Raw genomic sequence first — 144,179 nt, 5'->3', positions numbered from 1 at the left:
TTGTGATGCTGCTAATTTTCTTTTACCTGCTGCTATGTGTCTGTTTTCTTATCCTATCACTGATTGTACACATATAGACACCAGATGGGATTCATTCTCACGATTGAGAGTAGAGCAGGGTTGACAAGGTTTGAACAGAAAAATACCTTTTAATTGCAGGAAATTAAGCAGAACAGCAAAACATAGGTAAGAAATCTCTCCAACACACACAAAAACACACCATGGGTGTTTCTCAATGTCGAGTACGCTTGCTTGGTAGCACATGTCTTCCGAGTCACTTGCTTCAGAAGTGAGGCAAGAATACTTCCTGGCATTCGGAAAACGAAGAGTGGAATAGGCGAGCAAGTGTGCAGGTGTGCGTCATATGAGAGGCCCTGCCTTACATTTTCCGTCACAGGCCGTTTCTCAATCTCGAGGATACTGGCTTCCAAGCCAATATTTCAAGGATGCTACGTCTTCGAGTGCCGTCGAAGGACTGTTCCAATCTCCAGCATACTTGGAATTCCACCGAGGCCACGTCCTTGGTTTGGGGGAAATTTCGAGGCTGCACATGGGTAGACTTCGCGTCCTTAAAATCTCCACGATGCTTTGCGCACCGACCAATTTCAAAAACCCTTGCGGAGAATGGCTGAACCGACGCAGCACACATTTAAATGTAAGTAGTGGCGTAGAACATGTGTTGGTAAATATGTTACTTTGTTACATTTGTTATCACCAAAAATGTGTTCCGTGAAAGCAAAGCAAGTTCATAATGAGGTATTTATTTTTCGGTAATATGTTGAAAACCGTTAGAGAGAGTGGCACACTTGTTAGCCTGTTCCATTCTTCTTCGTTTTCCGAATCCGTGGCTTGGAAGTATACTTGCTTCGTTTCTGAAGGAAGTGACTTGGAAGTACGCGACTACCAAGCCAGCATCCTCGCGATTGAGAAACACCCAGTGATTTGGGGAAATTGGTCCGTGCGCAAAGCATTGTGGGGATTTTAAGACCGCAGAGTATGTGCATGCATGCATGTATGTATATGTATGTATGTATGTATGTATGTATGTATGTATGTATGTATGTATGTATGTATGTATGTATGTATGTATGTATGTATGTATGTATGTATGTATGTATGTATGTATGTATGTATGTATGTATGTATGTATGCATGTATGCATGTATGTGCATGTGCAGCCTCGACATTTCTAGCTATACGAAGTACGCCGGGCTCGGTAGAATTCCAAGTATGCTGGACATTGGAACAGTACTTCGGCGGCACTCGATGACGTATACTTGAAATAGTGGCTCTGGAGCAGCTTTACTCGACATTGAGAAACACCCCATAACTCTCCATGAGACAATGAACAACAAACAACTTACAGAAAACCAGAACCTAAATACATACAGGACTAATCACAAGGACAAGAAGACAGCAGGTGAACACAATCAGGTAATCAAACAGGAGGGGAAACACAGAGACAGGAAGTTAAAACAGACATAACACAGGGGTGAACACTTTTCAAAATAAAACAGGAAACAAGCCAGATTGTGACATTTATATCTGCAAAACCAGTTGAAACCAACACAAATACATGGTTATTTAAATGAATATACTAATAAGTGTTTTGATTTGTGGTCTGTGTTTCTTAAACCTTCAATCCTTGGAAGAGGCTCATGTGTTCAGAGAGTGAGAAACCATTAAATGTGATCCATCAGGTGGCTCCTATTATAAATGGTTGGTACTAATAGCAGGAGGCAGGTGTGACACGCTGCAGCACAGTTTCTGCTCTCACCTGTCACTCCTTTTTCCCTTCACACCATCTGACCATGACCTCCAGGTAGAATTCACTTTCTCCACCTCCTCCTCATTCTCTCACCTCTGCATTTCCCTCTCTAAATAATTCCTTCATACTTTATTTTTTTTGATTTATTCTAAGTCTGGCACACAGCCACCTTTTTTAAATCAGAAAATCAATGTAGCAAATTGGTGAAATTAACTCAGGATCATACTGTCCTCGAATGTGGAATGTTCTGATAAGTGGCTCATCCTAGCCTCTCCTCAAACTCTGCTTTTATACTTTTATAATCAGACATCAGTAGCACCTTTTTCAACATCTGTCAGTAGATTTAAAGAGGCACTATTATGCTTTGTATGGGTTTCTCTTTCCTGTAGTATATTAGATTGCTGGTTCATACAAATATGAACCTGAAAATGAGCATAATAGGGTCCCTTTAAGATAAAAGGAAAATACATCTCTTGTGATTTCTCATCCCTGCCTTGAAACCAAACCAGTTTAATTGTGTGGTTACAATTATAAACAGTATGGCACTTTGCCAAATTAATATGCGTGCAGAATCTTTGAAAAATGAAATGTTTAATCAAAAAAATTAGTATGACGTCTGCTGTGTTTACCCCACTGATAATTATCCTCTGTCTCCTCTCATATCCTCACACTAATTACTGCTTCCTCTCTCTGTGCGACAGAAAGGTTGGGGATGCATTTTTAAGCAGGCTGATGCCATCAATAATTCACTCTCAGCATCCACAAACAATTTACCCGAATTTGTCCATTTCTATACATCTGCTGTATGCACCAGGTCCAGATGTACAGTTATTACTCTGGTGGAGTATTCAAAGAGAAAAAACATCTACAAAATCAACATCGCAGCTACAGTGTGAACTTTGTGAGTTAACAATTGTAATCATCCTGCACTTCAAAAATCAATAAACCGGTGATAAGATTAGAAAAATGTTCTTTTTTCTGTTGTTTCAACCTTTCTGTCTGCAATTCAGCTGCATGGGAAAGACTCAGCTGTTTAATGAGTGGATGAGCCAAGATCAAACAGCCCTATAGAGAGGTGTCACCAAAAACTGTCCATAGTGAAAGTCAAACTCCTACACATCTCACACTCTGACAACACTCTCAATGGCAGCCAATGACATTCACAATATGTCCATGAGATGATGCATGCTAGTTTGTTCGATGTGTGTGTCTATGTGTGTATGTGAATGACTAACATGTGCTGGCTTTTTCTGGAAGACACACACACACACACACACACACACACACACACACACTGTCAATGTCATTCTTTCCCCTTTTAAAAATAATAATTAGTGTAAAATACATCAAATACATTTCATTAATTAATTAATGTTGTTATAACTACTATTTCAGCTTGCCCAGCAAATCATAAAAACCCAAATTATTTTAACTTCAGGGCAAGATGTGTCCATGTTTAATCTTTAACCTTTACAAGAAGGGTTGGAAAGATAATCCAGTAAAACAAAAATGGAAAAATAAAATAACTATGGACGTGTCACATTTCAGTTTCGTGTTGCCATAGCTCTATCCTTCTCATGAAAATATTCACAATGCCCACACTCCAGCACACACACACACACACACACACACACACACACACACACACACACACACACACACACACACACACACACACACACACACACACACACACACACACTAATGAGGGAAAACTCATCTGAACAGATACAGGCTTGGAGACAAAACACTAATCACTGAATAATGAAGAAGATATTGAAAATAAAATAAAAACACAGACACAAATTCAAGTCGTCACTAAATCTCAGCTGAGGGATAACAGCCCAGGTCGTGTCTTCAACCTCTTTTGCATTTTTATTATTATGTTTTAATTGAATAAAGACCATGCATTAAAATACATCAATCTCAAAGAGGGAAAAGACGCTACTGTATGCCAAATAATAACTAGACGCCATCCCAGACGATCATAAAGAGAAACTCTTCAACTAAAACTTTTATAAAATGTCAAATGTGTATCAGATCATGACATTCTGTTATATGGCATTTGTTAAAAGTGTGATGGAGAAAGCTTAACATCCCACATGACAGGTGATAGCATTATTCTGCTGGTAAAGTCTAAAGAATAGCAGAGATGTAAAGAAAGATAAATACTATTTTAAGGGGGCAGGGAATCCCTCAAAGGCTTGTTCTGGAGAAATGTTCTAAATGTTTTATCAGACTAACAGGGATCAGGCTATTGTGGATGATTAATACATACAGAGCATATGGTTGCTTCAGTGTCCAACAACCAACAGATGGAGGCGCAAAGCAAGACAAAGAGAGGGAATATGGGGAGACCACTATAATTTATTTAGCACCCCAGCAGCCGACCACTTCTCAGCACTGATCTGTTACTACGGCTCACATTATGCATTTTTTATTATCACCCAATAAAAATGAAACACATGAACATTGATCCCTGTACTTTTTAAGTGATTGTCCTCATTTCCACTACTTTTACCATCCCAACTTCGTAAGTGTTGAATAAGCGTTTTTATTTTACCCATTTTAAAATATTTTCTAAACACTTTCAACTCAGAGAGTATTTGAAATTCAAAATGGCCGATGTCTTACCACTCTGAAGTTCTCCGAGGCTCCTTTGGGAATCGCTCTTCTTCTCGCCCCCTTACTTCTCTTGAACTTCTGAATCTTCTTCTAAACAAAGTCCTTCTTTCCTTAAAAAAAAAAAAAAAAGTTGGAACAGCAAGTTGTAAAAATGGATGATTTCACACCAGATGGAGTTTCAGAGGATGGTTGGTAGGAGAGAGAAATGGTGGCTGCCAGAGAAGATGGCTGGCTCCAGGAGTCCGAAGCCACAGGTGGGCAAGACGTCCCTCTGTCAGTGGAGGGTGTGACGCAGTCTGTGTACGTGTGTGTGTGTGTGTGGGTGTGGTGTGTGTGTGTGTGTGTGTGGTGTGTGTGTGTGTGTGTTGTGTGTGTGTGTGTGTGTGTGTGTGTGTGTGTGTGTGTGTGTGTGTGTGTGTGTGTGTGTGTGTCACTATCAGTCTTAAAAAACATCTGTAAGTTCAGGAGAAATGGTTGAGGAGATGAGGATCCAAATAGTCTAAAATCATCTCATTGAAATCAGAACCAACCAACAATTCCTTAATTGTTAATCATCAAGTAAGAATCTAAAAACTCTCTGATAAGGGTTTGCTGATTTGTTTGAGCACTTTTAAAGGTTATCTTTGTTCTCACGCCTTAAAGGAAGCAGAAGGAGAAGATGAAGATAGAGAAGAAAAGAAAAATTATATTTCTTCTAGATTCACCTCTACTCAAAACATCTCTCATCTGGAAGCCATGAAGATTGAATGAATGTCCGAGGTGATGAAGTTCAGTGATGACATGTCTTCTTTTCTGTTCCTCATTGGTTGATCAGTCTGTGATTTCTGGCAAGTTCTTGAGGCGGCTTGAAAGAGAGAATTGAAATCAGTGTGCCAGGGAGGACCTTTTCCTGCAGATGTGGCTGCGGTCTGGGCCTGGTGAGCATCTGTCAGAGTCATCAACACAAGCATCTGATTCACAGTTACTCTGAGGGGCTGCCGGGGGGGGGGGCTCAGTGTGTGTGTGTGTGTGTGTGTGTGTGTGTGTGTGTGTGTGTGTGTGTGTGTGTGTGTGTGTGTGTGTGTGTTACCCCCAGTGATCCGGACCCTTTGAGCATCTAACCGAGGCATGTTGCTAGGTGAGGATGTTATGATGCCCACCCCCAAATCCCTCAACACCCCCCACAACCACACACACACACACCGCACAGTTTGAAGGGAAGAGGGTTAATGATAGCAAATAAAGAAAAGTAAACAGCGGGAGGCTAACAAGTGCTAAATTAGTTCGGTGCGCTGCTATGAATTAATGACGAGATCACTCGGATGCCACAGCAACAGAGGGGAGGAGCGGGGGACGCTGAGGGGCCCCTGTCAGGCCGACGATCACTTTAGGGCCCTGAGAAGCCTCTCTGTTGTCTGGAAACATGAACACGACATAACTGAGGATTTGACTCACTGGTATCCATAACTAAAACAACTTTTTCTTTTTGTCTAATTGTATTTCTCTGATTGAGTGGAGGTTTGAATACTCAACATTCACTATCTCAAAATAGTACACCCTTTTCACAAATGAAAAGATAGAAATGTAAAACAGCTGATGAAAAACGGTTGGTATAATAGTCCATCCCCAAAGCATGGATAAATATATATTTTTATTATATATTTGCAAAACAAAAAGTCTGATGAGCTAAAGAAGGTGCAAAGGGTTCCCTAAGGTGTTATAATCCTGGGTGATTGTGTTGCCCCGCTCCATCTACAGAGCAGAGCTTTGTACATTTTGCTTCATATTATGTGAATTTTGTTCTCATTCTTTTTTTTTTAATATATTTAAATGTTTCAGTTATAAGATAAACACAGACATTGCCCCAGAAAACGTAAAAAACAACAAAACACGCAACAACAACTAAACTAGACATAACAGGGGGATGCAAGGATGACTTCCTAAAACAGCAAATTGTTACATACACAAGACATTACACAGGAGATGCCATATTGACAGGGTCAGATAGGAGCAGAGCCGTCCCTAGCCAACATGAGGCCCCACGTTTATGTGTTATATGATGAGGCCCTCTGTTTCGCGAGCGCGCCACACTAATTGCGCCGCATAAGCCGCATTTTCGGCTCAGTTGAGGCACCCTCCGCAAGATGAGGCCCCACGCAGTCTGCATGATCGGCCTGTAGGGAGGGACGGCCCTGGAGTGCTGCGGACAGTGAACCGTAATCCTCCTGTCTCGCCTCAAAATCCTCCAGCAGAGAAGCTGCATGCTCCATATTCAGCAGGTCCAGCCGTGAGTCCCTAGTGAAGCAGGCTGGTTTGCGTTCCTTCCAATTTAGTAGGACATGTATTTTTGTGGCTAAACAGCCCAATGTCCAGAGCCGATCGGCAGTCCTTCCAACATTGCCATCTGGCTTGAGAGACCCAGTAGACATGCAATGGGACATGTAGGGAAATTAACATTTAAAGATTCAGACATTGAAGGTGGGTAATTCACTTCAGAAACACTTTTTGTTATATTCCATGGAATGCTCTTAACATCCCGATAGCAATTAATACATTAAATGCTTTGACAATAAATACATTAAAAAATGTCATCAGTGGAAGCCGTAGTGCTGTAAAAATCACGACCAATCATTTGAGCCGGCTGGGCTAAAGTAACTGGATGGCCTTCCTGCCTGTCAGCCTTCCATCTGTGCACAAACTTATCTCGTGCCCTCATTGGTCATGTGCGCGTTCGTGTGTGTTGGAGGAGGGGCTCTGTAAGGAGGTACTTTCAAATTCTAGCGCACTCAAGCTGGTTTCTACATTCTTACCTACACAGCAAATACCAAAGTGTTAAAATCCCAGAGTACTGATGACCAGAGTAGAAATTGTTACACTTTGGAGTAGAATGGACATAAAGTACACTTCTCAGAGTGCACCAGAACCTCTCTTTGGTGTTGATTCTTTGTGTGGTGTTGGCAGGGGCGGCGCCAGGGGGGAGCTAGGGGGTTTTTAAAAATTATTTTTATTAAATTAAATTAGAAAAATTATTGATTACATCAATGCAAATGTGAAACAAACAAATGTTTGACCAAAAACATAAAGTCAACACAGGTGATATGATTAGGCCAATGGCCAGCACCCATTACCAAAAGTTGACCTATCCATAGGCTAAATTACTAGGCTTGTTTGAGACGCGTTGCGGCTCGCCTCGAAAGTAGACGAGAGTAGCCGATCGCAGCCGGGGGAGGTCTCAAAAAGCTCGCCTGAAGTCGGACAGCTACGAGTCGGCTTCTTCTTCTTCATCTTCTTCTTCGCCTTCTTCTTCTTCTTCTCTCGGTTATTTGGCGGATTGCAAACAACTTTAAGGTGCATACCGCCACTTCCGGAGTCGGCTTGACTCGGTTTGCATTTATAAAGAATGCACACATGTGTTTAATCATTAATGTCAGATATGTACTAAGTAAATACATTTGTTCCTGCTCAAGATTAGATTCAACTTTATTGTTATTGCACATATTACAGGTACTGAGACAACGAAATGCAGTTTAGCTTCCAACCAGGAGTGCAACAAGCAGTAAAGTGAAAAGTAATGTACACAATCTAGAATAAAATATAAAATTAATTGAATGATGAATAAACAGTGAGGGGTATGTGAATACACTAGATATCAGCCTGTGAGCAGTATGAACAGTGTGTATGAATATGCTAAGATATATAAAGTATGAAAACGGTAAGCAATGCAAGTATAGTATAAAATATATGGATATTAATTTCATGATGATAAACATTGTGGAACAATGATGAAAAATGGGAATGGATGTGGCGACGTAAAACTGACACAAAACAACAACAAACTTTTGCCGAGCCAATTGGAGAGTTTCATCACCAGCACGTGGTAAAAACCACCAATGAGCGCTCAGCTCGAGATACCAGCTAGTCGTTTCCCATCAAGCATTTCGCTTCCGCAGCCCGTGGAGAGGAACTGCGCCGCCTCGCCGCGCCTCGCTCTCAAGGCTGCGGGCGTCTTTGTCCCGCGAGATTTCAACGTCTCATGTAGCCGGGCCTCCAGAGCAAGTCGGACAAAATGACTAACCATCATGCAACGCACTAGCAAGACGTTGATCGCAACTGCGCAGGTCTGCGCAGGTCTGCGCAGGTCTCGCTTGTCTCAAACAAGCCTACTTTGTGACACTTGAGTGACTTCCTGTTAGCAAGAGCGCCAAATTATTTGCTAACAGTAAAGTGAAAAATGTATCGTTTTTTTAGTCCTTAAACGTCCACGTGTGGACACTCAATCAAAACCACCTGAAAGCGAGAGGGATTCTGCACATAATATGCTTCGTGAGTACAGTAGCTTACTTCTGGGCAGGCCCGGACTGGCCATCGGGAGGACCGGGAGGTTTCCCGATGGCCTGGCCTGATAAATTGCCTGCTGGCCTGAGGATTATTTGTTTATGTATGTATTGTGAACGCAACGCTGCGCAAATGTGGGTGGGTCTGACTCTGCCTCACAGAGGGTGACTGGCTGTCTACATGATGTGGCCTGCCGACATGGCCTTACATACAGATCATACACTAATGCCCTCGATTGGTCTCTGTGTGTCATTCAAGCTCGGGAGGGTGTGTGTTAGTGTATGTGTGGCGCGAGGAGTGAGATAAAGCGTGCGCACCGGTTACGTGTATTGTTGTTGTTAGCATCTGGTGCTAGCTAGCTGCGCTAACGTATAAGGAGCTGTTTCAACAACAAGGTGGAGGGAGAGTCCTCTCCAGTCAGACTGTTGTGCACTGTCAAAAGTGCTAGTCAATCATGTTTCATGTTTATTTTGTATTGTTTTTCTCTTCCTGTTTTGTTTTTTGTCACGTCTCATTTTAGGTCCCTTGACTCCCTTTCCTCATGTGTTCTCCCGCCCTCATCAGTATCAGCCCTGCCCCTGATTGTGTTCACCTGTGTCTTGTTGTTGAGTGTTTAAATTCCCCAGTCTCCCAGCGTTCAGTGTCAGTTCGTCTTGTCCTGTCCCCATGACAGAGCTATGCTCTTCAGCTCGCTTTGATTGAAAGCCTATGTTGGCTCCTGAAACTTATTATAAGTTTAGTTCCTCACGTTGTGAGTGATTTTCTGTTTTGCCTTGCTCAAACCTTTTTTGTCATCTCTTAAGAGTGATCTTCTTTTGTTACCTTTTTTGTGCAAATAAAGTATCTTAATTGTACTTTACCTTTGGCTTCGGGGTCGTGCATTTGAGTCCTTATCCTTGTGTAACCAAGTTCATAACACAGACTTAGAGACTGATAACCTCAGCTCAGGTGAGGAAAAGGACTCTGAGTGTTTAGATAGTTCACTTAGTCTAAGTTCTCTGTGGGTCTCAAACGGTTTGGTCACCATTTATGTAAACACATATTTCCATTTGAGGGGGGAGTGATTAGCAAAATATGCATGAATAATTTAAAAAAAAAACGTTAACTAGGTGAAAAAAGGTAAGATAAACTATTAAAACTTGTTGAGAGCTAGAACTAGTCTTTGCTTCTGCCTCAAAGAGGAGCAGGGGGAGAGGAGGGAGACGGGAGAGGCTGGTTCAGGAGCACAGACACCACTCACAACTATAAATGAACCAAAAACAAATAAATAAACAAGTTTCAATGTTTTTTCATATTGGATATGGTACTGTATGTTATTGGTTATGGCCATATACTGTATATATAAAGGTTATGGCCATGTTCTTATGATTTTATGATTATTTAAATGTATACAGTTCTGTTTCATATGGGTGTAGTCTCTTTATTTCCCCCTCAAAGTGCACCAGATTGATGCATTTAAGTCCAACATTTAAAAAAAAAATCTTACCGGGGGAGCATGCCCCCGGACCCCCCTAGAGGATCTGAGGTCCACCCTCACTTAAAATATGTTCACATAGATTCCTAAATAAATGTGCACATTTTTAAAAATAGTAACCCATGTCCATATGTTTATTTTTGGGTAGTAGATTTAGAGGGCTATCACTACGGGCAGCAACGCTGTAAAAATTGACAAATAAATCCAGCAAAATGGCACAAAAAACTGGTAGTGGCCTGGCTGGGTGTATAATTCCCGGCCTGACTTATTGTCCCAGTCCGGCCCTGCTTCTGGGTCTGTGTTTTATTCAAGCTCTGCTCTGTGTGTGTGTGTGTGTGTGTGTGTGTGTGTGTGTGTGTGTGTGTGTGTGTGTGTGTGTGTGTGTGTGTGTGTGTGGTGTGTGTGTGTTGTGTGTGTGTGTGTGTGTGTGTGTGTGTGTGTGTGTGTGTGTGTGTGTGTGTGTGGTGTGTGTGTGTGTGTGTGTGTGTGTGTTGTGTGTGTGTGTGTGTGTGTGTGTGTGTGTGTGTGTGTGTGTGTGTGTGTGTGTGTGTGTGTGCGAGCGTGTGTGTGTGTGTGTGCGAGCGAGAGAGAGAGCTCGCGCACCGGTGGGTATCTACTATCTACCGGAGATCGTTGTGGTTAGCATATGGTGTTAACTAGCCAAGCTAACGGATATAAGGAGCTTTTTCAACAACAAGGTGGAGGGAGAACTATCTCCTGTCAGACTGAGAGTCTCAGATAGCCTCAGCTCAGGTGAAGTAAAGGACTCTCTCAGTGTTTAGATAGTTCACTTTAGTCTAGTTATCTCAGTGGGTCTCAAACGGTTTGTTTTAAAAGGGGAGTGATTTGTAAAATATCTATAAAGAAATAGAAAATCTGTTTATAGTTCTGTTTCATGGGTGTTGAGAGATGTATCCACAGATCTCTTAATGTTGCTCTCCAAGTGCACCAGATTGATGCTTTTAACTTCAATATTTAAAAAAAAATCTTCCTGGGGGAGCATGCCCCCGGACCCTACTAGAGGAGGTGAGGACCCTCCTATAGGAGGTGAGGTCCACTCCCCACTTGTAAAAATAGCACTTTACCCCTGATTACACCTATATGCCGTGAGCTGATTATCGAGCCTTCATTGTAACAGTCGCGGGTGCACTGTGTGTGTGTGCGTGTGGGGAGTGTTGCAGTAGAAAATTCACTGTAGCGCTGGTGCATTAATGGGAAACCCTTAATGTTTGAGCCCCCTCTATGAAACGTCAAGCTACCCCACAGCACCCCCTAGAGAAAATCTCTGGCGCCGCCACTGGGTGTTGGTGTTGACTTGTGTAGTGTTTATTCCAACAGTCTGGCTGCAGATCGTATAGGGGCGGATCGTATAGGGGCATTTCCTAAAGGGTTATGAACCCCGCCCCCACGTATTTCTTAAAGGTATATGACGCTCTCTGTTTCTCATTTATTTTAATGCTTTGAATGAATCATAAACGAACTTTGAAAAATAATTATAATTAATTTGCATAAAGAATGAAGAGTATACAACCCACAGAGAAGACAAATTCATAAATTGTAGGCATATCATTTTTCACTGTTTGTGCAGTGGTAGTAATTATTATTCAAATCAATCAACTACATTTTATGGAAGATATTGCTGTATATCATTTAACAACATGAGTAGAGGTTTCTGTACACCTAAAATACTGAAGTTTAAGTTACTGTCCTGATGTGTATCATTCATTTGTTCATGTTGTGTCTGGTGGTAAGATTAATAAAAAAATAAAAAATATATACAGTACATACAAAGAGGAAAGTCTTTATTAAACAAACATTTTATTCTTGGAAGGTGCCTCCAGCATCATAGAAACAGTCAATGCTGCAGAATCCTGCCAGCTCATCTTCCGAGTACATCCCAGAGAGTTGTCCTCTGCGCCCATGTCCCCTTCCGAGTTTTTGAATGAGCTTTGATATTCATATTTTAATTGGATTGCTTATTAGTTTATGCAGCTCAAGGGGTCACATAATTTGTATAATATAACTAGTGTTTTTGCTTATCGATATTAGGAAGTTTTTATTATGTTACATTCTTTAACCTGTCTTTAATAGTGTTAGGTGAGCTATTAAGCATGTGTTAGATGACCAGTGACTCTTCTCTAATCATATTACTTTACCACATTTCTGATGATGCCATAACTAATGTTACATAATTATAGAAGACACATCCGAAGTGTTATTTTTACATATTGATTAGCAGCCGACATTTACTGAAAGGATGCGTCCGTCTCTCGTCTGGTTCATTACAACTAGTAGTTACAAACTGTTACAGTTACAACCTTAATCAGTACCGCACATCTTATTACTCAATTCAACCAACCAAGCTAGCCATGTTGTCTATCCGAATCCATACCATATTATTTGATTAAGTTACAGTATGTAGGGCAGGCCTACTTATATTTCCAAGATAATACAACAGTACACAACAGTACACTAGCATCATGCTAAGTAATGGTTAGCATCACAGCATATACGCTAACCTTAGGTCAATTAGATGATCAGCTTTGGTAACACAAATCAGTATTGTTACCGAGCCTGATAATCTATTGACCTATCTAAGCTTAACGTTATTACAACAGTAGAGTAGGCCTGGTTGCAAACGGGACTATAGGCCAACGTGTTTATACCATCATGCTAAGTTAGCATTTAATACCACAAACATTTTTACCACATACAACTATTATTTACTTTATTAACGCTTAACGAGGTTGGACAGTCGATGTTGTACTTTGATAACGAGACAATTGTGTGTTAAGAAAAATGACATTACAATAAATATGAACATGCATCTCTGGAAAATACTATTACCGCTGTTTCAACTTGTTGTTCGGCCATCGTGAAAGAACGAATGACTTATTCTGCGAGGATTTATAAAAGCAGCTGGAATCCCTTAAATTGCATTACTGCCACGTACAGTATGTATTTCTGCTGAGTGTCATTATTCTATTGGATAAAAAAAGTTAGGAAACGTCCCTATACGATCCGCCCCTATACGATCCGCCTCCTTGCTGCGGTCTGCAGCCAGACCCATCTCGTGTATTCTGGGATGATGGACTCCCTCAGAGTATATCTTTGCATTGAGTCTGTCTGGTCCGCATCGATTTTAGGTTTCGATTCGTCATCAGATAGGCCGCGCCTTCTCATTGGTTTAACGCAGCCAAAAAAAAAAAATGTCTTTTTACATTTTTCGTTAAATGTTAATTTCATATTAGACTATTCTTTATTTTTTAGGTCAATGTTCTCCCTTTTTTTTCCCAGTCTTGTAATAACTTCTTAAAGACTATAGTTTAGCTATTATGCCCCGACTATCTGGAACAAACTCCCTGAATCCTGCAGGTCCGCTCCAACTCTAACTACTTTCAAATCCAGACTTAAAACGTATCTTTTTGCCGCTGCTTTTGATTGAGCTGTTCATATCCACACTGCAGTACGGCTTTTATTCATGTATGTCTGTATTCAAATGTCTTATTTATTTTGTAAAGCACTTTGAATAGCCGTGTGCTGAAAGATGCTATATAAATAAACGTGCTTTGCCTATAGACATAAAACGAATTTGCCTTTAAATATTTAACTTGGTTTGTTCCATGTATTGCATTCCCATCCCTTCTCACATTGCCCCTTCTTCTCTGTCTCCATCACTTTGTCTCTTCTCCTGTCATGGCTGTCTGCACCGATGCAGCTGTTAGATTGCAACGTGGCTCATCCAATCGCAGCCTGTCACATCAAGTACAAACTGGTCCTGATCAGGGCTTCATTCATTTCCACAGCGCACATTATGCACACCTGCTGCTTTAAATACACACCATAAACATGGGCCCTGTAAATGAGCCATATATGTGCTCAAATCAGTGAGAAAAGACAGCTCTAAGACAAGTCTGCGTGAACAAGATAAAGCAATTAAGAGAGGCGTACAATCTTGTACAATATAGTTCTGCATAACATCGTGGCAATTAGTAATCAATTACCTTACCGTGGGAAGCTGGGAGTGGGCGGTTGTCTTCAACAAACTTGTAATTGCAAATACTCCATGTACTTTAGGGCACACATTAGAAAGGACAATACAAAAAGAGCTGGGTAATGAGGGGGAGGTTGAGAGGGAAGACAGAAAAGTGAAGGAACAAAGGAGGATAAAAGCTTGTGACCTTAGGTGGTAAAACTAAGAATAAAGTGTTTCACATTAGCTAAAAGGTGGACAAGCATGTGAAATTGAATGGGAATCAATGTCGAATAAACCTCAGCAAAGGGCAAAAAGCCATTATATTAAAGATTGCCTGTGAAGATAATTACTGCCTTTTTAACACAGAAAGAGAAAGGAAAAGTACAGGACAGAAACCTTTTTGAGTAATTGTAGAAACCTTTTATTCATATTCCCATTCTCTGTATAGACCACACAGCTCATAGACGAGAAGAAGGAGAAACACATTAAACTGACATGTATTTCCATATAAATGTGGTATAATAAATATTTGATATGTGATTGAAGGCCACGGTGGACAATCGATCAACACAGTGCAGAAGATGAAAATAATAAGACGATTTTCTTGATCTTACCTATACACACACAATCTATATCTAATCAGAAAGTATGGTGACGCTTATGGCTCTGGCTGATAGCACGGCCTCCTAGATACTGAGAGCACACAACCAGAAAAATGAAATAGATGTGGTTATTGGGACTCACAAATATACTGTAGAGCAATTGCATTGATCTGGTCAGATAAATGATTATCAGGGCAGGCAGGTGTCTGGTAACTAACTGTGGGTCTGTAAATATTGAGCGAGTGTGATCCCTCACGGGGTAAATCCTGAGCGCTTGGGGCTGAAAATGTTAGTTTTAGCCCGGGTTAAAGGATCAGATGTATCATTGACAGCCTGGAGCGGTATCTCAGCAGAACAGCAGGCCCTGATGTTTGGTCAGTTACTGCAGACTCAAATCTATTACCGTTTCTCCGGGGGACAATGATTATCTGGTTTGGTAACCACACGTCTCAACTTGATTTGTCTCAGCAGACTATTCGTTTCACAGCAATAATTAGTTTAGTTGGAGATTTAGGGAGGCAGGATCGGGCGTCATTGCTGCTGCTATCATTATCATCATCTTTATAGTCATCAGTTTCATCGTGATTGCCAAATGATAATGGCGGAATACAACCATGATCATTTGGCTGGCCTCATAAGCGCTGTTTTTGTTGGAACCAATGAACATCGGCAACAAAATCCTCCCGTAAGTCATCAGCAATGACTGTGATTTAGCCTTCACAAGGTTCCTTTACGGCCAAACAGACTGAATTAAAGGACGTTTAAATGTTTGTCACACACACAATTTCATCTGCAGTCCTCTGAGATTATCTGATGGTTCGTGCTGAAACACAGAGCACAAATCAGTTGACACACTGGAAGTTTGGCTTTAAAAATCCCACGCTGAGTTTCGGCATTTAAACATCCCACAGCCCCTTTAAGTCCCCGAACACAACACGTAGCCACATATTAATTGAGTGAATGATTAAAGTACAGAATAAGCACTTTTGAAAATGAACAACTGCATCATAATCCTTTCTTTATTGCATTTCTGGGGCCTGATAAGCCAGTATCATGCTGTGTGGAAAATACACTGCATATGGCAAGGAATGGCTCTGACTGGGAAAGCCTATAACCGTCACACCCATACCTCTTCATCTGCAGGTAGATAAGGTTAATTCACTCACCGATGGGCTGGGGAGCTGATGAACCATTTGATGTTAAAGGGTAATTGACTACGTCTGAGTAGATTTGTGTGTGAGGGGAGATCAGGGGACCTCAGGTTTATGTGTGAGTATAGCCTACTGTCATAAAAGATTACGGACATCATTAAAATATTCCCTCTGTGACCTTAAAGCGATCCCACCTACCTCTGCACTGACTCATCAGTACCTGGGCTAAAGAAGCTTTTTAGGGTCCATTTGGGGGAGGGGGAGTTATAATTAGACTCGAAGTGTAAATCCTGCGGAGCAAAAAAACAGAAGCGCTTTTAAATGCTTCCAAAATAAATAAAAATGTCTTCAGTAGGATGACATACACTGACATCCCATCGCTGCCATCAATATGAAGTGGAGTCAAATAAGTATCAGTGTATTACGAGTCAAAGGTATTTAAGCAAGGTTACACACACTGCAACTCAACTGTTGAATCAAGAAAAACTGTAAGTGGATAGTAGGAACATGTCAATGTGACCCTGGTAGCAATAGATACCATATAACAAATTAGGATATGAATAGAAGCTGATATGAGGCTATAAAAGAAGTGTCAGGATTTGTATTGTTGCCCTGTACTGAGTATAAGCATTGAATAAATCCTGTTTGGCTGCACCTGAATCCACCTGTCTGGTTTCTTCTTGATCTGAGAGTCGTGCACAACAGTTGCAGACACATCACAGACATTTTTAAAATACATTATATAGTATGTTGCAAGCCATGGGTTATGTGTGTACATGTATTTAGGGGGGTAGTGGGCCTCGAAAAATAAAAAGTTGGGTCCACTCCTGCAGAAAAAAGGTTTGGGAAACAATGCTTTTCCAGTTCAAGAAGAAAAAAAATCATGTTTGGCTTCCTATAACTGTATTACACACAGCACAAGGATGTGTAGTGTACCTGGCTCCTGAAAACCACTTTTAGATTCATGATAACACAGAAACCTCTTCCTCATGAGGTCACAGGTGGTCTGCCACACCTTTCCTCTCCGCACTGAGCAGGATACAGAGGACACACAACCAAAACCTCCCACTGACCCCAGCCTGCGTGTCTTTGTTTGCCACTTCTGCTGTTACGGTGACATTAAGCCGACAGGAGATTTACATTACTCCTCAGGGCAGGCAGGCCACCGGGAGATGCGTTGTTATGGAAACGGACCCCTACCAGTCTGTCAGAAATGTTTAATTATTCAGGACCACCATCCCAGAGCATCAACTGAAACCGCTCGACGGTGAGATAAAAAAATGATACCATGTTGTTTGGGAATCCAGATAAAATTACCTTGAATATACTAAACTGTTGGGCTACGAAGCTTCTAGGACTCAGCTAATGAGTATTTGATGATGTACACACTCAATACATGTCTATGCTGCTTATCTTTCTTACAGTGCAGACGCTTTTTCTGCTTGCTCTTGCCTCTGCTTACTTTTTATGCTGATTTTCCTATTCTTATTCTCTGAAAACTTCGAGCAGCGGCTCCTGGACATTAACTTATCACTGGGACAGTTCATCTTCGTAAATAGACGGAGGGTTTCAGCCATATTTCAACATTTTTACGACGACCTCAGTCTTACAGTAGCGTGGCCTAGCAACAGCTAAAGCCTGGTAGGCTACTGCATGCTATTTAGCTTAAGCTAGTTGGTAGCAAAATGCCTCCGTTCTCTACAGATGACTTCCACAAACTTATACAGAAGATGGCTGTGTTGGAAATGAAAATGCAACGGTTGGAAGTTAATGTGGAAGTGAATGGACTATGTCGTGGGAATGACACCACTTTACCAGTGTTGCAAAATAATGGAGAAGGGTATGCTAACTCACAGCTAGTTAGCAGCTACAAGGATTCCAAGGAACAGGAGGGCTGTGTACCGGGTAATAAATCTACAAGTGATAGTCCTCCCTGGAACTCTCTGGGTGCAAAGCCTAAGAGTAAATCATTTCCATGGGATTTGGGAGGACGGATAACAGGCAGAGCCCAGCGCTCTGATGCGACCGGCTGGCCTGCCTTGTTATCACCCAGGAAGAGCGCCTCTTCAACCCCTAAACAACCGTGGACAGCTGCTAAAGGGAGAATTACAAACAATCCTCCTAAACCACCAAGTGTGCCAATCCAGAACAGATACGCTCCGCTGACCGAGGGCCGGAGATCTCTTTCTGATGACCTGGATAACCCGTCCTCTTCACACAGCAGGGTAAGGACCAATAGCTACTCCAAAAGTAAAAGGCTAGAGGGAAAGCTAACAAGTGGGCCTGAAACTCTGATTGTGGGTGACTCTGCTGTAAGAGATGTAAAAGGTCTGTGTAGTAAGAACAACACCAAAGTACTCTGTTTTCCCAAGGATGTGGTCTCTGACTTGGCTGAGAAGATCCTGCATATTGGGGCTGAACATCTGACTGTGAAGAATGTGGTACTACATATTGGAACAAATTATGTTGTGAAACAAGAGTCAGAAGTGCTGAAAAAAGACTTTAAATGTTTGTTGGAAACTGCCAGCTCTCTAAATGCAGAGGTGTTCATCAGTGGCCCTCTACCGCCAGTCAGAAGAGGAGTGGAGAGATTCAGCAGATTGTTTGCACTGAACACCTGGCTTTCAACGGCCTGTACTGACCATTCTGTTCATTTTATTGACAATTTTAACTTTTTCTGGGATCGCAGACATCTTTTCAAGGCAAATGGAGTTTGTCTGAACAAATCAGGAGTGAAATTGTTTATCTCTAACATATTCAACTGCCTGCGTCATCAATCTGTTCCCTCTGCCAAGGACAAGCGGCATCAATCTGTTCCCTCTGCCAAGGACAAGCGGCAAGAGGAATCAAAACAGGAGAAAGACACAACACATCGCGCAGAAAACCCTGAGGAATTATCACTGCACCCGCCTGAGGAATGTTCTATGAGACACATGGAGGAGTCTCCACTGCCCGTCACCCCCCCCCCCCCCCTGTCAACGCCTTTGAAGATACTCTGCATTCATCCCCCAGCTCTCTCTACTCTCCGCTCACCCTCGCCCACCCCCCTGAAGTTCGATGACCGCATGAAGGCGACACCCAGGGCTGGCACCGATTCCTTCCTGGAGTTCAATAACCAAACTAAGGCGATACGCAGGGCTGGCAGCATGTCCTTTACCCCCGCTCCTCAACGACGCCCACCAAAATCACTGAAGCAGAGACGCGCACCATCTCCCCCGTCGTCATCAAGAAAGCATCTGCAGTCTCCGAAGCCTGATAAGGATGTGTGTGTACAAAATGCAACTAACTCTTACTGATATGTGCTGGGTCCAGGCTCAAGGGCGTATGGCACTCTCAACTCTTTCCAGGACATCCCGGGGCCCTGCCTGCCAGTAGCTTTGCCGATATCTGTGTTGATAGGTAATAGATTAAGAGCGGTGAATCATCTTAGATACAGGAAGCGCTCAAACGTTTGTGTGAGTTTATCTAATTTAGCAGTGATTCCATGTCAGCCACAGCTTGTTACAAAAAACATGACTGATAGTGTGTTTAACAAACTTAAACTAGCTTTATTAAATGTCAGGTCTTTGGCAGGAAAAACATTTTTAATCAATGATTTTATCACTGAGCACAATCTCGATTTTATGTTTTTAACAGAAACTTGGATTGAACAAAATAACAGTGCAGCTGTTCTTATCGAATCAACCCCTCCCAACTTTAGTTTTATGTGTCAGGAAAGAATGCATAAGAAAGGGGGTGGAGTTGCTATTCTCTTCAATGATTCCCTTCAATGCAGGAAGACATCTTATGGGAACTTTGATTCTTTTGAATATGTGGCCCTTCAGCTGAAATGCTCCTCTCGAGCTCTGTTCCTAAATATCTATAGACCACCCAAATACTGTGCAAGCTTTTTTGATGACTTTACTGAACTGCTGTCTATAGTGTGTATTGACTTTGACCGTCTAGTCATTGTTGGTGATTTTAACATCCATGTTGACAACCCCAGGACAGAGGGGCAAAAGAACTGTTTTGTGTTCTTGATAGCTATGGACTGACTCAGCATGTGATGGAGCCCACGCACAATAAGGGGCACACTCTGGACTTAATTATCTCAAAGGGTCTGAATATCTCTACGGTTGTGGTGACTGATGTTGCACTCTCTGACCATTCCTGTGTTTTCTTTGAGAGCTCTATTTCTGTTCACAAAAATGTTCAAAAAGAGGTAACCACAAAGCGATATTTAACTGAAAATACTAGGGAAATGTTTACTCAGAATTTTTCTTCCACACTTGCCCCTGCTAACATCTCAGTAAATGAGCTAGTAGATCATTTTAATTCAAAAATTAAAAATGTTATAGATGCCATTGCTCCAACTAAGGTAAAGGAAGTGACTGGGAAGAAAATATCTCCATGGAGAAAGGCCATGCCCGTGAGAGCAGAAAAAAGACAGTGTCGAAAAGCTGAACGTAGGTGGCGAAAAAGAAATCTCCAGGTTCACTTTGAAATCTATAAAGAGAGACTTGGCCTTTATAATTTGGAATTGAAAAACGCACGACAATCGTTCTTCTCTGACATCATTACCAAAAACAACGCACGTGCCTTGTTTGCTACCGTCGACAGACTAACTAACCCCCCAGTGTCAGTAGCCTCTGAATTTCTATCCACCAGGGCGTGCAATGATTTTGCCTTCTTCACTGACAAAATTCAGAAAATCAGACAAGCAGTCAGTACCTCTGCATCAGGTACAGCAAATGTGTTGTCTCTGTGTCCACTTAACATCAATTCAAACACCATGACACAATTCCATCAGATTAATGATAAAAACCTAGAGGACATTATACAACTTCTGAAATCCTCCTCTTGCTGCCTTGATATTATTCCAACAGGATTTTTCAAAGATGTTTTGCCTTGCATGGCCTCAGATCTACTTCATATAGTAAACAAATCTCTTCACTCAGTTATTTTTCCACAGGCCCTGAAAACTGCAGTCATTAAACCGCTCTTAAAAAAGAATAATCTAGATGCTTCAGTAATGAACAATTACAGGCCCATATCAAACCTCCCATTTCTAGGTAAAATCATTGAAAAAGTTGTTTTTCAACAGTTGAGTAATTTCTTGCATTTAAATAACTGTTTCGATGTGTTCCAGTCAGGCTTTCGTCCAAACCACAGCACTGAGACTGCTCTTGTAAAGGTCTTTAATGACATCCACTTAAACACAGACACTGGCAGAACTTCAGTGTTAGTATTATTAGATCTCAGTGCTGCGTTTGACACTGTTGACCACAACATATTACTAGACCGACTGGAAAACTGGGTGGGACTTTCGGAAACAGTTCTAAATTGGTTTGAATCCTATTTAAAGGACAGAAACAACTTTGTTTCTATAGGTAAATACACATCTGAGTTGAGAAATATGACATGTGGGGTTCCTCAAGGCTCCATCTTGGGGCCTCTTCTTTTTAACATCTACATGCTACCACTGGCTCAGATAATGAAAAACAAAAAAATAAGTTACCATAGCTATGCAGATGACACACAAATTTACGTAACAATTTCACCAGGAGACTATGCTCCAATTCAAACACTGAGTAAGTGCATTGAACAAATCAATGACTGGATGTGTCAGAACTTTCTCCAATTAAACAAAGATAAAACTGAGGTAATGGTTTTTGGAGCGAAGGCAGAACGTATAAAAGTTAGCGCTGAGCTTCAGTCTGCAATGTTCAAAACAACAGATAAAGCCAGAAATCTAGGTGTAGTCATGGACTCTGACCTGAGTTTCAACAGTCACATTAAAACAGTTACTAAATCAGCCTACTATCACCTAAAGAATATATCTAGGATTAAAAGACTAATGTCACAGCAGGATTTGGAAAAACTTGTCCATGCTTTTATCTTCAGTAGACTCGACTACTGCAATGGTGTCTTCACAGGTCTCACTAAAACATCTATTAGAAAGCTGCAGCTGATTCAGAACGCCGCTGCTGGAGTCCTCACTAACACTAAGAAAGTGGATCACATCACTCCTGTTCTGAAGTCTTTACACTGGCTTCCTGTGTGTCAAAGAATATATTTCAAAATACTGCTGCTGGTTTATAAAGCACTGAATGGTTTAGGCCCAAAATACATTTCTGACCTCCTGCTAAATTATGAACCATCCAGATCTCTCAGGTCTTCAGGGACTGGTCAGCTTTCTGTCCCCAGAGTCAGAACTAAACATGGTAAAGCAGCGTTCAGTTATTATGCTCCAAATATCTGGAACAAACTCCCAGAAACCTGCAGGTCCGCTGCAACTCTGATTACTTTTAAATCCAGGCTGAAGACTTTTCTTTTTGTCGCTGCTTTTAATTGAACTATTAATATCTTAGACTGCACTGTAACTTTTATCCATGTACTTTTTCTTTTAATGTTTATTTTATTAGCTTTTCTTTTTAATGACTGATTTTAAATGCCATTTTCTTAATGTCTTTCATTTTTTGTAAAGCACTTTGAATTGCCTTGTGTTGAAAAGTGCTATATAAATAAACTTGCCTTGCCTTGCCTTGCCTATGCAAATATGCACATGCTGTCTGGCACATGCTCAAACAAGTGATCTACTAATCTAAAGAAAACAGGAAGCTTTTCTTTCTTGACCATGTCTGTTTTTGCAACACATTGCTTTTAATGTAAATTCGGCATAGACCATCTGATAATTGACAATTGTGAATGTTCTCGAAATGTATAATATCAAATAAAACAGCATTGTCAAAATGTGCAGATCTACAAAATCTGCAATGAACCAAACCAGTCAAAGAAGGCGGGATACACTTAGCTAGAGTTAGTGTAACCGGTCTGGTTTGACGCCACATGTGATCTCTGCGTTGTGTTATGTTGTGTAAATGAGAACGACTTCTTTCTTGCCAACCAGGATTTATTCTCTGTGCAAAACAGAATATAATAATTAAAGCAGGAAATGGCTTCATCAGCTTTCTAACTTCACACTTCTCCTCAGTGGGGCCTGAAGCTAACTCAGGAAAGTATACAGAGTTCTAAATAATACAATTAACAGATATACATCTATCCATGGTGGCAAACCAGTTTTTCCTTGTAAACCAATATACACAAATATAACCATTAATTTACACTTACATAACAAACAATACAATTTACAGTTACAAAATACAAAAAGAATACCCACATACCTGTGCAAAACAGAATATAATAATTAAAGCAGGAAATGGCTTCATCAGCTTTCTAACTTCACACCTTCAGTGGAAGAAAACACGCACATGTTAGGTTAGCATATAGCTAAACTTTAGAAAGCTCCCAAACACTGTTTGAAGCGCTGCACATTATATAAACTACAGTCACACACGGCAAAATATAGATATTAACTGCAAATAGGTTTGGCTTGTGTGAAGTGTAACATTAAACAATCTATTAACATATAAAATACAACATTTATGACACCACTCGTTCCACTTACTTCTCCTCAGTGGGGCCTGAAGCTAACTGAGGAAAGTAGCGCGAGTCTGCAGAAATGTGCCGGTGCCATGAGTACCAAAATAAAACGTACTTTTCAAAATAAAAGCATCTAAAAAATAAAGTGACAGTGACAAGTTTTACAAATAAAGTATGGACAATGATTTTACTGAAATATAAACAAGTGAAGTTATACATTGGTTACATACACCCCTCCTATATTTCGCAAAAATCCAGACCATAGTGTACCTCTGAATAAACCATTCTGACCTCCAAGACAACTGACATCAAACTTGTGCAGGGTTAACTGAAAAACTCTTAGCTTTACCATCGGCTGTAAAAGCCACCTACTATATAGGTTCAGAGAAAACATAAGGGAGATCAAGCCTTAGTCCCTCCTAGATTAATATGATGCCTTGTACACCATACAACTCCCTGCTACTCTCAAACATGTAACATATTACACAAAACACATACATTAGACATTGTCCCTTAAAAAGGCATATTTACCAGATCAGAGGTACAAACAAAAACAAAAAACTACAAGCTTGTCACTTTAAAACAGTGTAAGTAGTGACTGAGATCTCTTGTTAACTGAACTCACAAAACCCCTTAAATCAAAAGGCTTTTGGACCATGGACTCAATGAGTCGATTGATTCTTTTGCTAACCCTGCCTGCCCTTGTCCTGACTACAGGTTCAGTTTCTACTGTCGATTGTACCTGTGTAACTGTGACATGACCTGTGTCTGCAGGATGTGACTGAGTATTTAGGTGTCCTGAATGTACATGTGACATGAATGATGAGTCTGAGTCAGCCCCTGCAACTAAACTGTCGAAGTTAGTGTCTCTGCTGGACCGGTTCTGGTCATTTGGGAAGCACTGAATTGGACCATCTGCAGACCAGTCCACTTCTGGAATGCCCTGACTTGACTGATCCACCTCAGACGATCGTTCACTCATAATCATTTGACTCCGGGTTTCCTCTGATCCACTCATTATCCACGTACTGGTCCTGCCTCTTGAATCCTCCTCCTCCTCCAAAGAGTCCAGGGAATCAGTCGTATACGACCTTTCCTCCACTTCAGTATCACACAATTCTTCTCCAGTTGTCACCACAGGCAAAAAGCTGATGTCTAAGACCAGGTTTCGATGAACTATCTTAGTGTTTCCACTACTGTCCACCAGCTTGTATGTGTGTGTCTGCAGGTTTCTGTCTTTAACTGTGTACACAATTGCACTCCATTTGTCAGCCAGTTTCTTCTTTCCTCTCTCACCTTTGTTTGCAATGAGCACTCTGTCCCCTAAGTTCAGGTGAATGCCTCTCACTTTTCTGTTGTAACCACTTGCTTGTTTGTCCTGTTCTTTGATGCTGTGTTCTTGGGCAATTCTTACTGCTTCATGAAGATGTGACATGAGCGTTTTGGCATAGCTTTTGTAATCAACAACCACTGGATCATGCAACACTTGCTTGAACATCACATCCACAGGGAGCCTCGGGGTTCTGCCGAACATAAGCTGGAACGGTGCATATCCTGTTGTTTCATGTACTGTTGCATTATATGCAAAAGTCAGAGCTTGTATCTGTTGAGGCCACTTGTGTTTCTCTTTTAGAGAGAGAGACCGCAGCATATTCCCAAGTGTTCGATTGAATCTTTCTGTTCCTCCATTTCCCATTGGATGGTATGCAGTAGTGTGTGATTTGGAGACTCCGGAAAGTTTGAGCAATTCTGCTATGAGCTCACTCTCAAAATTAGCTCCCTGATCGGAGTGAACACGCTCTGGAAAGCCATACACACAAAACACGTGATCCCACAGCTTCTTGGCGACCTGTTTTGAAGTCTGATTAGTGCATGGAAAAGCGTGGGCTAGCTTTGTGAAGTGGTCTGTCAAGACAAGAACATCCACTGAGTGCTGCTTACTATCCTCCGCACTCCAGAAGTCTATGCACACTAACTCCATGGGGGCAGACGTCCTGATGCTTTCAAGTGGGGCTCGAGCCGAGGGTTCTGGTGTCTTCGCCAGAATGCACCTTTGACAGCATTTGACATACTCTTTGACATCAGACTCCATCTTCGGCCAAAAGAACCGCTGTCTTGCTAGATGCAAGGTCCTAGCCTGTCCCTGATGCCCAGCAACATCATGAATGCCATGTAATGCTTTTTCTTTAAGACTGTCAGGCAGAACATACTGATGCCTCTTTTGTTTACTGAAATTATCCTTGGTGACCCGATAGAGGACACCATTCTGAACCTTCAGTCTCTCCCATTGTTTGATGAGAACCATAACTTTGGCATCTAGTCCTGATCGTTCACGTCTGGAAGGACGGCGGTTGCGAAGCACAAATGGTAGGAGTTTTGAAATAATGAGATCAAATTCCTGACTGTGCTTGAGTTCCTCTAACGAGAACACAGGAAGGGAGTCTTGGCCCGGCAGCAACAGATCCTGGACAGTCTGAGCCAACTCCACAGCTCTCGTCTCGGCAGCAATCTCCCACTGAGCATGAACATCTAAAAGAGCCTTGACAGCTACAGAATCACTGTGACACATGAGGGGGTCAGATTGAGACTTAATGCTGCCACCAGGTAACTTCTTCATCTGCTGACACTGGACTTTGAGTCGGAAAGTGTCTTGAATGCCGTCGTGACTAACACCCTCGGCTTCAGCAAGAAGGTGACTGTACTGCTCTGTGATGAGCCTGTGGCTTACTGATCTTGCGAAAGGATCTCTGCTGAGAGCATTAGCCACTATGTTCTTGGTGCCAGGTATATGTCTCAGGTCGAATGTGTAAGGAGCGAGCCTAGACACCCAGCGCTGTTCGCACGCATCAAGCTTCGGTTTCGTCAGGATGTAGGTAAGAGGGTTATTATCAGTCCATACTGTAAATTCATGGCCTTTTAACCAATGGCTAAATTTTTCACACACACTCCATTTCAGGGCCAGAAACTCAAGCCTATGGGCGGGATATCTCTTCTGAGAGCCACTGAGAGTCTTACTTGCAAATGCAATGGGACGTGCTTTCTCTTCACCAGCTGGTATCTGTGATAGCACGGCCCCTAGCCCGTCCAGAGAGGCATCAATAGATAGAATCAGAGGGCGAGAGAAATCTGGGTGTGAGAGGACGACGTAGCTCAAGAGACTGTCTTTCAGATTACAAAGAGCCGCATCACATTCCTCTGTCCAATCAGAGGGTTTCAGTTTCCTGAAGGAGCCGGTATTGGAGTTTAGTTTGACTCTCCCTCGTCTCTTTTGGCCTGCAGTAAGAGCAAACAGTGGCTTGGCCATAGCAGAACAGTTAGAGATAAAATGTTGATAGTAGAACACCATCCCCAGAAAAGACTTTATCCTCTTTACTGATGGTGTGCAACCATCGTCTTCCATCAGGTCCAACTTTGACATTTTTGATATGACCTCAACTTTTGCTGGATCCATAGCCACTCCATTACCATCTATAATGTGACCTAGGAACTTGACTGAAGATCTCATCAGGTGGCATTTCTTTGGACTCAGTTTAAGGTTGTGAAGCCTGAGCCGCTGAAAAACAACCTCCAGCCTCTCCAACGCCTCTTCTTCAGTTGCAGCAAACACAAGCAGATCATCAAGATAACACAGCAAACTGCTGAAGTTCAGGTCTCCAAATATGCTGAGCATCATGCGCATGAATGAGGCAGGACTGTTGCACAAACCTTGGGGCATCCTGTTGAATTCATACAGTCCCATTGGAGTAGTGAATGCAGTGTATTTCTTGTCCTCCTCTGCCATTGGGATGTTATAGAAGCCAGAGGTCAGATCCATTGTGCTGAAGTAGGTGTTCCCACCCAGGGAAGCCAAGCAGTCTGACTGGTGTGGTAATGGGTGCGCATCCTTGAGCGTCCTTGCATTCAGCCACCTGAAGTCTGTGCAGAGTCTCAAACTGCCATCTTTTTTCCACACAAGTACAAGGGGAGAGGCATAATCACTTACTGACTTCCTGATGATCTCCTGTTCTTCCATTTCTGAAAGGACCTGTCGCAGTTTCTGGTAATGAGCTGGTGGCACCCGCCGGTAAGGGAGACGGAATGGTCTCTCATCAGTGAGCCTGATGCGGTGCATGAAGCCCTCTGCCTCACCGCAGTCCAGAGCATGTTTGGAGAAAATGTCATTGTACTTTTCAAGCAGCGCGACCAACCTCTTCTTTCCTCCTTGGCCAGCCTGGCACTGATCGATATCAACCTCAGTCAGTCCAACCTGTTGTAGTCGCTGCTTGAAATCTGTAGGTTTAGCCTTGCCATGACTTTCCTCCTCCTTAACGTTGTTGAGTTGGCTGGTACCTTGAAAAACCTCAAACTCTTCAACAGCTAGACAGGGGAACACGTCGGCCAACTTGCTGTTTCTTTTCAGGGTGATAGGCTTGTCTGACACGTTTGTGACTTTCATTGGGATCCATCTGTCACCCCACAATGGTGTAATAACACGACCGATCATGATGTTACGAGGCATGCACTTGGATGAGGTGGGCTCAACTATTACTGTGCTGCCTGGAGACATGGGAGCGTTATTTGGCAACTTACCCCAAACAAGATGTTCTTTCTTAGCCAACAGCGTAACCGCATGCTGGAGTTTAACGGTCCCGATTCTGTCTGGAAGCTCCTCGCCTCTCCACCTGGATGAGTTTGCCATGAGATCAAGGAACTGTTCACACTCTGGGAGAAGATTTCCACTGGAAACCAGGCACCAATAGTCACTGGTTATTTTCAGCTGATGCATGATAAATCTGATGACATTTGTGCCTATGATTAAGTCATCTCGTTGGCCAGGCACCACAAGGACAGGTACGATACAGCTCTCCCCATACAGTTTCATTTACACTTCGTACATACACTTGGGTTTGCTAAGTGTCCCTCCACAGCCTATTAGCACAATCTCTTGAGTCAAAGGAATGGATTCTGAGAGTATATTCTCACTCAACATCTTCTGCTCTGCCTGCTCGCTGAGAGTACAAGCCATGGAACCAGAGTCAAGCATCCCCTACACCTGAAATGTGTTGTTAATGCTAACAGGGGTGTAAAACAACTCATCAAAAGGGCCCACTCTCTGTGTATTTTGCACTATTACCTTAGCATCGGCTGGTGCTGCTGCGCATGCTTTTATATAATGAGTTTCAATATCACCACTGTTGAGGGTTTCTTCTCTGTTTCCCACACATTCCCTCACTAAATGCGGGCCAGTTAGTTTAAAGGTTGAGAATTCTGTGGCGGGAAAGCCGGAGAACCTCGGCCAGCCTGACGGTTAGGACAGTTCTTCTTGATGTGGTTTGGCTCGAAGCACACTAAGCAGAGGCGTTTCTGCCTGCAGTGTGCAAGGGTGGAATGATCTAGAGACTGGCAGACCCTGCAGGCTTTCGGTTGAAATGGATCAGAGGGGAGTGGTTTGTGTGTAACCTGGTTGTTCTGTAACAATGCTCTGTCAAATAAACTGACTAACATTTTCATACAGTCATCATTACAAGAGGGCTTGGATGCTGTGCTGTCCTCACCTTGCATAGATGGCTCCCGTGGGTGACATACTATCTCTGAAACGTCAGGTGCGGAAACCTGGACATGAACTGTCACTGGTTTAACTCTCTTTGATTTGGAAAGCACCTGTTCTTTCATTTCAGTTTGGTAGCGATCAATATGCTCTTGGATTTCACTAGCTGTCCACTTATCTGGTGCCTTAAACTTGAAAACAGCAGCAAGGGTGGGATCTGGGCAGTATTTGACAAACATCATCGCTACTTCCTGACAAGAATCCTCCATCTTCCGCCCTAGCCTCTTCAAGCCCTCCTCCGCTGCATCAACTGCCTTGTTTAGCCGAAGCCAGTACTCTACGGGGGACTCTCCTGCCACTGGAACTGTACTGTAGAAATCAGCCATGGGCATACATGAATAGGTCACATCACTAAAGTGTTGTCTGAGGATGTCATAGATCAATTGTGGGTTATCTTGAGGCTTCATGGATGGGCAGCTCCTCAGAGTTATCCTCACTATGTCTTTAGCCTTGCCCATTAACTTAGACATGATCTCAATGTGCTGTTCTCTCAGAGGTGTGGCTCGTTTCCTGAAATACACTCCCATTAACTCTTCCCACTCACAGACTGTATTCTTGTCAGATCCATCTCCTCTGAAGACTGGAGGCTCTCTCACATCTGACTGCAACACTAACTTTGCACCAGTCAAGTTGAGGTAAGTGTGGTCACTGGGTAACTGGCCAACACCGCTCTGAGCTGGTGTGGCTCCAACACCCCTCTCTTCACATTCCCCCCCTTAACTGATCTCTTATAGTCTGTCCTACCTGCTGAGCAATGTGTGTTATCAGGTTATTTAAAGCTGCATCATTTGTATCTGGAAGGCTTGAATGTGAATCCTCCTCCCTCTGAGGTGATGCTACATGACCTGGCAAGCGAGTAGAACAAAAAGCTGGCGAATCTACATTAGCTGTACCTCTGACTGGTATAAAAGGGTACCCGCTGATGGGTTTCCCTCTTCCAAAACCGAAACTAAAACTGTCAGTTAGAACATTGTCCTCATCCATTTTACCAGTAACATATGTCATTTTTAACCCTGTATACCAAACTTCAAAATTCAGTATACAATAAAATACAGAAATGACAAATGTACTCTCTAAACCAGGGGTACTCAAATACAAATCTTAAAGGTCCAAAATAAATGTTTCAATAAGACAAAGGTCCGTTTATCACGGTCATTCAAACTTTTAAACAATTGCAACAAGATTCTTAACACGAGGTTGCAAAAACAAAAATAATCTGTATGCAGCAGTTTTCATTGTTATTGTGTCTGTGCTTGACCCCTCAGAGTCGCAGTGTAAGAGCTGCACAGTTATGAATAAAGGCAGCTGCACCCTCTTTCATTCAGCATTCCCATTATTGCTTTATAAAGGTCTTGCCCCCTTGTGTGTCCACTGAGGTTCGTCAGGCCCAACACATCTTCAACAAACTCCCCCTTTGCCTCATCATAAAAACTCACAAACACCAGCAACTGAGCATTGTCAGTGGTGTCAGTGGACTCACCCACAGCTAAGGAAATGCACTGTGCATTTTTTATTCCATCACAAAGCTGATGAATCAAATCACCAGCCAGTATTTATGTTCTTCTGGTTGCTGTGCAATCTGAGAGGGGATTTGCTTGATTTGACCTGTTATTTCCTCTTTTTGTTTGCCTTCAACATGGTCTCCATCACTTCAGTCATGCATTCTTTTATACTGCAGTTATTATCCAGTGGAAAGTCCTTACCTACTGGCCTAATCAAAGTGGTTACTTTTGTTTGGCTGGGCAGTGTAGTTTTACACACCGTCTTATTTGACTTTCTCAGGACTTAAAGCAGTTTTTTGGGGGCAGACCCCCTCAAAGAAAACAATATATTTACACACGTAAGGTCATCATCTTAATAGTTTTGTATGCTCATCCGTGAGCAGAGCATCAAGTTGGCATGTCTATTACAGCTGAATGCGGCGATTACCATCTTGTTCAGCAAAACGCCTCACAAACGTATTAAGATCAACAGCTTTAGTGCGTTTTGATTCAATGCTGAGTACAGCCAAACTGACAGTCTCTTCTCTGTCATTGTAGACCGCAAATACCTCATTCCTTCAGTGCTTGGGTCCGAATGCTTCTCGTTTTGCGCCGTCCAGTTAAAAATGAAATTGCCGCCAAATCGTATGTCCACGCTCGCGCCAGGACCGGGGGAGGGGTTACATGACGTGCATCTTGTGCTGCATTCACTTGCACTCGGACATTAGAGACTTTCTCTCATAAATGTCCGATGAGCCACAACTTTTCTTTCAAAACAAAGCTGCCAACTGGGGTGGCAGCTGGAGTGGCAAGGCCTATTTTTAGGGTGTCAGTTGCCACCCCGGTAGGTGAAACTAGGCTACTAGCTACAGTACAGATGGAACTAGATGAGCTGTTAACTCTCGCTCTGAAATTATTTTTTTGTTTTTGTTTTAATTCTCGCTCTGACTTAGACAGGTTGAAAGAGACACACACATTTTTCCCACCCGCATTCCGCGAAGACCCGCCCTACTGTGCCTCTGATTCGCAGATTGTTTGGGGGGAAAAAACGCTGACTGGATGCTAAATGTGATTGGACCAAAGCGTTGACACACACAGGTGGAACACAGTGGAACAGTCAGACATGCAGAGCGCTGTTTGCAGTGGACATAGCGGAGAATTTTGACTCGTTGCGAATGCGTTGTGGCGATGTCTCACATATAATACAGAGAGATCATACATATGAAAAGTATAATTTGCTCAGAGTCCGGAGACAGTGCTGGTTCGGTCCGGATCCGGACCGGAGTCCGTAGTTTGAGGATGCCTGCTCTAAACAATGAATGTAAAAATAATTACAGAGAGAAAAAAAAAAAAAAAAAAAAAAACAGTTTCCTCTATGTAATTCCTTCTCTTCAATACATGAAAGTAAGTGTGTGGCGTGTAGCAACCTCTGGTGACCAAGCTGGTGTTGATCCACAGCCTCAGGAACGACGATGGAACAGTCTGAAGCACTGTGAATCCGGGTCACGGCACCACTGTAACCGGTCTGGTTTGACGCCACATGTGATCTCTGCGTTGTGTTATGTTGTGTAAATGAGAACGACTTCTTTCTTGCCAACCAGGATTTATTCTCTGTGCAAAACAGAATATAATAATTAAAGCAGGAAATGGCTTCATCAGCTTTCTAACTTCACACTTCTCCTCAGTGGGGCCTGAAGCTAACTCAGGAAAGTATACAGAGTTCTAAATAATACAATTAACAGATATACATCTATCCATGGTGGCAAACCAGTTTTTCCTTGTAAACCAATATACACAAATATAACCATTAATTTACACTTACATAACAAACAATACAATTTACAGTTACAAAATACAAAAAGAATACCCACATACCTGTGCAAAACAGAATATAATAATTAAAGCAGGAAATGGCTTCATCAGCTTTCTAACTTCACACCTTCAGTGGAAGAAAACACGCACATGTTAGGTTAGCATATAGCTAAACTTTAGAAAGCTCCCAAACACTGTTTGAAGCGCTGCACATTATATAAACTACAGTCACACACGGCAAAATATAGATATTAACTGCAAATAGGTTTGGCTTGTGTGAAGTGTAACATTAAACAATCTATTAACATATAAAATACAACATTTATGACACCACTCGTTCCACTTACTTCTCCTCAGTGGGGCCTGAAGCTAACTGAGGAAAGTAGCGCGAGTCTGCAGAAATGTGCCGGTGCCATGAGTACCAAAATAAAACGTACTTTTCAAAATAAAAGCATCTAAAAAATAAAGTGACAGTGACAAGTTTTACAAATAAAGTATGGACAATGATTTTACTGAAATATAAACAAGTGAAGTTATACATTGGTTACATTAGCTTAGCTTGTGGTGTGACCACATCTAGCAGTACTCGAGTTGAGGGGGGATGGCATCCCCCCTGAAATAAAAACGGTCAAAATCATCCCCCTTCTAAAATTGCCATTCCCCCTTTCCATCCCTCATGTAATTTTATCAATGAACGTGGCACTGGTATATTACTGCTATTTCAACATTAATTTTGCGCATTTTGAGTAAAATACTGTGGGCGAGGGAGCATGCACACATGCAATGACATTTTTACCAAGTCACTGACGCTATACTATGCGAGTGCCCTAGAGGGCGCCAGAGCGCCGTGATGCGCCTGTTTGATCGATGCCAGAAGCGCAGGTAACGGTCATCACAATGGCCAAGCGACCAGGAGGACAACGCGATCTGAGGTACTTCATATTTAAAAATACTAAAAATAACATTTCAGGTAAGTCAAGAGTCAGTAATCTTAGTCATTACCATGGGCGTCGCCTGGGGTAGGCATCCGGGGCTTTAGCCCCGGATGTTTTTTCTTTAGCCCCGGACAAATTCTCCCTCAATAATATAATACATTAACCGTACTTTACCTAGAGGATGGCAGAATTGTAATTTCCCGTGTTCAGTGAATGCAACAGAGGCAACCACCAGACCAATCCGAGAGTTGCATGGAAATAAACGTGTTTTATTGGCTGACCTCTCCTCTGTGACAGTGTTTAAACTTTAAACTTTCAGCCGCGGACGCGGAGTTTCTGAAGATGGACATTAGACATTTTTTAAATAAAAAAGACAGCAATTCTCAAGTGGTGGCTCACACAACAACCCCAGAGCCACCACCTGAGCCAGGTGAACAAGGTATGTAAATGTCAGTAAACTTACAAGTTATGTCAACATGTAAGCAAAGCATAAATTATAGCTACGTTGACGTTACTTTGAATCGCGGGGGTAAGCTAAACCGTTAGCAAGTAGCTATAGCTAGCCAGATATATTAAATAAACACTTTGTCATCAAATCTAAATGTTGTTTTTTTTAGCGTTACCTGGTGATTTCAAAGAAAGCTCTCTGGGAAATGTTGACTTACTGTCAGTGTTCGACATGAAGCTAGAAGCTACCTTACATTACACAGTTGATCCGGAGTCCTGTCAGTTAAAGTGTTTCATAGTTAGCTTAGCTAAGCATCAACCTAGCACTGAAATATATGGATGTTATGTGACGGTATTTCTGAGGAAAAGTCAGCTGAAATGGTGGCATAGTTGCCACTGCTTTACGTGTCAACAGCATGTTTGAACGTATTTGCAGCAGTACATGTGGCTGTCTGGCCACTGACGTTGCCATAACAACACCTGAATTTAAATGTGCAACCTCTTTTTGTGACAGATTTTTGCATGAAATTATAATTCTTCTGATTGATATTCCTATTGACAGCTAGTTTCTATGTGTACATTATGAGATGGACAGCCAGCTAACAAGCTTTCAGATCAAAGCTAATCAAGTGGGGCTCCTGAAAGGGGGCAAGGGACACTATGCTCCCAAATATTAAGCCTTGACCCCCATCTTAAAATTGATATGATCACAAAATGATCTGCATTGTCGGAGGCCTTTTTTCCTCATGATCATGTCAAATTGTACAGCTTTCCTTAGTTTTGAATGCAGAAAGATCACTATATTAGAGTATCAAGTGAAAATGAATATATTAAAGTATGAAGTGAATATATTAAGTGAATTACTCAAACTGCATTTGTATAGGAATGATTATGTCCTATTGGCAGATAACTACTCTAACAGTGATATCTACAAGAGATGTACATTTAACTATTTTCAATTGGTTAGTATTACATTGTGTGACAGTGTGGTGACACTCATTTTAATGAAGACACATTTGTGTATCTTAAAATTCATTTATTTGACAGAGCTGGAAACGGATTGACTTACATACTTGTTTGTGTTTACCTACACAGTCATCACAGATGAGCCAAACAGAGTAGAGGATGAAGAAAGGAGAACAGGAGAAAGGGACACACAAGAAGGAGATACAACAGATAAGAACGACAATGGAGACGACAATGAACAGGAACACCAGAACAGACAAGAGTCAATGGGTAACATGACTGATTTAGGGACAGCAGATAGAGGGCCAAGGCAAGTGAGACATCACGGCTTTCCATCCAGCATGTTTGGCCAGCAAAAGAGATCATTTCAACCGCAAACAGCAAGTGATGAGGGATTATTATTTCCTCCTTCCATCCCTTTTTTCTGTTTAATCTGATTACTAACAACTTCTAATCATTTGACATAGTTTATGATTTAATTGAAAAATAAAGTGTTTTTAAATAATAAACCCGTTTCTGATTCTGATTCTTTGATTTTTGTTGACATATGGGTGTTGAGAGATGTATCCATATCTCTTAATGTTGCTCTCAAAGTGCACAAGATTGATGCTTTTAACTTCAACATTTAAAAAAATTCTTCCCCCTGGACTCCAGAGGAGGTGAGTTCCCTCAAAATAGCACTTTATCTCTGCTTATGTAACTCCGGTGTAGTGTCTCCTCGGCAACAGATCACTCAGAGCTGGTGATTACTTTCCTGCATTTCAATGGACAGCATAAAACGACACGTGAGCTGGGTTCTGGTGCTCAGATTAGCTGATGATCACGTTGATAAATCATATAAAACCAATCACACAAAAACATGTTGCTGTGACTGTGAGCATTAAACAATTAACATTAAACTAAACAAACAACAGTACGTTATTGTCCTTGTAAAATAAAAACATACATTTTGTCCCCCGAGATAATACAGGCACCTTACCCTCAAGAGATCCTCACGTGCTATGAGAATCTCCCACAGTCCATTGCCGTAACAAAGCTAATGCAGACACACGCTTGTGACACCAGATGGCGCAATTGTGTATGTGCGTGTGGGGAGTCTTGCAGTAGAAAATTCGACTGTAGCGCCGCCACTGTGGGCTAAGCCCCGAATGTTTCCAGGTCCAGGCAACGCCCCTGGTCATTACTCATTACTTTAGTCACCAAAGGTGGAATCTATGGACATAAGCAGCAATAACAACTTAGTTTGGAGTTATACGTTTTTCTCTCGTGTTAGCTAGCTGGTAAGACTCAAAACTGTTGATGAAATGATACCACCAGCCCCAGAAGAGCTGAAACCCCTCCTTCAAGCAGTGAACACTCTGGTCATCTCCACAGCTGAGTGTGAACGTGGGTTTAGTCAGATGAACATTTTAACCACAACTAGAAGCTTTTCATCAAGTGTTGGCCCTCCACTGAACAAGTTCAGACCAGAGGTATGTCAAGACTTGGCTTCAAAGCCATTGCTTAGCTAACAATCCGAAAGCAAGAGCCAGAAAAATTGAGACCAAAAAGCATGATTATGAAAATCTTTGGAAACTTCTATGAGATGGGGGAGAGTGGAGTAGGCAGCCATTGACAACATTGGTCCTATTTTGTATTATCTGTATAATCTTTTAATATATTTTCATATTTTGTAAACAATTTCAATTTGCACTTAATGCCCTGTTAAAAAAAGTAACATTGGGAATGTTAACATAAAATATTTGTATTTGAACTGCAATAAAATGATGACGGATCAATATTTTTCTAATTTTTTTCCTCACATTTTTCATGAAGAATTTACATAATGATTTAATTAATTACGATACAAATGTAACCCTTTAGATACCAGTTTTGATCGTATACCAGTAACTGCTTTTTTGAAAAAATACACTATAATTCAATATTCTAAAAACTATTTTGACTTTATTATTAGTATAATCAGTTGATCCATCTGAATAATAAATGAGGGACTGTTAGCCTACAAGATTTGTACCATATACTTCCATTATAACCACATTTCTGTATCCCCTCCCCCCCTTTAAATTAAAGTGAAAAAAAGATTTTGCACTAATTGTCCTCTGCATTTGACCCTACATGTTAGTGGTGCCATGGCAGCCCGGGGACCGACTCTAATTCTGAGGTGCCTTGGTCAAGAGCAATGAAAGGAGTATCTGAACATCCATAACATGCATGTTGTTTTAGGAGTATAATAATTATCTTTATGCTGGTTGGTCTCCCACCCTCGGCGGGTTATCAGCACAAATTATGTCCCCATATGATAAAATCCACCATCCCCCCTGATTTTTTTTTACAACTTGAGTACTGAGCACGGCCTAAAGCTAATGAACGTACTTTCCCACCAAACGTTTGCAATTTAAATATATAAATGATGACCGACCACCATGTTTGAAATTTGAAGTTTTTATCCCATACAAATCAGGTTGTAGCCAGCCATGATTAATAAAAACATCCAAGTAAAGGTTTACCCTGCTAAGACTAGCCTAGCTTAGCATATTAGCAAACATGCCTTCTCAGATGGAGATATTTGTTATTTTGAGCAGTTAAACTACACCTGAATCAATGAATGTTCAATTATTTAATATATTTCCTTTTAATGATAACAAATGCTTATGACAAGCAAACGACACATGTCTTGATGTTGTGTTTTCCCTCATTGAAAATGTTGTTTTCAGTGCAATTAGTTTTTTGGCAAATGTCATTCTTTCCCCTTTTAAAAATAATAATTAGTGTAAAATAAATGTCATTAATTAATTAATGTTGTTATAACTACTATTTCAGCTTGCCCAGCAAATCATAAAAACCCAAATTATTTTAAACTTCAGCTTATAGGGCAAGATTTGTTTAATCTTTAACCTTTACAAGAACGGTTGGAAAGTGTCACATTTCAGTTTCGTGTTGCTATAGCTCCATCCTTCTCATGAAAATGTACACAGCATATCGCTAAAGGCTAACACACACACACACACACACACACACACACACACACACACACACACACACACACACACACACACACACACACACACACACACACACACACACACACACACACACACACACACACACACACACACACACATCTCTACAGTGACTATATTTTTAGCCTTGGCATTTATCTAATTGTATTTGCACAGTTCAAAAGCTTGAGCGTTACATAATTAATACTGTAAAGAACGCTCAGTCCATCTATGTGAAAGAAACATAATCATCAAAGGATTATAAAAAGAAAATATATATAAATGTCACCCCACATGCACACAGCTCTAGAAAATAATGGCAATGGCAGATCTGATGGAAATATTGTCACCGTGGATTTGTCAATGTGAATTCTGAATACACCCAGGCGTAAAAAAACAGGGTTCCCCAGATTGAGAAACAATGAGAAAGATGCAGTGTGTGTGTGTGTGTGTGTGTGTGTGTGTGTGTGTGTGTTTCTCCTCCTTATGGCAGATGCATGGGTGTCAGTGGAGCTGCTGCTGTCCTCATTGTGCATTGTTTTGCCTGCAAAGTGTGTCACACCAATCTGTCCTCTCTCATTTCCAGAATGACGTGGAGTGTGTGGGAGCTCAGTCTTCATGGTCAGAGGCAGTTTTATGGACAAGTTCATTCACTATCTGAGGCTCCATATGGTGTGCGGGGGTCTGTTAGGACTGCACCATATTTCTTTGGACAGTGACAGTTTTGATATCCTCTTCTTGTCAAGGATCTTCACACACGGGCACACACAGAAACGGTCGTTCTCCCTGGGCTATGAGGCAGGTCACTGAATCTATAAATGCTTCTGCACCCAGTTACCTTGCTGTGTTAACGGCTGCTGACATTAGAAACAGGTTGCCCCTATGAATTTATACATTTTGCTCCTACATCATTTAAAGTAGTAACGTTACTGCACTTCATCTTGTCATATATTTGTGTTACTAGAGTTGAATGTTTGATAGAAGGTGTTTACTTTGATCTCTAGGGGCTCATTAAAACTCACCCTGGCCTCTTCCATGTTTTGGGGGCTGCTGTGAAGCAATAAAGTGTTTTGTTTGTGTATTTTAAGCTACCCTCAGCTGGAAAAACTGACCGTTGTATTACCGTTCCAGAAGTAAGGTAATCCGTACAATTACAGGTCTTACACCTTTGATTCTCTCACCGTCACAACTCACTGGACTGTCTTCATTTCAGCATCTCAATGTGTGAAGAAGAATTTAGGAGTAGAATCATTTATTTCCAATACTACGCTGCCTCCAAGAGGTAGGTTTTATATCGGATGCAAAAGGCAGACACATTGAGGATATTCTCTTATCGATACTGCTCCCAAAGAACGATACTGATTTTATCACAAAGTTTATTTAATTGGCAGTTTCATAACAAATGCTGAGTTTCCACGTTGAAAGAAACAGCTTACATATTTCAAATGACAAACACAAAGAAAATAAACACTATTGACAACCTGTTGGACATTTCTATTACAGTTTTAGTTACAACATTAAACACCATATTTACAAAGAAAGAAACAATAAGAACTCTCTGGTTGTGCATCTTCAAAGCAACAGTTGAACAAAAGGCTGGAAACGTTTTCTCTCTCTTTCTATTGCTCTCTTTAACAGTAGAGTGGTTAAAAGGCAAGGTCATTGTCATCCAGAGAATCTCTCTGTCTCACATGATCAGTCACACACACACACACACACACACACACACACACACACACACACACACACACACACACACACACACACACACACACACACACACACACACACACACACACACACACACACACACACACACACACACACACACACACACACCATTGCTCAGTGGGGGAGCCCTGCTCACATCCGTACACCCTTTAAAGATGACATACTGTAGGCCTCGACTTAAAGCCTTTTACTGTACAGCTGGTAAATGATCTGTATGCATTGTGTCGCTCACTACTGTACAGTCAGGATGCCAACCGTCACCCTGTAATATAACTAAACACATCATTGGCAATAATGCACATAAAAGAGATCATGTATGAGGCAGATTAAAAGGTAAAACATTCAATTCCGTTTGAAAAACAACAACATTAAAAGAATGTATATATAGGTGTATTTGTGCTGCACATGTGGCCAGCACTTGAGACACCATCGCTGTGAAGAGATAAATAAAAGTATGAGATCAAAGTTCCAGTAAGTCCACGTAGGAATCCGTTAAAAAAAGGTGCTTAAAGTCTTCAGTTGTACAGCTGCACGATGATCAGGAGGTTTTCCAGTTAAAGATTCAGTTCAGAAATCAACTCAAACGACGTGTGTGAGGATAAGTGGAAAGACAGCAATGGCGTACATTATAATACCTATCTATTAACCCTTAGATGCACGAGTGACTGGACCCTACACTCTTCCATAAGTGGGTCAAAAAGGACTCATAATATGTGTTTTTATGCCATTTTTGTCATTTTGGTTAAGAAAAATCACTTTTATAATATTTAGTATTATATTTTGGTTCACACTAGAAATATTTAATATTTAATTTTTCACTATTTAGAATTTTAGATTTTTTTTGACATTTTGAACATATCGATGCAAAGATCTCCGCTATTCTCAGACCCTCACAGTATTCCAGTCCCTTTTCAAAACTCATCTCTTCTCCTCTTGTCTACTCATAGCCCACCCCCCATCAATCCATGCCGGTTGATCAAGTTTGATAGTCCTATACCCCCCACCTAACCTATTCCTGACAGCAACAGGTGATAATAATCAAAGGTTCCCATAGGATGCCATAGAAAATGCACGCTGGTCATTTTTGACCCACTTATGGAAGCTTGGGGTAGAAATACAAAAACTACAATTTCTTAAAATGTAATTACAAAGATACTTCAAGAAAACCACCTCATCTAAGGGTTAATAACATTTGTGTATGTCAAGTCTATATAAGTCAAATGTCTATATACGCATTAACAATCTAGTCATCAATATGGCTTGTTTTGACTAAGTTTTAAAGAATCTAGGTGTCTAACATGTTCATTTTTGGCTTAATATTGATGCTTGATTCCCAATGGCGTGTTCTTTCATTACTTCCCTTTGACCTGAGCTCCTCTCATCCATCTTGTTTAATTTTCTGTTCCAATCGAACACGGTCTCATTTCAGGGACAATGCCATTTATTTTCATAACTTCCTCCTGGCTTGTGTGTATCTAATGCAGGGGTGTCAAACTCAAGGCCCGGGGGCCAAATCCGGCCCGCGACTTCATTTTCTGTGGCCCCACAAGAGCGTGCAAAGAATATATTATGTTTGTTATACGGTTACATGGCGATTTACAGAAGCACGTTGCCCATAAACTACATGTCCCACAATGCATCTCAAATTTGACTTTTTTCTCAGATTTGACTTTTTTTTCAAAATGTCACTTTTTATTTTGCTTTTCTTTTTAAATCATTTTGTGACGTTCTCACTGAAGAGATTTGCAATTATTTGCCCCAGACTTCTGCTTTCAGACCGAGTTAATTATGAAGTTATTACCCTATCTGATAATAATCCAATGCAGAGGCAATCATGTAATATAATACATTATTTTATATATATTAAATATTTATATATGTAGTTTTATATAGTCTTAAAGTTACAACCGGCCCTTTGAGTGCAACCATAATGCGAATGTGGCCCGAGATGAAAATGAGTTTGACACCCCTGATCTAATGCATTGTGTTCTGTTTTTAGATTAAATCCAATTTACTCGATATTCATTTAGTGCATTATAAATAATTGGATCGGTTTGTAAATGTTAAAGGTTGCTTTGGGTTTCTTTTCTTTTCTGTTCCAACATAAACAGCTGAGTTATTATAAAGCTCCATGTGATCACTTTGGCTGATAAGGCAAGTTGTGTCTTTAAAAGGAAAAGTGCATTGACTCAACGGCCCCAAGGCATACATACAAACACACACACAAAATCACAAAAATACTCACCCAGTCATTATAAAATACCTTCTCTCCACATGGAATCAGTAAACATATTTGCCATTGTTAAATAAATTAAAGGTTCAGCAGTTCACATTCATCAGCTGGTTGTGTGTGTATCTGTGTGCAAGTTCTGGGTAGTTAAGTTGTGTAGTTCACATTGGTCATTGTTGTCCCGTGGCTTTTTTGAGAAGCTCCAGGTCTTTGCGTGTTTGAGCCGCAGGGGGGGTGCAGCCGTGAGCCTCCAGACCCAGAGGCAGGTATCTCTCCTGCAGACCCAGGACCTCGTCGCCCTGCCCGGCCTGCAGCCAGACCCACGGAGGGGGCGGAGAACCCCCCTGGAACCCCCAAAGAGCCAGACTCTCTGTGGTGGGAGGTAGCAATAAAGATGTATGAGTAAGACAGACTTTGCCTTAAAGGTCACCTATTATGCAAAATCCACTTGTTCATGTCTCTTCTACATAACCATGTGTGAGATTCTGAAAGTCTCAGGAAAAAAGATTCCCTCTCTTTTTGTCCTGATCCATTTCTATAAAAACCTGTCTGAAAATGAGCTGATCAGATTTTGACCACTTTATGATGTCATAACGATTTTGTAGCTTTTTAGCCAATCACCAACCAAGGTAACCCCCCCCCCCCACCTTATCACCTGAATCTCCTCCTAGAGCACCATTGTGTTCTTTCTAACCAAATCTCTCTCAGAGGGGCGTGGGGAGGGGCTCCTTATTTTCATCTAAAGTAACAGACAGAGAATCAGCACTTTTGAAACAGGGCTGAAACAGAGGGGATTATGGGTAATGCTGCAATGATCTGTTTGGTGTTTGGAGCCAATCAGAGACATGTTTTGTATATATCTGAGAGCTATAATATGTTGATGAAAAACAGTATAATAGGGGACCTTTAAGAAAAAGTGATGACAAATGAATGATTGTATACTGTAAGTGTGTCACTAACCTTTACTGTGCAGATCAGCAGCTTTGGCCATTCCAAAGGAGACCAGATGTGGTGCCACACTAACGAGGCCTTCTGGTTGACCTCGTGTCGCCATAAGTACGATAGACCTGGCAAGAATGCGCATAAAAAACGACTTCATGAAGACATACTTTATTATAACCCTAGGGGAAATTCAGCTTTCACTCTCTTGTAATACAGTAGTGTTCATACACTTTTTCACCAATGATTTTCAATGACTTCTCCAGGACCTTTACCTAATTTTCCATGACCAAAAAAAGTACTCTTTCTCAGCGGTACCACTGAAAATGGTTTATTTTAACATGGAACAGGAAAATAAGGTCTGCATATGAAACATGTTGTGTCTATCTAAAACAAATCAAATAGGCTTACTAGCTCCTACAGGCTAAAGCCACTAAAATCTCTCAGCAGCAAAATACCTCGTCAGTTAAATGCCATTTTACGTTTCATTACTATACGATACAGTATTTATTATCATTATAGTATTACTATTTCGGGGATTAGATAACATATAAATTATATTTGATGAAACTTTAGTTACATTTCCATGACTTTTCCAAAACTTTGGGAAATATATTGTTTTCCATAATTTTTCCAGGGCCTGGAATTAGCATTTTGAATTTCCATGACTTTTCCAGGTTTTTAATGACCGTAAGAACCCTGAGTACTACACATGCATAAACACACGCATTAATGCAAAGGTGTTTTTTTTATCTTGGTCTTAGTGGGGACTTGAACGAGTGACCAACTGGTTCCCAAGCCAGACGGACTGAGTTACTGCCTGCCCTGTATACTGGACTGTTGTATTGAACTAAATAGAACAAGATGTCTCAAAGTGTGGTACTGCTGCATGTCCTTTTCAAAAAATGCAAATGCAGTAGTGTGAGCACCTATTTCCCCTGGCTCACCTCTTTGGTATTCCAGTTTTTAGGTACTGTTCCATCTTGGCGTCCATCTTTGCAAATGAGGTTTTCTTGGTGACTTTCCCCGAGCAGGCGTCCACTGAGACCAGGAAATATCCAGGCTGAGAGAAGGGCATCGTGACCTCATTCACCTGACAGGAGATCGATGTTAAATGAACCCTGACTCAAAACATCAGAAGTAGATAATGTGATCATATGTTGTGTTTCGATAAGTAATTCTTACAGTGATATAGGAGCTGTTATCTCCTTTCTGCTGCTCTTTGCTGCTGAGAGACTTGACTTGTGTCTGGAGGTAGAAGGTCCATGGCTCACTGGAAAACACAAGCTGAGGCAGAGACACACTGGTCAGCAATGATGGCTTGAGAGATTAAAGTAAATTATCGTCAATGTTTTAACTTGTTTATTGGGTTTTTTCAACAGCATACGGTCATTCTATCAGAGCATGTATGAAAAGTAGGTAAACAAATCTTCACTTTATAGAACAATAGGTAGAGTAACAATGTAAATACTGCGTAACACCATGGCAAACAAAACCCCACACAGACAGAGGAAAAACAGACATACAAAAACATTATAATAATAGCTAAATAAATAAAGCAACTCATACCTTTTTAGCACCGCAGCCTTTACAGGGTTGTGTATTGAGAGACGGCATAGGCACCACTACTGAGGGGGTCTTGGAGTACTTGGGGTAGGCTTTGGCTGTGCAGTTACAGGTCTGTTTGGAGGACGTGGTGGCCATGACCTTCACTCTTTCGCAGCCTTTTGATGAACAGTAGCTGTGACCTTCACGACCGTGCCGAGCCCGAAGGAAGAACCACAACAAGCTGGGCGTGATGGAAGGAGAACGGGAGGAAATGGCCACAGTTAAAAACACTTTATGAAATGAGAGAAACAGAGATGAAAGAAGTTTCAGACAGCTCTTCCCGAAAGTCAACATAGACCTTTTTGAACCCACTGCAATAGAGAGGATTGGAATTTGTTTTATGTTCTCACCCAACAGTTCGGTCAAAGTAGTACTTCCTCTCCATCGGCCTGCTCTCCAGCTCTGCTAAGGATGACACGGTGCCGTAGTCTGTGAGGTCATCGAAGGTGTTGCTCTGCCTGTCGTTGATGTCGGCCATAATCTGAAACGTGGTGTCTGATGGGTAACAGAGTCCCACCAACGCCCAGTCATCTCTAAATAGGAGGAAGAGAAAAAGACAGTCATTACATCTGAGAGGCGTTCTCCAAAAAACATATAGAAATAGTAGAAGATGTTAGGACAGCCTGGTTTGTGAATACGTTTTAAAAGCTTTGCATAGTTCTAATGGGATCGAAACAAAAATGTATTAAACACTAATTTAATCGTTGTCGTTTCATTGCTTTCTCAGGAAACAATATCCTAATTTACCCGTTGAAGATATTACAGCAAGTCATATCTTTTCCAGAGATGGCCATCCTTAGCTTGTAAATGTTTTTGAATTCTGTATTTTCTCTCTCAAAACAGAAACACACCTCTTGGCTTGTTCTGTTTGTAGTTGCTTTAGTTGTGTGTAATTATACTATATATATTTTTTTAAAGATGGATCCCTGTATATATCTAACGCACATGTGTCAAACTCAAGGCCCGGGGGCCAAATCAGGCCCTTGGTGGATTTAATTTCAGCCCGCAGGATCATTTCTAATTACTATTAGATCTGGCCCGCCGGTATATTGCACGCACACCTTCACTCCATCCTGAGGGTCTCCTCAGCTCAGAGCCTGAGCCCAAACATTGATGACCTTGCACCCAAGATGAGATGCCAAGTATCTGCTTGAGCTAGCATCACAGAGCAGCACACTGAGTTTAATGGATGTTTCCTTCTGCACTTTCTTTCTTGAGACAACAGGGAGTGTTTGTTTTGTTCTTTGAGGGAAATAGTTTTGTTGAAGCTGTTGTTGGCCTGTGGAGAAATTTAATCATAAGAAATGACTCTGGAAAAGCTGCAGATAGAGCCATAAGAAATGTGATTATTTAATGTTTAATGTTTTTATAGGCAATCATTTAAGCTTTGTTAGTTCCAGGTTTAATATGTGCAATAAGTTCAGTTTAATATGTTTTGCAATAAACATTGAACCAGTCCGGCCCTCGACTAGTACCCATTTTCTTATTTTGGCCCACTTTGTATTTGAGTTTGACACCCCTGCTCTAACGGATGATACTTGTACAACTGTCATATAATACATTACATTGCATTTAGCTGACGCTTTTATCCAAAGCGACTTACAATAAGTGCATTCGACCAGGAAGACACAACCTTGAAGAAAACAGAATCATATAAGTACATCAGGTTTCATAGAGCCAAACATTTCAAGTGCTACTCAACTGGCTTTAGGTAAGCCAGTCCTTTATTAGTATATAAGTGCTTTCAGGCCCTGTGGGCCATCTAAGCTAATTTACAGATGGCCCTGAGCCCAATAGAGATTGCCCTGAAAAATGCGTGCGGACGAAATGGCACGAAGGGTTTGGGGGGCCTCCCCCTAGAAAATGTAGATTTGTGCAGGTCTTAGATGCTGTCTGGTGCATTCTCTAGACTGAATTATAAGATGAACCACCACAATATTATATTGTACAATTTCAATTTTATTCTTCATTTCACTTTTCACGTTTGTTTGTTCTTGTTTGTGTGTGCTCGCTTGCATGCCCTGCATAGCTATAAGAAACACTTAAGTTGTTGGTCAAGACACTTTACATCTGATGAAGGCAAATGCCTTCATCAGATGTAAAAAAGTAGAAAACATTACATTCAGTTATTAATGCCAAAACAAACATTATTTACACTAGTATGAACCCTGTTAAAAATGTTTGTAATGTTATCTACTGTAAGTTGGTCGAACGAATGCCTCCTCATCCGGAAGCTGACCGAGCAGCAGTCGAGAGGAGCCGAGCGCATCCGCGAAGCACACAAAATGGCGACGTCATAGTTCCCATTAGCCGGCAAATCTAAATCTCTTCGGTCAAAATGTCCGGTCAAAATTATTTCCCTTTAGCGCAATACCGCTTCAGTTGCGCCACTTATGTGACAGACAAGAAGAGTCAATTCTAATGTCTAACACTTAATGTGGAGAAAGAGATGTCCTGTATGGGTTGATTGTGCGTTGATCTGTTGGTAATGCCTCGGGGTTCCGGTGGGCATGTAAACAAATGCATAATGCTGCGCTATACTTTGTGACCTCACCCAGTTGCATAGCCACACTTATTGTGTAGGTGTCTTTTAATAAGTGTTAGAAATTAAAATCAATGTTTTGATGGCATAATGTACCTTAAATGTACCTTTAGTTTAAATGCTGTTTTATACTGAAAAACCAGAAGTTCTTGTGCACAACCAGTTAGACTTTTATTCTGAAAATCCTTCACCTCCGGTTAGCATTTAGCATGAGGCTAATATACCATTTCCTATAGAGGTGAATTTAGCAGCGATATGATATGATGTTGCACACCGAAACCTACTGATTTCAACACTACAACTATAGACGTCGAGATATTATTATTGTTGGATATTAAATGAAGGTACAGTTTATTTGAGTACGTTATCGTTTACAGATGTGGGTAGCATGTCACAACATTCGGAGCGACCGGAAATCGAATTGCTGTGAAGGATTTCCTGTATTTTTTGGAGTGTTGATTACAGCGTTTGGAATGTGTTGAATGGAAAGTCATGAAAGAGTTAAGGAGGAGAAAAGGAGTGTTTAGATATATATTGAATGTACAATGTCTGTATACTGTGATATATGTAACAACGGACATTAAATAGTCGGAGAGCCGGCCCCCAGGGAGGAGCCTGCAGAAGCTATATAACAGCAGCACCTGGGCGGTTCGGCCTCTTTTCTCTGCTAGCGAGGGCCAGAGGCAGCTGCTTTTCTGTCGGACAATATCCTGTTTGTGACTTTACCGCGCCTTTTTTATTAATTAAAGTACCAATTTGAAAACATCTCAGAGACTCCATTTAGTCTCCTTTTTAAGCTTCTCTTTCCTGGACGCGAGAATAACCATCACAGTTAACATAAGCAGGTAGTCATATCATTAGCTAGAACTAGCTGGATCTGATCGATATGGACATAAACGCGAGTGAAGTCTAATCTGACGGGAGAGAGAGATCAGCTGAGCAGGCTCTGCATGATCACCTGCAGCGGTGAGGGGACAAAACACACACTTCAGGTTAGAATATCACACGTAGCTATTTTAATGACCTCTCAAACTACCTGAACTAGTTATAGATATGTTTAGTTTTACTGTCGGGTCACTCATTACTGGATCCGCGAGCTGCATGATACTGGCATAATAGATTGCCCGATCGGGCAACCAGCAGGTGAGGCTTCATTGCCCGAGCTAAATACTCGATGGCCCCGGGCCATCGGGCAGTCGTTAATGTCGAGCCCTGGCTTTGTTAATAATTATATCGCTCGAAGTGGAGTCGAAAGAGATAATAATACATCAGTGCTTCTCAAACTTTTTCCAGTCATGTACCCCCTTTGAAACATTTTCTCAGCCAAGTACCCCCTGACCGACCTCGAACATTTTTGATCGAAAAACCCTATACAAATAATTCCAATATAGTGATGTTCCCTCAGTGTGTGATTTATTTACTCCTTCATGCATGCATTACAACAAACTAAGGATATTTTCATTTTACATTTGACATGTTTATATGAGGTGGTTCTAGGAATATTTTATATAAAATTGTGTTTTCTATTTAACTTATTGTACTAAGATTATTTTTGTAATCATGCATGGTATTTTTTAAATTAACTTTTTTTTGTTTTAAAAAAAATCTCACGTACCCTCTGCAGTACCCCAACGTACCCCTAGGGGTCCGCGTACCGTACCCCCATTTGAGAATCACTGTAATACATATATGTATATAATATGTAAACTATTTGACTCCAAATAAAGATTTAAAGAAAAAAGAAAGGCCATGTAAAGTATTTAAAGTATTAAGGTGTTACATCCAAAGAAAGAAAAAAATACATAATGCAGAAATCCCCTGACTTGCAGCAGGCGTGTCGTCCACGCACTGAAGCTTTACTCACTTGTCGAAGTTGATGAGCGACAGCACCACCTCTCTGGGTGCAGGTCCGCTCCAGTGCAGGCTGTAGCTCTTGCTCATCATCAGGATGGGCTGGTACTGCTGAGACAGCGCCCCCTGGCTGTTGATCCCCCTCAGAACCAGAGGGGCAGCTGGGTATTCATCTCTGCTGATGGATAGGATCAGGTTAGGGGATCCCTGGGTCTGGATGTACACCTGGGAGAGGAAGAGGAGGAAAGGTCAGTGTCCTATCTAATAGTATTCACATCAATTATTCATTCATATTAAAACTTTATACATATTTCGTCCTTTACATGTTATGAATCATTTAAGTAGGTCTTAGGTGACCTATCTCTCCACGTGTTGCAGCTCATGAATTTCCATCAAAGTCAGGAAGTGTGAACATTTAACATGAGGGAGGACAGAGGGATAATAATGAGGTACACCATGCTGTACCTGAGAGTAGCGTCCGCTGCAGATCACTCCGCTCCACTGAGGCACGTTCACACAGCCAGGATGTTGGATCAGGTAATTGTCTGCTCGGCCGGCGTAGGTGTCGGTGTAGCCCGTCACGGAGCCGTCCACGTCGTGAAAGATGGAGTTTTTGTCCCCGTCCAGGTCGTTCTCTTCAAACCACTGCCCCGGGCGGCCGAAGAACGTCTGCAGACCCACCTGAGGGTGATATTCACAAAGAGTGTTATAACCGCAACTATATTTCTTTTAACACTAGGCATCCATTTTGTAAGGAGGAGTTTAACAATGACAATATGGATTAGTTAAACATTTAAATTAGATGAATTGCAAAAGGGGATTAAGAAGCTGTCCTTTAACTTCATTTGGAAGGAAATGCTGATTGCACAATGTAATGGCTACAGAAAATGACACCACCAGTGTTAAGACAAGATAAGATAGGATGGACCTTTATTAATCCCTGTGAGGAAATTCATTAATTCAGTTTATAGTGGTTCCCTCTAAGCCCTCATTATCCAACGCTGTCTGCTACTGAGTATGATCTACTTTGAGGCTCGATTTAAGGTGGTTGAAAGAAAATGCCTTTTTTTAAATTAGAGTAGTGTTGCTAATTTACCAGATGAAGTTACACTCATTTGCATGTTGGCAACGTCATTCTGCATGATTTGCATAAAGCTTACAGGTTGTGTCAGTTACAACAAGGGAACGTCTGCTTGTGCAGGAAGCAATTCATCTTGAATTCCAATTTAATATTTAAAAATGTTTCTTGTCCAATGCTTTTATCTTTCACTTAAAGGTGGGGTAGGTAATTCACTTCAGAAACACTTTTTGTTATATTCCATGGGATGCTCTTAACATCCCGATAGCAATGAATACATTAAATGCTTTGACAATAAATACATTAAAAAAATTCATCTGTGGAAGCCGTGGCGCTGTAAAAAGCACGACCAATCATCTGAGCCGGCCCGGCTAAAGTAACTGGATGGCCTACCTGCCTGTCAGCCTTCCATCTGTGCACAAACTTATCTCTGCCCTCATTGGTCATGTGTGCGTTCGTGTGTGTTGGAGGAGGGGCTCTGTGAGGAAGTCTAAAGGAAGGGGCAGATTTATTTCGGCTGCGTACTTTCAAATTCTAGCGCACTCGAGCTGGTTTCTCCGTTCTTACCTACCCTACCTTTAACAAAAGTGAGTGCACTTTCTTTACCACCACAAGATGGCACCAGAGATTTACAATTGTTCCTCCACATGCCCTTATTTTCTCCTTTCTTCTGTCTAATGCTTTCAACAACTGCCAACTCAACGACTCTCATCTGATTTAATCAATATGAGAGGACGGTTACACGGGTGAAGGATAACAGGAGCAAACAGCTCAAGAGGAAACAGTCAAACCCAGTGTAGCAAAAGGATTGACACATAAAGCAAGGTAGAAAATATACAAACAGTGTTCACAACTACTGTATTCCCAACAACAGAAACAAACACAACAAAGTGATAAACAGAGACAAAGGTACAAAGTGCTAACCTGTCACATGGGAGTAGATACTTTAAAATGTCACATGACCCCAAGTTATATGGTCATATCGAATAGCTGGGAGTGAAACCTACACATTACATTACATGTTGTTAGACGCTTTTATCCAAAGCGACTAACATACTCAACACTGTGGACAATCCCCACAGGAGCAATTTGGGGTGAAGTGTCCCAGGGACACAACGACATGCTGACTGCAGTGGGGTTTGAACCTGTGACCCCCTGATTCAACACCAACGCACAACCCACTGCGCCACACACCTCCTACACCAATCACTGCCTGTAAAGAGCTATTCCAAGCTCATTAAAGGAAGATCACAACTGAAACATAACTTGGCTAAAGTATTGTAAATATTATGTATGTAGGTGAAAGGTTGGACAGCTCTGTGTTGACTCAGTGTTACGATGCATCACACTGCATTTGTCTATGTGATTCTAATATGAAATCAGTAACTGTATAGTGTGCCTGGATGTCAAAAATAGACGGTTGCTCACAGTGGGGTGGAAGCTGAGCTGGGACAGATTGTTTCGTGGGGTGAGCTGCCAGGTGTTCTTCAGGTTGAATCCCACTGCGCTGGTATAACGCTCCGGTGTGGGGATGTATCCACGAAATGTACTGTGGGTAAGTCGCACCGGACCATCGTAGATCTGGAAACCTCGGATTGGGAATGTCCTACAGTGGAGAGGGAGATGGAGAGGGAGTTATCCACGATTAGGCAAGCCAAATGACAGATAAAGTCATATTGAAATTGACAGGTTTGTCATAGATTGGCTTAAACCCAAAACTTGAAAAGGAGTTAATAAAAAACATGACTCAATAGGGAGCAGGACATCAGCTGCCTCAGACATGACGTGCTTCATAATTCTTGGACATATGGGCTGTGAGACAATTTCACAATTCCAAAGGTTCCCCCCACAATGACTCCTTATTTTTTCCCATCAAAAGTTGAGGGGTCTAAGCACAAAGGGTGTGGTATGCTTTACACATTGTAAAAGCCCCCTGTGGCACATGTGTAATATTGGGCTATATAAATAAAATGTGATTGATTTATTGAACATTAGTAAAGTATAAATGATGGTCAATGAAGATGTAATTGTATCTTGTGTTTAAAGGAACTATAAGAACAAACTAAGCAATAAGTCTTAGAGAATCATAGTTAAAAGAACTATGCGAAATAGTGTCAATAATAGCAACAATCTTATATATATGGAAAATGTTAGGAGGGTTAAGTCAGGACGTATGCTCTTGGGATATAATTATAACAAAGAATTTACAAATGTTTTCCTATCTCTATTTTTTGAGTCATCACTTTCCGCCAGACAAGGATCTAAGTCTTATGTAATTGCTATTAATGAAACCTTGGAACTAAAATTAAAGGATCAAATTATCCATTTATTTTTATGGAAATATCTTCTCACTGGCAAGAAGAAGAAAAAAGAGTGTCAGCAGTTTTGGCAGTAACCACGGTGACCACAGACAGCCCGACTGAGCCAGATGTCACTGTGCGGTCAGGGAGCCTGTAAAATGGCTGTAAAGTTGTACACAGTGGTGACAGCGGCGGTCACAACCTGACAGAAAGCTGGGTTCTTGAGACTAAAATGGGCAGCTATTTGCAAGTCTCTCCTCTGCTATAACGATCTCTGTAATGACAGAGAAAGGCAGAGAGAAGAGAGCCCGAGGGGATGTAAAGTCTAAAAGATCTGGCCTCATTAGAGCCGTCCACTTAGTCCAACATGGTATTACAGCCTGGAGAGACTCTATAAACCTCAGAATGGAAATCCTATCCAAAGGGTTGTCCTTAGGGCAACATCCGTCTGGTTTACCCATCGATGGGATCGCTAATAGAAAGATCGGTACCACTTTACAATAAGACTACCCGTATAAAGGGTTTACAAATAGTTTGTAATTCATTTATTAATTAGGTTGTGAACACTTTATAAATCATTAATAAGCTTTTATAAGACATGAGATAAACAGGGCGACTGTGACCGGTTGCTTGCTAAATAGTGAGCCCACATTTATCTGTACTGCTAAGCCTTATATTGGCTACCTAGCTAACTTCATCTTGTTCATCAGCCAGCATCCTTGGTATCTGTTGTTCACTCAGTTGATTCTCGCTAAGTAGCCAATATAAGGCTTAGCCATCTTGCCCAAATAGTGAGCCTGTGTTGACGTATAGAACTGGTTTATAAATGGTTCTTAAGGATTAATAAAGTGTTTATAACCTAATTCATAACCTAATTATAAACCCTTTATGAATCCTTTATAAGGGTAGTCTTATTGTAAAGTGGTACCGAAAGATCTTCACAGGCTCCTAAATGTAAAGAAAGGAACATCATTTAGTTAAAGCTAATTATGATAAAGATCTTACTGCTCGTAAGTGATCGGATGCCACAATGACTAATCCCTTTCTTAGAAAACCACACAAGTGTTGCCACTACCGTTTTCAGAAACTGTCTAAATGATCACTAGAGGGAAGTCAGTCCAAACAGAACTTCCTTTCACAAGTCCAGCTCCGTGTTAAAGCAGCTGCAGCAGCCTCCGCTGTCCATCTGTCCAACTACCTGCTGGTTCTGCTGGCTCGCTCGTCCTTGTTTGTTTTTCCCAGCATATTTGTGCATTGCCAACTCCTCCAAAAGCAACCCCTGCAATTCCTGAGGAAACTCAGATTCATTTGGGTTTTCCCTTAATTCCTCACATATATCATTCCTTCCTTGTTACTACCCCTTGTATCCTCCCTGCCCGTTTCTCAATAAGTAAAGCTGCTGCAGAGCAACTATTTCAAGTGTACTACGTCATCGAGTGGCGCCGAAGGACTGTTTAAATGCATGTTAAATGCCCAGCATTCTGCGCCACTCTATGACGTAGTATACTTGAAATAGTTGCTCTGCAGCAAGTTTACTCGCGATTGAGAAACGGCCACTGCTCCCTGCTGTTCGCTCCCTCTCACCTGTTTCTAGGCAGTGTCCTCATCTTTGCATCAACCCCTCCTAAGCCCCAGTATTTATTCTGTCCTCCGTTGGTTCCTCTGTTTCGACTTTCACCCACAAACAAGGACCGTGTCACTTCCTGGCTGGAGCCTTCATCCTTAGGGTAGCTGCCATCACTGGAGGAAAACAAGGAGATCAGGGCATGTAGAAATAAATAACAAATCATCTCCAACATATATGTTAACATTGGACAATACAGAAAAAAACTGCATTTCTTCTTAATTATTAAGGAAATAAATGTATGTGACAAAGTGGCTGTTCTTAGCTCATTATTGATACATATTTGGCAAGTTCTTCTGGCAAGGAGAAGTGAAAGCATGAATAAAAGGAGCAGAGGGATGTAGAAGTACACACCTGGCAAAAGCCAATCCCACTCCATTGTCTGCAAATCTGTCAAGGGAAAGGCAAAATAAGTGCATGGTCAAATAGTGAATCCCAGGTTAGTCAGCACTATGAGGAAAAGAGCCATTCATTACTGTGGGGGAAACTTCTGAAGCAATGGGGAGTCAGGACTCAGAGAGACATGAGGAGAGCTGGAGCTTTGATGGCAAACACTGACGGTTTATCTGGAGCTTCGGCCGGAGAATTCACACGACATGTCACGGGCCACGGTTTGACCACAGGATAGAGATGCCACAATCAATTCTGAAGAGCCCTCCTGTAGCTCGAGGTCTTAACTAGTTCAGAGTGTAATAATCAACATTCTTCAATAGATAGACTAAACAGCTGAGGACACTGAATCACAGTTGTTGTCGCTTATGGCTCGGGGTCATCTACACCCAGAGAAGGATGTGTTCCAGGTGTCCCACAACAATAACTATCTCTAGCAACATCAACAAAATGCGAGGGCAGCCCCTCCTTATGGGAGATAACGGCTGCTCAAGGTTGGTCAGCTGCGTCAGAGGGCGAAGGAGGACATGCAGGACAAATGATTCCCCAACAATTACAAGCTGTGAACCGTGTCTTCACAGAAACGTGTAGTGGGATTATCACATGGTATTGTCATCATGGTCAGAATCAGAAACAGGTTTTACCAGGTAGGTTTACACGTACGAGGGATTTGACTTGGTGTCGTGGTGCATCTCAGTCCTCAGTTCTTTTGAAAACATGACATTCATCTGTCTTACCCAGAGTCCTGGATGACGATGTCCCCTCCCCGTATCCACGCTCCTAAATCGTTGTTCTTGTAGGAGATCAGAGTGTCAATCACTGCTGCAACCCGGGGGCGGTTAGGGTCAGCATCCTGGTGCGGTCGGAATCTGACAAACACAAGTGAACACATGCATTTCTATCATTCTCCTTCTGACTTTAGTTGTTACTGTTAACACAGTGTCAAACATTATTGCCCCCAACTTATTCTGCACACTCTTCAAGGCACAAGACAACACAAACAAAAGATGGCTTGAACTAATTCACTTCTTCTCTCTGTGTGACCAATAGCCCGGATAATCATAATGTCATCCTACAATAAATCTGCGCAGAAATGATTTATAACTAGGCTTATTGTCTAACTGTTAAACTCTAGAGGCTTCACTGCGTATTGCCTCCCACAATGCATGCTAATGTGATGTGGTATTGTGTTGCAAACAAAACCATGGTGTCATTAAGTACAAAAAAGGGTTAATCCCCCTCTGGAGCATCAATGTGGCTGGAAAAGTGTATGACTATCCTCCCATTAGATTACGAAATATCTTGTGTACAAACTAAAAGGGGATTTGTAGTCTTTTAGAAAATCCTATTTTATTTAGCCTAATGGTGCAGCGAAAATAGTCTCAGAACTTTTCTTCAAAGTGAGCTTTTATGCTACCTTGAATATCCACACATCTTATAACAATGTAGCTGCTAGTTTTTGGAATACCTTGTCATGGAACAAAGTGTTAAATCAGAAAGAATGTTTTTAGGAAACTATCAATACCCAATCCCTCTCTCTTTCTGTCTCTGAAGGATTTATGCTTGGTACACAAATGTAACATTAAAAATCCTCCCCCTCGTACCTGTGCACACATGCACAGAGCGTGGCCAGCGGTCTCAGCGGACACGTACGTTTTTTTCCGTCTAGTTGAGGGTAGTATTTGGGTAGGGAGAGTGGAAACTCTATCTGTGAAGCCTTGTTTTCTCTGTCAACACAAGCCTTCCACCAAAATGCAGAAACAGAGCGTAAAGCCATCTAACTTTCCCAGTCAATGGCCGTATCCCCAAAGATATTCACCAGGGGGCTATAAATAACTGAATTCAAACCTTTATTGACAGTGGCATTAAAGAAACACATTAGTAAACCACAAATACCATCATATTTGCATAGTGTAACTTTACACCAGCACATAATCACCCATTATAGTCCCCCTGATAGCGCACAGTTTACACTTTGTTTAACAACATGTACAGTAAAGTGTACTGTATATTGTACTAGTGAGTTGTAGGTCACTAACCAATAACTAGCAACTAATTCATTGAGATGTCAAAAACCATAAGAAAATAGTAATTATTATCTTTTCACATAAATCACGTCTTCAAAATGTAAATGCTTTTGCACACACATACACACCTGGCACTGTTATCTAGACACAGGTATTCCCGGGGGTCCGCAGCGCTGGCATTGCTGGTCTTCACTCCTTTATCGATGAACAGCCCTGCCTAGAAAAATGTGAGTATGATTACATTTTATCGCCAGATGTTCCATAAAATTACAGAAAGAGATCCAAGATGGGCCACAGATCTATTCCTGCTAAACTCACATAAACAAGACGACTAGTGTACTTCAGTGTGGGACCTGAGGCAATAAAAAACGTACTACATTTAAATCCTGGGCCCACAGAGTCATGCAGTAAAGCAGCCTGCGGACAGAAACGGTGGTAATCCTCGGAGCAATTTGTAAGAAAACGTACTGTATGTTTACACAGCCCGGAACATATGGTTTATTTTTGTATGTTTAGAAAATGAATTGTAAAATGCATTCTAAGAAAAAAGTTGTAAGTCTGTGTCTCAGGTATGTGGAAACCTGGAGTTGATCCTGTGAGAGAGGCTTCTGTGGTCACACTGAACAAAGAGCGTACAGTTCACCTGCCCGACTTCTGTCCTTACACAACAGAGCACTATTGTAGAGGGCTGTGTGTGTGTGTGTGTGTGTGTGTGTGTGTGTGTGTGTGTGTGTGTGTGTGGTGTGTTGTGTGTGGTGTGTGTGTGTGTGTGTGTGTGTGTGTGTGTGTGTGTGTGTGTGTGTGTGCTGAAGCAGAAGACGTTTGGCACCTTGTGTATACAGTAGAAAAAGCACACACTGACTTGAGGCGACATAGAAAATGAAAGGCTAAAAGATAAGCTACAGTGGTGATTAGGGATGTAACGATACCAAAAACTCACGGTACGATAATATCGCGATAACAAGTCCACGGTACGGTATTTATCGCGATATTGAATAATAAAGAAAAAGGAAAACAAATTAAAAATAAATTCGGAAACTGTTTCTTTATTACATAATAAATCTGATTTGTACAGCATTTTAGTAGGATAGCAGCATTTTAGTAGGATAGCAGCATTTTAGTAGGATAGCAGCATTTTAGTAGGATAGCAGCATTTTAGTAGGATAGCAGCATTTTAGTAGGATAGCAGCATTTTAGTAGGATAGCAGCATTTTAGTAGGATAGCAGCATTTTAGTAGGATAGCAGCATTTTAGTAGGATAGCAGCATTTTAAAGGGTCAAAAACAAAGTGACAGTAACAGACTGGAACAAGAAAACCAGTGTTTGTGTACCTATAGTACTACCAAACAAAGTAGGCATTTTCTTTGTGACACTGCATCTCACAAATAAACATTTAATAATCAGACCCTGCAATAAAATAAATCAAGTTTCACTTTAGTTTTTCAAGTAACTCAACTCAAACTCACTAGTCACTCACTCAGACAGGTTTTTAGGAATATGAGAATGTCCACATTTCCAGGTATTTATAAGCTGGGATGTTTGGGCATTTACAATATCCCCTGCTCTGGAAAAAACTCTCTCGCTTGGTACTGATGTTGCTGGGACAGCAGTGGTCGCGTTAACCGAATATTTTATTTATCAATGACGGAAAAATCTGAAAGCAGTCTGTCATTTTGACAGATTAGAACAAACTCGGAACAGCGCCAACGTTTCCCCGCAGCGAGGCTCTGGTGTTATGCCGCGTTATGCATGCCCTCCAAAAGGAAATGATATAGTTTCCAAACCGTACTTTGCGGTACAGATCAACACATGTCTGGGAGGTTTTGCTTTACGCTGTGTGCGCTCCCGCGAGGTGCATGCACACACGGCATAACACCGCCCCCTCGGGTCTGAACAGTTCAGACCCGACGGGTAATAAGGGATTATGACGGATATTTTACGATCCTGTCTGTCAAAATGACGGACAGCGAAAAAGTCTAACCCCACCTCAGTGGGACGGAGAGATATGCTTTGGCCATGGGTGACAGCAGTGGGTCAAACTGTGCATTGTCTCTCCACCACTTCAAAAACAATACAGTTGTTGCCAAGAAGGTGAGGCTTATTGACAGAGATATAAATATACTGTTGGTACTTGTCAATGTCTCTAGGTGTGTAAATGTAGCCCTGTAAATACGATGTCCTTTTGTGTTCTGTTGTTTTATGTTCATGTTGTAACCTACTTGCTGCCATGTTGGACAGGTCTCCCTTGAAAAAGAGATCGATGATCTCAATGGGACCATCTGGTTAAATAAAGGTTTAAAACAAAAAAAGTGTTTTAAAAAATAAATAATAATAATAATAATTAATTTAAAAAAAAATCCCGGTAGATGTTGTCAGTCTCATTGGGACGTTTATTTACCGCGATATTCGGTATATCGTTACATCCCTAGTGGTGGTACCTTAAAGTTGGAGTGTACGCGGTTGTTGTAAAAAATCCCCAGGGGTGTGAGCTCTGCCTTGGTCTCTGGTACCAGCCCATGAGAGTCTCCGGTGGAAGAGCTGTGGAACACGAACCATATGCCAGCATCCTGCAACAGGAAGGGAGAGATGAGGTGGAAGATCACGTTCCTGGCACGCCTGGGCAGCAGCAGCAAGAATTTCATTATTCAGGTTTATGAACATATCATCTGAAGGTTGAGGGTCCATGCTAAACCATTACGCAGAACAAGGCAGGATGTCATATTACATGCTCCACACAGAGGGTAAGTCAGGTGTAAGAGTTCATATGAGCTCCATAGTTCATCGAAGTTTACGCTTTAATAGATTTAGACTGAAAATCCCAACCCCTACAGCCCTCCTCAGTGAACCTCCTGGATGATTGTGCTAAAATGAAAAATAGACTAGATAAGGGATCTACTACTTTTATCTTGTCTTACGATGTTATTGCATCCTTCCTATCAGAAACTAAAAGCCCGTTAAATCCTATTTATTGATGGATCAATGTGTTACGAGCATGAACATCTTTCATTTTGTAAAGATCAGGAACACCAAAGCCAGTGCTTCACTTCATTTAATTTACATTATAAATTAATAGGGGGCTCTACTCGTTGACTACTCGTTTTTTATGAATCACTTATACATAGTTGAAGATGTTGCCTTACGTAACTCTGATGTTATTACCTGAGAACCAGCAGCTGCGTTGCTGATGAGATTGTTGTTGGGGTTGGCGATCCAGAATGTGGAAACTGCCCTGAAAAACACCCCCACCACACAGAGACAAAGACAGAGACATAAACACACACAAGCAGAACAGATATTAAACAAGACAGAGACTGTGACTAATAAGCAGAAGACAGAGATCAAAGAAACCTGTGATAATCCACCTCTCCCTGGGCTCCACACACACACACACACACACACACACACACACACACACACAACACACACACACACACACACACCACACACACACACACACACACACACACACACACACACACACACACACACACACACACACACACACACACACACACACACACACACACACACACACACACACTACACACACACACACACACACACACACACACACACACACACACACACACACACACACACACACCACACACACACACACACACACACACACACACACACACACACACACACACACACACACACACACACACACACACACACACACACACACACACACACACACACACGGAATAAAAACATCCCATGTGGAGCAGAGGTTGTTATTTCATGGATAATACGCGCCTGCAATATCTCTCTCACATACCAATACTAACTGAGTATCTATTTCACAGGGCCATGGACCTTCTGTCTTCTCTCAGAGTGTGTGTGCTATCACCAGATTTCCCACACGGACACTTGACATAGAGTCAAAGCCTTTAATGTCAGTGAAGAAGCTGGTGGCAGGAATCATTTGTGTTGTTTTTCTCCTGTTAGTCAGTGGGTTTAAAGATAAGGCATACGCTCACTTATTTCCTTCCCTAAATATCTTGCTACTTTACAGTCAAGATGTTGGCTTATTCTCAGCTGTCAGTGATCCTACTACCGGTATTATCTGTCATTATTACAATTACCCTCAGTCTCATTGCTTAACAAGACCCCAGGGTCTTTGCAATGCAGCTGCTGCTGATTGACAGTAAGGCACTTTTGTATTAATGGTTGGTGAGAAAGAGCCTCTTTCTAGAACAATACAAATGGACATCCATGTGTTTATGATGGTGGTTCAGAAAGTCTGCACCACCAAGAATAGGAATGCAAAATAAAAACAACACTGTAAAATGTAAACGATGATTTTGAGATGATCGTTTTAAGTGTGTACTTACGTCGTATTCAATTCATTGTGATGGGTGTACAGCACATACACTGGTAATCATTGATTGCTACAGCCAATGATCTAACTTTACAGTATCATAAAGTAAGGAATCCCAAGATGTTGTCCAGGACTTGCGGTGGTTGTGTTGCTATTTAAAGACATGCTTTATGATGTTTCAGAAAGCATGTCTTTTATCAGTTTGCTCATATCTCCAACCAGAGATGCACAAATTCCTTATCCTTATATCTTACTTGCACTCTGTGCTGGGTGAGGGGGTGTAGCCCTTGTAGACTTTGTCCTTGATGCTGGTGCACATGGTCTCGTTGCGGTCGGTGGGCAGTAGAGTCCCGGGGCGGGTCAGCAGGCCCAGGTTGTGGAAGAAGGTGTTACGCTGCTCGATCCCATCCTCCAGGAAGAAACAGTGACCCAGGGTGTCATAGCCCACAGTGTCCTTCACCTGCAGGAAAGGAATAAGACCAAAGGATATTTAAAAGTGAGAAAGAACCAAAGGAGGATTTTAAGAGTAGAGTTCTTGAATGAGGCTACAATTCTATATCCCATTGATGAGAGAGGTTCCCTATCCAAACAGGGAGGTAGCATACACCAAATTGAAGTATGCATAACATCTTGGTAAACACAAGAGGGCAAACACATTTGAGTCCATCTTGTATTCGTCAACGGCCCACAGGACAAATACAGAACAGGCTCCGTGAATACTTCAAATTCCTCAAATATTTTCCTATAAGGAACGTATTTTTGTGTTGTCCCACAGAGAAGACAAGCAATAAAGAAATGTTCACATGGTCACTGTGCCAGAAGGGAAACAGGAAGAACAGCAGTCAAACAATGTTATCCCAAACTTTGTACAATTCCATTTCCTTGATGCACACAGGAAGATTGCTTTCAATACTGTGGCTTCAAGGACAGAAAGTGAACCAGTCCCTGTTTGACGTCAAAGGGGGGACAAACACTCACACCTAAAGAAGCAATGGTTTTGCAGTTGACAGATATATGTGTGTTTCATAATTTCACTTAACCCTCCGGTATCACTGTGGACGTTTTTGTCCATATGGGTCATTTTTCACTTTTCATTTTGCAATAGCTTTGGTTGTGTTGGTGCAAATGGCCTGATTTTTGTAACAAGGCTATTTTCTCGATCTATTTTGGAATTCCAATTTACATTTTTCAAATCGGTCTTTAATTCACTGTGTAACTAATCGACTACGCTTATCTAGACAAAAATGTCCACTGCAAAAGACTTTGATAAAAACATGATATTAAAAGATTTTCACTACTTTTTTGGATTCAATTTTTAAAGCAACTTCAGCGCTAATCAAAAATACCACATATTTAATCATTTGTCAGAAAAAAAAGTTTCAGTATTATAGAGAGGCGAAGTCCCTCCCTTTCCGGGGGGGCTCCATGGGACCTTATTTCGGAGAAATTATGTATTGAAGTCAATGGGGAGAGAAAGATTATCTTTTGATCCCGTTTGAATTGTGCCACGAAATACACATATGATGTTTGTCGATTTAAAAGATAACTTTGCAAGTCAAAAAAATACAAATGTGTTAAACTGTGAAGTAACACTTTGTTTTGTGTGAAACCGCTCAATGAACTACATCTCCCGTCTCGCACCACACACCAAGACGGCCGTCACGTTGAAACATTTCACTTCTTTCTTTCAGAATGAGGCGAAAAGTATTAAAAGAGGAGAAAATCACTACAAGTCTGAGCACGTTGAGAGCTGTGCATACACACAAGGGGAGTTAGTCGGTTCGTAAGAGCCAGCATGCGGAACTGGGATTCTGGTATTTGTAGTCTTTCTAGTTACGTATTTTTCATAGTCTTATATTTCAACAGTTTTAAGACAAACTGTGACTTTTTTGACACGGAAATTATCTTTTAAAATTGACAAACATCATGTGTGTAATTCGTGGCAGAATTCCATTGACTTCAATACATAATTTTTCCGAAATAAGGTCCCATGGGGCGGAAGTAGATGGGCGGGACTTCGCCTCTCTCTATGGAAAATAACTTATTTTCTGTTTTTATCATGAAAAACAACAGAGATTTCATGTATTCAAAATGGCATTTAAAGGGTTAAAATCCTGAAAATGATTAAATATGTGGTATTTTTGATTAGGTCGGAAGTTGCTTTAAAGATTGAACCCAAAAAAGTTGAGAAAAAAACCTTTTGATATAATGTTTTTATCAAAGTTTTTGGCAGTGGACATTTTTGTCTGGAATGACTCATTTGCGTCGTCCAATCGAATGATACCGGAGGGTTAAACATAAAAACATTTACATTTGTTGAAAACACTTTTTGCAAACTAGTGTATCTCAGGTTTGAAGGGTGAGATTAAGGAGAATAATGAGAGGGAGAGGAAGAAAAAGGAAGGAGGGAACAGGCTGCAAATGATGAGTATTCAACAGCATCTGGTACGTATTAGTGAGAGCTGTTCTGTGATTCAATGTAATGACAGCTGCTTTTTCTTTGTCATCTCTAACGGTGAACAATTGCTCATCACACACACACACTTTACTCACCAGCAGACCGTTGGTGGCGTGGATGGTGACGCAGCGGGAGAAGGAGTGATGTATGGAGAGTCCGTCGACGTAGGTGGGCTCCCGGTAGCCCCCCCTCTGGTCCACATCCCCGCACATGTGGAAGTGGAGCGGGTAGCTGCCTATCTCGCCCTGCTGGCCCATGTTCTTCAGCTCCACGTGGGACAGATGCACGGATGAGAAGTTACCCAAGATCTGCCCATGTTTGGTAGAAAGGAAAAGGGTCAACACTCAAAATAATTCAAGAGCCTTTTTTAAACCGCTAAAGGAAACTCACTGGCTTTGTGGAGGGCAGCACAAGGTTCAAATGATGCCCCAAGAGAAAGCTCACTGTCTACCAATGTGGTCCCATTATGGTCTACAGTACAATTATCTGTGTTTGTCTGTGATACAACTGCTCCAGAGTCAAACTGCAGCAACACCACTGATGCTCCTCTTGATGATTAAGATATGCGAGTTATAGAAGTTAAACCACAAACTGAACACATATTGCACACATCCAAAACTCCAAATGGACTGGGGAGCAAAAGAAGTCAAACATGAATCAATTATTAATTCAATACAACAAATATGCAGCACAATGCTCTCTAGGAGGTTTTCTGTGGGCATGGCATAATTCACAAAGTCTGGTTCCTGTTAGGGAGGTATTGGCCAATGCTTCCAGCTAACACACACACACACACACACACACACACACACACACACACACGATCTATGCTGCAGATGATGCCTCTAGATATGAATACTTGAGGTATACACAGAACATCAACGCAAGGACGCACACATGTATGAGTTCTTGCATTCATATATGCATACATATTAACACAACTGTTAAAACGTCTGCCAAACGTGTTATTACATCCATGTCCAGTTTGGAGTTGCGTGACAAATGCATTGAGTTAAATATGCAATGAATGCTGAGTGCTATACATGTGATTGCACTGTTGTTTAAGCTTAAGGCATGGGAGGTCAATCAGTTTGGAGGCAGAATGTGTAATATAGTCCGAGAGTTTATGTTGTAAAAACTGGTGGAAAGAAACAAGGAAGGAGTATTTATTTCCTCCAGCACAAAGGGGGGCAGTTACATAGAGCCAAAGGAATGTTATTGTGTTTTTGCCACCAAAGTGAATGAAATAGGACCATCATTAATCAAATTAAAGTGAACTCAGTGGCTTTATAAATCCATGTAGGTCAAGGTGGACCTGATGCTCCAGTTACAGCCCTGTGTGACACTCATCTATCTGATGTACCGTGCTGCGAATGGATCTGGCCCTTCCTACATCCAGGACATGGTTAAACCGTACACCCCAGCACGTGCACTCCGCTCTGCATCAACCAAACGACTCGCTGCACCCTCGCTGCGAGGGGGACCCAAGTTCCCATCGGCGAAAACACGTGGGTTTGCTGTCCTGGCTCCAAGATGGTGGAATGAGCTCCCCATTGACATCAGGACGGCAGATAGCTTACACACCTTCCGGCGCAAACTGAAAACTCATCTCTTTCGACTCCACCTCGAGCAATAGAACTATTAACAAAGCACTTTATACTAATAAAGCACTTTTATACTAATAAAGGACTGGCTTATCTAAAGCCAGTGGAGTAGCACTTGAAATGTTTTTGCTCTTGAAACCTGATGTACTTATATGATTCTGTTTTCTTCAAGGTTGTGTCTTCCTGGTCGAATGTACTTATTGTAAGTCGCTTTGGATAAAAGCCTCAGCTAAATGCAATGTAATGATGTCTTTAGAATAAACACTTGAGATGAAGAGGCAAAGAGGAGAAACACAGAGAGAATGAGAAGTAGTCATAATTCAGAAAAACTAGAAAAAAATGAATAATCCCTTTTAATTAAGGAGCACTTAAACATAGAACAAATGATCATTTTAGCTCTGCACTCTGCAGTATGGAAACTGTCAAGCTGATTAAATGAGCGTGTAAAGCCATTTTGAAAATTACAGACGTATACATTAGCAAATACAGACATATAGTTTATACAAGGGCCGTGCTATAACATACACAAACACACAAAGACACACCTTTATATGGCCTCCGTAGGTGTCGTGGCTGAAGAACTGGCACGCGTTGTTTCCGTAGCACGAGTTTTCCATTTCCCCGTAGATGAGAATGTTTCTGGAGAGCAAACCCACTTCGGCTCGCATGTCCACCCCGTCTAAGATCTCTCCAACGTGGTTGTACAGAGGCTTCCCTGGGCACACACACAGGTAGATTCTTGGTCATATGCTACGACTAACTGACACTTTACAGGAACATCTGGTGCATAATTGGACAAACCTGATTATTTAGTATAGTTACAAATGTCAATTATTGCATTCCATTTATTTTAAATGAAGCCGATGAAAACTTGTTGAAAGTAATTTAATTTAGCTGAATAACATAACACAAATTAGCCCTTAATTCTTGTGGAACCTTTCTCTTAGACTCAAACCCTTTCAGTAAAATACGCGTTAGCAAACAGGAAGTGACATTTAAGCTCAACTAAGGTATTTTATTTCTGGAAACTGTCGGTCACAGGAAGTATGCCAGAAAGCAAACAACTACCCACGCCACAAAACCAACCAACCGAAATAATACAAATGTACTACAGTAAAGCAAAAGTAATCAAATACATATGAACATAAAATAATCAACTGTTGATGCAGTGCCCACAGGCTGCAGCTGCCAATGATAACACACAGCGACGCTCCAGCTGCTCGGCCCTTCCTCACGGTCACGCAGAAAAACTAAATCTAGGCGCACAAACACGCCCTTATCTGCAGGAAGGGAGTTGGCGCTTGTTGTCAACGGAGGAATGACATCAGGAAACATATTGATGGGGAGGTGGACAAAAACTAACTAACTAACAGATTTTGGATCAAGTCTTTGGAGAAGCAGAAGAAAAAGGAAGGATGTGACGTCGAGGTGACGTTTCAAAACCCACAAAACCACCCTGGTTATTATGAGATGAGGTTATTATAAAAAACATAAGCTGGCAGCCTCTTTTTAGCCTGCTCTTATCTTATATTGCCGCAACAGCTGACCAGGAAATTATATGTCTCTGAGGATTAGAAGCAAATCTGATAAGCAGAGGGTCACACACACACACACACACACACACACACACACACACACACACACACACACACACACACACACACACACCACACACACACACACACACCACACACACACACACACACACACACACACACACACACCACACACACACACACACACACACACACACACACACACACACACACACACACACACACACACACACACACACACACACACACACACACACACACCACACACACACACACACACACACACACACACACACACACACACACACACACACACACACACCACACACACACACACACACACACACACACACACACACACACACACACACACACACACACACACACACACCACACACACACACACACACACACACACACACACACACACACAACCCAACACACACACCTCCTTGTATCCTGACCTGCCTGCTGCTGCAGTGGGAGCAGGGCAACAAGGTAAACTCTTCCGCCTGATGCATGGAGTAGTCTGTGCTGGCAACTACAATCTGATCCCCGGGTTGCCAGGTCTGCTGCACTTCATCCTGCAGGTTCAGCAGCACCTGGTCCATAGCATCCACCTGGAAGCCTGTGATGGGGAAGCCTGGGGAAGATAAGGAAAATAGCAAAACTGAAATCATGTAGGACAGAATTTTTGATTATATTATAGAATTTCTTTCATAACACATTTAGCAAAAATAACATTACACTAGGATCAGCCCATTCATTCTTAATTCCAATCAAGGAATTAGGAAACAGAATGGGGATAAAGGAGAAAAAAGGATATTAAAATGACATTAGATTTGTTTCTTCTGCATGCATAAAGAATTCATTCATTTACACTGAATAGAAATGAAGAATATTGCTGCTGAATAGTTTAATAAGCACTGAGAGATTTTGTAAAGCAATGAAAATAAATCATATGAGTGTGTCCAGCAGTTATTAGTCGCCGAGGGCAATATCTCACCAAATAATAGTAAAACACAGTAGGAGTACACTAGTTAATTATAATTGTTCACTTGAGAGTTGAGTGACTCACTGTCAAAGTGAATGTTATTAGGTGTGCACAAGGACGCCCGCACAAAATAAACAGTGGGTGTTCTAGTAGACCTGGTATTTGTCATAAAGTCATAGTAACAAAACCCCTGCACCTACTCAGGCACAAGAATGTCTTTCATGTTCAGATGATTGATCTGTTAAGCATTCTTCAACATGTCACACTTCTCCAAACACTTTACCACTTCAAAGCCAGAGGAACCTGTCCATGTCACTTGGACAGCTTAGTATTATTGTTTATAGCTTAGACATGGCTCCACAACAGGACATTAGGTTAAACTAAAAAAGATGGACCGTTGCTGGATATTTTCTTACGGCTGTTTGAAAAGCTACAATCATAAGCTCACCGGTCTTCCACTCGCTGTAGGCGGTGACGGAGAAGTCAACTCCATCGACGGTGGTGAAGTTGCGCCTTGCCAGAGCTCTTCCTCCTGTGTTGTGGTTTTCATGTTCCTTGACGTCCTCTGCGCATGAAGCGTTTCCTCCACCCACCACCGAGACCAGAGCCCACGCCTGCCTGGAGAGAGCAGAGGGCCAAGGGGGGGGCCAAGGGGGGAGAGCAGAGGGCCAAGGGGAGAGAGCAGAGGGACAGAGGGCCAAGGGGAGAGAGCAGAGGGACAGAGGGCCAAGGGGAGAGAGTAGAGGGACAGAGGGCCAAGGGGAGAGAGCAGAGGGACAGAGGGCCAAGGGGAGAGAGCAGAGGGACAGAGGGCCAAGGGGAGAGAGCAGAGGGACAGAGGGCCAAGGGGGGAGAGCAGAGGGACAGAGGGCCAAGGGGAGAGAGCAGAGGGACAGAGGGCCAAGGGGAGAGAGCAGAGGGACAGAGGGCCAAGGGGGGAGAGCAGAGGGACAGAGGGCCAAGGGGAGAGAGCAGAGGGACAGAGGGCCAAGGGGAGAGAGCAGAGGGCCAAGGGGGAGAGTAGAGGGCCAAGGGGGGGGGCAGAGGGCCAAGGGGAGAGAGCAGAGGGCCAAGGGGAGAGAGCAGAGGGCCAAGGGGGCCAAGGGGAGAGAGCAGAGGGCCAAGGGGGAGAGTAGAGGGCCAAGGGGGGGGGGGGGGGGCAGAGGGCCAAGGGGAGAGAGCAGAAGGCAATGGGAGAGAGCAGAGGGCCAAGGGGAGAGAGCAGAGGGCCAAGGGGAGAGAGCAGAGGGCCAAGGTGAGAGAGCAGAGGGCCAAGGTGAGAGAGCAGAGGGACAAGGGGGGAGAGCAGAGGGACAAGGGGGGAGAGCAGAGGGCCAAGGTGAGAGAGCAGAGGGCCAAGGGGGGAGAGCAGAGGGCCAAGGGGGGAGAGCAGAGGGACAAGGGGAGAGAGCAGAGGGCCAAGGGGGGAGAGCAGAGGGCCAAGGGGGGAGAGCAGAGGGCCAAGGGGAGAGAGCAGAGGGCCAAGGGGGGGAGAGCAGAGGGACAAGGAGGAGAGAGAGCAGAGGGACAAGGGGAGAGAGCAGAGGGACAAGGGGAGAGAGCAGAGGGCCAAGGAGAGAGAGCAGAGGGCCAAGGGGGGAGAGCAGAGGGACAAGGAGAGAGAGCAGAGGGACAAGGGGGGAGAGCAGAGGGACAGAGGGCCAAGGGGGGAGAGCAGAGGGACAGAGGGCCAAGGGGAGAGAGCAGAGGGACAGAGGGCCAAGGGGAGAGAGCAGAGGGACAGAGGGCCAAGGGGGGAGAGCAGAGGGACAGAGGGCCAAGGGGAGAGAGCAGAGGGACAGAGGGCCAAGGGGAGAGAGCAGAGGGCCAAGGGGGAGAGTAGAGGGCCAAGGGGGGGGGGCAGAGGGCCAAGGGGAGAGAGCAGAGGGCCAAGGGGAGAGAGCAGAGGGCCAAGGGGGCCAAGGGGAGAGAGCAGAGGGCCAAGGGGGAGAGTAGAGGGCCAAGGGGGGGGGGGGGGGCAGAGGGCCAAGGGGAGAGAGCAGAAGGCCAATGGGAGAGAGCAGAGGGCCAAGGGGAGAGAGCAGAGGGCCAAGGGGAGAGAGCAGAGGGCCAAGGTGAGAGAGCAGAGGGCCAAGGTGAGAGAGCAGAGGGACAAGGGGGGAGAGCAGAGGGACAAGGGGGGGAGAGCAGAGGGCCAAGGTGAGAGAGCAGAGGGCCAAGGGGGGAGAGCAGAGGGCCAAGGGGGGAGAGCAGAGGGACAAGGGGAGAGAGCAGAGGGCCAAGGGGGGAGAGCAGAGGGCCAAGGGGGGAGAGCAGAGGGCCAAGGGGAGAGAGCAGAGGGCCAAGGGGGGAGAGCAGAGGGACAAGGAGAGAGAGCAGAGGGACAAGGGGAGAGAGCAGAGGGACAAGGGGAGAGAGCAGAGGGCCAAGGAGAGAGAGCAGAGGGCCAAGGGGGGAGAGCAGAGGGACAAGGAGAGAGAGCAGAGGGACAAGGGGGGGAGAGCAGAGGGCCAAGGGGGGAGAGCAGAGGGCCAAGGGGAGAGAGCAGAGGGCCAAGGGGGGAGAGCAGAGGGCCAAGGGGGGGAGAGCAGAGGGACAAGGGGAGAGAGCAGAGGGCCAAGGGGGGGAGAGCAGAGGGCCAAGGGGGGAGAGCAGAGGGACAAGGAGAGAGAGCAGAGGGACAAGGGGAGAGAGCAGAGGGACAAGGGGAGAGAGCAGAGGGACAAGGGGGGAGAGCAGAGGGCCAAGGGGGGAGAGCAGAGGGCCAAGGGGGGAGAGCAGAGGGCCAAGGGGGGAGAGCAGAGGGACAAGGGGAGAGAGCAGAGGGCCAAGGGGGGAGAGCAGAGGGCCAAGGGGGGAGAGCAGAGGGACAAGGAGAGAGAGCAGAGGGACAAGGGGAGAGAGCAGAGGGACAAGGGGAGAGAGCAGAGGGACAAGGGGGGAGAGCAGAGGGCCAAGGGGGGAGAGCAGAGGGACAAGGGGAGAGACACGTCAGGAGAGGGAGTCATTTTCAGAAATCACAACACATAGTAGGGCTGCTCGATTATGGCAAAAATCATAATCTGGATTATTTGGGTCAATAATTGATATCACGATTATTAAAAACGATTATCCGTTTACTTTGAAAACATCAATTTATTGGAGTAAAAGATGTGAGCAGTGTGTTTCTAACAGTTGATCACCCTGAACTTTAAGTATAACAACTGAAAAACCAATACAAAAAAAAAAAAGAATAATAATAATTAAAAAAAGAATCGTTATATTTCGATTACGTTGTTTTCGTAATCGTTGCAAGCCATAATCGCGATTAAAATACGATTAATTGAGCAGCCCTAATACATAGACTAGTTTAACACATCGTCATCAAAGAACAACATACGGACCCGATTCAGGGCTCAAGCTTTGAAACACATTCTTTCTGAATGATGAAAATAATTGTAGTGGAAAGTAAAAGCAGTTATTAATGGTTTATTATCAAGTCACTTGGCTCATCATTTAAATGGCAAACTCACCATCAGCAGCACCGCACGATTTGTGAGAAATAAATCTTATTGCGATTATTTTGAGAGGTATTGCAATTGTGATGTGATTTACGATGTAAGAGGAAAGAATCATCCAAGCATCAGAATCCTGCTTTTGCTTTAAAGGTTTATCACAATATTAATAATATGCTTTTTAAAGAGGATCCGTAACAAATACAAATGTAGCTAAAATAAGACAGTAGAATAAAATGAATGGGTTGGGATAACTTGAGCACCATCAAACTTAATTCATCCGTTTAACAAATATTGTTCTCCTTGCAATTTGGATATTGAACTAGTACATCAATAACATTGTGATTCATTGTGCAGCCCTAGTCAACGGTCTCTACTCTTTGCCGATGTAACTGCAGTCTCGAGTGGAAGCACCAGAAGTAGCGGCCCAGTCTCAGTGATTGAAAATGTAAACAGGACATTCAAATCCAGTGATCGTAATATCTTACAGATGAGACAGCCGGTCCGATAGAGGGTGTGACCTGAACTGCAAAATGTTACCCTGTGTTTGAGTTGAAATAAGTCACTATTGTATCGCCCTGAAGGCACAGCAAATGTCTGCAGTGATCCTAGCGCAGGTTGGGACGGGGCCAATCACAGTGTTTATCATGAAATGATACAAAACGAAAGGTGAAAAAAACGAAAGTGTCTCAGAGGATTAAGGGGCCGGGGCGTACCTGCCACATTTCAACTCTTTATTTTTACTCCAAAGCCTCTCTTCTCAATCCATTGCAAACTATCTGATAACGCAGGAATGTGAACAAATGTATAATAAATGATATTACAATGATTAAATGAGAAGGAGAGTCTGGAATCATTTGATCAGGGGAGCTTGAGGGTGTGGGTGGGGAAAGGGATTGAGAGGGTGTATGACCTAAAGCAGTGCTTTTCAAACTGTTTCCAGTAATGTACCCCCTTTGAAACATTTTCTCAGCCAAGTACCCCCTGACCGACCCCGGACATTTTTGACAGAAAAAGCCTATATAAATAATTACAATAGAGTGATGTTCCCTCAGTGTTTGATTACATTATATTACATTACATTGCATTTAGCTGACGCTTTTATCCAAAGCGACTTACAATAAGTACATTCGACCAGGAAGACACAACCTTGAAGAAAACAGAATCATATAAGTACATCAGGTTTCATAGAGCCAAACATTTCAAGTGCTACTCAACTGGCTTTAGGTAAGCCAGTCCTTTATTAGTATAAAAGTGCTTCGTTAATAGTTCTAACGCTCGAAGTGGAGTCGAAAGAGATGAGTTTTCAGTTTGCGCCGGAAGATGTGCAAGCTATCTGCTGTCCTGATGTCAATGGGGAGCTCATTCCACCATCTTGGAGCCAGGACAGCAAACCCACGTGTTTTCGCCGATGGGAACTTGGGTCCCCTTCGCAGCGAGGGCGCAGAGAGTCGTTTGGCTGATGCAGAGCGTAGTGCACGCGCTGGGGTGTACGGTTTAACCATGTCCTTGATGTAGGAAGGGCCAGATCCATTCGCAGCATGGTACGCAAGTACCAGTGTCTTGAAGTGGATTCTAGCAGTTACCGGAAGCCAGTGAAGGGAGCGGAGGAGCGGAGTGGTGTGGGAGAATTTAGGAAGGTTGAAGACCAGACGAGCCGCTGCATTCTGGATGAGCTGCAGAGGTTGGATGGCACATGCAGGTAGACCAGCCAGGAGGGAGTTGCAGTAGTCTAGGCGTGAGATGACGAGAGCCTGGACCAGAACCTGAGTCGCTTTCTGAGTCAGCTGGGGACGTATCTTCCTGATGTTGTAAAGCGTGTATCTGCAGCAGCGGGTTGTAGCAGCGATGTTTGCAGTGAAGGACAGGTTGTTATCTAGGGTCACACCCAGATTCCTTGCAGTCTGAGTCGGGGAAACAATAGAGGTGCCGATGTTGATTGTTAGGTCAAGAGTGGGACAATCTTTTCCCGGGAGGAAGAGCAGCTCAGTCTTGTCAAGGTTGAGCTTGAGGTGGTGAGCAGACATTTGATGTATTAACTCCTTAATGCATGAATTACAACAAACTAAGGATATTTTCATCTTTATGCAGAAAAAAAAGATTTTTCCAAGGAGTTTTTCAATTGAATTAATATATGTTTAACAAACCAATGAACAAATGATATATTATTAAAAACTATAAATACAATACACAAATGTAACATGTTTATATGAGGACCCCCTTAGTGGTTCTAGGAATATTTTATATACAATTGTATTTTCCATTTAACTTATTGTACTAAGATTATTTTTGTAATCATGCATGGTCTTTTTTTAATTAACCTTTTTATTTATTTTTACCTCACGTACCCCCTGCAGTACCCCAATGTACCCCTAGGGGTCCGCGTACCCCCATTTGAGAATCACTGACCTAAAGGATGACACGTGTAGCCTTGGAGGTTTTAAATGTCATGTCGTTAGCTTTAAGGAATAACTCCAAACAAGCCAAAAGACATATTCTTTCACACACACATACGGGTATTGGGCCGAGCGCGACACCGTACTTCCGGTCTGCGCCGTTTTACGCGAGGTGCAAGCAGCCGTACACCGTCTAGGTGTTGCTAAGCTTCCTGTGCTGAATATCATAGTCTATTGCCTTGATCAATATCTAGTCAACTCTAAAATACCACATATATGCAATGGCATGATAATATTATTGTGACAAGTGGGGTATTCACCTGGTGTTTCCAGAAATTAGACGTAGATGCAGCCAAAATCGACGAAGGCCACTGTCGTTTTTCCATGCATCTGCAGGCAGTCTGTAACGACCCACACAGCTCTAGTTTACGCTGGTAACGACCTAGAGCACACCCCTCAAGTCCAGAGATGTAATCCGAAGACATGCAGCGATTTCTTCGGTCGTTAATTCAGAAAAAAAACCTAGTGCGCTCTGCCTGGCTAGTTAGCTAGCTGTTTATATTAGCACCTCCAGGATATTAGCACCTCCAGGAAAATGGCGCATTTATATATATTTATATGGCGCGTGTTGCATTGTGGGTAGCTCGTGACGTCACTCTGTGTGAAAGAATTCATGTTCAATAAACCAAATTCAGCTTTATAATAAATAAGATGTATCTCCAGTAACACCAGCAACTCACAGCACATTTGAAACATAATACAAAAGAAGTAAAACACTGTATCTACTTCTTGGAGAACTATATTTGGATTATTTAGCCATTAGCTAATTTTTAAAGTCCACTTTCACTGCGGCCCAGTGTGTGACGTGTGCAGACACAGCGCTCATTTCACTTCTTCCTTTCCCCATACATCCTTGATTTGATGTCCACTCGCATTTTAACAACCTCATTGTTTTACAGGAAATAGCAAACGCAGACCGGCATGATTACGTGTGTTTAAGTTTGAGTGTTTTCCTGAGAGACAAAGATTAAAGGCGGAGAAGGTCAACAGACACGAGGCAGGAGCCAAGCCGTACATGTATCAAGGGCAGGAAGGAGGGTTGATGCTGAGATGAGCTTATATCAAATCAGGGGTATTCGGACTGAAATGTGGTTTAATGGTTATTTCAAATCAATCATAAGTTACTGTATATCACAAGGGTTATGAAAAGGCACTATGGCTGCACAATTTGGAAAAAATACACTGATTGCAATTCATTCGACTGACATTTCAATTGCGAAATATACGCGATATTAGATGTAATGATGATTTTGAAAACATTATTCACATTATCATTAATACAAATTCTATAAATGATTATGGCGTAACTTTTTTAAAGGATCTATACCAAACATATAGTTTTATTTTCAATTGAGTCTGTAGCTGGGACTTCTCTGCAGCTTCACAATACGGTAGGGCTACACGATATATCGTGTCGTGACGATAATCGCGATATTCACATCGCAGTACGTTATTTTCTTTTTTTCACGTGCGATATTAAGTAGGCAAATTAACTCAAACACGTCATGTTACAATTATTTTTGCTGCTTGCTACAAAAGGAAAACTTGCGCGGCTCTCATGCCAGGGGTACTTGAGTGAGTGACATGCAGGCTCTGCATGCACAGCAAACCACCAATCACAATCAAATCTCCAAAGCAACCGGACGGTGATTAAAGGTAAAAGCACTGAATAAAGTATTTTCATGTGTTTCTCCAGGGCAGTTCGGCGCTGCTAACCGAGCTAGCTCAGCTTGTTGCTCTGATAACTTAAGACCCAGATGTCCGTGACTAAAATCCTTCATCCGGTTAAATATAGTTTAAAAAATACAATTGTAAAGCATTAAAGTTCAAGAAAGGATGGTTTGCGGCCAAAAAAAATTGTCTTTTCTTCAATTCCTGTATTTTGTTCATATCGCAATAAAATAAATAAAAAATATATCGCAATATCAGTTTTTTCCAATATCGTGCAGCCCTACAATACGGTAAAGTATTCTGATATTTTCACATATTTAACCTTTTCCAAATATTGTGCTAACTGAATATTGCGCTTGTCCGTCCACACCCAGGTGTTACAGCTAACGCACATTAACAAAAAGCTTGGAACAAACAAGCAACACAAATCAGTTTCAGGTACATTCCCTGCCGTTTGTTCACAACACGCCATAACAGCCATTAAGTCATCTACACTCCATCATGACGCTCCTAAAGGTCACATGCCTTTACCACCTGACTCTTTCAGGCTAAAATCACTCAGCCTAACATTAAGTGACTTTAACGAGACATTAAACTGCATGCTCTCTCGTAAAATGTGTGCTGTGTGTTTCCTCACAACCACAGGCAAATCCACAGAAAGCTTCAAATCCCCACTCCAATAAAAGTGACATGATAAGAAGAGAGTGCATACTGTTAACTTATTGGTGCGCACACACCACAAACACCTCTTAACATACTGTATGCAGGGCTTGGTTGTGTGATTCATCTGAGATTTGTTTAAAGACTTGGCACCCAGCCCGTAGGTGATATGTGACACTGGAGAATCTGGCGTAGCACTTGGCTTTTCAGTCAACCAAGGACAAGACCAGCCCGAGCTACAAATAACTTAGAGAGAAATGCTAAACACTTTAAAATACATGTTTGAGTGGCGGTAACAGAAAACCCTAAGGTAAAGTCAAAATCCAATTACCTTAGTTTATGAGCTTTAAGATTTGAAAGAAAGATTATCAGTCTATGTGGATAGGGCGATGCTCAAACCTATAGTATCCGTCAATTCTCATTATAAACATCAAATCTCTTGGATCGCCACATTTTGCGCAAATCCTGGAAACTCTTTGACCCTGAGCCCATTATCCTGTACGTGCTTCCTTTTCAGGCAGAACATGATGTAGCAAAAACAGGAAGAGAAACAACTTAAAAACAATTCAAGGGAACATTACAAATGAAAAAAGACATAGATGAAAGAGGACATTCTCCAGGGAGGATGGGCATAATCAGAATGCTGCTGCTCTCAGTCCATAAAGTGTGGGGTCTTACGAAGAAAAACACATTAACCGCCTTTATCAGCCCCAGGAGACCTAGAATAAACAAACACTCCCAAACACTAACAAAGACAACACACCATGGAGAACCAACACAAGAGCTTCTGCGACACAGCAGGGGAACAACCCCACTCACACATTATTGTATACAGAGACACTTGCCAGGGCAACACAAACCTACTATAAGTACTATTACTGAAAAAACACCATTAACAAGTCTACACTGGAAAACTAAAACGTTGACTTCGATTGAATGTATTATGTCGACAGATTTTACATTACTGTATTAGGTTAGTTTAAAGCAGGGGTGTCAAACTCAATTTCATCACAGGCTACATTCGCATTGTGGTTGCACTTAAAGGACCGGTTGTAACTTTAATACTATATAAAAATACATATATAAATATTGAATATATATAAAATAATGTATTATATTACATCATTACCTCTGCATTGGATTATTATCAGATAGGGTAATAACTTCATAATTAACTACGTCTGAAAGCAGAAGTCTGGGGCAAATAATTGCAAGTCTCTTCAGTGAGAATGTCACAAAATGATTTAAAAAGAAAAGAAAAATCCCAAAAAAAGGCATATTTAGAAGAAGAAAAGTCAAATCTGAGAAATAATTCAAATTTGAGATGCATTGTGCTCCATGTATAAATGCACCTGCGGGGCAAGCTCTTGTGGGGCCACATAAAATGAAGTCGCGGGCCGGATCTGGCCCCCGGGCCTTGAGTTTGACACCCCTGGTTTAAAGTAATAATAGTACGTTTAAATATTAGGTTCAACTTAAAATTACTGCTTTCATTAACCTAATACAATTATGTGAAATGTATTGACATTATACACCTAATTAATGTCAACGTTTTGATAATAATAATTCATTCAATCTACCTGTATTTGAGATCATAGACGAAGCTGCTGCCGAGCTTTTCTTCAATGGCCTTCTTAGTTTCGTCCAGAAGACTTTTGACAGCCGAGTCTCCCACAGCCAGCGTGACGATGCGGCCCTCGGGGAGGGTCCGCAGCAGCTGGGTGAGCCGCCGGCTGTCATTTCGGGAGTCGTGCGTGTCGTAGCGTTCGCACAGCAGCACAGCAGCCGTGTCCTGGTCCACCACGCGCAGGTTGATGCCTCTGCTGAAGTTTCGCAGGAAGGAGTAACCCCCCGTGTTCAGACCGGAGGCCGGGACACTTCGGGTCAGCAGTGACCAGGACACCCTCTCAGCACCGTGAAGCTCCAGAGTCCCACCGCCCATCACACCTATGAACTTGCGGCCCATGCCGGGCACTGCAGCGACCGCCTTGTCGTCGGAGCGACCCACCAGGGCAACTGTGGCGTTGGAACGGTAGCGACATTTGGGAGCCCCGATGTGAAGGGCTCCACCGTCTTCTATGAGGATGTGGCGGGTCCTCAGGGTGATGTTTTTGGAGCCGTCAGCGTTGTCTGCAAAAACGACCTTACCTGGGAAGAGGCAGAGAAAAACAATACGAGTTATTTGTGCTGTATGTTACATCGACTCAATAAATAAATCAGATGTAAAACTATGACATTTTGTTTTGTCCTCTCTGGGCTGAGGAGTTGAAAACATTACTTTACTTGAAAGATTGGTCGTTCAGTTTCCAGATTTATTTTGTATTTTTTTGAAGACTAAGAGCTAAGAGCATACTTTCAGTGGATATTTGATACACAAGTTATTTAGGTGAAGTTTCATAAAGAATTAATAATAATAATTCACTTAATGTGAAATATAATTTAGACAAAAGACAAATATCCCAGTGCACAGTCATGTCTAGAGACTGGAAGGTTTATTGCATCTCCAGAGGACAGACTCTGGCGTGAAAGGAAGAACTATGGGTTCTTGTTTTTTGTCTAAGAGGACATAAAGGAGATCTTTTTTTTAAAATGACCTCCATTTCAGCGAGCCCCGCAACGTCCCGCCAACACGGCACCCAGACCCCACGCAGCATTCTCATCTGTTTGTCATTACTGGTGTCATTTTCTGGTTGCTAACAAACACACATCAGAGCACTGTGGGCTCACAGGGAGTGGGGGGGGGGGGGGTTGGGGAGCTCCAACAAGGCATTTAGGACAGAGAGTGAATACACATATTATACAGAGATGCTGTATGAGAAACCAATGTGAGTTTGGAACATTGAACAATGTAAATCTATTCTAGTAGACCTCAACAATGGAATTATGATCAGTAGAAATGGCCATGTCATGGGACCTTTAAAGAATTGGATGAAATAAAATGTTTCACCAATGCAAATATATTTTTGATGTCTTTTAAATCTCATAAGATTTAGCATTTTGTGTGGATGACACGAAAATAGCGAAAAATCATCAAAAAGCTGAACTCCTAAACAATGTGACTTTATTTAATAAACGTGCGTCCATCAATGCTGCTGTGTGCTCACCTCCTGACTGGATGGTTATAGAATGGAAGGTGGCAGAAGACTCCAGCCTAAACAGATGTCCACTCCTGACGATAACAGCCTTCTCTGGTTGGTGGCCTGGGCTCCAGCTGCTGAGGGACAGGTCGTGGTCCGGACAGTTTTCTGCAAACAGAACCAATCAGTGACAGTGGATATACTTAATGAATCTCCTACGTTAAATCCAGGAGGCCATTGGTAACATAAAGACATAAAAAGAAAAAAAAAACATAACATTTGAATACTGACCATCTAAAATGTCTCCACTTGAGAGACTGAGAACAAGGATGAGGGTGAGGAAGAAAGCCCCGATGGACACTCCGAAGCAGATTAAGCTGTTTTTTTTCTTCTGGAGGTTCTGGTCACGCTCCCTGCGCTGGTTCTCCTCTGACAGGTTGAACGTGGCTCGTCGCTCTGGCGGGGGGCCGAGAGGTTTCATCGGTGGAGGTGGGGGAGCTTTGGCAGGATGTGGCGAGCGCACTGGAGCCACCCGACCGGGGACATAACCCGGGGGCCTCGGGTGGTTTCCATTGGGCGGGGCCACAAAGACCGGGAAGCGGCTGGGGCCATCGCTCGTCGGCATGGTATCCGTGTCTGCTACCTGAGGAGAGGAAGAGGACGATGTGGATCAGGGCTACAAGAATTGGGAGAAAAAAACATAATTGTTGGGATATTATAATTGGGATATGATTCGCAATATTGGAGGGAGTGTTTGTACCATGAAAATATATTTGATTAGGTCATTAGAAAACGCGGGACATGTCTGCCCAACAAAATACCGAATTCAGAATAATACTTACACATATTTTGCCTGTAAAAAAGATGTATTTAAGTTTGATTAATTGTGAATCCCTAATATGGATTCACTGACGGTGATTCCAAACTATTCGGGAAAAAAACATCCTCGAAGGTCTATTGCCTATTTGGTAATAACTTCAGATAATAACATTGTTTTAACGGCCTTTTAGGCTGAAGTAATTGGTTTGTTGTCATAAAGAAATTGAAATAACACAAAGTTTAAAGCATAAACTGTGGGCAAGTAAGCTGGTTAAATAGTCAAATAAAGTGGATGAGACAAACAAGGAGTTTAACAGAGAAGAGTTCAGACTAAAGATGTCAGGAGGGAGGAAGAAGACCGTAAGAGCATAACGGGACAGTAAAAACCGTAGGGGGTGAAGGATGAAAAGGCTGATTCTAGGGAAACAGCAATAACCCTCGGAGCATCCATCTCGCTGCTGGACCTCCAGGTTAAGGTCCTGGGTGTGGCTCTTGAACAGACTGACTTCAATCAGAAACAGTGGGCATATTCCCTGGCTGTTTGGCTCAGACAGAGTGACATTGGCTGCTCCTGTCCACAGAAAAGAAGGAGGTGAATAATGGATCGCAACATTCCTTACACTACGTTAACACGGCCAAAACAGATGGCACCAATTACAGTAGAGGAGAGTGCACCAGCCCGAGCCATACACACTTTATAATACACACTTGGGGGAGGTAGCACACATTGAAGCTATGGACACACACACACACACACACACATAGAAAGGTCAAATGGACACACACCTGCAGGGGTAGAGGAAATGACACTGAAAAAAGGCTTAAATGGCACTTTTCTTTAAGACAAACAGCCTGTAGCACTTTATTAACACTACAGCCTGCTACTACATCAACAACAAGTCAGCTAGTTTTAGATTTCACGTGTTGGATTCTGGCCGCATCACTTGATGAATGAGACAGTTTTAAGAGGTTGTTAAAAGTGAGAAACTGCAACAATTGTCTAAAACAGGCTCCTTTAAACCAAAGACACCCTGACTGAAAGTGATGAGTTTCAGGCTCGAAACTGTCCGAGTGTGTATCAGCGGTTCACAGTCACACGATCCACTGACAGACACACAACCGTCCATTGTCTTGCCAAGCCAATTTGTCATCATTTTAGCCCAGAGCACAACAAACCTCTTCAACTGATAAACAAAGCAATGTACAATCAAGAGCTGCTCAACAAGGGGCTCAGTGATCTACGCAGTAAGAGCCATGGCCAAGAGCAGCTTGTTCACACACTTCAACCTGCATCATCCATTACAGTGTCTCTGTCCGAACCAGAAGCTCTTCAGTCTCCATCTCAACCTAAACTGGAATGTCTTTAAGACAGGCAGTCTTTCCTTTAGATGTTCATATTCTCACGGCCTGTGCACTGCTTCAGACGGGAGCCCTGTGATGAGATGACCCCCCAGACATTAGTCTTTATAAGCGTATCTCAAGCGATGTTTTTATTCACATTCCTGACCATAAAGAGGGAGGGCCCGCTCCCCTGCTACGAAGTGAACTGTCAGAGCATAAAAGAGTTGTGGACTCACTCACCTTGGGGGTATTCAAATGCTGTAAATCACACTCTAAATCCATATAATTATGTCCTGGGATTACATTCTTGGAAAAGCTTTGTACGCTGCAAGCCTCACAAAATTAGAACAATGGCTGGATGAAGACACCGCTGATATTTGACTATGGATTGAAACATTTATGTCTATTGTGCCATTGAATCACATGTGTTAGGAGGAACTCTTGATGCTTGGGAATCGTTCCCAATAGCATTATCAAAGAAAGAGACAATTATAGGAGTGCATTTAACAGAATAAGAGCTCACATTTGGCACAAGATGGTGACTGCTGCTGCCATTATTTTGTGTCATTGTCTGGTTTTGAATCATCTTGTGGCTGTTGAGAATAAGAGAATTACACACCCATCAGAAGGCTTCACAGCTGCTCTGCTTCCTCATAAGCAAGGGTGCACTTATTGCCTCCCTCACTCTCATATTTCTCTGATTTCAGAGCTTCTGAATCTCAAACAGATGTGGGGGAAACACTGGAGTCAAAGCGGGACAGACCTTTGGTGTAAATCATATCGTTTGGCAGTGTAACAAAACATTAAGCCACGTGTTCACTTTATTAACACAAAACTGTAGCTGACACAGCGCTGTCACAACAACACAAACACACTTACAGTAAGTGAGCATTGATTGAGGGAGCATCTGACTTATGTTGATTTATGGTTATTGTTTTGGCCCTCCACTTTTCTTAACGATATAGAAACACTATATTTGTAAGGGTCCCCTCGGGTAGTTTATAGCCAGTGATGGGAGAAGTACTCAGATCCTTCACTTGAGTAAAAGTATTAGCATCAAAATATACTTAAAGTACAAAAAGTACTCATGCTGCACAATGGCCTATTTCAGAATAATATAAAGTACAGATGAATTATCAGCTGAATGTATTTCAAGTATCAAAATTAACTCGTTAAGCATAATGGATCTTTTCATAGTATTATATTGTTGTGTTTAATATATGTTCATGTTTTTATATATGCCAAATAATGTTAGTATTGTAGTTTGTCAATGTGGACCAAATGTAGATACTATAAAATACTGTGTAGATAGTAATACTGTACTGCAATATACCATATCAGCATATAATGTGTTTTACATGTACAAAGTAACTGTGAGTGTTAAATAGATGTAAAAAGTACAATATTTGCCTCTGAAATGTAGTGGAGTAGAAGTATAAAGAAGCATTAAATGGAACTACAAGTAAAGTACAAACATGTCAAAATAGTACAACAGTACTTCAGTAAATGTACTTAGTTACTTTCCACCACTGTCTATAGCACACTTATCACTACAAAAAAGCTAAAGGATAACACATGACAGAAGGTTAAGTTAGAGATATTAAAACAGATGTTGGTTCTGATAAAAGTGGCTTTTCTCCACTTTGACAGTCAAGGTAACTTAATCGTTGAGAGAGACACGTAACGTTGGCAACGCACCGTTTACAACTGTTAACCGTTAGCATGGACACACAAAAAACAACTGGCACGTTTTAGTAACGTAATAACCCAAATACAGAGCTTGTTTACTATATAAAAAACAAACCTCTATTTAAAGTGTTCCCCGGTGAGTCCTCCTCCACCCCCAGCGTTGACAGACAGACACAATGTCCGGGACGTACCGTGGGTAAGACTGCTCCTCTCCCGCTCTATCCATTCGCTCTCTGCCGAGCCTTTGGAAACGCTGACCCGGTGGTGGAGAGACAAATAAGTTCTCAAGTCTTCTTTCCTTGTCCCTTTCTTTATAGCGTCTCTTCACATGGTGTTTTTTCTGCTGATGGGCTGTCGTCCGTCCGTCGCTCAGCCCCTCTGTCCCACCGAGAGAAACCAGGCGCGGCTTGGAGGGAGGAAGTGATGATGCGTTCAGGGCTCATCGGGCAAAAACAGTGATGAGCCCTTGAGATACATGAGATTGAGAATTCATGATAAGTATTAGAAATGATCAGTGGTGGAAAACGTATTCAAGGTACAATTACAATATTTTTTTTAAGATTTTGTTATAAAAGTCCTATTTTTGACTCGTTTCTTAAATTAAAAAAAGTATACTTTCTTACTTACTTTCTGTGTCTTGTTAAACTCACCATTTAATTAATTAATTCCTCATATTTGCAAACCTATTGGTAACAAAACAGATCATGATTCTGAAGTAAAAGTTCGAATGGTACTTGAGTAGAAGTATTTACCTACGATTAGGAAAATGTAGCCTACTTAAAGTGTATGGAGTACAAATACTCATTGCTTGAAGAAAAAAAACATGATAAAGCAAAAGCAGTGCATCTTCACGTTCAAGAAGCTGGAACTGTGAAATATTTTTTAACAAAAAGCTTCTTCGCAAAATTGCTGCCAAATAATTTTTTTATAATCCTCTCATGGTTTTTAGTTACTCCTCTTATCATGAGATCATGAGATGACTGCTGTGACAATATGCCAGTATTGAACAAATGTCAACACGTCTAGCTTCCATACTTACAGTTTGACTGTGATTTTCAGTAAATTGTGAGTGCATGGTAACAGAAAAAGTTAATTCATGGAAAACCGTACTTGTAACGCTGAAGCTGAAACACCCACTGGCTGGTTTTGCATGTGATCAAGCCTACAATGAAGTCATATGTGACATGAGTGTATCTATCCCACATTTAAAAGGCTTTCTAAGAAGGAATGAATGAAATCCGAGGAGTCTTTGAACGCTTCACCACGACCACGAACTGAAGGGGAGGGGCTTAAAACTGAGCCACATTGCCACCTGCTGGTTGTGTAGAGATGTATACTTTCAATACTCCATTACTACTACTACTACTGCTACTACACGAAATACAGGTAACTTTCTACAATAATAAACACGAATAATGTCACAAATACAGTTTTGCAGTGTCAGAGAAAAATTGGCATAAGCAGCAAAACATTTAAACTGCAGGGTTGTTGCCACTTCCTTTCTTTTAAACTCTGTAATCTCACAATTGTCTCGTCCTTTTTTTGCTTTCAAATATATTTGCGGGAAATACAAAATGTGCTCCAGAAGCACATGTTGCTGATGATAACCATAGACTGTATATATAGATAACACACAAGCTCATTTACATTATCTTAACTCAGATGGTGCAGTATGATGCAGAACATACAGGAGTAGCACAGTATAGCCTTCACCCTCATATGAACTTACTTTAATCAAAAAAAGGTAATATATTGTTTTATATGGAGGGCTGTTGTGTTGGATTCATTCATTAGGAATCGCTCACTTACTCAATTAAGCAAAAAGCACAACACAGAAAACCCACTTCAACACAATTAAAGATATTATGACAAGAGAAATAAGAGTTTCTCTGAGACCTCAAACACATAGTAATGCCTGGGAAAGAGTTAGTAGTAGATAGTAAACTATTTTAGTTATTGTCATTGACAGAAAATACAAACCTGCTTTGTTTTGGTTCAGCCAAATGACATGTCTGCTATAATGAGGGCAATCTTAAATCCTGAGAGAAGAGCCGTTTCCCATAATTCAAGGTCAAATCACTTTTGGAGGAAGATTCGTACTACTGTATTGTATGATGTCTTATTAAAGAGAATGATATCACCTATTACACGGCACAAGAGATCTCCAAAATGCAATCCTGAAATAAAGAAACTTAAAAGTTCCCCCCAAAAATAAACAGTTCAGTCAGAAAGTGTTGCTTCTCAAATACCATTTTATTTTCTCTATCCACATTAGAATTACTTTATTAATATTGTTATTACATATATGTTCCTTTGTATTGAAATATGATATACAAAATTAATCAAATCAGAGATGACATTAGTGAAAGTTACCTGAACAAAGGTTTTCTGAAAGCCTAAAGGATGGCCTACCTTGGTCTCATAAAGAGTTAGAGAATTAAGAATAATGACAGCGGAAAGAAATGAAAGCTTGTGAAAGACAAAGAAATCAAAATGACATGTCCAGTACAAATATTATTTACAAAGTTAAAATCAAACAAAAAGCATAACCTTGTTTATAAGACAAATGAGTTGTGAAAAAACAGTTTCGTAACAGATGACAAAACATCAAGCAATTTTGACTTCCTCTTTAACGTAAGTGAGCAGACCTGAAGTTTACAGTAGCACCAATTTGCTTATTGATGAATTGTCTAACACAAACAGTATTTGACCCCTTTTGTTGACACAGGCTAGTGTAATGCAGGTACCAAAAAATACCCATAAAAACAAGTTATTGAGAGCTCTTATTCAACTCTGTTTGTCACAGACTGAAAAGAATAAAGAAAAACTAGCCATTCTTGGCATGCAGTAGCACTTTGACATTTGCTTTTCAGGGTCTCAAAGGAGCCATCAGCGGCTGATTCCTTGTTTTAGCAGCTCAGCATTAAAAGGGCAAATCAATGGACAACAATGGATCCAGAACTACCATGCAGACAACAGGTTAAGACAAAACTAAACCGTCCATGATGGAGGCCTTTAATGCGGAGCCACTTACCCATCGTCTATTCATTTTAAGCTTCTCAATAACTTAAAACGCAACATTATAATGTTTAACAACTTCCTGAAGTAACAATAAATCTACACCAGCTGCGTTAATAATGTGCACCATTCAGTCATGATTGGCATTAGTGGTATAATTCTTGAATAGAGCACAGACTGCTGTCACAGTAGTTAACATAGTCGTATCTTGTGTAAAAAAAGAAAAAAAGAACTTAAAGATCTGATTCAGGTACATAAGATCTGTAATAATAACTACATACATTATTTCACTTTATCTTCTCACCCAAAGACAGAAAAAACACTGTCAACACGGGGTTTCATATTAGCTACTATATAAAGGGGAATATTGTCATTTCCAAAGAGGTGTCAGTTTCTACATTTATCTGTCCAGCATTTTATGTTCTGAAACATGTATCTACTACAGCGTAGCAGTAATAAACCTACAGCAGCAATGCTTCGGAGTTTACCTTGAAGAAGTAACTGTGGAAATGTTTCCAAAGGACAGAGTGGCAGGAAATAACCGGCATTGGCACACAGCCCGATTCTTTTAACCGACTACATGAACTGCATCATATCTTTTTAGATTGCAAGTCATTCAATTCCCCCAATTAAGACCTAACGGACAAGTACGAACTGAATACAGCTAACCGAGCTTTTGAGATGTCTCTAGATTCATTTTGTACACATTTCTGTGTGTCCAACTCTCTGCTATATATTATACTAAACATTTGGCAACACTGGCACACAGCTAGATAATGTCAGTTCGTGTTGTACACCAGTGACAGCTGATACGTGCAAAAATCATGTATAATATAAAAAAATATAATAAACAGTAATCCAAAAAAGGAAATACACGGTGACTGCAGAGTGGAGGGCCGAACCTCAGAGTCAGATGGAGCTCGGCTGGGTTGGAGAGTCCAGTTCTACAGCCTCAAAATCCCTCCATAAGGAACAGTGGACCATGTCTTTCTTAAAGCAACAAAATGTGACACTCATTTACTGCATGTACACTCAGAATATCGTCTGTGCATTCTTTCATTCTCACACTCAGGATGTGAAAATTGCAACATAAAAAAACCAACATTTTAAAGCAAAACAAAAACTGATGGGTTGTAAATTCACAGCTGCAGCATGTAGAGTGGACGGTACTGAAAGGCTCTTTGCCCCTTTGACAAAAGGGAGCTCCAAGGGGGCGAGGCGCTCGATAATGAGAAGCCTGCCACCAACACTTCAGATTACACAGACTAACACCACTTCTACCTGCATCACATCAAAGAAAACATTGTACCCTTCTCCATCATCCACCCTCTCCTGGAAACCATTGCTTTTTCCTACTCTCCCCTCGCCGCCCTCCTTTCCAGTTCTTCTACAAGTTGACCAGCTCATGTGCAACAAACTGTTTGAGTCTCTCCAGGTATTGTCCGTAGAGCTCCACGTCGTTGTGTCCGGCGCCCTCCACCCACAGCGGCTCCACGGGGCGCTGACAGCGCTCGTACAGCGCCAGGCCGTGGGAGAAGTCGATGACCTCGTCCTCCGTGCCATGGATCACCAGCACTGGGGACGTCACCTTGGAGATCTTGTCAATGCTTCGGAGTGAAAAGAAATAGAAAACAAAGTTAGGGAGTGATGTTTAAAATACAGGCTCTCAGAAAAAAAGTAAGACCTAGGCTAAAGGTAGGGTAGGTAAGAATGGAGACACCAGCTCGAGAGAGAAAAATCTGCCACTTCCTCACAGAGCCCCTCCTCCAACACACACAGAGCGCACATGACCAATGAGGGCACGAGATAAGTTTGTGCACAGATGGAAGGCTGACAGGCAGGTAGGCCATCCAGTTACTTTAGCCGGGCCGGCTCAGATGACTGGTCAAGCTTTTTACATCGCTACGGCTTCCACAGATGTATGTATTTATTGTCAAAGCATTTCATATATTCATTGCTATCGGGATGTTAAGAGCATTCCATGGAATATAACAAGTGTTTCTGAATTACCTACCCTACCTTTAAGCAAATGTAATCAACAAAATCAAAAGAGAAATACAAACACTGACATTTCACAGAAAAAAGGAACAAGCAGAGCGAGTTTGGCCACCGACCACCAGAGGGAGCTACAGGAAATATCTCACTCAGAACACTCCCTTTATTGATTAGAAACATCTAAATGTAATTGTTTGCAAGCTTGTGTGTGTCTCTCTCTGATGCTGTAATACTGTAGGTCTAAAAGCATGAGCTCGTCATGTGCAGGGTTGTCGTGCAGGAGCCATCTGTCTCATGCAGTGCACTCACTTTGGGAAGGCGTCGAAGCAGTAGGTCTTCTTGGTGTCGGGGAAGGCCACTCTCATGCCGGAGGTGAGCGGGGAGTGGAGGATGACGGCGGCGCTCTCGTAGCGAGAGGCCAGGTCCACAGAGGGCACGGTGCCAATACTCTGGCCGTACACGATCACGTGTTCTGGCCGGATGCCATACCTGAGAGAGGATGACATATCGGAATATTACACCTTTGCACATCATGTACAGGATTATTTACACGACTAAAAGCCAGATATGTTTAGTTCCATCCTGCTTGCTTCACCAGACACTGGCATGTGTTCAGCTGGCAAAGTAGAAAAGGAAATATTTTGGAATCGACAAGTTGAAAGTTGATTTTATTAGTTATACACAAGGTCTTCTTTTTACCGCTTTCATGGAAAACACCCTCACACTGCCAACTAATCCTCCATTGTTCCCCCATGATGCTTCACACACAGCAACACCTGTGTGCCAACTGAGACTGACTCACACTCGGCTGAGACGTCACGCCGCAGTGACTCAGTGATTATACGACCTCCTAAAACAAGTACACGGAGATGGGGAAACAGCCATGGTTCAGTGGCCGTCTGAACACGGAGGACCACCTCCTGCAGACTCGTGACTCAAAGGGAGTCTAGAGCACGACGAAGGAAGAAAACACTGATACGGATTGAGGTTGAGGGAGGAATAATACCAAGACATTCCACAGCTGATTATGGAGAACGTGACCCAGTGTAGCAAGAAGCAGTCAGCCGACGACCTGAACCAGTCGGAGAACACTGCAGCCCTGTCTTAGTTTGTCCTGTAGTACACAGCCACGAGCAGCCCCACTACAACCCTGCTCTACTCCATTATTACAATTAGGAGCACTACCATTACAGGCTTAAGCCTCTGCACTCCTTTAAATCACAGTGATGAACAATAAATGAGCACCAAAATATGACACGGCTCTGCACTGCTGGGAGGAATTATTATAATTAGGAACTCCATAAAGATAACCTTTGTAGAGAAGCAATCTGTAATGCAGCACTTCTGCTATGAATGGGCGATGAACATGGAAGCACAGGGTTAGGGTTGTGTGTCAGTTGTGTACACACACTGACACACAGTCATTAGCAGGAATATTGGAACAGTTTACCGTCGTCGTGTCAGCTGGCCGAGCAGAGTATAAATAGGGGTGAAAATACTGGCAGGGCAGAGAGAAGTGTACTACACACTGCTGTGGTGGTGAGAGCAACATTAACTCTCAAGGCTGGCTGGCGATAATATACGCACCGGACTGAAAGCTCTCTCTATCATTCAGCATCATGTTACTGTTTAAGGGAGGTGAGGGACAGAGAGGACGAGAACAAGATGTCAAGGTTCTTTTTCTCATAAACTATCAAAGTCAAATCGCCCTACCTGATCATAGAGAAGCAGCTTCTGACAAAAATCTTTGCTTGCTTCTTTCATAACATTCCTTGTTCAATGCGACGTTAATGATTTGTCATTAAGCCTAGCATCACTGTTAATCCAGATTCCACTTTATGCGGTGTGATTATTAGAACGGCTGTTTCTCTGATCCTTAAAAAGCTCAGGCGTTTGAAGCTTTGATCATAACCTTCTATACTAAGAACTCACTGAAGGCTAAATGTACTAAGGAGCTCCAAGAATGACCTACACTCCTGACTTGTTGAGCATACAAGTTAGATTAGCACATATACCTGGTTCATACCAATATTAAAAAAGTGATAATTCAACCTTGCAAAATCTAATATAGGGAGTTTTCTGTTGCCAGGGCTAAGCTAAGCTAACAGAAAACACAATGTAAGCCATGTAATAACATTATTTGAAGGCGATAGACTTCAAGAGCGGTGAACTCTCATATGAAAGGAAGCCAGACAAATAGCAGAACACTTTCAAAATGACTGATGACCATATTGCGATTTAAATTAAATGTTGGTTAATTGCCCGAGAGATAACAGCCACGGTTTCTAATGTTAAGTGTGACCGGGGAAGATTAAGGTACATCTCTTTGTATAAGAGGGTTGCTTCTTCCTTTAAATACATGTTCACAGCATTGGATTAGAAGATTTCTGAATGTGTTTATGAAGTAACTTCACAATAATCCTGAAGAGCACATCGCAATGCCTTCAGGCTTTCTTGTCTGTTAGCGTGGCAGTCTGTTATTTGGTTACTGTTACGAACAGCTTTATCCGTTTAGCCTTCAAGTACACATTTTTTGCTATCATATTTTACTCGTGCGTATCTCCTTTTGTTTACACTCATCTAGTCAATGTTCTTTTCCATATCAGGCCACAAAAGCATGGCCAATCCCAACACACACAAACAGTCACCACACGGATGTCACGAGCACATCAAACTGGTCTAATGTCAATACAGAGAGGGTGAAGTGAAGCCGTTTGATAGCTTAGTCGTCAGGTGAAGGGATATGAGATACTGCAACACACTTTACAGTAGCATGGTTTACTTACATCTTGACACCAAACCAACAGGGTGCAAGTAGGAGTGTTTGCCTAGAGCAGGGGTGCCCAACCTTTTTTGAACCGAGAGCTACTTTTAAAGTTGCCAGTCTGCCGAGATCTACCAGTCCAAATAGAGAGGCGTAGCCATTACTGACAGCCTACTACCAGGTACATACACACTTCTACTTGTATAAAACTGACCTTTGTACGATTAATACTTCATAAAATACTGCAGATCCTTTATTTTACCTCTTTCTAATCTACACACATACAAGTATTTAACTGAAGTTACACAACAGTGTTGTTGATACAGAGTTGGAGTTTATTCACACGTCACATTACAGTGGGTAATGTTTTCAAGAAACATTGAACAGTGCTGCTACATATGACACAGGAAAAAAGAAAAGACTCTGAACCCTTTCTTTGCCATTATATAAAAATAGTGTTGCTACAAAAGTATAAATTAGGCTTACTAATAAGACAACTCAGATCTGAAGCTACACAGGAATCTGCTGCAACAGTGCAATAAAAAAGACACAATTAATAGAATCAAACCCTTTTTTTGTTGCCTTTTAGTAGATTATAAAAAGAAATGCCTTTAAAAAATAGGATGCAAGCAACACTAGTTTCTTAACCTGAATTGATAATGGACTATCATCAATTTAAGTTTGCATTCTTATACCATTTTGTACAATAATTATAATGAATAAGTTCAAACAAACTCAAACTTACAGCTGATTAATAACGGTATCTAACTTGAGTTTTTATTATATCAAAAACCTGTTGAAATGCTACTGTTATTTTTACTGTCCCCAAAAAGCGCATCGGCAGCCTCCAGGAATGCTTCTTTCACAACTTCTCCGTCTTTGAAAGACTTCATGTGTTTCTCAAGAACGTGACTGACTCGATAAGATGCTCTGGTAGCAGCCTTGCTCTTGTTGTTGGGCCTGGTGAAAATGGACTGCGGTGCATTTAGCTGTCCTTTCAGGCCCCTCCCCTTTTGGAGCGTAGTGCAGAATTAGGAGGGAGTTCCGTCTCGTAGCGTTTGTGCACTGTTTTGAAATGCCGCTCCTAAATTACCCTTCTTCGATAAAGCCACGCTCGCATTGCAGATGAGACAGATGGACTTTCAATTGGAATAGATACAAAAATAATCATCCTCCCACTCGGAGTGAAAATTATATATTTTGGGCTTTTTTGCTTCTGCCATAATTGCGGTCTTGTGTGTGTCACTGTCACTCCTGTTGACACGGACAACGTCAGCGAAATACTGCCCAATGCCCACCAGCCACGCCCCGACACATGGGGTCACGCCGGCCAATCACAAAGCTTTGATGCGTTCAAGTGCATTATTCTGGACAGGAAGATTATGTTTCAGGACATTAACATACAACAGAATGTTGTTGTTCTATTTTTAGACACATCTCGCGATCGACTGGGAATCTCCCCGCGATCGACCGGTCGATCACGATCGACCGGTTGGGCACCCCTGGCCTAGAGGACACAAGTTATTAATACAATACATAATGCAAGGCTTGACCCTGTGACCTCCTGCGAACAACAAGGGCACCTCAACCTCTAACCCATCCTGCTGTCTTGGCACAGGAAAAAGGAGGACATTTCTAGATCTGCAGCTGCACGTAAGACCGGGGCTCTGACAGGCTTTAACCAACCCAAGTCCACACAACTAACCCGGCCAACACAAGCATGCCATTTACTCCATTGCACTTCAGCTTGAATACGCTCAGAGAGCCATAGCCAGCCATGCTCCATGGTTACGGCCCTCCCCCGATCCTTTATCAATTTAGTCTCCTGACACAAATCCAATGTATTATGCATCACATCCTCCAAGTCGTCGCCCTGTTCTGTCTCCGGCCCACCTCTTGCTCCCTGAAGACTGGAAACATGCTCATCCCTTAGCAGTCACTATGAATAATACATATTTTAAAGATAATCTGAACATATGTAGAGGCATTTTTTTAGATTAGAGCACCATCTGCGCTACATAGAGGGGATTCCTTCTCTGGAGCATTCCTATGATCCGTTACTGCTTGGCACCTTTTTCCTTCAGGCTCTGCCAGTGCTCAGATTTGTCTTGAAAATTAATAGATGTTGAGATCTTAAAGCCAACACATGAAATGAACCCGTGAGTGAATTATATATCAAGATATGAGAGCAACAAGTATGTGATCTGCAACATCACTAAGCCCTGTTGCCAAGGATAGTCAGGTGAGCGATTACACTCCACACTCCACCCGGCACACTTAACGCACACAGCACTCTTTGTTTTCTTTCGCCACACAAAGTGGGCAGCCTGTGTTCATTCATGTTTGTGAGAATTTCTCCCCACTAGGAAAAGTGAAGGTGCTTTGATGAGGATCATTGAGCAAGAAGTGAGTTTTTGAACGATGAGTACAAAAAAAAAAACTGTTTGAAAGCTCATTGGTTAAGGGTTGCTAGGCTACTGTCATTATTAGACAAGCAGGATTGATTGCTGCCCCGCCTTCATCTCAGAGGGAAAATAAAATAATAGTGCCATTCATCCCCAACACACCACCCCCACACAGACGAAGGCTGTCAGCTAGGTCACTTCAGTCTTAAGTCTACTACCATTTTTCAAGTTGATTTCTAAACAAATAGTACATCTGACTCATTAGTAATCGTGAGTATGATAATGGGCACCGTGTGACAACACAATGACTCATACATTTGATGAGTACACTCCTTGCTCAGGTGAAGGGAGTGCCTCATCCACTGTGGTTAAACAAAAGCGCTAAGGAAGAGTGTGTGTTTTGTGCCTGGGGTTCGACTGTTAGCACAGTGACAGCAGGCTGCCCTCGTGTCATAAGACTGTGTAGTTTAAAGACTCAAGTGTCCCAACACTCAAGAGAAGGGGAATTCTCTGACTGCTGAATCATACGGAGGAACAAGACACAGAAAGCCAAAGCAGAAGCAGGAAAATACAGCCTGGTTCGCTCAAAATATGAAAAAGTCAACATAAGACACAGTACAAAAGTGAGAGAGGCACACTCTTCTTCAGAGTGTGCGTCTGATCTAACATGAGACTTCACGAGGGATGTAGGCAGCTGAGCAGACTAATGTGAGACCGTGCAGAGAGGCCTTTTGATGTGATAAACACAATCTAGTGGATTCATGCTTGGCAGGGTCAAAAGGCTGGGGTGTACCCTCTTTCTATCTCAAAGACACACAATTAAGATTCTTGCACAGCCTTTTACGGCATCAGACACACAGAGCAGAGCCACCGAAGCAGATACTACATGATCCTAGCGCCTTATTAACACTAAGCTTTGGAAGGGCAAATACTTACAAACTTGTGCAAAATATATCCATTATTTCTGCAGTCAATTACGGGGTGTTTCTCAATCTCGAGTACGCTTGCTTGGTAGCACATCTTCCGAGTCACTTGCTTCAGAAGCGAGGCAAGAATACTTCCTGGCATTCGGAAAACAAAGAGTGGAACAGGCGAGCAAGTGTGCGTCATATGAGAGGCCCCGCCTTACATTTTCCGCCACAGATTTGGGGAAATTGGTCCGTGCGCAAAGCATTGTGGGGATTTTAAGAGCGCGGAGTCTACACATGTGCAGCCTCGAAATTTCTCCAAACGAAGTACTCCGGGCTCGGTAGAATTCCAAGTATGCTGGACATTGGAACAGTACTTCGGCGGCACTCGATGACGTAGGAATAGGATATGCTTGAAATAGTGGCTCTGGAACAGCTTTACTCGAGATTGAGAAACACCCACGGTATGTCCACATGGCGCTGGTCCACACGGATCCGTCACGTTGAAGCTTGCCGGTGGGCGTGTCTGGCGCGGACCAACAACATAAATCTCCCGCCCCGGACACACAAGCACGTGGTCTGATTGGCTAGCGCTTGTACTGGCATATGATTTGATTGGCTGGCACTTCCGTCGACGCTTGAAAAGTTGAACCTCTCAACTTTCGAAGCGAGCAACGGAACCACAATGCGGTTCGGCAAAGCCTGACGTCACCCCATTCAAAGTGAATGGGAAGAGTCTCCGTTGAAGCATACGACGGAACCGTGTGGACGTACCGTAAATCCCTTTTAAATTATTTATTGTGCCAAAGAATTAGACTTGAAGTCCCCCCATTTCAACTCTCATGATTAGCTAGCATTAAGCTCATTTAGTTTGTGAAAATACTTAAAACTGTCATCATTACATTCTCTATGTGTTAGAAAATGTCACGGTTGTAGCACACTAGCAATGTTAAACTCAGTTGGCCTTTGAGCTGATATCATGCGATGTGTTTGGAGGCCTTAGCAGAGTATCACTGACCACAAGGAGGTCTGATGAGTGGCAACAGAAGCACTTAGTGTTGACAATCCTGACAGCGGGACCTTTAGCATAATATATTCTGTAACTGGAGAGGCAGCAGAGCTCAGACAGAAAGAGGGACACTGACATGCCAATAAAGTATCCTAACCACACATTTTACATTGACGCTCCTCATTTGTTTAATCCAAATAATGTATGCAAAGGGCTCGAGAAACTGAACAATGGTCTTATTTTAATTGTTGATTTCTTTGGGGTATAAAAGGGAACAGTAGACAGGCTCAGGCCGGATGTCTGTGTTCTCAACCCCATAATGACAAGTGTCTTGAGCGCAATTAAAGTATCACATTACATAATGATGCCGTCCTTCATTAACCCGTTACAGTCTCTCAATGCAACTCCTTCCTAGTGTCCATTCTGTAGTGTTTATACATTTCCACATGCATTGATTTCTTTATATACTAAGTCTTATCTTTGCAGAAAGTTGCATTTGCATTTTATAGAATTACTAATGAGGATATCTTCACATGCCATGATTCAAACACGCCTGTTTTCATTTTAACATCTTGGCACGAGTAGAAAAGAGATCACCAAAAAGTTGGCATTCACACTTGCAGGGTGAGGCTACTTGAATACAAATACATTTCCTTGTTCCTAAAAGCCTCTTGAGGTTCCTTCTTCGCTGCAAACAAAGGAATGTGAAACAGTGGATGCTGGGTCAATACCTGCTTTTCCTTCCTTTTTTTACCAGCTCATTTACAGCTTGTTACAGATAACCAGTGACACCAGAAGGCAAATTAGGTCTTGCAAATTTGGATATGGATATGATCACAGGGCCATTATACAGTAGGACAAATTAAACGTATAGAGGCGATCACTTTATATTTTGCAAACTAAAGTCACTTGTTCATATTCACGCAAGAAAAATTGTCCATACTAAACAAGTGTCGTATCATCAACGATCAGAGCTTGAGACAGTAAATGATCGTGACTAAATCAGAGTATTTTGGACTGGGAATAAGATGCCGATTGTTAGCTTTCCCACTGAAGACAAAGGCCAGATGTTACGAAGCATTAGTGTTTTCTTTGTCCAGTGGAAATGTGGCTTTATTGGTAAAACATGTATCATCTCTACTGACAGTGTGACAGAGCCTGGGCACACAGTGTGGTGACAGGGAAAGATAAGTAATGACCGGCACAATTTTATCTAAACTATAACTGAACTTGCATAAAAAGTCAGCAAACAAGATTAGCTTTTTGTCAATAAATGCCGTTTCAACCGTCTGCCCGACACAAAGATCACCAAGTGTAATGTTTTATTATTTAAAGTTCTGCTTTGCTCAGATTAAAGACCATTTCAAAGCAAACGTTTGCCTTCGATCACGACTGAGTGGGAGCAGGAGACTCCTCTGTGCAGCAACAAAAACATGCAAGCTGGAAAATAAGATGAAGCAGAACGACATAGAATAGCTACTTCCTCTTTCAAGAAGTGTTTGCTAGGAATAAAAAAGGAAAAGGAAGAAAGCTTTCAAAGAGTCCTGAAGGCCTTTCTTAACCGTCTTTTTTCTTTCTATGAAAATCTACATTGTTTGTGCGGAATTCACGGCGACACACTCCTAATTGAAACCACAAGTGACAGAAAGGCTCCCACTTTAAAGAAAGGATTGCATTTTGTTCCCACAGACACGTAGACACAGACTGACCACCGGAAAGCGGGTTCTTCTTCACAGCAGTGGCCCATTTCCCGTATGCACAACCTTTACGATCAATGGGTTTCCTGTTTAACTTGCCAGCTTCCTTTTAAAAAGAGGACCATTCAGTATATTCACTGAAATGGTAGATTGTGTAAAATATAAAAGAAGTGCCAAGAGAAATTCACAGCTAAAAGGCAGCAGAAAATAAACAACGCCCCTACCAGTGTTACCCATCAGCACTTGTGCCAACATCTTTTTTTTTCTCCACAGAAATAACATGCACTCACACAAGCATTGATACAGGAGTGGCTTTCTGCACATGAAGGTCCCTGAAAACCTGAAGCATGCAGTAGTGCAACCTCGTATTAAAAAACCCAGTCTGGATCCCACAGTTCTGGCTAATTTTAGGCCCATTTCTAAAATGCCTTTTATGTCAAAAATCCTGGAGAAAATTGTCTACAGTCAAATTATGTTTTTTCTGGAAGAGAACAATATACTGGAGGTTTTCCAATCCGGTTTAAAATCTATGCACAGCACTGAAACAGTGCTTTTAAGAGTTTTTAATGACATCCTTTTATCTACTGACTCTGGGGACTGCGTTGTGCTTCTACTTATTGATTTAACTGCTGCTTTCGATACAGTCGACCATGACATCCTGATCTCTCGCTTTGAGCACTGGGTGGGCATTGAGGGGAAAGCCCTGGAATGGTTCAGGTTAGGGCTGCACGGTATTGAAAAAAACTGACATCGCGGTTTTTTCCCCCCCTGCGGTATATATTGCGGTTTTTTTAACCTGTTAAACCCCAAAGTCCCGGCGGGTACTTTTTTTTTTCACGACAGTGTCTCAGGGGATCGTAATATTTAAGAACCTATTAATGTGTTATACCAGATTAACGGAAATAATCTCAGCTAACTGACGATACAAACCACTTTATACCAAAACAAAAAACAAGTCTCATAAGAAGCATCTAAATGACCCCTGAGCGAAAAATGCTAACGCACTCAAGATAAAAGTATCCTTATTATTACTTATCGTAGCTGCACTTACAAGATATCCGATTAAAGCTGAGGTTCCACAGATTATTTAGGTATCATCACTGAGTGATCTGAACTCGGACAGGGGAAGCAAACACAGACATCACAACACGTACCTTTACGTAGCTTCGAGGGGAGTTGTCTCACCGTAGCTGTCAATCTGATCAAAAGACGTGTTCAATGGCATTAAAACGAGAAAGAAAAAACGCGGCTGAATCGGTTAATCCATAGGTTTTTTAAGTCTCTGTATAAAAAAATGATTTAATTTATAATCCATAATTCCATTTTTATGTAAATATCGCAGAGCAAAAGTTAGCTGCTAATGGTAGCCACCATAGTGGCTGCTGCTTCCGGTCTTGGCTATGCGGAAGTCTCTCACACACACATTACCAAATAAGGACTGTGTGATTTCCCCTCGATTCCATTGGCTCTGACGGTCAGAAAGATATGTCACATGTCAAAATCCAGCAAGGTGGGCCAGAGATATGGAAAATCCACCCAAATGGCCCCAAAAGAGGGTTTTTTTGTGCTAAATCTGTCTAAAAAGGTCAAATATCAGGGGAAGTTCTACACACACCAACACATGAACAAATAAGGAGTGACGACGCGTAGCCAAAACCGGAAGCTGCATACCACCAAGGTGGCTACCATTAGCAGCTAACTTTTGTGATCCGATTTTTACATAAAAATGGAATTATGGATTATAAACAATTGCTTCAAAGCCACAGATACATTATCAACCTATGGATCAACCGATTCAGCCGCGTTTTTCTTTCTCGTTTTAATGCCATTGAACACGTCTTTTGATCAGATTGACAGCTACGGTGAGACGATCTCCCGTAAAAGCTCCGTAAAAGGTACGTGTTGTGATGTCTGTGTTTGCTTCCCCTGTTGCGAGATCGGATCGCTTAGATACTATACTTAAATAATCTGTGGAGTCTCAGATTTAATCGGATATATTGTATGTGCAGTTTCGATAAGTAATAAGGGTATCTTTATTTTGAATTCTGTGCTAAAGTGCGTTAGCATCCCTGCGGTGTGAATACCGCGCATGCGCATACCACGGTTATCGCCATGACACGGTATATCGTTCAGCCCTAGTTCAGGTCATATCTGAAGGACAGAACTTTCTCTGTCAGCCTTGGTGACTCCGAGTCATCCTCTGCTCCACTCCTGTATGGGGTCCCACAGGGCTCAGTATTAGGCCCCCTGTTATTCTCCCTCTATTTGCTCCCTCTTGGGTCCATATTCAGAAAGCACGGCATCGCATTCCACTGCTCTGCTGATGATAGCCAGATTTATGTCCCACTAAAAAAGAAGGAGGGCTACTCAATTATCCCACTGCTAAAGTGTCTAGAGGACATAAAGGCCTGCATGGCGTGTAACTTCCTAAAACTGAATGAAGGAAAAACAGAAGTAATGGCTTTTGGTAGCACCACTTCTGTAGACCAGGGTTCCTTGGCTCAGTACACCAAGCCCACCATTACGAACCTTGGCATTAAAATGGACCGTGAACTAAAACTCGAGTCAGATTAAATCGGTGGTAAAAACGAGCTTTTATCACCTGAGGCAGCTAGCCAAAGTAAAACCTTTTCTCTCCAGACAGCAGTTTGAGACAGTAATCCACGCCTTTGTCACCACTCTGCTGGATTACTGTAACTCTCTCTACATGGGGGTCAGTCACTCCCTCGCTCGTCTGCAGTGGGTGCAAAATGCCGCAGCAAGGCTTTTAACTGGCACACGGAAATATGACCACATTTCCCCCATTTTGGCTTGGCTCCACCGGCTGCCAATACACTTTAGGATTCATTTAAAAATCCTTTGGTTTACTTTTAAATCCCTAAATGGCATGACCCCACCATATCTTTCTGAGCTGCTACACCCTTACACGCCCAACCGCCCTCTCAGGTCAGCGGATCAACTGCTCCTGAATGTGCCCAGAACCAAGTCAAAGCTCAGAGGGGGCCGTTGCTTCTCTGTAGCGGCTCCCACTGTGGAACGATCTGCCCCTGCACATCAGACAGGCCGCCACACTGCCTGCTTTTAAATCGCTTCTTAAAACCCACCTCTTCTTAACATGAACATCTTTTAGAGCATTGCTTTTAAATTGTCTATTGTTTTTACTTATACTTGTTTTATGGTGTGTGAGCTGAGTTACTTTTTGTATGTTTTGTTTTGTTTATTTGCCTGAACAGCACAGGTCTGGAGGTTTAAAGTGCTCTATAAATAAAGCTGTATTGTAAGCCTAGTTTTTTTTCTTTGTGGTGGATTTTTGCTGCTTTTGCTTTTCTCTTGCTGCCTTGTTTTTCCTGAGCCATCTTCCCCATCTCCTCTCTTAGTCATGTGTTTGTCCTCCAGCAGGAAGTATACAAAAACAACCAGGCCTACTGAACTTTTATGACCCCCCCCTCATTCATGTGAACAAAAATGCAAAAAAATAGAGACATTATTTTCCTTCATATTCACCATACACTCATCCCCAAAACCGTGTCCTCAGCAGAGTCTGTGTGCTTCCCTGTTTATGAAGACAACGTATCTTGTATGAATGGGAATATGGCTGAAACAACTGTAGAAGTGTTTTAATGAATCAACTGTCAAACATATTCGTAAGTAAATCGATGAATTGTCAAACCTCGAGGTCCCATCTTCAAAATGCTTGCTCCAAAGATATTTAGATGGATTGAATGGTCAAATACAAAATATCTAAGACATTGAAACCAGAAAAGGTCAGTTTTTATAATTTTTTGCTTGAAAATTAGTCAAATAATTAACTATGAAAATAGTTCTTAAATGTTCTGTGGATCAACAAATCGATCACTGAACCAATAGTGTCAGCACTGCATGCGTTTACATTACATTTTAGGAACCTGAAACACAGTCTCTCCTCGCAAACCAGTCCTAAAATAAGATGTAGAACAATGTCCGTCTATGGTGTCATAGAAAGGACACAAGAAGGAGATGACGAGAGGTTTAAAAATGGATTGAAGGAAGTGAGAAACATCTAGTTAACCAGAAACAGACTGAAGTGCACTGCTCAGGTATAACAAACCTTATCTGGGGGAAGGGAGCTGAGAGCAGAGTCTATGCTGCAGTGTGGAGAGATGGATCTGCAAACATGTGTCTTTTTATCGTTGCTTTCTACTCGAAAACAGCAATAATGCATTTGAGAAAAAAAGGGTTTTCTAGGAACTGTAAATTCAATTGTCTATTGCCTGACTCCTTCTCTATTGTCAGTAGACGAGGATTTTCATTATAACCTTTCCCTTTATTTTCTTGCGTGTCATGGTCGGCGTTACAAATGCACCATCCAATAAAAGGTTAGTTACACAATGAACATTTCACGGTGATTAAGCTACTTGTTTTTCATTTTGTTTACTTGTTCAGGTTCTCTTTCAAACTTAAAGACAAACAAAGACATTTTTAATCATTTTAAAATGCTTTGTCAAGTTTGGATGAATTGTGTTTTATGATGATCAGCCAGGTCAAATGACTTGTTCAACATTAGTCTGATGGGTTAGAAGACAGCATGTATAGTATGTTTTTGCACACAAATGAATTATAATGATCCCTGTTGATTTGATGTTTTATTTGAATTATTCACTTCATTGCAAGTCGATTGGACCTGGAGTGTTTTGTCCCGGGATTGAATGCCGATAGTAACCCTTGCCAATAAAGACAAACACCAGAAGTCAGTGGATGTTATTTGTGAGAAAAGATACTACATTTCTCAACACCACCTGCAATCTAAAACCACCAAGAGTCCAGGGGTCCTTGTTTTATTATCGAAACAAATCATTCAGACAGCGTCAACAAGAAGCACTGAATATGTTAGTTTATCAAACTGAGAAATCAGAAAAGGAGAATATTGGCCGATATGTTTTCATGTCCGCAGAGCAGAGTTGCAGCAGAGCGCCCACACACACCTACATATGGCTGGGCAGCATAATCACAGCAAACACGCTCATTATTACTGCCTACAAGAACATCATGTCATTCCTACACAAATGTCCATTCCACGTCATCTTCACCCAAGATCTTATCAGTTCCAATCTAATCACCCCTCCACCCAGCTCCTTCTGTACACTCTCCACTACATCATCTCTCCCTTTTACAGCGCTTGTTATCTCTTTGTGGCGCTCTAATTTTGGGTATCAGTCTACATCAGCCCAGTTTCTTCAGAACTTACTTTGCTTTCATTTTCATTTTTGCTTTGCATTTTCTTTTGGTCCAACTTCCACATAGCTGTAAACATTCCCAGCATTATCCCTCACTACCAAAGCTGTCAAACTAGAATGACATGAACAGAGAGTTGCTATTAATACGATGCTTTTGTCACGGTTTAATCAGCTGACATGTATGACGTGCTATAGAGGGAAATTATTTGGAACTATGTATTGCACTGTAAGGGGAGAAGATGTTTGCATATAGCATTTACATACAGTATGCGACGCGTGTTCCCTTTCAGATCTGACCTTTAACTGCATGCATGTTACAATTATTTCACATCCTTAAAGTTAAAGGGGCCCTGTTATGCTCACTTACAGGGCTCATATTAGTATTCGGTGCCTGTGACGGGGTTCTATTGTCCGTATGAAAACACTGCACTAGTCGGTGTGTGTGTGTGTGTGTGTGTGTGTGTGTGTGTGTGTGTGTGTGTGTGTGTGTGTGTGTGTGTGCTCTTTATTTTTCTCATACTGCCTGTGCTGCAGCACCTCTTTTCACCCTCTGTCTGAAACCAGAGCCCAGTCTGCTCTGATTGGTTAGCTGGCCGGCTATGTTGTGATTGGTCAGCGGCTCAGAGATGTCCCGCCCCTCAAGTACAATATCGGGGTATATGCAGGAACCCTGAAGTCAAATGTAATACCTTTTAAGACCTTTTTTAAGACCCTTTCCGTACATTTTAAGACCTCATCGCCACTTTGAGTTTTAACTGGTTGGCGACACACTTTACCTCACATTGACTATATCAGCGACGTGCAGTCAGGGGAGGCAGAGCCTCACCTGTCATACACCAATGTAACGGAAAAAACAACTAAAGAAAAACTAAATAGTAATAATAATAAAATGTCTCCACAGATCTGTGTTATAAATGTGATTTCTGTATGATTCCAATCGCTTTTTATAGTCAAAATCAGCTAATTGGCCGAACTCCGCTACAACTACATGGGAGCGATGAGGAGTGAGGCAGGGACGAGCTCTGCCTCACGTAAGCCCACAGTAACTGGCTGGAGCACGGGCACTAATGTAGCGCGGGCACTTATTTTGTGAGCGCGCTCAAGCCAGTTACTGTGTGGTGAGGTGAGGCACATATGAGCTTTGCCTCACCTCAGAATGCGTCACCTCACAGAAACTGTCTGGAAAGCGGGCCCTAAGCGCATGCCTGCACCATCTCACTGTATGTCACCAATGTAATGTTTGTAGATCCCTTTATTACATTTATCCTCGCCATCCATAGTCTCTAAATAATTTATTTCACGTATATATGATATTTAGGCTCGCTGGTCTCATCATACAACGGCAATGAAAAAAGCATCAGGGGAGGCAGCCATAACCTCTGCCGCACTGAAGGGGGCGCAAGTGAGCCCACAAAAAAGTAATAGCGATTGTTGTCCAGAAGGATAGCATGGACTTCATCTTCAAGTCAAGGTAAGACCCCAATTGTAATGAACATGGGATCTTACTAAGAAAGAACAATCCAATATTTAGATGTTGGGTATCCTTTTGTTGAACGGTCTGTTTAAAATGAATCGAAGCATCAGACTAAAAAAGCTTTTGAAAATAACCGAACATTTCGATTAAGGTCAAAATATAATATTTGTAAATCTGACTCTGAAAGAGTCAGTGCCTCACCAGCCATGAACCTCACCGCACGTCACTGTACAGTATTGATGGTCCTTCCTCCTTATCTTCCAACCATTTGGACGCTAACTTGCATTTCCCCATAACGATGTTGTTTAACAACCGGCGTAAACGGACCTTCGCGCTATCAAGCAGTGAGCGTGCGATGTCCTGTTCAGATGACGTCAAACCCAACGGGATGCCATAAATAAACTACACAGAATCACACTACACACCTACGCAATGATTACATTCAGGCAGACTGCAGAATACAACCTCTTTGGACAATTGATATACTTATTGAAAACAAGATATAAAATGTAATACCTTGGAAAATGCCGTTTAATACTTTTTAATAGCCTTCATTTTCGCTAAATTGATGCATCAACTTTTAATACTTTTAAGACCCCGCGGACACTCTGAATATGTTGGAGCGCTAGCCAACAGAAGCGTGAGTGTCGAGTAGTGATGTCACATGCACAAAAACCTATAAAAACACCCTACAGGGAAGGGAAAACCCCCAAAATCTCAATAGGGCCCCTTTAAAAAGGTGCTTTACCTATTATTCTCTGAGGTTTAATTAATCCTCACCTAAATCGCAATTACGGTTTTATTTTATGACCACCTTTAAATGTGGTTCTGCATGCTATTCAGTTACTCTCATACCAATGCATTCATCACTAATCATCCATCACTGCATCCTTTACTCTACACGCTGTGCCAACATCTGTGTACAGGTTCTTCCATCATCATCATCATCATCATCATCATCATCATCTCTAATTACCGTGATCGGAGTGCCTGCCAGGCGGCGTCCACATCAGCATACAGGTTCTTCTCCGAGGGTTTCCCAGAACTCGCCCCGTAACCCGAGTAGTCGTAGGAGAAGACGTTGCAGTTGATCCTTGAACCCAGGCCAATGTAGAAGCTGCTCATCTGGCCCAGGTCCACTGCGTTTCCGTGGGAGAATAACAATGTGTACTTGGCGCTGGGCGAGCAGCGGACAAACATGCAGGCGATGCGGTTCCCTCTTGAGGTGCGTGTCATGAAACACTCGATGGCGTCCTTCTCACGGGACGAGTACTGCCAGTCTGCACGTTCGGAGAGGTTCAGCGTCCATTTGCTGCCACTGTCGTCAGACATGAGGCTGTAGGTGGGCTCTGGGGGCAGGAAGGCCAGCTTGGAGGCGATCTTGCTGGGGCACGGTGGACAGCAGAACAGGCAACATATCTCACTGAGGGATAAGTGGTTCATCCTCAAAACACTGTGGAAGGGTGAGGGAGAAGAGTTCAAATAGAAACAGGGACATCAGTAGATTAAATGTAAGATTAGCCTTACAGAAATTAAGATGTAATGTCTACAAAACGAGCATCTATGCCCTTATTTTGCCTCTGCATCCCCTGAAGATCTATCACAAGGAAAGAGGAATTTCAAAACCGAAGTCTTGGATGATGTGCTCTTTCCAAGAACATTAACACTTGTCTTTGTTACTTTGTTAAGTGGAATAGCAGGGGGTTTCCGGGGCCGGGGGCTAAAACCTTTTTTACACACTCTCTATTCCCCTCTCCCAAATGCATAGCAGACAGGATTGTAGAAATAAAGCAATAGTTCTGACACTAATTGAGTGTTAGTTTTTCGTCTGTCTCCAGGCTCCACAACCACTCAGACAGTATCGACTTAAAATGCTTCCTCGTTTCACCCTGCACCTGGACCCCCACCTAAGGCTACCTTTAAGAAAGTCCAGATGCTTTTGATTTGCTGTGGTGGTCCTGCACGAGACATGTCAGCAGCAGAACTCATTACGGTGACACTGACGCTGGTCAACCTGTCAAAATGTCCTGCAGGAATGCCTCTTGCAACCAAGTCATTTGACTCTGCACCGCGGCATATGCCAATACACTCATCACAGTCAGGTTATGACCATGTGTTGCAGATTGGATTTCTAATTTAGGTGCTCAAAGTCTGAACTTACACCCCGATATGACATCTTTGTAATTACATCCTCGAATCTATGCAAATGTGCAATCCTCTATCAATCTGTTGCCAGGAGACACCATCATAATGCATACTAGTGACTGGACAAATTATGAATGACCAGTTAATTAATTTGTGTTTTTATTTAATAACCAAAACACTTGCAGTAAATGACCAGTTCACAGCACCAGAGATTTGCTTTAAATCCTTATTATGTATTTATTTGTCCAGTGAAGTGTTTAGGAATCCACAAATCACTTTTATTCATGCATTTCTTTTTTCAAACTGCATCTGGCAGATTTACAGCAGTTTTAAATATATGGCAATTGCCCATACTTTACTGTGGGAGACATTCAAAGCCTTGGAAATAATCTTGTGTGTCATCATAACCCTGATTAATGTGTTTTAATAACCTCCTAATGGATTGGTTTTGATGGTACGGTTTGCATTTTATAGTCTTGAAAAAAGCTATTTACATAGTGATTACTCACAGGTGACTTTAATTACCTGGGAGCCACTACCATCAACAATAGGCTGGACCAAAAATGATTTCCGCCTTGTGATCTATGAATGTTTATTCAACAAAATGCCCTGACATTTAAAACGAGCACACAGCAACACAGTGCATAGGGGAGGCCAGAGGAGGCTATTTCCTTGACATAATGCCCAAAATAGTCCTTAAATAAAGCGAGGACACAGAATGGAGCCCCGCAGCGATGTACTGTAAAATGGTGGTGGAGGGGCAGAAATGTGTTCAGAGAGATTAGGCTGGTTTGTGGAGGTTTAATTTCCAATGGATAACATAATTATTGCAAAGTGTTAAGGGCCAATTAGCCACTAGCATGCATATATCCTCCTTATTAACACAGAGAGGAGAAATGATGACATTACCTGCACGGGCTCTTGTTTTGTTTTTCTTTCTATTTCCAGGTGACAGTATTGTAGGAAGTCAGGTGTTATGTTTGCACCAACTTGTCTTCTTATCGACGCCGGGAGATTGACAAGGTTATCCAGATTATCCTCTGTTCCGTGTCCTCTTTGTTGGCGATGTCACAGAGTGTGTAAATCCCTCAGTTGGTACCCACAGCTGTGAGTTTTTTTATTAGCTGGCAGATTCCTGGTCCAGGAAGCCTCAGGAACTGTCGTCTCTTTTCTTTTTTTTCCGCTCGGTTTTCTCAACATATAGTCGTGAATGAAAACGATTCATTCAAAGGGTTAATGTCTAAACAGCTCAACAGCGACATGGGTCAATTTTATAAAATAAAATATTGTCTCAGGTCCGTGTTGCTTTGGCAATCACTTCACAACAGTAACGCTCGCCTCCGAAACATCACCGCTTTCGTTGGGAAGTGATTGACAGCTGTGTGGACCAATAGAAAAATAGTTTGATGAAACAAGTCGACCAATGGTGTAAAGTGTTTACATTAATGGGCGGGTCCTTTCGACGCTGCAGAGTGGCGTATGTTTTGATTGACGTTTAGGAGAACCAATCAGATATTACTATTCCAAGGCAACATCCAATCAGAAACGGCTGGGGTGTTTCTAATGTTCAATCAGGTGACGTAATTTTCTTAAAATAATTGTCTTCCGTACACTAAAGTTAGTTCCCGTTATCTATTTTTAATCTAGAATGTGTTCTTATTTTCTATTTAATCTAACCCCTTTTGACAAAAAGTGGAAGATTCGTGTTTTTAAGTTTTAACCTCATGACGTTTCATCACGTGCTCGTACTACTTCCGGGGTAGCTCTCTCTTCAGCATGCTTTTCTGAATTGTATACCGACATAACATGTGTATCTAAAACAATTGGAAAATAAAATGAGTTCTCAAAAAGGTAATGTCTCTCGTTCGCGAGCTCAGAAGCATAAAAACAACACGGCCTTCGTAAACAACAAGTACGGAGCGACTGTACAAGTGCAGGTATGAACCGTGAAGAAAACAGTCCTGTGTAGCTAGCTAGCATACACTATGCTCAACTAAAGACACTTTAAATGCATTAAATGTGAAATTGTGTATTGATATAGAGTTGGCAACATGCTGTTGTGTTGAGACCTTTTAGGAGACAAGGTTTTATTTTAACTTTTGTTAGTCTGTAGCCATCCTGAACCAAATTGCGTTAGCATTGTGAACAAATCGTGTATAAAAAGTCAAATTCAGATTTTTACAATGGACCTTTTCTGCTTTGGTCATTATTATCAATAACAATCATACAAGCATGCTGTTTTGGCAAAGCTATCTTATAACATTTCATTACAACACGTTCACCATCACTCTGCTTTTGTGAATTACAGAAAGCAAACTCCAAGATCCACGATGGTCTCTGTAAACACTGTAAGGGTGTTCTGGAGTGGAGAGTAAGGTACAACAAGTACAAGTCACTGACACAGCCCAAAAAATGGTAAGTAAGCTTAAGGTACACTTTGATTTACTGCTGATACAAGTTTGTATATATTTACTGTCGATGCCTATTTCTATTCAATTTATTTTGAACCCTCCTGTTGTGTTTGGGTCAAATCTGTACTACTTTCAACAACAATGAATATTGTGTTGCCTTGTGACATCCTCCCCAGTAGGCATTTCAACAGACAACATTATTGATCATCACTTTCATTGCATTTTGAGTGGTTTAGTCAACTTTGTTACACCTATGGTGTTCCCTGTCTGAAAGGACCGCCATAGGAAATGAATGGGTAACCCTAGATTATGTGCATCCATCACAAAGTACCCAAATTGTCAACATTTTTTAAATATTTTCCGTGCTATTCTTTGTATATTCACTGCAGTTATTCGTGTAAACCAGTAGTCTGAGACAGTTTACAGTTTAAAATTGTGTTTTTTTGTCGATGATTTTCCGTGTTAATGTACAATTAACAATTGTATTACACTGTTTTATAACAAGATGGTTGTTACCTATTTACATGTGCAGTTAAGCATTTTGGTATTTGTGCTTGGTTACAATTCTAAAATGAATCTCCTTTCTGCTTGTATGTTGTTCTTGTTTCAGTATCAAGTGTGCTCAGAGGACAGTGAAGGATGCATACCACATCCTCTGTAAGCCCTGTTCTCTGGAGCTAGACATCTGCTGCAAGTGTGGGAAGAAAGAGAAAATTGTTATTCCGTGAGTGAATCATATTTAGTTTTGTGTGTATATGTTGTCTGTGTGCAGATTCATGGGTAAAAAAGATAATTACATTCTGTGTTCTGACCTTAAGTAAATGATCAACTTTCCTGCTTGAGATTGGGATAATCTATTACTTCAGAGCCAATGTGTTTCATTCCCAAATTGCCACTAGTTACTCCTTAATGAGCCATTCATAGCATGTGTCGTCACAGTGTGCATGAGATGTGTTACATGTGTTCTTTATCTGCAAGGAGGACTACATCGTATGTATGTTATTAAGTTACTTAACATTGTTAATATGTACAGTATATCCGTCAAGCACATTCAGTGAATTCTACTGCAAGTCTGCCATCTTGTGGACAAAAGGATGTATTGCAACCTTGTCTTAACTAATGAGAACATTTTAGCTCCAGTCTTTACTTCTCCATTTAATGCCCTTAACTCTCAATCATTTTTCCATTGCTCATGTAAGACTTAAAGTCGCAGATGCCACTAAATCAAACTTCTTTTTCCTCTCACTGCAGAATTAACTCAGGAGACAATAATGATGAAGAAGAAGGAGAAGAAGAAGAAGGAGAAGTAAAAGAAGAGAAAGATGAAGAGAAAGGAGAAGTTAAAGAAGAAGTAAAAGGAGAAGAGAAAGATGAAGAGAAAGATGAAGAAAAGGGAGAAGAAAAAGTTGTTGAACAGAAAAAGAAAGTACGAGTACGAGCGAAGAAGGACTTGGATGACTCAGACAGTGATGATGATGATGATGATGATGATGATGAAGAGAGAGAGGACTTGCATAGTGGCTCAAAATCAAAGAAGACGCAGAACAAATCTGATGATCTCCCAGATGTGTCCCGACTCCGAGTCAGATTTAATGACTAAAGGCGAGTTTAAAGTGAAGTATGAGATACGAGAGGTGACCATACCCCCAGCTAACCAAATCTAATAACACAAAGTTCCTGGTTTGAGTTGAGTTAACAAAAGCTACCAACTAATTCACTGTGTATCTTTGGTGAACACGGACCAAAAGGTTTCACTATCTTCTGACTTTTCTGATTTAAAGATTTACAAAAACGAGAACATATTCGCCAGATTATTTTCAAAGATTGCCTGCCAGCTGGAAGTGTACTGTAATTAAAACATGTACATTAATGACATTCATTTGAATTTCATGTTTCCAAACTCCCGAACTTCTCACATCACTGAATTAATAGAGACTTGAAGTATCACTGAAAGCAGAAGTTGAGGCTTTGCATGAACTGACTCTGAAATATTGAGCCATGCACAATCTATATTTACCCTCAGAGGACGATCAGTTCCTCTTAGTCTAATACAAGCATCCTGCATCAATGGGTGTTGATTCAACTATTGAGCCTGAATTTTGATTCAGAAGAAAATTGGATTGTGTTATAAGTGTCTACTATTTTATGCACGTATATTACTGAGCATCAGCTAAATATTAGAAACACATCTCGGAAAGGAAATCATACAATACCATTTTATTTGTATTGCAAATAAAAGTATAACATGTTCCTCAAAATGACTCGTATGCTTTATGAATGTACACACCCATCTCCAATTTGTGTTATTACTGCCGTACAAATTGTGAAACCCTCCACTCCACCACTACAGCTTTTTTACTTCGCCACTTTAAAAACCGTTACATCTTTCACCTCCATTGTGTTAACATTTCAATGATAAAACGCTGCACACCGCCTGTTACCAGTATTGAAGCCTTACATTTTGTTCACTGCTACAGCTTCCCTGCGGAGTATTGTGATGCAGTGCAGTCAGGGCCGTCCCTCCCTACAGGCCGATCATGCAGGCTGCATGGGGCCTCACATTGCGCAGGGGGCCTCGGGCAGGGGACCTCGGCTTATGAGCTCGGCTTGTGCGCAGTTCTCCACGCACCCTGCAAAAATGTGTGTGTAGTTGTTGATACATTGCTGACAGAGGGAACTACATTTGAATACAGATTTAAGAAATATCAGTTTTTGAGCATGTAATAAGCATGTTTTGTCTTGACTATATTACAACTATACTATAATAAAATAATATAGTATTTATATTATTGAATTGATTGTGATTATTATTATAAGTAGAAGTAGTTTATTTGCATTAATTATATTTGAATCTTTTTGAGGCTAGTATTTTCACTATATTCATTCTGTAGTGGACTAAGATCAAAACATATCTTAAGTCTGCTTGAATGATTTATGTCTTGTCTGCATTGGTCCAGGAGATCATCAACCTCCCAAAGCTGCCACTACAAAAATCTGGAGATGTTGTCATTTCTCCACAAAAGTGAGTTACAGGAACTGTACCCACATCTCTGGATTGCAGTAACTCTTTCTGTTACAGTTGCGTCTGGTGAGAGGAGCTTTTCCAAACTGAAGCTTATGAAGACGTACATCCGGTCGTCAATGGCACAAGAACGCTTAATTGGCCTGGCTATCATAAGCATCAACGCACAGTTGGCACAGCAGCTGTCATACGATGACCTTGTCGATGACTGCATCCAGGAAATGCAGACGTATTCACCAGTAAACGCATACTGAACGACATACATGCACATTTACCATTTACCTCACTGTATACAAAAAAAACTGTTGATAATAGTAATAAACAGGAATTATATTTGCAAAGTACTTGTTTCCAAAAAAAAAAATGTCACTCCTGTCGGTGGGTGGGGGGAGGGCCTCATCTCACAATGTCGCTTGGGGCCCCAAGTTGACCAGGGACGGCCCTGAGTTCAGTCATACACTTATCTAGAAGAAAATGATGTAAACAAATTGTTATTATTTTAAGCTGCCATTTACACTTTTTGTCACTGAATAATAGGATGGGTATCAAAAACCAGTACTAAATTGGTGCAAGTACCTGATTGTTCAGAGTATATTTACGTATTCCGCACGCTGTTGTTCGGCTTTGTAACGCTGCTCGTTGTGGTTCTCATAATAGACGATATTGCAGAAGTGGAGGAAGAAACTGCAAATCCTGGACATTTGAAGAAGATGAACTTGCATCGGGCCATCCCTAAACCACATAGAAAGGCCACGGCACATGTCGATCCGACTGCTGTGACGAGAGTGAGCAAAGATGTAAAGCCCGTCGGTCCAAGCTACAATCACACTGCCAAGCTTTCTTCAAACAACTGGACTTTTAACAAGACGCTCTCCAACCTCATCAGAAAGAATATTCTAAGATTTCTGGATCCAGAGAGAGACATCTCTATTCTGAAGGGTACACTGAAGCCGGGAGATATCATCCACTATGTGTTTGATCGCCACAGCACCACAAACATCTCAGAAAATCTCTACCGTCTTTTGCCAACTGTATCCCCTATGAAGAACCAACATCACAAGCGCTGCGCCATTGTGGGGAACTCAGGGATCCTGCTGAACAGCAGCTGTGGGCCCGACATCGACTCTCACGACTTTGTTATCAGGTGTAACCTGGCTCCAGTGGATGAGTTCTCGCAGGACGTGGGCCGGCGGACTAACCTGGTGACCATGAACCCTTCAGTGGTGCAGCGGGCCTTCCAGGACCTGGTGAGCGAGGAGTGGAGGGACCGCTTCCTTCAGCGTCTCCAGAGCCTCAGCGGCAGTGTGCTGTGGATCCCAGCCTTCATGGCCAAGGGGGGAGAAGAGCGTGTGGAGTGGGCCCTTCGTCTCATCCTGTCTCACACCGTGGACGCAGTGGCGTAGTGGAGGCCCCCGCACCCCCCGCGGTGCGGGGGAGCCCCGGAGTTTAGGGGGCCCCGCCCCCACTGTAGGCTATCCTCTTAGATTTCGTAACGCGGGAACAGGGTACAGAGGGCGGGCCCCCCCCCCCCTCCCTGCTATGTTGCTACTCATGTGTACGCTGCCTGTAGTAGTACAACAGTGTATCATTATAATTATTTGCTCATCTGCGATAGGGCTAGCCGGCTGATAACTAATGTTCATTGGCAGGCTGGGCAGCGTTCAAAACAAAGCGGGAAGCATTGCTCATATAAATAACGTTCATTAGTTGCGTTGCCGGTAAACATGAAAAATGAAGCGCCACTACCCAAGCGGTGCTCAGAAAAGCAAAATGAGAGCGAAAGCCGAACAGGAGAGGGCAAAACTACCTAAAATAAGGTCATTGTTCCGGCAGGCAGCAAAGGTAGACGTAGACTCTAACGTTACTGCAGATAGACCGCTAGCAACCCCCCCCCCGGCCCCCGGCCGTCAGCTCCGAGTCCAGGGAGACAGCCCAGCAGCCCCGTTACAGCCGAGCCAGCTAGTCGTGCCTCGCGCTTCGAGACAGGTTAGACATTAGAATAATATAAAGTTTTATTCGCCATAACCAGTATGCTACAGGTTACATTGGAATTGGAATCTAATCCGTTCATTTTTGCAGGTCAGCAAGAAGTCAGCTGTGCCCCCTCCGAGGCCAGTTCAGACATAGGCATAGACAAGGCTGCCCAGCCAGCTAGCCGTGCCCCCACAGACCCCAGCAGCCCCGTTACAGCCGAGCCAGCTAGTCGTGCCTCACGCTTCGAGACAGGTTAGAATAATAGAAAGTTTTATTCGCCAATCGCCATAAACAGTACGAGTCAGTATGCTACAGGTTACATTGGAATTGCAATATAATCCGTTCCTTTTTGCAGGTCAGCAAGAAGTCAGCTGTGCCCCCTCCGAGGCCAGTTCAGACATAGCCAAGGTTGCCCAGCCAGCTAGCCGTGCCCCGACAGTGACAGCAGCTCCCACCCACCCCAGGGACACGTTGGCCAGCGACAACTCTGTGACTGAATACCCTACTGATAGGGGGAAATTCCCTGTAGATTTATTAGACGATGATGTTAAACGGTACATTCTGAATAACGGGCCATGCAAGCCTGAAGGGCCATTCAAAAGGGATGGGAAGGGAAGGTGCTTTTCAAAAGAGTTCTATAACAAAACATCCAAAATTGGATGTAGAATTCCACGAAAGTGGCTATGTTACTCGCCATCTATGGACCGGGTGTACTGTGAGCAGTGCTGGCTGTTCGGTGACAGACCGTCTGCCCATCGCCTCCACCAAGCGTGGAGAATAGGAATAAATGATTGGCAGGGTCTCTCTAAAAAGATTAAGGAACACGAATTCTCTCGCTCTCATTTGGCAGCATGTGTCGTGTATGATACGTGGAAAAATAATCTGACCATTGACGCGCAAATATCATCTGAGTTTAAGAGAGAGGTGGGGTTTTGGACCGAGGTCCTAACCAGAATAACTGATGTTACACTAACACTGGCCTCTCGCAACTCTGCTTTCCGGGGTCACAGAGAGAAAATAGATGATATAGATAATGGTAATTTATTATCTACCATAGAACTTATGGCGCGTTATGATCCAGTTCTGCAAAGGCTTATTGAAAGCAAAAAGAAGGTGCACTACCTAAGTCCTCAAACTCAAAACGAAATAATTTCATTGCTATCGAAAAAAGTGCAGGACACAATCATCACAGACATACAGAATGCAGAATTCTATTCGATTATAATGGATACTACCCAGGACATTTCAAAAGTAGACCAACTGAGTCAAGTGTTCAGATATGTTACTATAGCAAATGATGAAAATGGAAACCCTACAGAGGTGAAAATAAACGAAAGTTTTTTGGGCTTCCATGCAGTCACAGACCAAACTGCTGCAGGTCTAGAGAGAGAAATTCTCGAATCGATGGAGAGAAAGGGGATACTACTTGGGAAGTGCCGCGGACAAGGATGACGGGGCTAGCAATATGAGTGGCGTCTACTCCGGTGTACAAAAACGCATAAGGGATAAAGAGCCCAACGCAGTGTACATTCATTGTGCTGCGCACAATTTAAACCTTGTACTCAATGACGCATGCCAAAATATACCTGAGATAAAAGACTTCTACGACACTGTTGAAAGGCTATATGTATTCTTTAGTGGAAGCATCAAACGATGGGAGCTTTTGGAAACACACCTCTCAGTGCCCAAGGCTGGCCAGCCTACACTGAAGAGACTATGCCCGACACGATGGGCATCAAGACAAGACGCCGTCCAATCATTGCGGTTCCGTTATGCTGACATTATGCAAGCGCTAACTAAGATAGACTTGCTCTCCAAAAAAAGCGAGGAACGTGCCGAGGCGACTGGCTTGAAAAAGGCCATGGAGAGCTTTGAGTTTGTTGTAATGACTGTAATACAGGGCAAGGTCCTTGAAACAGTCAACATTGTGTCCCAAGCTCTCCAGCGCAAAGACGTGGACCTCTTACAGGCGACAGCAATGCTTGGTAACGCAACCGATACACTTGCCCAACTCCGAGGAGAGTTTGATGGCTTAAAAGCGCACGCGCAAGACCTGGCATCCTCATGGGGTGTCCACAGTCTCTTCAAAGACAGACGCGCAAGGCGCACAAAGAGGCAACAAAAATCGATTTGTTGGAATGAGCGAAGTTGCACAGCGATTTTCTTTTCTGCTTCCCCGCGAACTTTTGCGCGCAACAGACAAGGATCTGTCTGAGTCCGCAAGTGCTTTATCAGGCCAGTATAAAGACGACCTGTCAGCCGAGTTTCCTTTCCAGATCCTGTCTCTCCGTAATGCTCTTAGGCCTACTATAAAGAAAATTGAGCGTGGAACAATCAAAGACCTTGCACAAACCCTGCTCATTGAAAATCAGTCCATTTTGCCAAGTATCCCCGATGTTGCCACAGCACTGAAATTGTTTTTAACTATACCCGTGACTGTTGCCAGTGCTGAGAGATCTTTCTCAAAACTTAAATTAATAAAGACATATTTGAGGAGCACAATGTCGCAAGAGAGACTGTCTGGGTTAGCAGTCCTTAGTATTGAGAGCCGACGCGCGCGCAGTATAGATTTAAAGACTGTTATACAGGCCTTTGCGCAGAAGAATGCCAGGAGACGTGCTCGTATAAAATAATAGGCCTACAAAGCAGCTCCTGATTGCATCCTCTTTGTAGCCTATATAGGATGTGTTTTATTTGCTTGTTTTTTGTAGGCTACTTTTCTTTTATACAGAATGTTATGTGAACCGTTCCGTTGTGTGAACTCCAATGATGATAGGCTATAACGTTCTACAATATACCTTCATGTTACAAAAAATACACAGCCACTTGTTTGTATTTGTCAATTATGTTTCAATCAGATGTATATTATTATACAGTTCCTACTGACCTTACTGTTTAAATCAGATGTATATTATACAGAAAGTTCCTACTGACCCTATACTGTTTAAATCAGATGTATCTATACAGAAAGTTCCTACTGACCTATAGGCCTACTGTTTACAAAAGATGCCTGAAAAAATAAACATTTAAAAAAGTGGCCGCGATGTCTATCCCATGTCACTCTATTATTGATTTAGGGGAGGGGGCGGGGCCCCATGGTCCGACCTGCGGGGGAGCCCCGAAATATTGCGCAACGCCACTGCGTGGACGTGCGCACCGCCTTCCCCTCGCTGCGCCTTCTCCACGCCGTCAGAGGGTACTGGCTCACCAACCATGTCCACATCAAGCGTCCGACCACTGGGCTCCTCATGTACACAATGGCCACTCGCTTCTGTGATGAGATCCATCTGTACGGCTTCTGGCCCTTCTCACACGACCCGCAGGGTAAACCGGTGAAATACCACTACTACTACTACTACTCTGAACTTGAAGTACGAGTATACGTCCAGCTCCAGCCCTCACACCATGCCTCTGGAGTTCAGGACCCTGAGCGCGTTGCACAGACAGGGGGCGCTGCGGCTCCACACTGGAACCTGTGACGCCGACAGGAGACCAGAAGGAGCTCCAGAGCAAGTAGCTGACAACACATCTCCATGGAAACCACTTTAAGCAGACTTTGTGAAAAAGTGTTCTTGTTACGGTACTTTTTTGAAACTTGAATTAAGATATTTTCAGTAATTGGAATGAACTTTTTTCTATCTAAAGAAGTGACTTCTTACTGATGTGTTTTACCTCTAATGAGATTTCTATGGCAACCTTTCAAAATAATGAGTCCCATTTTCTGTAGGTATTTTGTTGTCTTGAAACAACATTTGAAAAGGCCTCCCACGTTTTTACTATTGTGATAAATAGGAATTGAGAACACATTTTTGTTTTTCAAATTTGGTCATGAAAAGCCGTCAGTAAATATATTCCCATATTAATAATATTCCCAGTTTATGATATGAAAGGTCCCCATTAAGGGTGTGTAATAATTAACCCATCATGTCAACATAATGAAGAGCTGCTGAATGAATGGCTCTTGTAAGGCACTTTTTGGGCCACAAGATGGAAGCACTTCATAATCAGGGAGAAGGATGACAGAAAAATGTTGGTCAACTGTTCAAACTTTTTTTTGTTGTGAAGGCTGACAAGTGAGCGGCCAGACCAAGTAAGGAGACAGAGGCAGAACGTCTTGATACAACCCGGTGTGGGTATTTATTCATCTTTGGTACATGGTTGACCACATCAAATCCCCCAATGACTGTCTCCCACACTATTCTCTCCCAAATGAGCCCAACATTCCACCCTTTATAGCCCCACTCATTGGACCGTACCATCCAAAAGGGGTGGCATGTGCAGAGATGGTCAGCTCAGATAAGGATCGTAGTTAGTCACAATAAACATTTAGTGGAGAATGACAACATCCTTACTTACATTATATTTAATTACTGTATGCAAAGAAAACCCGTTATAAACTAACAAGCCAAATGTACATGATAACAAATCACCCCCACCTCCAACCTGCTCCTTTAACCCCATCCGGAACAATAAAAAGGATCCGCTGTTTCCCCGGGGACCCTTTACGATGACGGACCTTGGGACCGGAGACGGGAGAGCAGGCGAAGGTGAGTGTTATAGGAGTAACATGTACCATTAATGCACCTTATATCATGACTTTTACACGCTAAACATATCCTTTGCACAAATCTCAACCGCTGTCAATCTACACAAACCAACACTTTGGCGCTCTCGCTATAACTCCCCTTTCTTTCCAGGTGGAGCCGAGAGCCTGACCAGCGTCTGCCATACAACATCACAATTTAATACGGTTGAATCATTTAATACACACTACATCAATAAATAGTATAAAATGTGCAAATAGGCAATGTTTAACTGTACTGTGCAACTCCCGCTAATAAAGTGCAAACTGTTCACTAAAGTGCTGAGTGACATTTGTCCTGTGCAAACCCACATGTGCAAGATTACCCGGCCCGAAGCAGTCAGTCCATAGTGACGAAGTTACCTTCGTCACATTTCCTTCCTCCTCTCCCCAGGAAGCACAGTGTCCTAACCGTTTTGGCTTCGGGACAACCAGTCAGCTACCAGGTTTGACTTCCCCGGCCGGTACCTGACCGTAAAGTTATACGGCTGCAAGGCACCACCCCGCGATACGCATGTTTGCGTCCTTCATCTTGTGAAGCCATTGAAGTGCACGATGGTCTGTCTCCAGTATGAACTGCCGTCCGAGAAGGTAGTACCTCAGGGAGTCGATGGCCCACTTCATCGCCAGGCACTCCTTTTCAATGGTCGAGTACCTTGTCTCCCTGTCCAACAGCTTCCGACTGAGGAAAACCACCGGTTTCAGCTCCCCATCCACTTCCTGCAGCAATACCGCTCCAAGGCCTACCCCTGAGGCATCTGTCTGAACGGTGAATAGCTGATTAAAGTCTGGTGAGTGAAGGACTGACTCAGTGGTAACGGCTTGCTTCAGGTCCTTGAAAGCTCTGTCACAGTCCTCGTTCCAGCGGACTTTGGCTGGCACCGAGGCCTTGGTGAGGTTGGTCAACACAACTGCTCTTTCTGACAGCTGAGGGATGAACTTCCGATACCAATTGACTAACCCCAAGAAAGACTTTACCTTCTTCTTTGTAGTTGGCACGGGGTAGGAGGTAATCGCTTCGATCTTACTCAGCTGTGGGCGGATGACACCTCCCCCAATGACGTAGCCCAGGTACTCCGCCTCTTCCTTGGCAAAGGCGCATTTACGGGGGTTGATGGTCAGTCCAGCAGCTTGGATCGCATGGAGGACCTGTTGTAGGTGATCCCTGTGTTCTTCCCATGTTTGGCTGAAGATCACAACATCGTCCAAGTAAGCTGCGGAAAATGTTGCAAACTCCCGCAGTACTTGGTCCATGAGCCTCTGGAAGGTCGCAGGGGCACCATGCAGTCCAAAGGGCATCACCCGGAACTGGAACAGTCCAAACGGGGTAATAAAGGCCGTCAGCAGCTTGGCCTCAGGTGCCAGTGCCACCTGCCAGTACCCCTTGGTGAGGTCCAATGTGGTGATGAACTTTGCTCGTCCCACCCTCTTTAACAACTCGTCGATTCTTGGCATGGGGTATGGGTCAAACTTTGAGATGCTGTTAAGATATCTGAAGTCAATGCAAAATCGTAAGGAGCCATCTTTCTTTGGTACAAGCACCACTGGACTGCACCACTCACTGGTTGACACTTCGATGATCCCCAGCTCTAACATCAGCTTTATCTCCTTCTTCAGGGCCAGCACCAACCGCTCAGGGATACGGTAGCTTTTCTTTCGGCTGGGAGCAGTCTCCTTGAGGTAGATGTTGTGCTGGACCAGATTGGTGAAACCAGGCTGCTCGGTGAAAAGCTCTGGATCCAATAGCTCGTTGATTTCTTCTTGCTGGACCAATGGGAGATGTGTTACATCCAATAGACCTGGTTCAGGTAGGTCCGTGGGGAAAAACTACTCCGCCACCTCCTCGTCCTCCACTGGCTGTATGAAAAAGTGTTGCGACACGGTGTCTGGTGGATCTTGGAATCCTTATAGCAGGTTGATATGAAACGTCTGGTGCTTCTTGGTTCTGTCCGGCATATGGATTTCATAGTTGACTGTTCCGACCTGTCTGGTGACCACATATGGGCCCTTCCATCTAGCCAGCAGCTTGCTCTCACTGGAAGGTAACGGCAACAGCACCTTCTGACCAGGTTGAAACACTCTTTCTCTGGCCTTCTGGTCATACCAGGTTTTCTGAGTCTTTTGGGCATTCATCAGGTTCCCCTTGGCCAGGGCTGGTGAACCAAGGGACAGGTTTGAGGAGCTGTCTGAGATGATGAAAGCACTCATGCAGTCTCAGAAGCAGCAGGAGACGAACTGGCAAAGGCTTCAAGCCCAGCTATCTGAGATGAGAGCGGAGCCGCCAACAGAGCAAGGCAGTGATGAGGCCCAGAAGAAGAGGGGACTTCGGTGATGATCTGGAGCAGACGTCTTCATCCAGGCGAAGGTCGGTATATTCACAGTTGTTGAATCGGACTGGATGGAAATGAAAGCAGTGCTCTACTGTACAATACAAACAAGTGTTTCTCTTATTTTATTTCTCAATGAATAATTTTGAAAAAGATCCTCACCATTGATCAAAATAACCGTTATCATTTTGGCCATACATATGGTCATGGAGGCGTGTGGGGCAGTGCACTAGTGCGTTGGTGTTCGGATCAGGGGGGCACAGGTTCAAACCCCACTGCAGTCAGCATGCCATTGTGTCCCTGGGATTGCCTCACAGTATTGAGTATGTAAGTCGCTTTGGATAAAAGCGTCTAACAAGTAATGTCATGGTCACACACACCACCTTCAGGACAGAGCACCCCCACACAACATATCCCAACTGAACCCCTGGGGATAGATATGTAGCATAGGTATTTATAACAATCTATAAAACCCATCTTTACTGAAAAACCTGTAGTACCATCCAAAGTTAGTGTGTGTCATGGGGTCGATACGTTTAAAAGCATGTGCCAATATGTATTTTAGCCATGAGCTCATAGGATTTCCCTTTATGAAGGTCTCCTGATGTATATCACATGCTCTGTTCTGCTTTTGCTCTCATTAATGTTGACTCTGTTCCAAGCAACAGATTTACTGAAATAGAAGCTGGTCTATTGGTTTTAAATGTTTTTAAAGAGGCGTTTACAAGATAACAAAGGGTGTTTGACTATATATAAACAAAGGTAAATTGTTTCTTGTTTATGTTCTTGCTTAATATTGCCTTTTTTTCGCCCTTTTGTACCACATTACCGTGCAATAGGATAAGCCAAAAATAATACCCTGGTTTTGCTAAATTATGACCCAAAAAATGAAACCCTTACATTAGCAAATATAAAACTAACTTGATTTATATTTAAAGTCAGCCTTTTCAGATACAACCACTCTAATTAGGTGTGAACGATCATCCTCTCAGATCTAAAACTACCCGGCATTTACTCTACAAAGCCCTGCCCAATAAGAGAGCCAGCAGGTGAAATAAACAATCTGAATGCTTTGTTTTGGGTATCATGATTAGTCTCATGGCATCTGACGTTACATTTAGTTAAAAATCACGTTAAAATGTTTGGTTTTGTGTTAAATAGTATATGTTAAATATTCACATATAATTTGGGATGACCCATTGATTGGTCAAGCACCTGCAGCGAAAGGTCCGGGTGCCGATCATAGAGAGAAGTGAAAAAATAGACCATAAATGAATAAAGTTTGTCAGACAAAATCAGGCCCGGTTCCGTCTTTCCTGCAGTTTAAACTGTGTTTCCTTTAGCCTAGAATATGATTTCATAGCCTTAGACTCTGTGCACCGAGCTCTGACTGGTCAGCAGGCGGTGCGTTCATTTATGATATTGGGCTATATAAATAACATTTGATTGATTCATTGTTGGGCAGGGCACTGTACTGTTCAGGTCTAAAGAAACAAGACATGTGATGATATTGGAGGGTGATTTTACATTTACAACCAGTTTTCCATATATTGGATACATTTTTGTTCAAGTGTTCACTATGGACCACACACTTACATTCTCGCTGACTGATTAGTCATGCCTCTGAAACCTTCATGAACTCTTCTGGATGGACTGACTTTAAACAAATGAAATGATCCACTTCCAAAATAAACACACCCTCCCCCCATTTCTTGTAAACCAGGTGACTTTACTGAAACCGCAGACAAGGAAACAACACTGATTGGTTTAGATTCGCTGTCGCTCACTGAAGGAAACATTTAATTGGTCACTTCATTCAGTGTCTAAGCTGACCTTTTTAGAAGGTGAACCCATAATAGCGAAGAAAAACAAGTTCAACTTTCTTTTAGAGAAGCACTGTTCCAAGTGCATCATACGGTAAGACATGTTATTGTGTATATGTATTGTTTATGACTGTTAAAGCTGCACCTGTTGAATGTTCAGCCAATATTTGTAACTTTCCATTGCTTAGTCTTTGCTTTGAATTGTGTGACACTGACATGTAGCATTTGAATAGTCTTTGTAAAGAGTTAACAATGGCTATTCAAGGGATTGGGACCCAGTATTTAAGTTTACAGAGTAACCTACACATTTTTGGAAAACTGACGTATTAATTCTGCTAATTTTGGGTAATACATTTACAATGTTATTGTATTTTATCTAGGGTTGGATAAGAGTAAACTTGCTGGCTATAAATGCTGCTATCCACCAAATCAATATAGTGAAATGATTTTCTTTGTTTTTTCAAGGAGCTATGGATAATCCATTTGATAATGAACAAAGTAAGCACCTTAAAGAATTGCTGCAAACCAATGTCCCCGCAGCAGCTGCAAAGATCAAGGCTTACTTGGAAGAGCAGAATAACATTCCACTAAACATCGCCATCACAGGAGAGTGTGGCTCTGGTAAATCCACCTTTGTTAACGCCTTTAGAGGCTTAGACAAGAAGGATAAGAGTGATGCAGCCGCCCCTACTGGTAGTGTAGAAACCACCATGGAGGTCAAACCATATCCCCATCCAAACTTTCCCAATGTTACACTTTGGGATCTTCCTGGTATTGGCACCACCAATTTTCCAGCTGCCAAGTACCTGGAGCATGTTGGCTTTGAAAGATTTGACTTCTTCATCATCATCTCAGCTGATCGCTTCAGAGAAAATGATGTGAAACTTGCTCTGGAGATCCAGAAGATGGAGAAGAAGTTCTACTTTGTTCGCTCAAAGATTGACCAAGACATGCGGTCAGAGGAACAAACTCAGAGCGAGTTCAACGCAGAAAAGACTTTCAAACATAAGAGAAAACTGCTTTGATGGTAAGTTTGGGTAAAGGACACATGCCTAAAACCTAAAATCTTTGGCAACAAGGGTCACAAGTAGACACTGTTTGATTTTAAAACAACACAAATTTTACTAGCAGAAGCTTACAAGGTTTATAAAAGTTTATAAAAGGAGTTGTTTGAATACTGGCCATTAATGGTTTGTTCATGTGACCGATCATCCTCTCAGATTTTAAACAAACAACCAATTGTTTTGTCTGTCCTGCTGATGGTTGCTGGGAATTTTTCCAACTTGGTTTCAATTTCATCATCTTGAATTAACTTTGCTGTTCTGTGTGTGACAGAGGTCTTCTAAAACTCACGATTGAGTCTCCACAAGTCTTCCTGGTGTCCTGCTTTGATCTCCACCTGTATGACTTCCACCTGTTAACAAAGACCCTGGAGAGAGAGCTTCCTGCACACAAGAGAGACACTCTGCTGTTAGCCTTGCCCAATGTTCATTTTGAGATGATCCGCAAGAAGAAAGAAGCTCTCAAGGCAAAAATAAAGTACCTTGCTTCTTTATCTGCACTCACAGCAGCTGTACCAATTCCTGGGCTCACTGTTGCTGTTGATGCAGTCATTCTGGTTAAAGCCACCAATAAGTACAAACATACTTTTTGGTCTTGATAGCAAGTCAATGGAAAATCTTGCTCTTAAATCAGGCGTGCCTTTGACTGATCTCAGAGCAGTGATGACCTCAAACCTGTCTGTAGATGTAATAAACAAAGAGCTCATTATGAAACTCCTGGTAGTCTCATGGTTTCAAGTTGCTTCACTGGCAGCAGAGGAAGTGTGCAGATGTATTCCATTAATAGGAATACCAGCAACAGCGGCCATCTCTTTTACCTGCACCTACATAGCTCTCGAGGATTTCCTCAACATGCTCGCTGAGGATGCTCAGAGGGTATTCACAAAGGCCCTGGGTTCAAACAGCTCTGTGTGATATTTTAAAGTGAACGGCAATGGCACTTAATGTCACATATAAAACTGCATTCTACTCAAGACATTTTGTAATAATTGTGTGAGGGGATTGCATTGCATTGTATTTTTTTAAATCAAGCAAATAATAATCTTGTATCCTAGCTGAACAATACAATATAAGTTTTGTAGTTGATCATTCCATCCAATGGTCTCGTTGTAGGTTGTGTTGAACTGATATTAATGCATATGTAGTGACACATCTTGTATAGCTTGAAAGCACATTAAAACATGCCCTGGTATCCTTTCAATACATAAACATTTACTTTTTTGTATATAAGACTATTTAATGCAAAACACTGTAGAATTACTTTTGTGATTTAAAAAAAACTCTTTCTTAAATAAAAACTTGGAAATGTATCGTACACTTCATCTTTCATGATTGTAGGTATTACAAATTTCTGTATTCTAGATTTACTAGTGGTTATCATTATGAGCCTCTGTACCATGAAATGTTAGTTACACAAGTTAAAGACAGCATATTAGACACATAATGTTTTTTGATTTTTATTTCAAACAATCTTAACCAACAATGATGAATTATATATTGTTGCAGCCTGTACAGTACATGATTGTGATGAATCACTACCCCTCAGTGATGGCAGTGAGTAACTACAACATATCCTCAAATAATATCAGTAACATTTCTTTGTTTAATCAGTTATCTGAAAAACCATCAGAATATGGCTTTTTTTCTTGTCCAATGACTTAAAGGTGGGGTAGGTAAGTTTGAGAAACCGGCTCGAGATACACTTTTTGTTATATTCCATGGAATGCTCTTAACATCCCGATAGCAATGAATATCTTAAGAGCTTTGACAACAAATCCATTACAAAATGTCATCTGTGGAAGCAGTAATACTGTAAAAAGCACGACCAATCATCTGAGCCGGCCCGGCTAAAATAACTGGATGGCCTACCTGCCTGTCAGCCTTCCATCTGTGTACACATTTATCTCGTTGTCACAATCTTATGAAGGACCCAAATGCAGCACTCGAGAAACCACGGAGTATTGGTAATGTACTTTATTGGTAATAATACCAGAGCAGAGGAATACCGGATGATGTACAGGCAAACGAACCGGAGGACAGCGGGCAGAAGGTGAGTCAGGGCCGGGCAGAGGGTCAGGGAGCAGGCGAGGCGGTCAGCGTAGACGCAGGCAGGGTCAGACAGCAGGACAGGCAGGATCAGGGATCAGGCAGAGCAGGCAGGTCGGGTCAGGCAGGGTCGGAACCGGGTAGGCAATCTGATGACAAACGCGTGAAAGACTAGCATAAGGCAAAGTACGATCTGGCAACGGGTGTGTGTTTAAATACTGGCAGTGAAGCTAATGGGTGCAGAAGAGAAAGAGTGAGCAAAAACGTGGGTGTGGTTAACAGGTGAATGGAAAACCACTGGTGAAAGATGGAGCAGACTGTGACACTCGTGCCCTCATTGGTCATGTGCGCGTTCGTGTGTGTTGGAGGAGGGGCTCTGTAAGGAAGTGGCAGATTTTTTCCGGATGTGTATTTTCAAATTCTAGCGCACTCGAGCTGGTTTCTCCAAAATTACCTACACCCAGTGGCGTTTTTATATGTACAAAAGTGGTGGGGCACAAAAAACTTAGATGTCTATATATAAGCTTCTGCAGTGAGGTTCATGGCTGGTGAGGCTCTGACTCTTCAGGTTTACAAATATTATATTTTGACCTAAATCAAAATATCATATTATTTTCAAAAGCTTTTTTTGTCTGATGCTTCAATTAATTTTAAACAGACAGTTCAACAAAAGGATACCCAAAAAATGTAATTGTATCATTTAAATATTGAATTGTTCTCTCTTAGTAAGATCCCATTTTCAATCAAATTGCAGTCTTACCTTGACATGAAGATGAAGTCCATTTGCCTATCCTTCTGGACAAAAATCTCTTACTTTTTTGTAAAAGTCCTCCTTATGTTCTTGTAGTTTCGAAAGTCTATCATAAATCTGATCTAATCAATAGATTTATGATTCGAAAATTATAAAAGTAGGGTAGACATGTGGATATTATCCGGCTGAACAAAACGTGCATTTATCTAACAGGTTTGTTTCCCACAGATCTTATTTGGAGCTATTTTCTAAAATCCTATGGAGAAAAATCATTGCTTTTTTGTGGAGGGAAGCCATGCGCAGCTTACTTCCGGGTTTTTGGATGCGTCACTGCAGCTCTCTCCTCCTCTTCACACACCACACTTTTCGCGGCACACGTACTTACAGCCAATCAGCTCTGAATGATGTGAGATGACGTATGGTGGGGATGGCAGCACTATGCCCCTATGGTCATTATTTTGTTGCCACACACATTAAATAGGACAATACTCTGAGCATGCGCAGTGTAGTTTTTACAGTCACCATTGACTTAAACAGGGAGAGGGAGGGGCAGGATCGGGTTTTGTCCCACATGGCTCTAAACAGCTCAATAGGCACACACTGTAGACACTAATTAGAAGAACACAGACTAAAACAGCAATGTACAGACGAATCAGATGATTAAACATGATCTTAAAATATATTTAATATATTTTTTAATTTATTTGTAATCATTACTTTTAATACTTTCTGCTGACACTAGGTGGGGCTGTGCCCCACCTGCCCCTAATGACCAGTCGCCACTGCCTACACCACCTATAAGCCATGTCTCTATTGATAAACGTTTACCATGATATATTGTTTCAACAGTTATATCATCACTTTACTTTTGTATTATTATTTTTATTCTATTTTATCTTTATTCTTTACCTTGTGTGAATCCTGATTTTCACTCTGACCCGGTTGCTGCTGTAAACGCCTGAATTTCCCAACAGGGATTAATAAAGTTCCATTTTAAGTGTTGTGGATTAATTCCTGTCAATGGAAGACAACAATTACTAATAGTTGTAGCACTATTGTTGTCACAAAACACAGAATCCAAATTTGGAGCATGAAACATAAATGGTCTGCGAAACAATGTCATTTACCTCAGATCCCTGAAGTTTAGGTTTGTGGACACACCTGTCCTCACCTGATATTCAATACGATACGATATTACTTTATTAGTCAGATCAAGTCTGAAATTTGACTTGCGTCACAGCAGCTCCACGTCCAACACATACAAATATCCAGACACACAAACAACAAACATTTAACATAACGGCCCAATCAGTGAGAGAAAACATGCTCAAAGACCCTTCAGCGTGCATTTGGTCTGGGATTTAGCTCTGTATTTACTGTGAGGATTGACTGATGCACAAAGGAGTGCTTTCAAGTAATGTCTTGATCTTTTTCATCCTGCCTTTGCAGTATAAGTTCACTTCATGTATATTAAGCAATGAAGCTCTTAATAATCCTTCTTCAGGAATATACTTGAACAGAACGTATAGGTGCCAATGATTGGTCATGCACCGGGAGTGACACATTTCTGGTGCCCGCCATGGAGAGTACTGAGTATTGAAAAGATGGACTGAGAAATCAGGCCCGGTTACTCCTTGCTATGGTGAGCTCTCTTGTTGGGCAGGGCACTGTAGAAAATGTTCATGTCTCAAGAGACAAGAGAATGAGAGAGCTGGTCAGTTTGTGAGACAGCAGATGTTCGCTCAAAGATTGATCACACCATGCGGGATGAGGAAGAAACTCAGAGCGAGTTTAACGCAGACAAGACTCTTTCAACCATAAGAGAAAACTGCGTTTTATGCCTAAAACCTCAAATCTTCTGCAACAAGGGTCACAACAAGTAGACACTTTTTAATTCAAAAACAAGAACAAGTACTGTACAGGAGCTAACAATGTAAGCAGTTCATGAGTCATAATACTGTCTGAGCTCACTAGAAGAAAATGATCATGCATGATGTAAACAAATTCTTATTATTTTAAGCTGCCATTTACACTTTTTGTCACTGAATAATAGGATGGGTATCAAAAACCAGTACTAATTTGGTGCAAGTACCTGATTGTTCAGAGTATATTTACAAACCGGTATATTCACAGTGGTTGAATCGGACTGGATGGAAATGAAAGCAGTGCTCTGTCAAAGTACAATACAAACAAGTGTTTCACAGATCCTCACCATTGATCAAAATAACCGTTATCATTTTGGCCATATATGGTCATGGAGGCGTGTGGGGCAGTGCACTAGTGCGTTGGTGTTCGGATCAGGGGGGCACAGGTTCAAACCCCACTGCAGTCAGCATGCCATTGTGTCCCTGGGATTGCCTCACAGTATTGAGTATGTAAGTCGCTTTGGATAAAAGCGTCTAACAAGTAATGTCATGGTCACACACACCACCTTCAGGACAGAGCACCCCCACACAACATATCCCAACTGAACCCCTGGGGATAGATATGAAGCATAGGTATTTATAACAATCTATAAAACCCATCTTTACTGAAAAACCTGTAGTACCATCCAAAGTTAGTGTGTGTCATGGGGTCGATACGTTTAAAAGCATGTGCCAATATATATTTTAGCCATGAGCTCATAGGATTTCCCTTTATGAAGGTCTCCTGATGTATATCACATGCTCTGTTCTGCTTTTGCTCTCATTAATGCTCTCTGTCAAAGTACAATACAAACAAGTGTTTCACTTATTTTATTTCTCAATGAATAATATTGAAAAAGATCCTCACCATTGATCAAAATAACCGTTATCATTTTGGCCATACATATGGTCATGGAGGCGTGTGGGGCAGTGCACTAGTGCGTTGGTGTTCGGATCAGGGGGGCACAGGTTCAAACCCCACTGCAGTCAGCATGTCGTTGTGTCCCTGGGATTGCCCACAGTATTGAGTATGTAAGTCGCTTTGGATAAAAGCGTCTAACAAGTAATGTAGCAAATATAGAACCAACTTGATTTATATAATGTCCCTATTTAAAGTCAGCCTTTTCAGATATAACCACTCTAATACAGTATTACCCCATTATAAAGATGTGCAGTGCTGGTAAAATATGCTATGAGGAAATGTTTCAAACACCACGAGGACCTATGACAAAAATTGCGAAAGTACACTGGCAAAAAGGAAGTGGCCACATATGCTGACTGGCATACCTACATTTAAAGCAACGTTTGCAATATTGAAGTCCATATGGTTTAATGAATGTTTGGCCATATACTGCCTGTTGTGAAAGACAGATGGCACAGAGTGTCTTTTTGTGTTCTATCTATCTATATAAAGTATTTCCTTCTCTCTCTTCAGCTTATTACTGTAAATGAGGCCCACTGGAATTTAAAACCTGTAAATATAGAACCCACATGCCAACTTGAACTTTAGCCTGAGTTTAGATATATTTACCATCTCTAAACACCAGACACGGTCTAGGATGTTTTATTGCAGTACTGATTGAGGTATTGGAAGATGTGAATAAGGAAAACAATAAGTTGGTAAAGTGTTCGTAGATCGCGTAAAAGTCGAATTGCAGGGATTTAAAACACCACTCCAGAAACTGAGCTGCTAAACCTCTGTTTTTTTTTATCAATTTCCTTCAGTAATACGATGGTACCTCCTCCCTGGAATCATTCTTTGAGATTAAAAAGTATATTAAATCTGATTCTTTTTTATTCGCCTATTTTGCGCATAAGAATATATCATTAGGTATATTTGCTTAGGATAATTGAGCACTCTATCCGCAGTTTTTCTGTAATGCTGTTATTTGCCACGGAAACCTTTAAGTTTCTTGGTCATCTAAAACGAAAGTGGCACCTTGCACTACGGTAAAGTGCCGCACCTAGCCTACCTAGTGGCTATTTAGTCACAAGTCCTGAAAAAAGCAAAGCAAAAGTAAACTGGAGACGTCTTTTTGTTATCGTATCAGTCAGTCTTGGGGACTGTGACAAGCACATAGTTATACTAAAACGACGTTTCAAACCGAGAAACCCATTCCCACGCATCACTGTAAAACAGTTCATGTCAGTTCAACTTGCAAATGAAAGTCCACCTGCTGCCTTGAAAAAGCAAATCAAGTCAACTTGAAGACAATCTTTGTTTCAACTCATTAATGCAAGTCAATCTCGTTGATATGACTTAAAGGTTCTAGTTGTATTAACATTGTTTTTTAAGTTGTCTAAGTAGATTTAACTTTATACTTAGAGTTGAAACAACTACCAATCTTACATTATTAGTGCAAGAAAACCTTATTTACCTAGTCAAATAAACTCACATTTAGTATTATAATAACTCACACTTTCAAGTTCTACATTTATATAACTCATCATTTCAAGTTAGGAAGATTGTAATAATGCATTTGTTTCAACTTAGATATATTAGTTGTATTGACTTCGGATAGAAAGTTTACATAAATGAATAATAATTCTTGCAGTGCATTTTCTCAGATATATAACATGTATTTAAAAAAAACATGTTTCACATCAACGTATACCCAAAATGTAATTGGCAATAGAGAATGAAACCATACAATAAACTTGCATGACCATGCTGCTGACCATACCCGAGTTAGTCAGGTCTCTAGCCTCACTGCAGTAACATACACACCTGAAACGTTGAGGTATGCACACAATCACTTCAAAATGAAACCCAAACAAGACACACTGTCAAGAACACGGTCTCAGTGTGACATTGCAGTAATTTAAAGATGCAAACATATCTAGCTAATATATGGCTTGAGTGATTAATAAGTAAAGGTGAAAACAATCTACACACAACTTATTCTTTAACTATTCATGACGTTGGAGATAACAGGGGGTTACGTATTGTAACCCTAGTTATATAAGCACAGGCGGAGCCCTCTACCGGACTCTATGGGTACTACTCTCTATCATGCTGTGCGTGCTTTCACCTACTGAGTTTACGTAAACGTAGCCGGCCAATCGGGGCGAGCCTACCTGAATGCGCGCGCAGGCCCACAGTATATAAAGGCGGCTACACCCGCCGCCCACTATCCTATACACTCTTCAGCGAGCGGACTAGGAAAGACAGGGCCCCCAGGTAGAGGGCTCCGCCTGTGCTTATATAACTAGGGTTACAATACGTAACCCCCTGTTATATTTCACACAGGCTCCGCCCTCTACTGGACTCTATGGGTACAGTGGGCGGAGCCCCGATGTATACACGCCCTGTCATCCAACAACATCGACCCACCACACCGTCCCTGACCGGCTTTTGGCTAACATCCATTGCATCCCCACTTCCTCCCATCCGGTTGTAACCGTAGAGAAGTTGGGGCCGCAATTTGGATAAGGCACACTCACACACGCTTACCTCGTGTAGAGTGTGCATGGAAAAGATCTGTGCGGAGACTCCGTCTGGAGCCTACCGCGCACCATGTTCCCCAGGTCCCTCAAGAGCATGGGAAAACATAAGTGCACCATGTCCCCCACACTCACACACGCTCCGTGTAGAGTGGGCATGGACAATAGTGAGGAAGGCTCTCCCAGCCTGCCTCCAGCCCTGTATGGGGCTGATTGCGCACCATGTCTCCCGAGTCCCTCAGGAGCATGGGAAAACACAAGTGCTTTATGTCCAGGGGGGGGGTCAGACACCTGCTGACCCACAGCCACCCCCCCTCTCACCAGTCATGCGTTGCCTCGGCAAGCACAGACGACGAGAAGGAGCCAGGCATGTCCAGGAGATAACATTTTATGAAGGAGCCTGGCGTAGACCAAGACGCCGACGCGCTCCAGGGGCTCAAATGGTTCTGTGACCAGAGCCTCGAGCACCAACGGCAGGTCCCACTGTAGGGCGGAGGCGTGCACTACTGGGCGCAGCCTCCTGACCCCCTGCAAAAACCGCGACATAAGCGGCTGACTGAAGGCTGACCTGCCTCCAAGTCAGGACTCTTGACTAACTTTTTTCCCCATCCTCCCGGAACCGTCCCGAAATACAATCTAAGCCGTCCCGAAATTAATGTGGACTTTTAACATAAATAAAACATCATACAAATCATTAGATGATAATTCATCAACCTTTTTATTTGAGTAAATCATTCAATCACATAAACAAAGGCCAAATATATTTAAACAAACACACAAACAAGAAAATTACTCTAATATTGAATCCAATCAAGTCCCATCCAATTAACAAAACAATCCAACACTCTGTCCTGAAGACAGAACCCAGAGTAACCACTAACCAGGATGACAGTCTGTAACACAGTCAGGAGACCTTTACAAACTGCCCCGCCCCCTCGCACACAGACGGGAGAGAGAGATCTCGTCTGGATTGGAAAGCTCGAAAATACATCATAGACGCATGTTGTAGTCTTATTGCATATTAGAAACGGAGTTGGCGAAATTAAAACTGCAAATGCGATATAATGTGTATGTAGCAATAATACATATAACATATATTTTTTAAATGTCTCCAGTACCGATAAAAAGTCCGATAACGTCGGAGCTTAACGTTACCACTGTCTTTAATAATTCCGGCCCGTTTAATACCGGGGCTCGGTACCCATCCCTACATGGGGAGAGACCATAGACTGTATATATAGAGAGACGCAGCATATTGCTAAGGACTAAATACGATGGAGAGTTCTCATCTCAGCCTTATAACCCATAGGGGATGAAGAGGAGTAAGTAAATAAAGAGGCCGGCGCTCCAGGGTCTGGTTCTGCTGTGCGTTTTTGTGATGTAACGGTAAAACATTTCAGAATTCCTCCGCGGGATGCCATTGTACATCACTCAACCCGCGAAATACACACACTCAGTACATAGCTAGACCCGCAAATTTGCGGGCACAGCCAGCTGGGCGGCTGGCTGACAGCAGCGGCACAGCTGTAGCTACATGTGTGTGTATTTCGCGGGTTTCTAAATGTTTTGTGCGTGTGTGTTTATGTTGACAAGGAGGTTTAATGTGCTACACAAAACGTGCAGTCGGTTTCATTTTCATCGCCATTTGTAGTAGAGTTAGCAGGGTATTTTTATTTTAACTCTCGTCCCAAATTCGTCCCAAAATTATTTTTTATCCTCCCCGACACTATTTTTTTCGGCCCCGGGACGAGGGGACGTCCTTAAGCTCGAGCCCTGCTCCAAGTCCCTCATGGCAGGACGAAATGGCTGCTGCATACACCTTAATTGTGGAATGAGCCAGCCCCCTGTCCACCAGTATCTGTAAGTAGGTAAGAATAGAGCCCAGCGTGCATGACAGAGGCTCTAGACTCCTTCCTTCACACCATCGCCGGAATCCCGCCCACTTTGGCCTGTAACAGGCTGTGGTGGATTCTGCTCCTGCTGCTTGGATAGTCTGAATAACGTTGTCAGACAGCCCCACCTGTCTCAGCCTGTCCCTCTCAGGAGCCAAGCCTGGAGAGGTTGGCCCAGAGTGGGTAACATCCCCTATTACCCCTGCTTCCTGAGACAGCGCTCCCCAGACCTGAGGAATAGCCCAGGGCTGGCCCACCATCATCTGTGTTACCCCGCGTCAGAGTCCTGCACGGGTCTGATTTTCAAGACCCGCTCCCGCCCCGCACCCGCGACGTGCAATACCGAACCCGCCCCGCTACCCGCACATATTGCCAATTAGTTCCGCAACCCGACCCGACCCGTCGGCACAAGATCCGCAACCCGACCCGAACCCGCATAGCCTATGAGCAGTGAAAACGTGCAATTATTAACACACGCAGTTTCATATTTGTCTCCGAAAGCGTGGGATGTTGGTTATTTCCTCCATCTAGGATGTCACCAAAAGCCTCCCAGACGTTGGATTTCGCTCTTGAGGAAGTGTTATTGAAAATGCTGTATTCTCCGCTAGAGAGCTTCACCTCAGCCATTTCGAATGTGGCGCGCACAGCAGCAGATTGATGCGCTGCAGAGGTTATGATTATGCGCGGTCCCGCGGGGGAGAGGTCTGAGGATTTTAAACATTAAACTAATTTATTATTATTTTAATATATTTATTATGCAATACCCGCGACCCGACCCGCATCATCTTTGTTTTACCCAGAACCGAACCCGGAAAAAAGCGTTTGAAAAAATACCACCCGCGAATCACCTTTTGTGCGGGTCACCCGTCGGGTACCCGCGGGTACCCGACCCGATGCAGGACTCTGCCCCGCGTACCACGGCGCCAGGCGGCGATCTGGGGCCACTAGGATGACTGACAGCTGCTCCCGCCTCACCCTATCCGGAAGGGGGGGGGGATAAGGTGCAGCGGTGGAAAGACGTAAAGCAGCTTCCTTGGCCATGGCTCGTGTGCAAATGCGTCCACCCCCAAGGGCGGATTGTCCCACCGGGCCAGGGAGAACCACAGGGCACAGTGGCTGTTGCGCCGATTGGCGAACAGGTCCACCTCTGCTCTCCCGAACTGAGTCCAGAACTGCTTCACCACCTCCGGGTGAAGCCTCCACTCGTCTGGCAGGGGTCCGCCTCTTGACATGAGGTCGGCCCCCCCGTTCTCCCGTCCCGGGATGTGCAGGGCCCTTAGAGACAACACAATCTGTGAAACCCACAACCACAGGTTCTCTGCCGCGGTCAACAAGGCTATTGAGCGGACTCCGCCTTGCCTGTTGATGTACGCCACTGTGGTGCGGTTGTCCCTCCTCACTAGCACATGTTTGCCCTGTATTAAGGGTTTGAAGTGCTGTAGGACCAGCATCACTGCTTGCAGCTCCAGGAGGTTGCTGTGCCGAGCCTCTGTCAGAGGCCAGCAACCACCTACAGCTCTCTCTAGGCACGTCCCCCCCCCCATCCTGTCACTGAAGCGTCTGTAAAGACTGTGATATAGGAGGTCACTTGCCCCAGTGGAGCTCCCCTCCGCAGATTCTCTGGGGAACCCCAGAATCGGAGGTTGCTCTCTACTGAGGGGGGGATGATCACCAGACGTCGTTTGTGTCTTGAGATCTAAACGAAGGCCGGTAAGCCACCTCTGTATGCGACGTGCATGCAGAAGTCTGAGTGGCACTACGGAGTGAGCAGCCGTCATGAGACCCAAACTTAACTTCAGCCATGAGGAAAAAATATTATGGCCTCCTTACTAGTATTATCAGGGATGCAAACTCATCAGGTATGGAGCCCCCCGACCCCACGGAATATCGGCTTTAAAATGAGGAATAACAGAGGATTTTAGCAGTCAGAACAACTAAAGCAGCAGTGTTAATAATAACAGAAACGCTAAAGAGTCACATCTAATAGAAATATATAAAAGCATTTATTTTAATTGTGTAGCAATCGGTTTATAATTCTGGCTGTTGAGCATTATGAAAATGTATTTTCATGCCTCTGTGCAAGGCGTAGTCTTTCTATCTTTATGGCATCTGGTGTAAAGTAACTAAATTCATAAACTCAACAAGTACTATACTTGGGTACAATTTTGAGATACTTGTACTTTATTTAAGTATTTCAATGTTTTGCTACTTTGTTCTTCTTCTCCTCTACAGTTCAGAGGTACATGGTGTACTTTGACTCCACTACATGTATGTAATACCTTTAGTTGCTTCACAGATGTGGATGAATGATGTGAAATATAATCAAGTGTTAAATCAGACTTTAGTTCCACCTGGAGTAAATTCACAAGCTCCTGCAGTATACAAAGTCTTTCAAACTAGCTGCACCTTTACCAGCTTTGAGAACACTTTCATGATCAATCATTATAAAACATATCATATATTATTCTGAAATGGACCAATCTGCACAACGACTACTTTTACTGTCGCTACTTTCACTATATTTTGATGAGAATACTTTTCTACTTTTACTTGAGGAACATTTTGAATGCAGGACTTTTACTGTAACAGAGTATTCCTACACTCTGGTACTTCTACTTTTACTCAAGTACAAGACCTGAGTACTTCTACTTTTACTCAAGTACAAGATCTGAGTATTTCTGCTTTTAATCAAGTACAAGATCTGAGTACTTCTACTTTTAATCAAGTACAAGATCTGAGTACTTCTACTTTTACTCAAGTACAAGATCTGAGTATTTCTGCTTTTAATCAAGTACAAGATCTGAGTACTTCTACTTTTACTCTAGTACAAGATCTGAGTGCTTCTACTTTTACTCAAGTACAAGATCTATACTTATACCACCTCCGTTTATAGCCTATGAAAAAAAAACTATTAGAAAACGAAGGCTAAAGCTAACGTTAGCAGATAGTGTCAATGTATGCTAGCTAGCCAGCTCAACGATAATATTGCGACAGAAAAACTTTTCAGTGCACATCACGCTCTGCGCTCCGACAGGGAGCTCTGCTCTGAACACCTGAACGGCCCGTTCTAACAGCTGTTCACCAGCGGTCCAGTCTGTACCACAGTGACTCCGGACCGCACAGTTAATATTAACGAACGCACCCGTAGGTAATGTGGCTGCTGAAGCTAGACCATCATCGCGGAGCAGCAGAGCCGACAGGCAGGAAGACTCGAGCACACAGCTCGCGCTGCATTATAATATATAAAAAAAGAACACCATGCGTGTCATGATGGCACATAACAGCTCGCGGCCGCAGATTACTCCGGGTCCCAGACCCTCCCATACCCCAAAAATATTTTTATTGCAGATCTACATGAATCACACAAACGACCTATTTTGGATTCAAAACGGCGAATTTCGTCGAAAGGTGAGTGATTTTCATGCCTGATAGTGACTTACATCACACATCCTGATAACGTTGGAGGAATCCTCTGCAATAAATATTGGAAGACCGAGTAGGGCAGCCGTTCTTCTGTTCTGGTTTGTGTCCTCCAGGGAGGAAAAAGACAAGGGTAGGTCAGTATGATAGCCAAGCTAGAATCCTTATCTTTGCACATTTTTGGTAATAGTTTCTCTGTAAAATACTTGCCTCTTTCTGAAGACACTGCAGAACACCACTCATGGCCAACCTTCTTCCAGATGCTACAGCAGCTTTGTAAGCCTCCAACAGACTTGGAACCATGGCATCTAGTCCTTCCAGGAAAGATTTCAGCAGGTCTTTGGTGACAATTCTGCTGAACTCGGCACATAGCTAAAACATACAAAAGAAACAAACAGAGAAATTACATGAGTGAGAGAAAAATAAGAGCAAAGTTTGAATCTTCAAACTGTAAAATGAAGTTCCCTCGGAGACCAAGAGTGTTGCGCAGTTTTGCACACAGATCATCAACTGATGAGGGAACATCTTCTAGGGTGACACGCCTTATATCTTCAGGTGAGAGGATAACTCTGAGAAGCATCATTGAGGTGTCTGCATCAGCTGAAACACAGTGAACAATATAGAAAACACTTTATCATCAGGAAATAAACACTGGAAGTGAATTGAAAATAAGTTGCACGTAATAAAATGTACGGAAGACACTAAAAAAACACTTCCCAGTCCAACTTTACCTTAATTTAACATGAATGTCCTTGGAGTGACAAGCAGCTTTCCTTCCACAAGCTATGCAGCACGAGGGGTGCAGTCATTCAGATGGTCAGGCTCGACACCCAGTCACTGCAGGGCCTCTTCTGGCAAGCTGGAAACACCCGAGATGAATCACGAAGGCTGCTGTGAATAGTTCCATAATAAATCATATGCAGCAATCCACTACACAGATATCGAGTACTCTCCCAAAATCTGGCAGTCCACTTGTCTGTCCAACTGAGAGCACCATTCCTTTCGAATATTTTGTCCCATTTAAGTAAACAGTGGAGGTGAGAGAAACAGAGTTCAGATCTTGAAACTTACTCCTTAAGGCCTCTCTGATAGCAACATCTAAGATGTCCACAGATACGATTGATGATTTCCCAGTCTCAATGCTTGGTTTGAAAATTGTTGGCATCTCCAAATAATATGCCAACATCAGCTGATGTCTTGTGGCTAAAGTGTGCAGAATATTTGTGAAGTTGCCAGTATTGCGAACCACCTGTTTAAAGAAAGAATGTTTGGCCTCAAATCTTATTGTCCAGACCAAGACCAAGTTTCTTGATCAGTACCGGATAATGTTCAAGATAATGATGCTTGGGACATAATCTTGTACCAGGAAATATTTCCAATAGCGAAGTCTGTGGTCAGAGATGTTTGCTTGTAGGTAGCAGTTACCTACAAGCAGTAAAGGTTGATAGTATACTCGACTTGAATTTGAATTTTGACACACATTTGTTAGCTTCTTTAACATGTTCTTTCAAATGTTTTTTAAGTAAAGCTTGGGTTTGAAAGCTTTTCAAACAGTCTTCATAAATCCTGAACACCTCCGATGATGTCCATGACGCTGTTTATAATGCTGAATTATTCTTCCTTGCCAATTGGAGGAGAACGTACAAAACTTACATTTCCACTTCATGAACTGGACATGCTCGTTCACACCTGTAACACAAAATAAATGCACGTTATTTACCTTGATATTGACCTTCCACAAATATATTGGTATAAGCATTTATGTTTTCATATCAGCAGAGATGAAAAAAATGGCTAAAAAAATTACAATAAAGACAATTATGCTTGGGGTGATTCAAATGTACGTTCCAGTGTTCAGGTTACATTTGTAAAAGCAGTTGCCCCCTATCTCTTCAAATCATACCACAGCAGTAGCGAGTTTCATGCAGCAGAGCGGTCAAAGATGTCACTGTTTGTTATGTTTTTAATATTACGTTATTATACAGGGCCGCCCCTCCCTACACGCAGATCAGACTGTGAGGCAGACTGAGGCGAGGCAAAATGTGGCTCATTTTTCGGAGGGAGCCTCATCTGAAGCGCAAACGCGGCGCACATACAGCGCGCCACAGTTTCGCCGCTGTGTGCGGAGCGTCCACACAGCAGCGTGCGTTGACGCTTGGAGGTGGGCGTATCTGAAGCTTGGGGATTTTTTGCGAGCAACGCGACCAACAACCAATCACCTGAATCTCCCGCCCCCGACATACAAAGCAATAGCAAAGTTAAAACGAAGTAAACTGGATATAAAATCCCCAAACAGGCGAAAACCTACCAGTTTCACCCACTGTCTCTGCCTCCTCCCTCCATGCCTCGTTCCTCCGGTTTGTATCCCGGTAGATCAACAGAGACTGATCATACAGCTCCGGGTGATTCACTACCGCTATAATTAATTTTCCCTCCCATTTTTTTGAATATGAGGAAATGACCTGCGTAGTCTCTCCCAGCATACACGCGGTTTGATTGGCTAGCGGTTGTACTGGCAGATTTGCATAAACGGGATTTCATTGGCTGACGCCTCCGTGGAGGCGTCAAAAGTTGAACATTGCTCAACTTTTGACGCCAGCTACGCCAGCAACGCTCCACGTCGCTTCCCAAAATGCAGTTCGGCTAAAAGTGACGTCACCCCATTCAAAGTGAATGGGCAGAAGCGTTGGAAGCTTCAACGCACGCCGCTGTGTGGACGGGCCAGAGGCTCCACTAGTCCCCCGGCACCTCCCGCACCCCAACACCCCCTGACTTCCCGCGTACCTGCTGCTATCCCTCTCTCTATCCTACGCCCCACCCAGCTCCCGACGCTCTCTCATCTGCTCTTGGATGCCCACACACTACGTACATTACGCACCGCACTATTCCCGAAAAAGCTAAGCTACTCTCATGACATTTTGGTATGATACTTAAACTTATAAAGTAATAGTTTGAATATCAGACACACGAAAACCCAACACAAATGTCGTCTCCGTGTCTCCTCTGCCCTGCCCCCCCCCCCCCACACACACATACACAAACGCAGAGCGGAGAGAAAAAAGGAGACAAGGTAGATCTCCCTCCAAAAATGTTAGTTGCCTCCAGGGTCTGCAGCATGCACCACATGATTACACGTCTTTAAATGTATACAGTTCATAATAAATTGTATTTTTTACTGGTCAATATTAAACCCAAAGTGCACGCACAGCCATTAAAAGTGACAGTATCGCTCCCTTATCCCTGACTGTGTAGCTAGCGGACAGCGAACATTGCTAATGGCAATTTAAGCTAGCAAACTTACCACTTAATTGTCAAAGCAAACCTAAATGTCGAAGTAAATTAAGAACTTTAGTAGCTCATAATTAAAAACAAATATTAACAGTTAAAAACAAACCCATTTGCTTACACTTTAATATGTTTAGCTTTCTATCAATATTAGTACTATTAGTCCACAGATAACTTCATACTCTTTATTTGTTCAACCCGTAGTAGTAGCAGGCAAAGAATTAAAGGTTTTAAAATCATTAAAACTTACCTCCGTTACTGTCTTGCAGCAGAAATAAACAGTAACGGTCCTAGCAGGTGTTTCAGACTGTAAGTTAACGTATCACTCCGCCTCGGTTGGATCACCGCTGCAGGTTCACAGAGTTCCTCCGCCAGCGGCAGTAGTCCTCTAATTTAGATAAAAAATGTGTCTTTACTTTAGTCCGAATTAAAACATGACATCTTTAGGATATACCAGTTGGTTACATCCATGCTTAAACATTGCATTCAGTTTAGGGAGGAGGTTTTTTTTTAAAAACTCAAATGTGGAAGCATACGTTTTTTTCCGTAGCTCTCAAACCTGCACTCCCGCCTTTTTCTTTTGTTTCTTTTTTCAACTGATAATTTGCTAAGGCAAGTTGAGTCAATGTGACAAAATGTTTAAGTTGTCAAGACAGTGAATAAATGTAAGTTTAACCTTCTAAAACTAGAAAAGCTGAGTTCAAAATCAAAAACTTGTCAGAGCTCTTTGAATTAAAGAGACAATGTAACTTGACATAACTAAATGGGGCTGTGATGTTTTACAGCATAGACACTCACCCTGTGTTCTGATTGGCTGCAGATTGTCTCTGTGGGAGTCGCGCGTCCTGGTGCATGGTGTTGATCGGAGCTCTCCGAAGACAACCCCCGGTGCTCTGTAGCTGCTGCAGGTATCTCTCTGTCACTGCTCGACTCCAGCTGATATAGTGAAAGGATGGCAAACTCTAAAGGACCCACCACCGAAATTAATTACGTCTACAGGGGAACATTTATCCACTCTACCCAGCAAACACCGCTGCAGATCTTGGAAGATGAGGTCCTGGGAGTGGATACAGATGGAAAGGTTTGTCACACTCGAATGTCTAACAGCCTCAGGTCTGATTACTATAAATAAGTGTTACTATTTATGCTATTAATATCAGTGTATGAAAAAAGCAATGCGTTAAGCCTTTTCCTCTTAATTAATAAATAGGTTTAAGCTAATTGTGACTCATCCATAACCTTGCGCAAAGAGACACAATTTGGCACACAGGAATAAAAAATAGATTTCCAAACGGAGAAGGCGTAAATCTGTTGCATAATATCTTAATTGTATACCACATTAAGCTGTTGCTGAGCAACTTTAAAAAACGCCAGGCCCTTGGAAATTACCACATAACAGTTTGAAGTAGGCTACCCTCTTCAAATACAAAAGGGATAACAATACTAATGAAGTCCTTAAAACACCCCAAGCAATCACACATGTGTCTTTCTCTCTTCTTTTCAATACAAAGTATTTTTTTCGGACATTGTGTAAATCCTACACTGATATTTACAGACGTGGATACAGTGTAAAGAGTATATTGAAGACCTTTACACAAAACGTGTGTTTTTGTACAGAATGTAACATTGATGCAATTTGTTAGAACATGTGTTAATGAATATGTATTGTAACCTTAATGATAAATATAAGTATGATGTTTTTTCACCAAGTTAACAGCTTACTCTCTTTTGCATACAACCACTTATTTCTAATCATTGCCTCTTTTACATTGTGCCGTCAGATTGCTTTCATTGGGAAAGCTGCAGAGTTAGACAGCCTCTCTCAGACCTTTGGGTTCAGTCCTTCAGAAGTCATTCAACTGGCACAGCAGTAAGTTGAATATATATATATATATATATGAATGACTGAATATATGCTGCATTAGTATGTGGCTATTAGATCAGCAATCTGCATATAAAACATACATAATTCAGCGTATTTGAACCATACTAATGGCTTGCTGCATTGCAGTGAGTTCTTCATGCCCGGATTGGTGGACACCCACATCCACGCGCCCCAGTACAGCTACGCTGGCACGGCCCTGGACATGCCCCTACTGGAGTGGCTCAATAAATACACCTTTCCTGTGGAGTCACGCTTCAAGGACTTGGAGTTCGCCCAACAGGTCTACTCTCAAGTAGTGGTGAGTTTTCTGGCATCATGATTTAAGCGGCCAATAAAAATTATAGAGCTGCCGTGGATCATTCACAGGAAGTCAAAATTGAATTATGTAACGCAGGCATGTAAATCAGGTTTGAAATGTTGATGACTTTACCATTTGCAAAAGTAGAAATTCAGTAAGTAAGGTTTCCTCCATTGTTGCACAGACAATATCATTTGAGAAGGGTGTGAACCGTTTAAAAGCTTAACAATGTATACAAAAGATAGACAAATGAATGTGCTTGAATGTGGGAATGTTTACCTTCGTGTAATATAATCCCTGTGTTTTTCAGAAAAGGACCCTGAGGAATGGAACAACCACAGCATGTTACTTTGCAACCATACACACAGATGCCTCTTTGCTGTTGGCCCAGATTGCAAGTAAGATGTCCCACACACACACACACACACACACACACACACACACACACACACACACACACACACACACACACACACACACACACACACACACACACATGCACATGACACAAAAACTGGCACTGTTGCATTTTATCATGGTAAAATGCCAGAAGAGTTTACACCATACTCCTGTAAACATTATCTAGCCTCAGGGCAGGTGACTAATGGATGGTTACCAATTTAGGCTGTGCCCTTATTTGAAACAATTGGAGATTTTGCTAAAATAAATCAAAATGTAGGAATGTATGTAATATTATGTAAGTTTGTTGTGATATATTTAGTTCTTAGTCAAAGTGATGTGGTGCATAAAGACAGAGATGGTTTTATCGGACATATTCAAGCTGTAGTCGTCATTTTAAGAAGAGCACACATTGAGTTACTGGATCTATTTGTTTTGTTTGAGTGGGTGGAGAGTATGTAATATGGCGATCTATCAGATTACGCCCTTTGATTATAATTGTGTGTTTATAACCCTCAAAGTGGTGCAGAGCAATCAGCTGACATGTTTTTCTCTTTGAAGTTAAACTAGTCCCGTTTCCCTTGGTAGTCTCAACTGGCTTATAGGAAAATGTTTCTGGCTCACCCTTTATGCCTTGTTCTTATCACCATGTTGTCATGTTGTGTAATTCTGAATACACACCCTTGCTTGAGTGTAAAGGGACCCAATCATCGTGGCTTGGCTGGCTTTAGCAACCGTGCAGAGTCACTCCGTGTCATCAGGGCTGTTGAACCCCCACCTTTGTCCTCTGTCACGAGCATCTGTCCTATTTTCTACAAAAGTGTTTGTATTCAGTGTGAGGACTGTGTGTTGATTAACATGTTGGAGAATTTCAAACACTTATTTAGCATGTATGCCTCATTTTCTTCTGGATTTGTTTTTATTTTAAAAAGTGTATATGAAGAATACAAAGTATGCATACAAAATCCATTATGTAATATTTTCTCAGGCAAGAATTTTGTTGGTTTCAAAGTTCAGCAGAGAAATCCGTTATACATGCACATTTTCTGCCTGATTTGAGTGGAAATGTTTCGGTCACAGACGCACAAAGCTCTTTCACAGTCCCTGAGTGAACTGATGTATGGTATGTGTAACATTAACCTTCTTAAAGCACATCATTATAAGAAGGTATCCCCTCTCACAGGCCCCCTTTCACACTCCACCATCATTTGTATTGTGTATAAATGGTTAACATGACGTGTTGGCCATAACTCCCAGAAATCCTTGGTAATGTCCGTAGATCATTTATAGGTCCTGCAGACCAAGTGTCAGCAAACCAGCCTGCACATTTCCAGGACCCTGAATCTCCTCTAGCTCACCTGAATTCAATACCTTTACCTGTCCTTTTCCTGCTAGTAGTCAAAATGCCTGCTGGGAAAAAAGCTCTTTCACACATCTACTCAGATGGAAGACTTGATTAACTATATTCTGAATCAAATTCACCAATAAGAATGATAAGGAAAGTCAGAATGATGCAATCAAAGCCTTTGCACACTCACTCTTGTGAGCTAGAATAAGTGAAATCATCTATGTGTGGTTTATCAAGAAAGTGTTGGCCGTGCACATCAATGTCCCTGAAATACAGTTGTGGCTGCGACTGTTAATGGATTCATACAAAAATGATCCTTGTTTGGGAAGGATTAATACAAAATGTATGTCAAATGTTTACAATCAAATGATTTCCTTTTGTTCTGACATATATTTAGTACGGTCCCAAATGTTCCCAAAACAGATCAGAAGCTAAAACATGCTGATCGTGATGGTTCAAGTGATAAGTCTCAAGTGATAACCTTTCAAATGCATGACCTTTTGTAAGAATACGGCGTGTATTTGATGGAGATGCAGGTACTTAGCTGTGTGGTGCACTCATGTATTGGTATGTGTGTCTGTGGGAGCATTCTTACAAAAATACGGGGATTAGTGTTTGTGAGTGACAGCAGGACTTGACTCTGACACATGAAGGACCTGGAATGCTTTTACATGCTGCAGGTGACAGGTGAAACTATGAAGATTGTTGAAGTGCAAGTTTAATCGTTGCACAATTACTGCTCTATGGAATGATAATAACAACATTGTTTTTACCAAAAGAGAAATCAAAAACCTATGGAATCTCAATGAGGACTAATTTATTTTGCTTAAAATATCCAACATCAGTATGTAAAGTAAAGCTAGCTCCACCTTTACCAGCTGTGATGAACACATTAATGCATCATGCCGTAATGTAAAATGTGATACACGATTGGCCATTTTGTATAACGAGTACTTTTGGTTTATTAGTATATATTGTTGGTAATACGTCTGTACTTTTACCTAAGTACGGTTTTGTATGCAGGACTTTTACTTGTACCAGAATATTTAAAAATACTTAAGTTAAAGAACTCACTTCACTTCTTCCATCACTGCCAAATATTTTGAACACATTTGTTGTTAGGGTTAGGTAACCGGGGGTTTTGGCTTAACGGGTTACTGTGTTTTCCTGTTCTTGTTACTCATCATCCTTATTCGTCTTGCAGATGACTTTGGGCAGCGTGCCTTGGTTGGGAAAGTGTGTATGGACAGGAACAATTCTGTGAAACATTACAAAGAGACCAATCAGGAGTCCCAGGACGAAACCTGTCGGTGGGTATCAGCTTTTACTAAAATAGTGATACAATGGGTGTTTTAAACAGGAGATGCGGCTTAAAACAGAGTGACCCTTTTGAAACATTGCGTAACATTGATAATAGATGATTAATTTGGAATAGAGTAGTGAATGTTTTTTCCAGTCAGAAAAAAATCACTGAGACTTTAGTCACACTGAATGTTTAAAATGTGTGTGAGTGAAGTTTTCAGTCGTACCACTCAAAGCTACCACAGTATATCTTGAACAGATAGAGACAGATGTGTCACAGAAAGTTGGGTTGTACTTTGCCGTGAAGATGTATGTTACAGATTAGATATGTCCCTCTAGACCCTTTTTTCCACATGACCTACAACCTTGAAATTATGCAGACTTTACCCAT

General features: G+C 42.2%; 5 protein-coding genes, 1 long non-coding RNA gene and 1 pseudogene across 9 annotated transcripts in view; 4 read left to right on the top strand and 3 right to left on the bottom strand.

Moving 5' to 3' along the window:
• Positions 1–38,921: 38,921 nt before the first annotated feature.
• cemip2 (cell migration inducing hyaluronidase 2) lies at positions 38,922–82,437 on the bottom strand. 4 transcript variants are annotated; one of them, XM_034238349.1, is made up of 24 exons: positions 82,178–82,437; positions 78,429–78,780; positions 78,165–78,305; positions 76,641–77,208; positions 67,267–67,436; positions 66,276–66,467; positions 64,814–64,983; positions 62,760–62,972; positions 60,461–60,666; positions 59,039–59,108; positions 58,318–58,446; positions 56,008–56,096; positions 54,590–54,721; positions 53,817–53,852; positions 53,423–53,578; positions 50,967–51,144; positions 48,926–49,141; positions 48,474–48,685; positions 44,418–44,600; positions 44,029–44,248; positions 43,645–43,746; positions 43,407–43,552; positions 42,481–42,587; positions 38,922–41,890 (listed from the first exon to the last, which is right to left on the bottom strand). In XM_034238349.1, exons 2-24 carry the CDS (start codon positions 78,760–78,762, stop codon positions 41,691–41,693), a joined length of 4,170 nt encoding a protein of 1,389 aa, XP_034094240.1. In that variant the 5' UTR covers positions 78,763–78,780; positions 82,178–82,437; the 3' UTR covers positions 38,922–41,690. The 4 variants fall into 4 exon arrangements, with proteins under 4 accessions (XP_034094240.1, XP_034094242.1, XP_034094241.1 ...); XM_034238351.1 differs by having other exon boundaries at positions 78,429–78,813; positions 82,102–82,381; XM_034238350.1 differs by having other exon boundaries at positions 82,102–82,381.
• A 1,781-nt stretch (positions 82,438–84,218) lies between these two features.
• Positions 84,219–105,968, bottom strand: abhd17b (abhydrolase domain containing 17B, depalmitoylase). Its single transcript, XM_034238379.1, has 4 exons — positions 105,524–105,968; positions 103,446–103,922; positions 87,309–87,488; positions 84,219–86,611 (listed from the first exon to the last, which is right to left on the bottom strand). The coding sequence occupies exons 2-4, from the start codon at positions 103,910–103,912 to the stop codon at positions 86,392–86,394; spliced, it is 867 nt and encodes a 288-aa protein (XP_034094270.1). The 5' UTR covers positions 103,913–103,922; positions 105,524–105,968; the 3' UTR covers positions 84,219–86,391.
• A 254-nt stretch (positions 105,969–106,222) lies between these two features.
• On the top strand, positions 106,223–109,283 carry cunh9orf85 (chromosome unknown C9orf85 homolog). Its single transcript, XM_034238378.1, has 4 exons — positions 106,223–106,551; positions 106,923–107,029; positions 107,636–107,749; positions 108,277–109,283. The coding sequence occupies exons 1-4, from the start codon at positions 106,450–106,452 to the stop codon at positions 108,623–108,625; spliced, it is 672 nt and encodes a 223-aa protein (XP_034094269.1). The 5' UTR covers positions 106,223–106,449; the 3' UTR covers positions 108,626–109,283.
• A 742-nt stretch (positions 109,284–110,025) lies between these two features.
• LOC117560994 (alpha-2,8-sialyltransferase 8B-like) lies at positions 110,026–115,553 on the top strand. The gene is given in 5 exon segments (XM_034238150.1): positions 110,026–110,047; positions 110,636–111,432; positions 115,138–115,383; positions 115,385–115,515; positions 115,517–115,553. Coding segments are annotated over 5 exon segments (1,218 nt in total). The 3' UTR covers positions 115,539–115,553.
• Positions 115,554–120,756: 5,203 nt separating this feature from the next.
• Positions 120,757–122,805, top strand: LOC117561143 (annotated as a pseudogene).
• A 12,326-nt stretch (positions 122,806–135,131) lies between these two features.
• Positions 135,132–138,882, bottom strand: LOC117560999. The gene is made up of 4 exons (XR_004571274.1): positions 138,807–138,882; positions 136,925–136,960; positions 135,522–135,643; positions 135,132–135,369 (listed from the first exon to the last, which is right to left on the bottom strand). It is a non-coding gene; the product is annotated as an uncharacterized LOC117560999 (long non-coding RNA).
• Positions 138,883–139,428: 546 nt separating this feature from the next.
• Positions 139,429–144,179, top strand: part of gda (guanine deaminase) — a 9,866-nt gene continuing 5,115 nt past the window's right edge. The window contains 5 exon segments of the mRNA XM_034238155.1: positions 139,429–139,637; positions 140,338–140,426; positions 140,568–140,739; positions 141,050–141,137; positions 143,691–143,796. Coding sequence (XP_034094046.1) covers positions 139,509–139,637; positions 140,338–140,426; positions 140,568–140,739; positions 141,050–141,137; positions 143,691–143,796 — 584 coding nt within the window. The 5' untranslated portion in view covers positions 139,429–139,508.

This window comes from Gymnodraco acuticeps, unplaced genomic scaffold, assembly GCF_902827175.1.
Source record: "Gymnodraco acuticeps unplaced genomic scaffold, fGymAcu1.1, whole genome shotgun sequence".
Lineage (NCBI taxonomy): Eukaryota > Metazoa > Chordata > Actinopteri > Perciformes > Bathydraconidae > Gymnodraco > Gymnodraco acuticeps.
Note: the sequence above shows the minus strand (reverse complement) of the source record. Positions and strands in the feature narration are given on the sequence as shown.

What these genes read in the sequence shown, in the direction of transcription:
- cunh9orf85 (XM_034238378.1), top strand. Translation starts at nt 106,450, where the DNA reads ATGAGTTCTCAAAAAGGTAATGTCTCTCGTTCGCGAGCTCAGAAGCAT. An exon ending in GAGCGACTGTACAAGTGCAG is followed by an intron (nt 106,552 to 106,922) that starts GTATGAACCGTG and finishes TGTGAATTACAG; the next exon opens with AAAGCAAACTCCAAGATCCA. An exon ending in CTGACACAGCCCAAAAAATG is followed by an intron (nt 107,030 to 107,635) that starts GTAAGTAAGCTT and finishes TTCTTGTTTCAG; the next exon opens with TATCAAGTGTGCTCAGAGGA.
- cemip2 (XM_034238349.1), bottom strand. Translation starts at nt 78,762, where the DNA reads ATGCCGACGAGCGATGGCCCCAGCCGCTTCCCGGTCTTTGTGGCCCCG. An exon ending in TGTCTAGATAACAGTGCCAG is followed by an intron (nt 54,722 to 56,007) that starts GTGTGTATGTGT and finishes TGTGTTTGTCAG; the next exon opens with ATTCCGACCGCACCAGGATG. An exon ending in ATAACAGCTCCTATATCACT is followed by an intron (nt 43,553 to 43,644) that starts GTAAGAATTACT and finishes ATCTCCTGTCAG; the next exon opens with GTGAATGAGGTCACGATGCC.
- abhd17b (XM_034238379.1), bottom strand. Translation starts at nt 103,912, where the DNA reads ATGAACCACTTATCCCTCAGTGAGATATGTTGCCTGTTCTGCTGTCCA. An exon ending in TGGCAGGCACTCCGATCACG is followed by an intron (nt 87,489 to 103,445) that starts GTAATTAGAGAT and finishes ATCCTCTCTCAG; the next exon opens with GTATGGCATCCGGCCAGAAC. An exon ending in TGCTTCGACGCCTTCCCAAA is followed by an intron (nt 86,612 to 87,308) that starts GTGAGTGCACTG and finishes TTCACTCCGAAG; the next exon opens with CATTGACAAGATCTCCAAGG.